The sequence below is a fragment of the Podarcis bocagei genome (assembly GCF_964188305.1).
Source record: "Podarcis bocagei genome assembly, chromosome: 9".
Taxonomy (NCBI): domain Eukaryota; kingdom Metazoa; phylum Chordata; class Lepidosauria; order Squamata; family Lacertidae; genus Podarcis; species Podarcis bocagei.
Genome location: NC_138134.1, coordinates 48,877,905 through 49,022,083, shown reverse-complemented (window position 1 = coordinate 49,022,083; position 144,179 = coordinate 48,877,905). Strand labels below are relative to the sequence as shown.

The 144,179-nt window shown below is 42.0% G+C and overlaps 3 protein-coding genes across 5 annotated transcripts; all 3 read left to right on the top strand.

Moving 5' to 3' along the window:
- Positions 1-64,342: 64,342 nt before the first annotated feature.
- Positions 64,343-88,211, top strand: LOC308594754 (palmitoyltransferase ZDHHC12-like). Its single transcript, XM_081208211.1, has 7 exons — positions 64,343-64,456; positions 64,746-65,027; positions 70,589-70,685; positions 74,337-74,489; positions 81,312-81,484; positions 83,426-83,591; positions 87,076-88,211. Exons 2-7 carry the CDS (start codon positions 64,999-65,001, stop codon positions 87,268-87,270), a joined length of 813 nt encoding a protein of 270 aa, XP_081064337.1. The 5' UTR covers positions 64,343-64,456; positions 64,746-64,998; the 3' UTR covers positions 87,271-88,211.
- A 6,225-nt stretch (positions 88,212-94,436) lies between these two features.
- INTU (inturned planar cell polarity protein) lies at positions 94,437-124,949 on the top strand. Of its 3 annotated transcripts, none has more exons than XM_081208069.1 (16): positions 94,437-94,853; positions 102,842-103,428; positions 108,500-108,585; positions 109,526-109,729; positions 111,471-111,589; positions 112,016-112,105; positions 112,409-112,486; positions 113,835-114,024; positions 116,019-116,072; positions 117,619-117,681; positions 118,110-118,328; positions 118,779-119,234; positions 120,216-120,313; positions 121,550-121,739; positions 123,488-123,642; positions 123,997-124,949. In XM_081208069.1, exons 1-16 carry the CDS (start codon positions 94,765-94,767, stop codon positions 124,106-124,108), a joined length of 2,790 nt encoding a protein of 929 aa, XP_081064195.1. In that variant the 5' UTR covers positions 94,437-94,764; the 3' UTR covers positions 124,109-124,949. The 3 variants fall into 3 exon arrangements, 2 of the variants coding, with proteins under 2 accessions (XP_081064195.1, XP_081064194.1); XM_081208068.1 differs by lacking the exon at positions 94,437-94,853 and adding an exon at positions 97,891-98,092; XR_014011578.1 differs by lacking the exons at positions 94,437-94,853; positions 123,997-124,949 and adding an exon at positions 97,889-98,092 and having other exon boundaries at positions 121,597-121,739; positions 123,488-123,626.
- Positions 124,950-125,970: 1,021 nt separating this feature from the next.
- SLC25A31 (solute carrier family 25 member 31) lies at positions 125,971-134,475 on the top strand. Its single transcript, XM_081208175.1, has 6 exons — positions 125,971-126,310; positions 130,072-130,199; positions 130,938-131,055; positions 131,457-131,611; positions 132,656-132,781; positions 134,105-134,475. The coding sequence occupies exons 1-6, from the start codon at positions 126,094-126,096 to the stop codon at positions 134,303-134,305; spliced, it is 945 nt and encodes a 314-aa protein (XP_081064301.1). The 5' UTR covers positions 125,971-126,093; the 3' UTR covers positions 134,306-134,475.
- Positions 134,476-144,179: the final 9,704 nt, after the last annotated feature.

The window sequence follows — 144,179 nt, the reverse complement described above, 5'->3', positions numbered from 1 at the left end:
TCTGTCCCACTTTCATCTATTCACTTCCCAAAGCACGGGGGGGGGGGCACTCATCCTGCAGTTGCACAAACAAAAACAGACTTTTAAAAAGAGACGCACACCTAAGGGCTAAGCTTATGGCTTAGCTCTAAATCCAAATGTCCTTACTTAGCATTCAGGGTGGCTGAGTCTGTAACTGAGCTACCTCAACATGGTGCAGCAAGAATTCAGAGATTTATTGTATGCTACCGGCACTCACAAAACCCTTTTCTAGTCCACTATATCTCAAAGTACTTTAGAAAGCAATTAACTGCATGCTTTACCTACAGAGTAGTTCTACTGGAGTCATTTATAGCAGCCTCTGTGCCCTCTGCTAAATCTAACACTTAATTCTCACTCGATTAAAGAACCATTAGGACTTCCTAAATCCCAACCTAGACAGTGAAGATGGAGAACACCCATATTCTTTCCAGTATGTTTCTTTCGTGGGCACATGCATTATGATGCTCTTTTTTTAACTTTCCACCAGAGATTTCAAATTTTACAGTTCTGATACATGTTTGGTCTGCTTTCTCTTAATGATACTCTTCAATTTGCTATACTGATATGGTGAGACTGCTGTGACTCTATTGTTGTTGTTTAGTCGTTTAGTCGTGTCCGACTCTTCGTGACCCCATGGACCAGAACACGCCAGGCACCCCTGTCCTCCACTACCTCCCGCAGTTTGGTCAAACCCATGCTGGTAACCTCGAAAACACTATCCAACCATCTTGTCCTCTGTCGCCCCCTTCTCCTTGTGCCCTCCATCTTTCCCAGCATCAGTGTCTTCTCCAGGGAGTCTTCTCTTCTCATGAGGTGGCCAAAGTACTGGAGCCTCAGCTTCACGATCTGTCCTTCCAGTGAGCACTCAGGGCTGATTTCCTTAAGAATGGATGCGTTTGATCTTCTTGCAGTCCATGGGACTCTCAAGAGTCTTCTCCAGCACCATAATTCAAAAGCATCAATTCTTCGGCGATCAGCCTTCTTTATGGTCCAGCTCTCACTTCCATACATCACTACTGGGAAAACCATGGCTTTAACTATACGGACCTTTGTTGGCAAGGTGACATCTCTACTTCTCAAGATGCTGTCTAGGCCTGTCATTGCCCTTCTCCCAAGAAGCAGGCGTCTTTTAATTTCGTGGCTGCTGTCACCATCTGCAGTGATCATGGAGCCCAAGAAAGTAAAATCTCTCACTACCTCCATTTCTTCCCCTTCTATTTGCCAGGAGGTGATGGGACCAGTGGCCATGATCTTCGTTTTTTTGATGTTGAGCTTCAGACCATATTTTGCGCTCTCCTCTTTCACCCTCATTAAAAGGTTCTTTAATTCCTCCTCACTTTCTGCCATCAAGGTTGTGTCATCTGCATATCTGAGGTTGTTGATATTTCTTCCAGCAATCTTAATTCCAGCTTGGGATGCATCCAGCCCAGCCTTTCGCATTATGTATTCTGCATATAAATTAAATAAGCAGGGAGACAAAATACAGCCTTGTCGTACTCCTTTCCCAATTTTGAACCAATCAGTTGTTCCATATCCAGTTCTAACTGTAGCTTCTTGTCCCACATAGAGATTTCTCAGGAGACAGATGAGGTGATCAGGCACTCCCAATTCTTTAAGAACTTGCCATAGTTTGCTGTGGTCGACACAGTCAAAGGCTTTTGCATAGTCAATGAAGCAGAAGTAGATGTCTTTCTGGAACTCTCTAGCTTTCTCCATAATCCAGCGCATGTTTGCAATTTGGTCTCTGGTTCCTCTGCCTCTTCTAAATCCAGCTTGCACTTCTGGGAGTTCTCGATCCACATACTGCTTGAGCCTTCCTTGTAGAATTTTAAGCATAACCTTGCTAGCGTGTGAAATGAGTGCAATTGTGCGGTAGTTGGAGCATTCTTTGGCACTGCCCTTCTTTGGGATTGGAGCTCCAGGTCTTGTTTTTGCTGACTGTATAGAGCTTCTCCATCTTTGGCTGCAGAGAATATAATCAATCTGATTTCGATGCTGCCCATCTGGTGATGTCCATGTGTAGAGTCGTCTCTTGTGTTGTTGGAAAAGCGTGTTTGTGATGACCAGCTTGTTCTCTTGACAGAACTCTATTAGCCTTTGCCCTGCTTCGTTTTGATTTCCAAGGCCAAACTTGCCAGTTGTTCCTTTTATCTCTTGCCTCCCTACTTTAGCATTCCAATCCCCTATAATGAGAAGAACATCCTTCTTTGGTGTCACTTCTATAAGGTGTTGTAAGTCTTCATAGAATTGGTCAATTTCAGTTTCTTCAGCACCAGTGGTTGGTGCATACACTTGGATTACTGTGATGTTAAAAGGTCTGCCTTGGATTCGTATCGAGATCATTCTATCATTTTTGAGATTGCATCCCAGTACAGCTTTCGCCACTCTTTTGTTGACTATGAGGGCCACTCCATTTCTTTTACAGGTTTCTTGCCCACAGTAGTAGATGTGATGGTCATCCGAACTGAATTCACCCATTCCCGTCCATTTTAGTTCACTGATGCCCAGGATGTCAATATTGATTCTTGTCATCTCATTTTTGACCACCTCCAACTTACCCAGGTTCATGGTTCTTACATTCCAGGTTCCTATGCAATATTTTTCTTTACAGCATTGGACTTTCCTTTCGCTTCCAGGCATATCCGCAACTGAGCGTCCTTTCGGCTTTGGCCCAGCCGCTTCATCAGCTCTGGATCTACTTGTACTTGCCCTCCGCTCTTCCCCAGTAGCATGTTGGACGCCTTCCGACCTGAGGGGCTCATCTTCCAGCGTCATAACTTTTATATGCCTGTTGTATTTGTCCATGTTGTTTTCTTGGCAAGGATACTGGAGTGGTTTGCCGGTTCCTCCTCCAGGTGGATCACGTTTGGTCCAAACTCTCCACTATGACCTGTTCATCTTGTGTGCCCTGCTTGGCGTAGTTCATAGCTTCTCTGAGTTCTTCAAGCCCCTTCGCCACGGCAAGGCAGTGATCCATGAAGGGGCTGTGACTCTATAGTTTTGTATAAAAAGCTTTACTGAAATATTGGTTACTTTATAATACCAACTTATCTGAAGGGGAAACTAGACAAATCCATCTATACAGAATAATTGTGGCTACTTTCAGAGCATTAGTGGCCTTGCTGTGAAAACATCATAGTAATAATTTTTTTTATAAAAAAACACACCTTACAGCCCAGCCCTGTGCATGTTCTGCTCCCAAGTTTTTATAAAATTCACATTTATTCATCCAAAGAGCACCAGTTACATATATCCCATTCTGTCTGTGTAGCATGTGCTGTCCAGCCTTCATGTTGCAAGAAAATTGTGGATTTTCCATTGCCTAGGATGAGTGGGAGGGTGTATGTTTTAATTCTAAAAAGCCTCAGACTCTGTAGGGAATGTCAGTCAAAAATAAAATGTCAGGAATCCCTGTTTGAACCCAAACAATATTGTATTTGCCTCTCTTTTTCTCTCTTGAAAAAAGACCAAGATTCTAAGCACACCAAGTTAAGCTCCTTTTACCACTGAAAAAACCCGTAACTTTTACTACAGATCTTGAACCAGAGGATCAAAGTTGGCTACCCTTACACAAGGGATTCAGGATTGCAATTATCATTCTTTGGAAGGATCCATCGTTGACTTCGCCTCTTCTACAATTTCCTTGAGTAAGTCTGAAAAGAGGTGGGAAGATGAAGAACTCCCACAACATAATACCTACAAATGGCAGTGTATCAGTGTGGTGACATTTGTGCTGGGAAGAAAATCCACTCCACCCGGAAACCTATGTCCCCACTGTGGAAGGACATGTGGATCCAGAATTGGCCTCCATAGCCACCTACAGACACACCATTAAGACCGTGTTCATGGAAGACAAGCTTACTGTCAGGTTTAGCACTTCTCACACACAAAACACAACACGCTGGCAGTTCAACTAGTTGAGGTTTATCAACAACAGGCTTACAGAAATCCGAGCTTCCCACAACTCATTCCTCCCTGTCAGTTGACTCGACTGGCTTTCGGCCCCTTCCAAGGACAGATATACAGCAAGCCCACCCCCCCACCCCCCGCTTCCTGCTTGTCTTCCTTTGTTCTGATCACTTGCTCCGCCTACTACTTCTTGAAGACTCGAGTGCAGCCAATTCCTCCTCCTCTGGAGTTGAATCCAACCACCTGCACCCTGCTCCTTCATCTCTGTGCTGCTGCGAAAACTCACAGGCAGCAATCCGGAGCGAGAAGGGCTTATCACACTTTCATGGTGTGAACGAATCAAGTTCCTGTTTTTCTCTGCCTCTTCCTACCCCTCTGCAGATTCCTCTTTGCTGGCCATGTCTCTGACACTTACTTGGCTATGAGTGACCACCAAAGAAATAATAATAATAATAATAATAATAATAATAATAATAATAATAATAAATTTTATTTATATCCCGCCCTCCCCAGCCGAAGCTGGGCTCAGGGCGGCTAACAACAATCAAAATAGTTCAACATTCTAAAACATTCATTATAAAATTAATTAAATCAAATTAAAATCAAATTAATGGCAGCAGCTTTTAGTTTGCTTTACAGTCATACCTCATGTTACATTTGCTTCATGGTACGTTTTTTCATGTTGCGTCCCGCGGCGACCTGGAAGTACCAGAAAGGGTTACTTTGCCACTCACGCAGATGTGTAAAATGACATCATGCGCAGAAGCGGCAAATTGTGACCCGCGCATGCGCAGATGTGCTGCTGCAGGTTGCATTCTATTCATTTTTGTGAACAGGCCTCCGGAACGGATCCTGTTCGCAACCAGAGGTACCACTGTATTTGTGAGTAACTGTAATCTTACTTTGCCTACCTGCAACTCCCTGTTGTGGGGAAAACTATAGAACTTGGATTCAAATTGTAGTGGGGTGGATGTGGTGGGGGAGGGCCCCCAAATAGGGCACAATTCCTCTAGCACACCAGCCCCATGTTTTCTGAAAGAATGAAGAGGAGCTTAGTGCCAATGGGAGTTGCCATTATATTTATTCCTAAACTGATGATGAGGCAATTTTTGCTCAGTTTGTTGGTAAAGAAAGCAAGCTCCTCCTTGCATGCTGTTGTGAAGACAATCTGCTCCCCGCCCCGCCCCGCCTGCCCCCTGTGCCTGGTGGCTCCTTCTTACCATGTGAACATAAAGAAAAACATAGTAAGTCCAAGCATTAGTTGTGTATGACAACAAGATACATGTGTCTTCTATGTAGAAATGTGTGTTTTGAAGAAACCCTTAGCAAGCCATGAATAATGGTGCCTTGTTGTTATTGTTGTTGGTTGGTTGTTTGTTTATACCCTGCCTTTTCCCCCAGCAATGACTAAATGCAGCTTACAGATTAAAAATAAGAACAGCTAAAAAATTAAAAAATATAAAACATTGACAGAATTAAAATGAGAGAGAGAGAGGACTGTTGACAGAGGAGCCTGCTCAAATTATAAAGTAGCAACTTTAATGAGAAAAGGTAAGTCTGTCAGGAAATGAAGAATAATTAACATCCTGGCAATACAGCTCCAACTGTGACTAACAAATTCTGTGTATCCAGTCTTCCCCATTTTATGATGGATTTACATGCTGGTGTCACAATAATCTCCCTCTAATGTTCCTTCCCAGGATGTAAAATAAAAAGTAAATCCACGAGTGATGTCAGATTTTGATGTGTGCCCAGCAAAGCTTAGTATCTCATACACTTTGCCAACACCAAAGTTTTAACATTCTAATCTCAGTTACAGGAGGGAATGTTGCCCAAAATTCAAGAGCAAGAGGCAAAATCTCTTCCATAAACATATCCCTTCTAAATTCAGTTTGTGAACTTTCTCTCTCACCCATTTCAGAATTCAGTATGGCCACCCTTCCTGATGCTAAATTGCCTGTGACTAATTATCTCCACCATGTTTTTTTTCTGAAGTGACTAGTTTGGTTCATCTTTACTCAACAACCTCAAATACTGAAACATCAAGGCTCCTGATGCAACAACATGGCAAACGTTTTTCCTAGCAAACAGTTTCAAGACTTCTCATAAATTTACTATCATACACATATTTTATTGTTAGTTTGTCTAATTTATTGTCAATATGTATTGCATGTAGCCCATTGCTATGTATTTTTGTTTAGCTCTCACATTTTGTTGCTCTATAAGACCACATTATATGTTTTCACTTTAGGTTTTGATCAATGTTTCCTTAACTTCAGCTTCAGGATCCAAGCCTTGTACTTTCAACCACATTTCACTCAAGCCCTTTGATGATAAAGAACAGTCAAAAATCATGCAAATAGGGCGAAGGAAGGAGCCAAAGAAGGAAACAGCTAGCAGATTTATTAAGAGGATAATAGAGTTGTTAAAGGGAATGAAAGGTCAGTAGCAGAAAAGTGTGGTGTTAACTCAAGTTTGAGTTTTTCCCCCCAAGTATTATTTGAAATAAAGGAAAATTACATGCTTCCTCTGTGCATGAATGGCCAGCATTCAGTCACTGGATTGTACAACCTTGTTTGTAGCCGTGTGACAAAGAAAACATTTTCTGATGCCAAAAGTTTATTTATAAGGTTGACAGAAACCCAAGAGCATTGGTGGTCTCCACTAGGAGAAGGATCTAAAGGGACTATTAATTTGCCTTTCGCCTGGCCATTCTGAAGGGAGTTTTCCAAATAGTGCAATAAACAGTCAAGTAGAATAGAACATCTCTCTTCCCTTCCCCCATCAACTCTCTCTTCCTGCCTTGGAAAACTTTTTACATTATCCCTTTGTCTTTACCATATGTGAACAGACTTTTAAAAATGGCAAACTTCACTATAGGAGACTCAGCACTTCTGAAATCACTCTCACCTCTGTTTAAGTATTATTAATTCTGTTTATTTACTTGGCACCATGATGTGTGCAGCAGTTCGGAGCCATTTCAAAAGAAACACTCCATGCCCCCACAGAGTTTATAATCTATAACAGGTATAAGAAAAATAAACCATATGACTTCTCTGTAGTAATGTAAGGATTTGTGTGTGTTTTGTAAAAAATATCTGTGAGAGAGCTTCTGGCTCATTCATGTTTACAGAGGGTAATCAAATAAATCATTCAGGCCTAGTTTCCATCCTGCTTTCTCCTGAGAAGAAAATTTAGCTTTATATTTATCCTGTGCTCATTCCATTTGCCAATAAACAAGAAATCGATGCACCGGTTTCGAACAGTTGGAACTTGCTACAAGCAACATGTGTTATTTCATGTTAAAATGAAGTTTCATTTGCTAGGGAACCTCTCAAGGCAATTGTATGTGACTGAATTTTCCACAAAGTCATAAACAACCACTAAAATGGGGTTGTGTTCAAACACAGTTTGGCTCAGCAAACTGTTGTTAAGACCCCCCATCCCACCCCTTCCTTAAGGTATACAAACATTTGACTAGGTTACAATATAGCACTCCTCAGAGACCCATCATGGCATTTGAACACTTGGAGAGAACAGAGCTAGATTCAGATTCAGTTCTTCCACAATCTCTGCAGCTGGGCCATATCTGATCAGTCCATGTCCAAGACCATCAATTCAGTGTGGCTGATGTAGCTGAGTTTCACTAAGACAACGAAGTAAAGGAGCCTCGAGACACACAGACATAACATACTTTTAAAAAGAAATACATTAACATTTCCAACTGTCCACACATTCTCAAGAAAGTCTCACCTTTGTTACATTTCTCAGCATCTGGTTTCAATCGTAACAACAATGCACATTTGTTCGGCTGCACGCTGGCTTCTAACTACAGTATTTGCTGTGTTTTGAGTATGGCATGGCCTACGACTCCCCTTTAGAGGTCAAGTGTCTGGCATGTGCTCACTGTGCTATGGTGGTAATAATCTTAATGATTACTGAAACAGCTTTAGATCCTTTGATGTCTAGAAAAACTTCGGTGTACACAGTGTTACGCATTCTGTAGCAGAAAAAATGGGAAAGAGTAAGAGAAGGAAGAAAAAAGTCTAGAATCCTACAGGCCTTCAAGCATATAGTCATTATAAAAAAACAAAAACAAATGTCTAAGTGACTGTGCATTCTACAATTCTCCCTCAGGAAATAAGTTGTACTTTACTCTATTATTTGCCTCCAGACTTGTTAATTATCTGACACTGAAGTTAATTGCCTGTCACAAGAGGAAGAGTGGCATCTTGTGCTCTATTCACGAAATGTCACAGCAATACTATACTGCTTGGTGTTTATCAGAAATTATAATACTTTTCCATCTATAAGACACCCCAATGTATAAGACGCCCCGTTTTGGGGGACTAAAATTAAAGAAAATGGGGGGAGATGGCGCAGAGGATTGACCAGAGTTGTTGAGCTATTTGGGGGGGGGGTGCATAAAATCATTCACCCAACTGACAAACACTAACAATCACAAGCAACGCACACCAAATTGCCAAAGCGGCAGCCAATCCAAAGCAGCTCTTGACAAATCCGCAAATAACCCACCCATTTGACAAAGCAGCAGCCAATCCAAAGCAGTCCTTGATGCAGACACCATTCACCCACCCAATCGCTAAATCCTGCTCGCAGTTACAACCAATCACCCGTCCCCCCTCTGCACTATCCATGTACAAGACGAAACACACACACACACACCATTTTTAACTTTATTTTAGAGTAAAAAAAAATCCTCGTCTAATACACAGAAAAGTATGGTACTTCACCAGACTGGAGGAATGTTACCAACTGTTGACATGACTCAAGTTTTCAGTGGACAAAAGATGAAGGCCCATTTTAAGGTTTCCATATAGCACACTTAAGATGCAACACTTTTTTATTCATTTTAAATAACTCTGCTCTAATTGACAATAGTAATTTGAGTTCAAAATGCTGATATATAACCCAGATGAATTATTCTTCTAAATATACTTATCTACTGATAGTTGCTATTTTCTAATTTTGGCAAAATTGTGACAAGTACAATGCATTCATAATATAATCAGTTATTTTGCAAAAGAGATTACTCCTTATGAAATAAATATTTCTGCGTACTCTTCTCTATCCTTTTGTTGTTGTCGCTGCCTCTAATTATAACACTATTGCAAAATGGAGGTTTGGGGTACAATTATGTTCCCTATGCTCTGAAATAAATCTTTGCATGAATGTTACGCAAAACCACATAAAACATGAGGGCAAAGAAAAATCATGCTAACGAACAAGCCAATTAACTAAATGGCAATGGGGGGAAACAACAACCCCAAACTCATGTAAAGATATGTTGGTCTCTTCTGAAAAACACAGCATCTCATTTGTTCCATCTGGTGCCATCATACTACCACAACAGCCAGACCCACCCATGACTTTTATTTGTACCACAAAGGTCATGCCATAAAAATGGTACAGCAAAGTTCCACAGAAATGTGCGGATATTGAAACACATGTTACAAATGGAAGATCAAGAATAAGAATCTTAGATTTTAAACTTTATTTAAAGTGGTCCTTCAATGGCAATGGATGGATTTCTAAAGGATCTCAACATGTTATCTTGAATACAGTCCAGGATCTGCTTTTGCAAGCGTGACAAGTGATTCATATGCATTTTAGCATAGTGAGATTGGTTTCTTAGCAAATGGTGAGCAGTGAATCCACATCAAAGTAATAGTCTGTTTGCTTTCTCATGCACTTAAGTCATGGCTTACCTATTGCCCTGTAAACTTTATAAAATGAGTTGAGTAGTAATGTAGTGACCTCCTACTTAGGCATTTTTTTCTAGTAAACCAGGTGGACTCTTTGTAGAATTCACAATTTCCTCATTTCCTCATCTCTCACCACACATAATACTTCTATAGACTAGCTATTGGTATCATTTTTAAAGCATTATACCTGAATTGTGACGAAGTCCCCTGTATAAAGCATTTTCCACACGGTCCCCCTCCCCCAGTGGGGGTACTTTTAGTGTGAGATTTTTTTAGAAATTTGCCCAATTACATTTTGCTTACATTTTATAATTCAGTTTTCCTCTTCAAAGCAAACCTTTTGGTCTTTGAAGTTTTGCGTATCTTATTTTTTTGAAAGCTATAAAAGCAAAAACAAAGCAAAATGTGAAGGAGCTAGGACTGAATCATATTAGTAATGCAAACATCATTCCCAGCTTACATTACATATCACTGATAAACTGAACGAGACGGAACCAATCCGTCGTGGCATGTGGTTGCTATCACAGTCCTCCTGGTGCAGATTATTGGACACACATACTTTTTCTATTGGATGCAGAGGCAAGAGTCCAATATTACACACTAAATAACAAACTAAAAAAAGGAACAAGTGATTTGACCAATGTGTGGCAGGGCAAAGTCCCTTCCTCCTTTTGAAAGTTGATTGCAGTAGCTTCTTCTATAATAACTCACATAGACAGAAGAGTGTTTCATTTTTCAGTACCAACATGTAAATGGCCTGATTGTAACCCAATACTTCAGAAAGTAGGAGGAGTGAAAACTCAGTGCTAGTTCTCAAACAAATACATCTGGGCTGCATACTAATATATCTGAACTGCATACTAATACATCTGAACTGCAGAAGTAGCCGATGTGGTGAGCAACTCCCATCAGCCCTGGCCGTTGCAGTCCAAAACATCTGGATGGCACTATGATGCTTTCCCCCACTTTGCTGGCTCCAGGTTATACCCAAAATACTTATTGCAAGTGGTGAATAATTTTTGCCAACGCTTAGATCATTGTAGTGCATCTAATACTCTCTCCATCATTGTGGAACTAAAGCTTCTAGATGCTATCATATATATCTAGTTGCACCATGGTCTCCTTCTGCATCCAGCAAAGCATGTACATTCTCAAACTTAATCCATTCCAAAAATCAAAGCATTCCAAAACCAAGGCACACTTTCCCATTGAAAGTAATGCAAAATGGATCAATCCATTCCAGACTTTTAAAAACAACACCTAAAACAGCAATTTAACATGCATTTTACTAACAAGACCATTGATCCATAAAATGAAAGCAATAATCAATGTGCTGTACTATGAAATAAATAAGACAGTATTGTAGATGATAAAAATAAAATAAAAATTCTTACCTGCACTGATGACAGTCATTGTTTGGATGGGTGGTTTTTATTCATTTCCACAGTCACACAATCAAACAATCAGTAGCTGAACTGTGTCAGGTGTGCGTGCAGGAGCCAGGCCCTGTGACCAATAGGACTTTACAGGACTGGGGCCTTCCTAAGTTTGTTCTGAAGAGGCAAGGCGCGGCCTCACAGGTGAGGCCGATTAGTAACTCACAGCACCTGGTGGCAGGAGCTGGGAAGGGATATAAGGTCAGCATTTCCCTTTGGCTCTTTGCCACAGTAACACACTTCCTGCCTTGCTGTGTTTGGATTCTTGCTTCCTGATCCTTGAACCTCAGCTTCTTGACTCCTTGCATCTTGATCCTCGGACCCCTGACTCCTTGCTTTCTGACCCTCAGACTCTTGGCTTCCTGACTCCTGGCTTCTGGACCCCTGTTCCTGCTCCCGCCCCACCATCTCGCCCTTGGTTCTGACGTCCCCTGCTGGGACTTTGATCACTCGTGAACCGGACCATGACAAACTGGGTTCCACACAGTCACAAAAACAAATTAACCGAAAAAGCCTCAAAAACAAAAGTGCCAAACTTAATCCATTCCGGAAGTCCGTTTGACTTCTGTAATGTTTGAAAACCAAGGCACAGCTTCTGATTGGTGCAGGCACCCCGGAAACAATAGACGACAACCACATCGGACGTTTGGCTTCCAAAAAAGGTTCGAAAACCGGAACACTTACTTCCAGGTTTTCGACGTTTGAGAACCAAGGCAGTTGAGTACCAAGGTACCACTGTATATCTCGCCATGAAATCCTGATGAAATACTAGTTCTGGTCCTCTTATCTACACTAAGGTAAAAGTAGCAGATTGGAGGATACAGTGTTCCAGGTTCAGTGCTGTGTAAGGTATATTATTTTCTATGTCAGTCCCAAAGTAGCTCATATGCATTATTCCTCAGTGAATCAAGAGTCTGAGGTCTCACTTTGTCATATGTTCCCAATACAGTTATTTGCCTATAATTTTGATTCACTATATATTGAGGAAATATTCTGGCTCCACAGAAGCCAATGATCTCAAAGGAGACAGATCATATATTGTGTTTGCAACAAACATGCAGTTCTTAAACTCATGTGTGCATAAATCCACTCTACATGTTACTCTTGCCACAAGTAATATTGCCAAAAATGTTATCCCTGTGTCAAGGCCTCCCTCTCCTGGTCTGAATTGTGGAGGCCAATATTATGCACTGAATAAGCTTTTTTAGGGAGAACAGAAATCACACAGTGAGTATGCTGATTCCCATCATTAGCGGCTAGAGATGTGGAATGGGGACAGGGATATACATTACATTGTGCCTGCAAGCCATATAGCAAGAGGTTGTAAATGTTTCAGTGGGGAAAGGGAAAACTCACCATGGCCCCATGGCAAGAGTAGCATGTACATCAGCTCAAAGTCCAGGCTTTAGAATAAAGAAATACGGTAATATAAACATAGTTCTAACCATCTGGTTATATATGTTCTAACTTTCACATTCTCCATGGGCAATTCAAAACATATTCATTTGTTTTTCATTCATAATGCTTGGTATTCCCCTAAGAGCCAACAAGAGCAGAGAAGCCTTATGAAATATATGGGAAAAGATGCCAAAAATTGAGTGCCGGGTGGAAATATATGGGAAATGTAATGCTGACAAAGCTCTGTTGATCGTAAGTTCTTTCCTTTTCTTTTCAGAAGCTATGGGTGGTCCTCTTTTTTCAAAAGGAGTTTAGTCACAGTGTGGCTTAAGTGGCAAATATAAAATCAAATATCTACCATTAGGTGTGAAAGGGCTGAGACACTCCCAGTGCCATTGGCCCTTTGCAGAATTTGCAGTTCAAGCAAGATTTCTCATCTCACACCTCCTTTGTTCGGCCTCATCACCTTCCTTGAAACAGCCTTGGCATTAAGGAAAATGATTCCCTGCTTACAATAAGTATTTTAGGCATATCTGAACCACCTCACAAAGTGTGCAGTCCGGATATATCACTTCAGGAACTCACACTGAGTCTCCTGCACTTTCTCAACCAAGGCCTGCTGAGGTAGGAAGTGGGGATTACAACCAAGCATCAACATGTATGCAACAGAAAATAATGGTGCAATAAGACCACCGCCACCAAATTTCTCTATCAAATCCTATGAATATCAGGCATGTCAGCATACAGTCAGTTTGTTAATTATTCAAATTACTGTGTGGGTGGGTGGGTGGGTGAATGACTGAGCAGCAGTTTTGAGGGCAAAGCGATGAACAGGGGTTTTAGTGGAGAAAGCAATTGTCCCCATCCAGACATTGCTACAGAAGCAGACATCTCAAAATATACATGAAGCTCTTCAGCCTTCCAGAACTTTCTCACCTGTTTCCCTGGTTGTTGTAGCCCTCCTTCATTTGTGTGACCTGAACTATACTAATCCATTGATAGAACTTATTTTGTATATACATCAGCTGTTTATGCACCAATGGGTGCACACAGATGTCTGGTTTAGTCAACTGTGAATAGTCACAGAAAAGGGAGATCTGCTGGGCACTGCTGTGAACAAAGGGTTAAACTAGAGAGTATTAAAAATGTGTGTATGCATTAATTCCCCCCCCCCTTCAGTTTCAATGTAAGTGTCCTGGGACAGAAGCTACCATTGGTTCCAATGGGCACTTCCATCTTGGGGGAAATAGTAGTTGTGATGTGTGATCTGCATGAGTTCAACAGGAGGGAGCGGAGGAAAAAAACTCATATTTGCATGCCACAGGCATCATATTGAATGGGATCCCCCTGGGTTTTGGTTTTTTAAGTAAAAAGCAAGACACATTTAACATAATACATAGATTGGCCCACAGAGACACAGAGGAAAGACTAAAATTGATGTTGCTTCCAGACAGCTTGTTCATTGAACATTTATCATTATTTGCTTGTGGGGAAGCTCCAGCAAACAAATGTTGTCCCACACTTTCTAGTTCATCTTCCCTTATTGCAAAAGTCTGATTGGGAGGGGTGGAAACAAGTTTGTTGTGCAAGAACTCCAAAGCAGCTTTAATTAATTGCCCAACCTGAATTTGCCAGTATAAGTGAATGCCACCTTAAAATAGCAACAATTTAGAAGTGCCCTTATATATATACTTCCACATAGGAAGTGACTCAGCACAACGGCAAAAAAATGAGGCAGGGGCGGTGCTTCCAGATATCCTTTTTATTGCACATGTGTGATTTGTGCTCATGATGCTACTGGGACTGTCATACACAATCCTGCTTGATATACTATATACCAGGGGTCAGCAAACTTTTTCAGCAGGGAGCCGGTCCACTGTCTCTCAGACCTTGTGGGGGGCTGGACTATATTGGGGGGGGGGAATATGAAAAATTCCTATGCCCCACAAATAACCCAGAGATGCATTTTAAATAAAAGCACACATTCTACTCATGTAAAAACACGCTGATTCCCAGACTGTCCGCGGGCCGGATTGAGAAGGCGATTGGACCTGATCCGACTCCCAGGCCTTAGTTTGCCTACCCATGCTATATACTGTATACTGCATCATTTCCAACCACTGCATATCCTGTAATTTCCTGCTGAAATTTTGTAACTTTGTATCCTGCAAATGTTCTGATTTGTGTGTTTTTTGCTGCTTTTGTTTCGCTACAGTCCCTCTGGACAGCAATACTGCCATAGCATTAGGGAAGCATCACAGAAGAAACTAAAGCAGAATAAATCCAGCACCAATGCACTGGTATCTTATCAACAGCATGTTGTGAAATACACCCACAATAAAACATCAGTATAGAGGGGCCCATAGAGCGCAGGAGGGACACGGGAGAAAAGGTTAAGCAAACATTTGTAGATTAAAAGTAAAAACATACTTGATTTTTAAAAACATACTTGTATTTTTCCATGAATAAGACACTGCCATGTATAAGACACCCCCTATTTTGGGGGACTCCAAATTAAGAAAACACCCCTCAGCATTACCCATGTATAAGATGAGCCCCAATTTTAAACCTAATGTTTTGGTTAAAAAAAAACCAACCTAGTCTTATACATGGAAAAATACAGTAACTCTTGATTGACAGCTAGCAAGGACCTTGGGCGATCAGTCAGCATTGGAAACACCTGCTGCCCCAGCTATGTGTGCCCCACCTAAATGTGCACACACACACGTATATATACACACGTGTGTGTGTGTGTGTGTGTGTGTGTGTGTGTGTGTGTGTGTACATATATATTTGCAAGGAGCTTTGTATTTTCCAGTGTCTTTTAAAAAGTTGTGTTTCATTGCGTAGCTATTGTATGCCCAATGGACCTGTTACTGATGAAACCAGTGCAATAAAGAACCACAATGTGGACTACAGCTCTTCTCAACCCCAGCCAACATGGTCAGTGAAGGCTGCTGTGTGGATTAAAAAAAACAACCCACATCTGCTTTGTTCTACACTTCTTCTGAAATCACGAGTTTCAAGTTGTTTGGAAGAACTTGTTGTTAAGCAAAAGTTGCCAGTCTTGTGGGTTTCCTGTGGAACTGGAATAGGCTTTTTTTGCAACAGCTGTGGTAAATTTTTGCGAGCCATGGATGACCATTTTGAGTTGTTCCTGACGTTTACCAAAAGAAATAAAATTTAAAAATTGGCTGTCTCAAAGGGCAGCGGTTTCTGTTGAGCAAAGACCCAGGAATGATGATACACTACATTTTTAGATGAAATGAGGACACCAACTTTATTAATTATTAACAGAACATGAAATAAGCTAAACTTTCATCTTAATTTGTATTAGTTCCTTCCCTGCCATTTCTGGCAGTATCTAATCACAGAATCATAGAATCCTCGTAGGATGAGCTGAGGATGGGGACCCTTCGCCTTCCTCATTTCCATATCTGGGTAATTCTGCCATGGAACAACATCCAGTTCTCCTCCTAGCTTTCTACAGACCAAACATTAGAAACTTGCTGAGGAAAGCCAGGCTGAGCCACATCCACCTCTCCAACTAAGAAGCCTTGGAAAAGTGAAATGGCCCAATGAAGATTTTGGTATAACCCTGAGAAGCTGGCTTAAGGGAATTTCCTCCATCGTCAATTGGTGATACCTTGCTCGCCAATCATTTGTTTAGTCGTTTAGTTGTGTCCAACTCTTTGTGACCCCATGGACCAGAGCACGCCAGGCACTCCTGTCTTCCACTGCCTCCCGCAGTTTGGTCAAACTCATGCTGTCCAACCATCTCGTCCTCTGTCATCCCCTTCTCCTTGTGCCCTCCATCTTTCCCAGCATCAGGGAGTCTTCTCTTCTCATGAGGTGGCCAAAGTCTTGGAGCCTCAACTTCAGGATCTGTCCTTCCAGTGAGCACTCAGGGCTGATTTCCTTCAGAATGGAGAGGTTTGATCTTCTTGCAGTCCATGGGACTCTCAAGAGTCTCCTCCAGCACCAGAATTCAAAAGCATCAATTCTTCGGCGATCAGCCTTCTTGATGGTCCAGCTCTCACTTCCATACATCACTACTGGGAAAACCATAGCTTTAACTATACGGGCCTTTGTTGGCAAGGTGATGTCTCTGCTTTTTAAGATGCTGTATAGGTTAGTCATTGCTTTTCTCCCAAGAAGCAGGCGTCTTTTAATTTTGTGACTGTTGTCACCATCTGCAATGATCATGAAGCCCAAGAAAGTAAAATCTCTCACTGCCTCCATTTCTTCCCCTTAATTTCCTCTGATGCTGCAAGTTGTCACCTATTTAAAGGACCTTACAACCAGATTAAAATGCAACTAAACCCAACTCCCAACGTTACATTGCAAAATAGGCAAACAAAGATAGGTATTTTCCACCTGATCCAGTGGGCATCTGGCTAACTTACCTTGTAATAATGGGAACTGATGCAGCGAATGGCTGATCCAGTCATAACTTGCAAGGTTAAGAAGGTTGCAATCCTAGTACAAAATGGCTACCTAAAGATCCAATCGCTAATAAAAATAGATAAAATGTAATTAAATCAGCTGCTGCAAAGCCATTCTCTTCCTGTGAAGCAGAGAGAGGGTTAAGAATTACATTTGCAAATGGAAATGTCACTGGTTGTGAGGAATGAGTGCAAAACAATCCAATTGTGGACAAATTGCTACAAAAGAGGGAGGAGTGGTGATTTACACATAGCCTGCAGGGCAAGTTGAAAAGAAGAAAGACTTTCCATCGGTCTTTGGTGAAAAGTTCCACAAGGAGGGACATACCAATGATCGTGGTGATGGAAGAAAATTACAGACCAGTAATTGCTGGTGTCTTGGGGTGGAACACTGCTTAATTCAGAGCTAAAGACAGGATTTCAAGCCCCCAATATGATCCCACTGTTACACTTGGCCATAATGAGACCTGCTTCTTCAGAATATAATGAGGGGTTTTGCGGGAGGGGGGGAGCTGGGACACATCCGACAACCTTAGCAAACAAGGGAAATGTTAACATCCAACATGAAACAACCTTCCAACATAAAATGAAAGAAAATGTGTATTGTAGGGAGGCAGGAATCCCACTAGTGATAATTTAGGCAATTTTAAGTTATTTTCAGGTACCTGTGGTTATTAAATTTAATTTCCTTTGGCAATCATGTCTAGCTCCCTCAATAAAAGCTTCTGAAAAAGACTCCTGTGTCAAAGTGTTTTGATATTTTAGTGAGGAGTCAATAGTTCTTTTGGCTGCACTAAAGCAGCATTTCGGGATTATTCTACTGGGAATTCCACAGTGTTACGTATATTCCTGTATCACATGACCAATATATTCACAAGAAATGTATGAATACACCTTTGAGAACTGCAACAGTATAACAGTGAATTAGTGGGTTCTTGCACTCAATTCCCTTTGAATGCAATGCCATCCTTAACCTAATATTGAGGAGAAATGATGTCATGGTCCTTTCAGGTTACCTTCTTAGCATAAATGCAAGTTTTAGGATGAGGACATTTAAGGTATTGGTTAATGTACGGAAGTCACCACAACATGGCTTTTGTGTATGGAGAGGCTGCCCATTTGAATACTATGCTTATGACAGAATGAAGTATTCATGCTGTTATTTAAATGAACATCAAAACACAAGAGAAGCAGGCCAAAGGCCGATCTACTCTCTTTTCTAACCAGATGCCTGTGGGAAGCCCAGAAGCAGAACATGGAGGCAATAGCATGGCTATTTGGAGGCATGAAATATTCTCCCATTACCTTCACACCATATCAAAGAGTAATCTGGAATGCAGGGATGGAAGGACATGTCAATTTCCTTGACATGCCCTCCCATCCGTTTCTCAAATTTTGAATCTTAAATTTCTAGCTTTGATTCCAGCATCACTGGAGTCCATTTGCTGGAACAGGGGGAACTGCAGGCTGCTCAGATGGGGTCACCTCAGTATTCCTATGCTCTTGAGAAATAGGTGATATGAGACAACCCATCCTGTGTCACTCATTGCAATAGAGATAAGACGCCTTCCCTCATTCTGGGGAACCTGTTGCTGAAGGTGTGTGTGTTTGGCTCCTGACAACCTGCTGTCTTACTAACCATAACCTGCCTTTCTGTTCCAATTACTTGAGCACCTGATAGGCAGAAAGGCAACTGTATCACTCTAAATAGTTTTAGTGAAACTGTAAAACTATGGGTGCTTCCAGAAGACTTCATCCCGATTTGGTTGGGGACGATTAGACCATCTTGGCTTTTTAATGGGCATTCATTCTGATGTGCTTGTGAGGAGGTTGGATGCAGTTGTGACAAAACAAATGTGATCTCACACTCTCCAGTACATTTTCCTAACACTTTCCTCATTACAAAAATCTGAACTTTGGGGGAAGAGGAACTGTTGTGCAAGACTTCCCAGTTGACTACAGCTGTGATTTCTGAATTTGCCAGTGTGTGATTGAATCCTACCCCAAAATAATGGAAGTCTTGAAGTGCCCTCTATAGCTTTCCTGGTGCTTCTCTGCCTTTGTTTGTGTTTTACAAATTGTGAAGGTGAATACAAAGCCTAATCACAAATGTTGAACAGGAGGTTGCATTTCGGAGGCTGGTTGCCATTGCCCTGTTTATGTGAGCCAACACGGCAGAGTAAAAGTAAAGTAGGGTGTTAGGATTGGTGTGGCAGGCCATGCCCCAGTCTCCAAGCACCCATCAGTTATTCTGTGCAACTTGTACCCAAATAGCTTCTTTGCAGTAGAGCTGACAAACACATGGAGGAGGTTTGCAGTCTCATAAACTGGGCTCGAATCTTTCTTTTGTACACACCTAACCAAGTGAAGTAACAGATACTCCTATTCTTCCCAAACTAGTGACTGCCAAATCTTTTTCCCACTTAACTTTCTATTCCCCATGACTGTATTTTGGGTCTATCTGTTAGCAATTAGTAACCAGCCATTTAGTACCTGAAGAGTTGGTCAAAGTCCACATTAAATACATAACAGTAAGGTTCGATTAAGCCAGATTGTATGTTCTGCGAATGAATCAAGTGAGTCGTCTTCTGAAGGAGCTGAAGACACACTGCAGGAATCCTTTTACATAATCATTTAAACATATGTGCAGAGGGAAGGGGGAAAATAATAACAACGTTGTGCTCAAAATCTTCTGCAAGGAATTTCTGCTCAGCTAGTAAAACATTTACAGCAATGACCACATTTATCTATGGATTTAAAAATCTAAATGGACATAGCAATTCATTATGGTATATGGTTGAATTAATAATAATATTATTCAGTCCCTTGTAAAGATCTATTATTTTTCCTTCCAGCAACAACAGCCCCTTCCAACAACTTTCTTGTCTGGTTAGGTTTGTTTCTGTTGCTTTAATAACCGATATGTGAATGCCTGATATATGGGAAGAAATTGGTAGGGTGGATTATGATTATGATTTATTAAATTTGTATTAAATGTCTGCATAGAAATAATGTGAACAAGTTTTCTCCGTAATTGTATTTCCATATTAGAAAAGGCTAAGCCTGTTGAATTTCTGTCTGCCACACAGCTCTTAAAGGCATAATAACCATGTGTTTCTCCAATGTTAGCCCTAAGCCAAAGCCTAGGCTGCGATCCTGTACCCTCTATCCTTGACTAATTTCACAGAAATATCTTACAAGGGCACCTGCACATTTTGTCCATAACTTTCTTTCTAGGAGTGCTACAGACCTACTTTAAAAAAGAAGTGTTATGTACTGAAGTTCTCACCCTGGGCCAGCAGGGTGATACTGTAGATAGTTCAGGTCCACATATGCAAATAAGGGATCGAAAGTGAGGTTCAGTGATTGGATAGTTACAGAAAGTGGTTACTGTTGCGTTGTAGTGGAGCTCTATATAAGCAGGCTGGCTGAACCCTTCAGTTCAGTTCTGTTCTGTTCTGGCCTGTGAATAAACAAGAGCTGTTTGAAGAATTGCTGTGTCATCTGATACGTTCACCCACAGCTTAACAAGAAGTCGTCCCATGTCTGGGCCCGCTGTCTGCGGACACAAATGAAAAAGTTAACATACATCACAGCACATCAGCACCTGTGGCAATATAATGCCACGGGGATTAGAAATCATCCAAAAAGGACAACATTAGTGTGTTTTCTTATGATGAAATTTGTAAGGATCAATTTTGTAGCTCTAATGATACTTTGCCCCTATGCAAGGGATAGAGTTGGGTCCAGTTTTACAGGAGGAAGAGATGCTGGGACTAGATTCTGTGTATCATGAATCAATGCAGCAGAGCATACAGCCGGATTAACAATTTGTTACCATCATAGCAGTGTAACAACAGTTCCTATCATGGGTATCTGAAGGGCTCACCAGAGACTACACCCACATGCATGATGACTTGTGATTCTAGTTATGTGATGCTGCTCCTAGTGTTCTAAGGAGCTTTTGGCTTTTAACATGGCAAGATCCTTAGTGCTGATATATCAATTAAATGATATCCAGATGAAAGCTTGTCACCTGATATGACTTCTCCCAAGCTGGACAACCGTAAAGTCTGCAGCAATAAAAAGGGGGACACAGATCTGGAAGCATGTCAAAAAGGGACTTGATTAGAACATTAATAAAAAGAAGTGGTTGCACTGAGGGTAAGGTTAAACTTGCACAGAATTCCAAGGATCTGAATGTTTGCAAAGTGCAGAGATGATGGGAGGCTGCTAATTTAAATTACGGTATGTTTTGTTTAAAAAAAAACCCAAATAAATGAGTTTTGCTTTACATTGTCACATAACATGAAATATTCAGCCCATTGCCCCATTGAGATTAATTAAAACAGCAGCCTTGCCTATTGCATTGCTAATGGGTGACTTAAATGTTTTATGCAGAAAAACTTGGGATGATTAAGCTAATATTTGCTTAAAGCTATGGGTTAATGAATGAGAACTTCTTGCTAACTACACCCCTCCCACATGTATGTGTAGACTTGAGATTATATATGGATCTTTCAGCAGACAAGAATTACATTCATTGCCAGTATTTTTCACGTTTCAAGAGGTGTTAGTAGTAGTAGTAGTAGTAGTAGTAGTAGTAGTAGTAGCATACCGCCCTATACCTGTAGGTCTCAGGGTGCTTCACAAAGTAAGTTACAATATAAAAACACAAAATACATAATAAAAACAATAAAAACAATTAACAATACTAATTATAAAAACTAATAAAAAGTAGACTCCTCAACAAAAGCCGCTAAACAATCCCCCAGCCCACAAATACAAAAATCCAAATTACCATATAACATTTAAAAACAATTTAAAGCAACCTCACCTGCCAAATAAAACAACACTCACCCAAGTTAACCCCCCCATTAAAACAATGATTTTAGCACAAGGGGGCTGGCCCATGCCCTCACTCTACCCCCGAAGTGTCCACACACACACACACTTCCAAGTCTCTGAGTCCACTGACTCCACATTCATGTGTTTAGTACAAAGGGTCTTAAAGGTGTTTGTAGGCATGTTTGCCAGAACAGTCTATCAAGTTCCTTGTGACCAGGAACTTTGGGGAGCCAGGGCTGCCAATCACATAGGAACATAGGAAGCTGCCTTATACTGAGTCAGTATTGCCTACACTGACCGGAAGTGGCTCTCCAGGGTTTCAGGCATGGGACATTACCAGTCCTACCTGGCGATGCCAGGGATTAAACCTGGGACCTGATCTTCCAGATCCTAGTCTGATACTCTAACCACTACACTGTATTTGCTTTCATACACATTTGCATGTTGTGTGCATCTTATTCCAACCGAGAAAATTCTGTAGTGCCAGTTATAGGTAGAATGCAAGCATTCTGCATCCTGCGCTCATCTTTCTTTCCCACGCTCTGTGTGTCCCACAAGCTCGTTAATCCTTTTATAGACAGCGCTGATGTAAATGTGAAAACCACCTACATCCCTTCAAACAGAAAAGTACTCTTCGTCAAGTCTCATATTGCAGCAACACCTTGTCTCAGCACAAAGCAACAGTCAAAAAGATTATTTCCCGCAGCTGGTGGTCCCCAAATGCCAAAGGTGAACAATGCAATGTACAGCCTTTGTGGGCTCTTCAACAGTCTTCGGACTCAGATTTCAAAACATATGGGGCTAATTTCAAAGCTGTGGTCAATCCCTAAATCAATAAGAAAAGAATGAATCATTTTAAATGATGCCTTTAAGCAGCACAATGTAAGAAGCCATCAAACTACCCCCAGGTTCTGTTGCTGAGGTAAGAGGAAGACTCATGGTGGGCCAATAAAACCTGAAAGTAACATTCCTTTAGGTCAAATGGGCTCTCCTTCTGGTTAAGTTGACGTCTTTCTCTAGGTGCAGTCAAAAGCCTTTTAAAAAGGCCTAAAACCCACTGGGTTTTTATTGAGGACAGCCTATCGACAAGGAAATTATTCTCCATTTTAGAAATTTTGGGCCTTCAGCTGTTATGGAACTACAACTCCCATCATCTCTGACTAGAGATCCTGGCTGGAGCTGATGGGAGTTGGAGTTCAACAACATCTGCAGTGCCACAGGTTACCTGCCCCACCTGTAGAAGCATTTTTGTATTACAAGATATACATTTTTGTGTATCTTGTTCAAGGCTTTGTCTCCAATGGGGCTATGTACAGTACTATACCCTTGAAGCACATTTGAAGCACATTTCCTCACTCCCTCAAAGAATTCCAGTTGTTATAGTTTGTCAAGGATTGCTGGGAACTGTAAGGAGTTGAATTCTTTTAGCAGGGAACTGTGTTTCAATGTGCTTTATAAAGCCTAACACTATGAAGATGTAAGGAGCATAAATATATGTTTTTGTTATTCTGAATCAGAGCCCTGTGTCCGACATGGAATGCTATTGTGAAATGTTGGTATGCCACACGCTGTTTTGTTTTGTTTTTTAATTGGAAGCTTATTTTTAAAGCAGATCCCAATATTTCCACTGCATCTTTCAATATTAAATTCATTACTTTAAATGTTAAACTCATTACACCTTTAAATGTTAAGCTCATTTTTGTCATCGACAAAAACAAACCCAGCTCTCCATCTGCATGTGGTCCATTTGGAACCATTTCAGGATAAGGAGAATGATAATTTGGATATAATCCATTCTATCTTCTTTCAACCCTGGTATCATCCTTTCACTTTTGGGTCACAATACAAACAGAGGCACAATAACAAGGAGAAATGTACAAAAGAAACATTTGTACGTGCATGTCAAGCCACCCTTTGAATGTGGAAAATGTTGTGGTGCCAGTGCCAACCTGAATAACTGCCCTGAAAAAATAAAATAAAGTAACAGCAGCAAATCAAAACCAAAAGAAGACCCAGAAGTTGGAAATCTTTTCCAGAATAAAATGAATTCAGCCTGCAACATGCAAAGTTGTGCAAGACATTTGATTTTGATTTGAGCATAGTTATGGGAAGTAATTTGGGATGGGGTTGCAAATAATGTCTGATAAAGGTAAAGGGTAAAGGGACCCCTGACCATTAGGTCCAGTCATGACCGACTCTGGGGTTACGGCGCTCATCTTGCTTTATTGGCCGAGGGAGCCAGCGTACAGTTTCCGGGTCATGTGGTCAGCATGACAAAGCCGCTTCTGGCGAAGCAGAGCAGTGCACGGAAACGCCATTTACCTTCCTGCCGGAGCGGTACCTATTTATCTACTTGCACTTTGATGTGCTTTCACAGGGGTTCGAACCGCCAACCTTCTGATCAGCAAGTCCTAGGCTCTGTGGTTTAACCCACAGATAGGAGTATACAAAAATGGGGGCAGTTAATAGAATCACAGAATCATAGAATTGTAGAGCTGGAAGGGACCCTAAGGATTCTCTAGCCCAACCACCTGCAGTGTAGGAATAGGCAGTTGTCTCTTTTGGGGATTGAGCCTGCATCCTTGGTGTTATCAGCACCATGCTCTAACCAACTCAACTATAATAATCCAGGATGGTTCAGCCACAGTTGTGGGTTGCGGTATAATTGCATAACTTAATTCTATGTAATTGCACAAACTAGCCTAACTTCTCCCCATGGTAATTACTTATAATGAAGTAAGGGAAGTCTAAAGATGGAGTGACGAAAATTCCACTGACTGAGGGCATAGCTCATTGGTGGTAGACCGAATGGCTTGGTGAGCAGACGGTCCCAAGTTCAATCCTTGGCATCTCCAGTTACATGGTCAGGTAGCAGGTGATGGAAGAGACCTCTGCCTAGGATCTGGGTGATACCAGTAAGAGTAGACAATACTGGGATTGACAGACAAATAATCTGACCAAGTATAAAGCAGCTTCCTTTGTGGATATAATCCAGATGTGTGCAATCATTGGTAGAAATTTAAAGAGGGGAACCGTATTCAAGAGCAAACAATCAGATGGTTGTTTTCAGCACAGAACCAAATGCTGTGAACTAGCGCTGCCCACCAACTACAGGAAAGCTAAATTAAAGCACAGACATACCCCAAGTGGCACTAATTGCAAACATGTTTCTAAATAGCTCAGTAGTGCTTTTGCCAATAGCTAAGCCATTTCCTTTTGTTACACTTGTTCCTCTAATATTAAATATTTTCATGGAGTAAAGGGATTCCGTGTCTTGATAACAAGCTACAAGCATGAGATCCAGAACTAATCTCCATATAAAACCCTAAATAAATAACAATTTCCAAAAGAGAAGACTATGCAGACTAAAAACTTTGTGCAGTATGTCGGACTGCAAGTTTAAAGGACAAGTCAAAGCAAGAAATCAGCACAGAAAGAGTTATATCTCCTTGTGATTTGTGCATGATTGAAATGCGAGTTAGCGTTAAGCATCTGTTGTCCTAGAGATTTCTGAGTATTATTCTATCTTCAGTGATGGCGAGGCATTCTTAGTATCAGGAAAAGTATAGAGTTGAGCCAGTGGGAAGGACTGCTGACTCTGTTTTCTATAAACAATAGGGGGAACATGAATTGCTGCAGGCTCTGGTTTCTTTTCTGTCCTTTCATGCTACTCTACAGCTTTTCTCAAATAAATACACTGCCCGCTGCAGAAGAACAGCCAGTTGGCAGTGCTATTTTGAAACCTATCCACCGACTACCTTGTAATCATTTCAATCCAGCTGGAAAGATGGCTATTTCCTTTGGCTACTTCTGAAATGTGACCACTCATACAGCCCTTTGGGGCTCCTCTTGGAAGGCTCAAGCTGTGTCCCACTCTCTGAGGTTCTCCTAGGAGGCGCAGCCCATAATTTGTTGCGCTAACTGGACCCCAGCAGGAGTTTGGAGTGGTACTGCCAACTGAAAGCTAATTAGGGGTAGCTGAGACTGGCAAAGGACTTGACCCAAAGCCAGCACAGAGAGCTCTCACAAAATAAAAGAATCTGAAATGAAGTAGACTGACTTGGTGATCCCCCAGTCTACAAACATCTGAGATTTCTTGTTTCCTCCACACTGTAATCTATTCTTAACTACCACTTGTTCATTTGCTTGAGATCAGAGGTGGGGAATCTACAGTCCTCCAAATGTTGCTAGACAATAGCTTCCATCATCCTTGATCACTGACCATGCTAGCTGGAGCTGATGGGAACTGGAGTCCAACAGTAAAGAACCACAGGTTCCCCATCTCTGCTTTAGTGCAATGACTGTAAGACATTACTTTCTTCTTCTTGCACCCTCTGAGGTTATCTCCTTACCTACAGGGCTCACTGAAGTGCTTCATTCCCATATGTAGGTCAATGTGTGGTGTATGGAGATTGCTGCACTAGTCTGTAAAAGAAGCAAGTCCTAGTGATTAGACTGAGTAGCCAGCTGGCTTTAGGGCTGCTTCCTTTACTAGGTGATGAGCTGTTGACTTAGTCTTACAGAGACTCCCAGCCTCTGCAAGGGTGGATGACTTGGTAGGTTGGTCCACCTCTGGAGGCCAGTGCCATACTACAATGTCATAGATAGATAGATGATAGATAGATAGATAGATAGATAGATAGATAGATAGATAGATGATAGATGATAGAACAAAATAAATTGAGCTTCTATTCAGCTGCTTCCAACCTTCTTCCCATCTCATTCAACATGAGCTTAAAAATGCCTACCTTGTATATTTCACCTCTTTCTACCATGAACAGCTGCTTAGGCAGCATTTATGTACAGCATTTCAGGTGTTCAGAAGTATTTCACTTAGTAATCTGTGCTGATCTCACTAGGCCCTGCTGGCCAAAAAACAGACAACTCACAGACAATATACGGGGAATTTCAACTCAGCGCAGTTAAAGTGGTTTAAATAACAAACATTCATCTGCTAGGCAGGAAAAGCATGGTCAGAAATTACTTGGGATGCAATCAATACTAACAATGAAATATAGCAACTGCCTTCCCACCATGGCTTTGATGGGTGTGTGCTTGATTCCCTGTTGGTAGCATTTAAAATATTTCAGCGATGAAGTTACTTTACATCTGCAGCATATCACATTAAATTTACGTTAATGTTAACATATCAGCTATCGTTTTAAATTACTGCCAAAATACACGTGGCATTTGAGTGGATGGACAAACAAGTCAAGGCAAACAAGACTTTAAAAAAAATTCATTAGAAATATTAACAGTCAAGGTTAACAAAAGAGGCTTTTTGTTCTATTAAAAAGAAACCAATGTTTTTTCTCTCCTGACAGCTATATCTTTGGCAAATCTCTTCTTTAAGACAGAAGCTTTCCATGTTTGGTCTCAGTCTGGTAAGTTGCTTTGCCAAGTATGACATCTTCAAAGTAACCAATACACAGAATTATGGAAATGAGGTTCTGAGTCCAAGCACACTTATTTGTAAGTTACTACCATTGAACATAAGTCACGGTGCCAAAATAACAGGCCAATCCTCCCCAACCACATGTGTTTCAGAGAGAAATGGTGTGTGCATGTGCATGTAAATGTGTTGAGTCAGTCAACACATGGTGCTGGAAATGCAAGCAAGAAAACAAAGCCATTTATCTTCATCCTCCCTTCCCAATCCCCTGTTCTATCATAAAAAAGAAAAAGAATTCATATAGATGACAAGTCGCATTAATATTCTTGATTGATTGATTGATTGATTGATTGATTGAATTTATATACTGCCCTTCATCTAAAAATCACAATGCAAACAGTTGCTGGTGTTGTTTAATTTGTTAGTTGCTTTATCTGGCCCAGGACAACCCAAGGCAACTTACAAACAGTTTAGAATCTAAGGAGTATTTGACTCAAGGTGAAATCCCTGTATATCACTTAATAATCAGTGTTTCTCCAGCAGTTGTTGGACTACAACTCCCATCATCCCTAGCTAGCAGGACCAGTGGTCAGGGATAATGGGAGATGTAGTCCAACAACCACTGTAGACTAGATTATGCATTCAAAGCGATGGGAGTACGTTAGCAGACCAGCAGCCATCTTCATAAAACCAGCTTCTACTGTGAGTGTGCCAGTGAACATATTGCTCACCATTTCAGTGGCACACTTCAAATGTCAGCACTGAACTGAAATTTATCATGTGATAGGACAGGAAAAAGACCCTTACAACTTTCCACTTGTTCTCAACACATTTGTTTGTGTTTCCAGACCATTTCTGGCTCATTTTCTTTTAATAGCTTATATATATATATATTTCCATCACTTGAACTCTGAAAACCTGAGTTTATCTTCAAAATACAAGAAAATATGTATTTTCTTCCTTTTCTGCTCAATAATTGCTTCCATATTTTTGGCTCCCTCTGGATGCAATGTCAAATTGTTATGATTATTAGCTGCTGAAAATAAGGAAAGTTTCTTTCCATTAAGCTTCCATGCGGATCCCACCAAATTAGAATAACTTCCTTTTTAATTAAGATTCATATGTACCATTTAACCACTTCATTCAATGAATGTATTTAAAAACAAACGCACACAGACACAAGATTAGCAATGCTACAAAAGACATCTGCTGAGCTTCCAAATACAGTTCTCACAAGAAAATCCGGCATGAATCTAAAAAACATACAAGTGAGAAACTGTCCCAAGAGATGTAAACATAAAGTAGCTGCTACCCCCATGATTCAAATTTTTGTTGTACATGGAGTGGAAGAAAGTGTTATACGACTGAAACCACAGCTCAAATCCTATCAAAGTGCTACTATTGTTCCGCTGCCTCAGGAGAAAATAATTTCCTGGAACAGAGACTGAACACCGCATCGAGTTATGTAAATAGAACTTCCTGATCTTCAATATTTTTCTGCTTCAGTTTCATCTGTGTCTCTTATTAACATATACATCTTCCATGACTTTCATAGCTGGAAGAGGCAATAGATGTAGCCCATGGGCCAAATCCAGGCCCAAGGCACTTCTGTGTGTTCAACAGGAGTGCCTTATAATCCAGGGAATCCCAGCTTCAGGTTTTTTAAGTTTTCGATTCGTGCTCTGTGTATATCTAAGATGATTCCCATATGAATCTCTGAAACAATTTGAAGCACAGAGTTTGGACCTTTGCCACCAAGAAGCAACCAGTGCCATCCATTCGTGGCCCTTTCCTCTCTGTGCTGACATTTCTTTCTTTTTAACCGGAAGCAATGGCAATGTAATGTCCACATACCTTCCAACATTTCTCCAATGAAAATAGGGACGTTCCATTCCATAATGATAATTTTACTATTTATACCCAACGCACATCTGAGTGGGTTGCTCCAGCCACTCTGGGCAGCTTCCAACATATATAAAAACATAATAAAACATTATTATTCTTTATTTATTTTAAAACCCATCCCTATACAGGATTGCCTTTAATATGGCTCAGGGGTCAGATAACTCCATACCCTCCAACATTTCTCCACTGAAAATAGGACATCCTAAGGAAAGGTGGGACATTCCAGGATCAAATCAGAAACCGGGATGGCTTCTCTAAATCAGGGACGTCCCTGGAAAATAAGGACACATGGAGGGTCTGTGTCCATGCATGTGCAGCATGTTAAAATGACTGCCACAAGAAAAACAAACATGTACCGTACATAGAAGCGCCAGGAGCCAGAAACAAGCAGTGAGGGAAGCATCCAGAGCACCAAATCTGTGCTATATCCTTTTCTAAATGTCCATACCTTCTATATACAACTTCATATATGGCCCCTATAATTTTGTAATAGTTTGGCAAAGATTTTTTTTAAAATCAGAAGAAACTGGAGACAAATATATAATTTTTCAACACCCATAATTTCCATTCTGGTCCACTGCCTGGGCCCCCAAAATGAAACTGAAAATGGAATCCTAACGCAATTTCACTCTTGACTAGCATTAGTTCCTGCCCTCAGATTGACTGCATTTCTGCTGTAGCCCTTGGAGCACAACAAGACGTTTTACATTCTGAGTCATATCCCCAACTGGCACAATTAAAAATTAGGTCAGTGTAGCAACACTTTTTAGCATATAAAGGAAAAACGTACTAAGGGGATTCTTGAATGCATAAATGCACATCTCCTTTGATGCAGAGAGAAAACCTTGGCTGTCGTCTCCACTATAGTATCTCTCTCTCTCTCTCTCTCTCTCTCTCTCTCTCTCTCTCTTCCTGTCTAGCTGCCAACTGAGACTCATTCAGCAGTGTGTACCACTAATCACAGCAGAGAAAAAGAGGCCACCTAACCTCTTAGATGGCAGCATGATAGCACAGGAATAGCCAGATAATTTATGACAAAGGGTTTGCTTCTCACTTGTTCGCTTGCCTGTAGGTACAGAACCACAGTAACAGAGAAGCACAAAAACAAAGATGGAAACAAATGAGAGGAAAGCAGGGGAGGAATAAACTGACCATATACACTGAAATTTTATGGAAAAACAGTTTCCTCTATGGGACAATAGTGAACCCCAGGTTGTACTGTGGCCAGATTTTTTTTTCCAAGCCATTGTTCAAAAAAAAAGTCTCCGCACTGCTCCTGCATTCACAGAAAACACTTTATATTTTCTCCTCAGCTACTCCATTTCCTCTGTGGGTATGTAATTTTTATTATGCATGATTGCCACCTTTGCTCACTTTATGATGTATCATGTTTTTTGGGAAATTGTTCCCCAACTCATGGTTTGTTGGTGACGTACTATGTTCCCTACATGTGTTATTTCCACTTGGAAAGTAAGCCATCCACCAGAAAAGATGGCTAAGTGATCTCCCGCATTTGCTTTTGAAGGGGCAGAAATAATTCCAATGGCGCCTTGCAGGGACGGCAGCTTGAGAAATGTCAGAAATGTCTCATTACTTTCTAAGAGGAAACTAACAGAAAAGGAAAAAATGGAGAGTAAGTCATTGTGGTTTTCCATTGTCCCCAAATGTTTATTTTTCTCCCGCACGGTGCATTTTTAAATTCACAGTTTAAATCTGTGGTCACAGCTGTAGTCACACACAAGGGCATGCACCAAGAATGAATGAATTTTCATCGTATCTTCTCTGCATAATCATGTTAATCATGTTATGCTTAGGGCTGCCATGCGTTTGGGGTTTGTCTAAAAATAAAAAGCTTAACAACTTTCAGGGTGTCCTGGTTTTTACTGTCTGAAATATGGCAACCGTAGTTATACTAGTGTACTTTTGCCAGTTCTGTTCTGGCCATAAAGTTTGTGCAATTCTGCATAATCAAACAATAAATGTAGAATCTGTTATTGCATGGAATCCTGAAATCTCAGTGGCAGCTAGAAAAACAGCAGGTTTCTTCCCCCGTTGCAGTGGTGGGGAATATCTAGCCTCTGGGCTGGGTGTGGCCCTCCATGCCTCTCTTCCTGGCCCTTGGGACTTTCCAGGCCAGATCCCCTCCCTGATCTTACTGGTTCAGCTGAACCGCTTCCTAGGCCAGGAGGCTGCAAATGGGACCCCAGTTCTCAGTTAAAGTTTACTTGAATGTCGCTGTCTTCTCCAGTTTATGCCAGGGCTTGTTTAGCCTATGACAGTAGGTTGGTCCTAACCACACTGGAGAGCCAGTGTGGTATAGTGGTTAATAGTGGTGGACTCATAATCTGGGGAACCGGGTTCACATCTCCCCTCCTCCACATGCAGCTGCTGGGTGACCTTGGGCTAGTCACACTTCTCTGAAGTCTCTCAGCCCCACTCACCTCACAGAGTGTTTGTTGTGGGGGAGGAAGGGAAAGGAGAATGTTAGCTGCTTTGAGACTCCTTTGGGTAGTGATAAAGTGGGATATCAAATCCAAACTCTTCTTCTTCTTCTAAGAAATAGGACACATGTATTGGATTTGGGATGGTTGGACAGTGTTCTCGAAGCTACCAACATGAGTTTGACCAAACTGTGGGAGGCAGTGGAAGACAGGAGTGCCTGGCGTGCTCTGGTCCATGGGGTCACGAAGAGTCGGACACGACTAAATGACTAAACAACAACAAACTGGATTTAGGGGCATACCAGTTTTTGTAATGAGCAGGTCCAAAGGAGGACAGATCTCAATAAAATTTCAGCAAATACAGCTTTGTCTTAACACTTGATGACAAGCTGTACCTGACAAAATCCCTTTTTCTGCACAACTTAGAATTCCTTTGAAGGGAATAAAGTGAATAAAAATTCATTTAATCAAATGTTGACCTTCAGATACTTTTTATAAAATGATCGCAGAAACACAGAGCCTAGCAAAGCTTTCACAGAAAGAATCACCTCAGCTTAGTGGTAGAAACATGTTTTGCAGACAGGTCTCAAATTTAGTCCCCATCATCTGGGGGGTCACACAGCAGGTGCTGACAGTGATGAAATTTGGTAATTTTAGAGTCTGAATTTGGTGGGTTTCTGTTTGAATGGTGATGTGAATTTCTTCAGTAGCTTCAAAATGTGGCAAGCCAGTCCAACTGCATTTGGGGGCCCTCTGATGAATGGGGCCCTGTACCTTTGCCGCCAAATCCTACCCCAGTGGCAGACCTTGGGATCTGATATTTCAGTGGCACCCTGTGCAATGGCAATGTCAAAATTTGGCATCCCCCGCTTATCACTCTCCATTCCAAAGTATAGTTGCAGCATCCCTTGTGGCGCCTCCAAGTCTCCACGCCAAGCACAACCGAACCAGTTGCGGTCCCATAAATTTACTTCTGCCTATCCTAACAATACCGCTGAGAAAGATCTCTTCCTAAAATGTTGAAAATCAGCTGCTAATCAGGGTAGTCAGTACTGAACTAGATGAAGTTGGTATAAGGATCTCTGCTAAAGACCATTCTCATAGTCCCTAACTTGAAACAAAGAGTCCCTGTGTTCAGACCAGCTTCCAAACCGACCTCACTCTATATTTTTATTCTATTCTGCTTTGTTGACATGATCATTTCTATTTAAACTAGGTCAGAATACAAGATCAAGCCCATCATGGGCAAATTCAACTGTAGGATCAGCAAAACTAAGACAAAAATAGATGTATAGGATAGCATGACATGAGGAGGTAAGACTGTCACCCATTACAGTACTGGAAATGAACTAGCAACAAGTTGTAACTGATACAATATGCTGCACTTACTCTGTTTTCCAACATTTAACTCCAAAGGTCAGGATTTATTAAGGCTGTGGCGCCTTCCACACTAGCAAAGTTGGAGCAAGTGGAAAGTTACAGATATGTTGCTGCAAATTTGTTGCAAGCTTAAGCTGCTTGAGTGGTGTATTTTTTTAGTAATAATGATGAAGGAAGAACCAGCAGAGAGAGGAATATGGTTTTCACTTAGCTACACGGAATACTTCCAGCATGCAAGAACTGGATATGGAATACTGTTCAGAATCCACAGCTGGCCACAGGTGCCTTTCTTTTTGCAAAGAGAGACAATCTAGGTTCGTTGAGTGTTAAGCCACATGCGGTAACATTATAGGGCCTGGCAACTAGGGTGGAAAATGGTCAGCTCAGCACTTGCCATAAAAAGTAGATTTGTGCAAAACAACATTTTCTTATTCCTGGATCCTTCCATATATGGAGCCGCCTCCTCTTGTAAACTATCCCAGTCTTAATGGCAGATTTATTTTCACCATATATGAATACATGCAAAGAAGTGATAGATTTGCACATTGGTCTCTTTAGCAAATTAAGCTGAGTGAAATGAATGTCCAGAAGTGCCCCCAACATTCATCACAGATTCTGCCATACCAGACTTATTTTATATATAAAAAAACCACAGCCATTTGAGGTAGAGGATCACGACCATGTGATTTCCCTCTGTCCCCCTCAGTATTTACATTGTACGTGATTGTGTTTGCACTGGACCATATATCAGAATATTCTAGAAAACAAAATTCTTGTGCCACATGAACACTGAGTGTATGTGTATGTGTATGTGTATGTGTATGTGTATGTGTATGTGTATGTGTATGTGTATACCCACCCCCAGCTCTCGTAAGGCCTGTCCTGTACACTGTGAACTTCAGAACATTTACTCAGAAGTAAGGTCAACTGTGTTGAATGGGACTCACTGCCAAACAAGTACACAAAGAATTCTAGTGTTAGGGTAGAATTAAGTTAAATCCAGACTTAGAGTAAAACCACTGAAATTAATGGGACTTTGTTAAATTATGCTGTAATCCTACCCTTTTTACCTGGGAATAAGGCTCACTGAATTCAACAGGACTTCTAAGTACACATGTTTAGGATTGTTCTCTTACTAACTTGTGTCTCACTGATTTCAATAGTTCTGCTATAAGAATGACTAATGCCACATTCACATCCTATATCGAAAGCAATCTTTTGCCACCTTAATAGTCATGGCTCCCCCGCCAAAAAAAAAATTAAAAAAAAATCTGGCAACTGTAGTTTAAGAGTGCTGGGAGCCATAGTTCTGTGAGCAGCTCCTAATTCTTAGCACCCTTAACAAGCCACGGCTCCCAAGATTCTGAAAGTCATAACTACTAAAGTGTTATAAGAATATTTTAAATGTATAGTGTGGATATGACCTAAGTCCGTATTCAATCCCAGGTAGAGCTTTTATGCATAAGCTGCTTTTCTACGCAATGTGGCAAACACAAGTTCAGATCTCTGGCGAAGGTGATATCTTGAAAACGGATAACCCCTGGGCAAAAGAAGGGTTAAGCACACCTCCCTCCCACCTGACGCTTCTCCTTTTCAAACTACTTCCTCCCCTGCTGCTTTGCAGCTGTTTGGCAGAAACCTTGGTTCCCAGACTTGCATTTCAGCTGAACGCCTTGTTGCACCCTCTGTTGGGTTTTATCTCTTAAGATCCTTAGGAAGAAATGTCTCAAATGCATGGCGGTAACTGCACTCTGCAAGTTTGACTCCATGAAAGAAAGAAAAATCCTTTCCAAAAAAAAAAAACGAAAATGAAAAGCCCTCTCACATCCAAATTTCTGGGCCAGATAGATTTGAGATGGAAAGAAGCCCAGATTTCTTACTGTGCTCGCAGACTAAATTGCACTAAATTATTTCATGCTTCACTACTACTGCATATTATCTGATGTCCTGTGAGTACTGGCCTATTATGCAGCACTGTGAACCCTGGTCTACCATGCTGAGCTTTCTTTGGGGCAGCATTCCAAGAACTGCCGCACAGGTTGGATAATTTATACTTCACTGCCAGAGGGGGAAATGGCACTGGGACATGCTTGTGCGCCAACTCCAGCTGGGCTCACACCTCTTAAACACTCTGAAAAGGGAATAGCATTTCAAAGTGTCTTGCTGGAGGTTTTTGGTTTTTTTAATAGGGCACAGCCACCTCCTTCGTGAACATGGATCATTTCTGGCCCTTCACAGTGGGTCCTTTCGAATGGTGAACAAATCAGTTCTTGAGATCACATAACCCACACAGCTGTCTCTGCTTAACCGGTGGGCTGGTATGACCATATCCTGATCATGGACCCGGTTCAGAGGCTACCTCCCTCCCAGGACTTCAGCTGCCAGAATTTCACTGATTATTATTTTTTTAGGAGGTCAGAGGGCTGCTCATATTCCCTCTTCTGGGCCAAGCAGCTACAGACAGACAAGACTGATATACAGGCTTGATTTACATGCAAATTCACTCTGACATCTACTCAAGTTTCACAAGCCTGATGCAGCAAACAGCAGTCCGTTCAGGGCATCTTAGGCTGGGAGCTTGCCGAGGCTTGGAAAGCCAGTCAGTCTATCCATGACAACCTCACAACACAACAGTCACTGGTAAGAGAAGTGCACATGCTCATTAGTTACAATAAAATTTAGCATTTATATACCACTTTCAAGTGCTCACTGTGCATTAAATCACTTGCCATTAAATGCTGCAATCCATGGTATTATTCCTGTATTTCAGATGCAGAGTAGGGAAATGGAGGAAGGTGGGGCAGTGCCTACAGTGAGTGTGGGCCAAATATAAATCAAGGCTTATTGGTCGATCACGGTGATTTTTAGTAGATTGTCGGGGCAGGGGGAGAATATTTGAAACAAAATTATCTAACCCCTCCACCTCAGGGCTTAATCTGACCTCCCCTCCCAAGAGATTTTTTCAGACCTCGCAAGACTTAACCGATTTTAACAGCATCACCAAAACTAACTAACACTCTATCTATCTATCTATCATCTATCTATCTATCTATCTATCTATCTATCTATCTATCTACACACAGGGGCAGGGGAGAGAGACCCCTGGACAGGTCAGAAGTTTAAACCTTAGTGTCCTAACGGGAATGCAAACTATCCCATTTCTAGTCATCGGACTAATCATCTGATGGGCAGGGAAAGGCCAAAACCTACCATCTCAACTGACCTTCAAAGATCAGCAGAAGTTAGGCCTGTGTACCTCATGTGTGTGGCATTTGTGCAAAAAATAATAATAAAGTGGGACATGCAACATAATGTTGCAGTGTGCCGTGTTCCTGTTCACTGTTCCAGGTAGTCAGGTATACTCTGGGTTCAAGGTTCTTGTGCCGCTGTACAGAGCACTGAACAATTCCATATCTGCCTGAAGGACTGCCTGAGCCCTAGTGCCCCAGCTCAGTCACTGAGATCAGAGAGGATGGAGCGGAGTATGAATGTTCAATTAACAGGTTGTCTAGAAGCAACTGCAGTGCTTCTGCAGGAAGAGAGAGAGAGAAGTCCGGGCTTCTGTGATACACTAACACTTGAATTTATACACAAAACCTTTTGTTTGCATCTCTATGCATAGTCTTTTTCTGTTTAATTGTTTTGCATTCTCCCTCCTTCTTAATCCATTTGCATTAAATCATCTCCTCTAAACTCACAAAAACCAACTCACCCTGTGACATCAACCAAATCTCTACTTTACATAGACATGGGACTCCGTGGTCTTGTCTTAAGGGGAAATTGATTACATTTCACAAACTGCAAAATAGCAGGAACCAACTGAAATTTGAAAGAGCAACAAAAACTAGAACCAAAATGGATTCCTGAATTCACTGTACAGAGAAAACTAGCTCATCAGTGAACTAGAGTCCTTCTGTGAGACATAGTAACTTTCCTCCGCAAGTGGGTTTTCTACATGGACAACATCTTTAGATTAGACTACTACAACGCGCTATATGTGGGGCTGCCTCTGAAGATGCTTTGGGCCCTCTAACACACTAGGAATCAGTGCAGCACCATATTAAGCAGGATGAAACCCTGCCAATTTCCCTTACGAATACAGGCACTTTTCATGAAGGTTGCCATAGCATTTGGACTAACACAGCTAGTTGGTAAGCTCTCCGAGGCCAGGCTGCTTTCTCTGTAATGCTCCTCTTTCTCCACAGCAGTTTTTTAAATTATGAAATCTTAATACTCTGTTAAATTGCTTAATAAAAAACCTAATTTATTAACTAGTGTTTTTTAAGCGTCAAGACTTTCACTGAAAGAAAAATATGAACCAGTGTTGGCTGAAGCCGGCGGAGTTTTCCATTTACTTGTATGAATAAACTAGAAATGTTGTATGCTTAACAATTTGAAAAAAGGAAATAATTTTTTAATTTAAAATGATTAATACATACAGAGCAACGTAAAGAATGGAAAAGAAATGGTTTAAGCCATATGGTGGCTGGAAAAGTTATTTTAAAAGCCTTGGCCTCAAAGCTGCTTGATGACTGAAAACTACCTTTAATTCGCTATGCTATTTAATATTAAGCATCATGTAATTTGCTTTTAGAGTGTAAGGTTTTATATTCAAACCTCCCCCACATTAAAAAAAGATCCTTTTTCAATGGTAGAGAACAAATAGGCTTCAGATCAACAGAGTTTTCTGCAGGTTGGAAAAGACTGCATGCTTGTTAAATACTTAAGAGACCACTTCTCGTGATAACCTTATCAGTCGCTAGTGCCCTTCTCAATGCACACAATGAATATTGTACTCAAACTCCTCCTGCATTGCCATACTCACCTCCAAGCATACACAAGGTGGCTAAGCTCCCATTTTTCCAGGGGTTCCCATTACCTATGCACATGTGCTTGTATATATGGGAGCACATTCCAGACAAATATCAGGGAAGGTAGGTTTGTCACCATCCCCACGTTTGTATGGAAAAGAGCCCTAATGACTTCAGTCTTCAGTCAAGGGACTCATGGCTTGATCAGTGCCTTCCTTGCAATAAGACCCAACAACCAGCAAAAATACAATACAATACAATCTTTATTACGGTCCACAGACCCAACAAATCATTACAAAGCAATACACAATTCATACAGCCTACCTCCAGGTTAAACAAGCATTTTGTTCAGAATATAGGGATCATTTGTTCTTGCAACCACCAATAAAAACTTTGCCACTGCTAATGTTCTAGCATTTGTCCAGTCTTCCAGTAGGAACCTCACATAATGAGCCTTTGATTTTCCCGGGAAAGGTACCAGCAAGGGTAGTATCATTTCAGCCCTGGCTTGCTCACATTCAGCAAAAATAGTATAAGAACATGAACATGGCATGCTCACATCTGCCGTATGTGTATCTTACTTTGGAAAGCCATCCCAATCAAAATCTGATTTCTTTTGCAGAACAAACATTTAGGGTACCTTCTTGCCTGGGCTGACTTTTAATGGCCATGGGCAGTTTTTGCTGTTGCTTTTGCTGTTATTTTGAGCAAATCGTTATTTGATTGTGAAGCTTCTTCAACAAAAATAATGCAGCTAACTTTACCCAACCTCTTCCTTCAGCAGCTAACATAAAAAACCAGGAGACAACAAACACATTTCTTAATTCTCTGAACATCCAAAAGATCAGTACAAAAAGTACCTCTGGACTGGATTGAGATGGTAATGATGCACACGCGCTGTTCATCAAAAATACTTTCCAGTTTTAAAAAGTCAGCTGATGCTTATGGTTAAATTGCTGCTGTGGTACGAGTCTGTACTTCTTAGCAATTTCCCAAAGGTCAAGTCATGATAATGCAAAAATAAAGAAAATGATAAGAGAATAAGTACTGCTGTGTTTTATCAGAACAAGGCCCATTTAGTCCAGAATTCTGTCTCCAACAGTGGCCTCTGGGAAGGCTCACAAATTTGGGAAGGGGTTCGGCTTGATGCAAAGAAGTTACTCTCTTCTAGCTATAATTGTATAACACACAACAATTTAGTTATAGCATAGAAAACTTGGCTTAACCCAGCAGTGGTCCTAGGTTTTGGATAGAAAGTTCTGATGTGTAATTATCTAATTTACTCAAACAATTGCTTTCTGGAATAGAAGTAACTGACTTATCCAACTGTGTTCTGGCAAGGCCCAATGCCTCAGTCCATGATTGTTTAGAGTTGAGGCATTCTAAAGTTTAGAAGCCCTGCAGAAAATATATTTATCATTCTCTGATGGCTTCTGACATTGCTTCATTTTCTACAAATCACATTTGAGCTATGCATTCTGTTCAGAGTCACAGACTCCTATGTTTGGCTCTCTTTTGGATGATGTACTAGGAAAAGCCAGGTACCAGATCAATGCAGCTATGAATATGGTTGGTGATATTCTCTAACCCAGAACAAAAGCATCTCCTAGTGGGACAACTAGTGCTTTACCCCAACTCAGTTTACTTAGAAGTAAGTCCCACTTACTTCCTGGTTAGGGTGTAGACAGCTTTAGTGATGAAGGAAATCTGAATATTCAGGTGGAGCTGTTGTTGTTGTTTAGTCATTTAGTTGTTTAGTCGTGTCCGACTCTTCGTGACCCCATGGACAAGAGCACGCCAGGCACTCCTGTCTTCCACTGCCTCCCACAGTTCGGTCAAACTCATGCTGGTAGCTTCGAGAACACTGTCCAACCATCTCGTCCTCTGTCGTCCCCTTCTCCTTGTGCCCTCCATCTTTCCCAACATCAGGGTCTTTTCCAGGGAGTCTTCTCTTCTCATGAGGTGGCCAAAGTATTGGAGCCTCAGCTTCACGATCTGTCCTTCCACTCAGGGCTAATTTCCTTAAGAATGGATGCGTTTGATCTTCTTGCAGTCCATGGGACTCTCAAGAGTCTCCTCCAGCACCATAATTCAAAAGCATCAATGCTTTGGTGATCAGCCTTCTTTATGGTCCAGCTCTCACTTCCATACATCACTACCAGGAAAACCATGGCTTTAACTATATGGACCTTTGTTGGCAAGAGCTAAAGTCCTCCAAACCTATTTCAGGACACCCAAGTACAAACCAAACAATATATACTATGGGGTCAATAGCATCTTCTGGTTGCTTCATGCTTATCGTTTAAGCTGACATTAAACTATAAAGCAATGATTTGTGTGCTTTGCCTTCTGAGGATGGAGGACACAGAGTTCCAGCTCATAAATGGTGTTCACATTGGGCACAAGGATGAACATGTGCACATTAAGGAACCTTTGTTAGTCGAGTCCATTAACTTCAATGAATCTAGTAGGGCTAGCATTGAATACCACAATGATGTTGGAGTGATGGCAGCTACTCTTTATTACCAAAACATTGAATTTACAAGGAAGGAACTGCTGGTGAAAGAAGACAAATCTAGTAAATGGAATACATGAGATGCTAACTCATACCTCTTTTGAATCACCAGATCAGTCAGGAGAAGAAATAGTTATTTGGAATTCTCTTAGACTGAGAAGTTTCGCAGTAAGTATTTTCTCATTGCGTATCTTCTGGAAGCTCCACAGACTTTTAAGAACCTTGTCATATTTCCAGAACTTGTCTAAATTTCTCATTAAACTTCCCATTTAACTGAGTAATTCAAGTAGGGTTGAATTTTCATCTCCCTTATCTGGGAGTAAGAAAAGCCTGCAGTCAACAGTCCTCCTTGACTTTGAACAAATCTCTACTCAGCCTGGGATTCTACTCAATATTGTAAGAGCTCGAGGGACTGCTTATTTCACCAACCATATCACTGCATCCTATGCTTTGGTGTGAAGAGTCCTTCTCTTACATTATCCCAGTATTGAAAATCGATCCTGAGCCCCTTCTGGGGAAACTTAAAAGGAGTTTGTAATTTGGCTTTATTTTCTAAAAAGTCTTTCCAAGATTAAACTTGGCAAACATGTTCTTAGTTTTAGATACTTTTCACGTCTGCGGGTGCTTGCGTCATGCTTATACAATTGCACACAGAGAACCACTTGTGTCTCATTATACTGAGTGTACCGCCATCTTAATGGAAGACATTCAACTGGATTCCATCTTATTTGTGTTTCAGGTTTGTTTATTTCGGTGCAGGTGGGAGCGGGAGGAGACCACAGCAATAAATCAGGTCAGGCTAGAGTTTACGCCTCACCTCTCAGCATGAGAGATAAAGCAGAAACACAGAGAGGGAGGTGTGGACTTGATGAGGAATCAGAAATATTAGAGAAGCAAAAGAGGGGAGAGAAGGTGGAGAGGAATTGTAAGAGCACATTTCATCCTGCTAGCACAATGAGCAGTTTGTGGGGACAAAGCTATGTGGGTGGAGCCCTCTAAAGCAGCATCTGAAGAAAAATGAGAGCAGAAAGGGGATTGGGAGGGAGAAGCCCTCACACTTTGAGCAAATGAAAGACAACAAGAAAGAGAAACATTGGAGTCAGGGGTTGGGGCAAAAAGTCCTACTGGAGAACCTATAACAGGAGACTGGAACATAAGGAAAGTAGGGATAGGGCACATCATGAAGGACAAGCCTAGGGAAGGAGTCCAATGATGAGAAGTAAGTTTGCACTCTTGTAGCACTGGCCCCCACCCAGTATACTCTGAAGCAAGCATATGCTGGCACTTGGAGGATCCTTGTGGTGGGGGTTAATAAACACAGAGGCCTCATCCACAGTTCTGCTTGTCCCATGCCTAGAAAACATGGGTCTGAGTGCTTCCCCACTTCTCCCATGTTTTCCTAGGCATGGGTACAAGTAGTTTTGCCTCCCCCCACAGCCCCCCTCCTGTTCTTTAGTGATAAAGCAAAACAAAGGAAAATCCACAGAATACCCGGTTGCCATTTGTTCCAAATCAGCACAAAATCACAGGTTTTCCTGGGCTGGGGTGGGGGAAGTCGGGGAAAAATGGAAGTGTGGATAAGCCCAGAGTGAATGCAACAGGGAGTTTTAGGCTCAAACACCAGCACACCAACAGAAAATCGCAAAAAGGCTTTGCAAGGTAGAAGCCATAATGCCACAGTAGCATCTGCACGGCTGCTAGGTTGAAAATCATGTCTACTTAGAACATTGAGTTAAATGGGGCTTCGTCCCCCATAAGTGAATAGCACTGATTTCACTGGGGTTCCACAATTATGAATTATGAATGGTCTCATTCATCCATTGGCCACCATCCTATATAGCGCTAGGCACACTTAAGCCCCCTGTGCGGTGAATTACTGCTCACAAATTCAGTTCAGAGAAAATTAAGAATCATTAACCGTGCTCTAATATTGTACAGGTTTCAATGAGGCTTAATTGCACTAACCTCTGGTTTATGACTTGTGTGTTTAAAAAAATCAAGTTGTGCAATGTACACTTTGATTGGCTTGCACACAAAGCATGTGATCAAAAAGCTCAGAAAGCCTGTGAATGGAAACAGAATACAGATATCTGTTTGTGTGCTCTTCTTGTAAGACAATGTAAGTCTTCCTGGCAAGGCACAGTGCCCCCCCCCCCAAAGGTGAAGAAACTGAGAGGTGTAGGTCAAGGGAAGCTTAAGCCGAGTGCTCAAAAGACTCAATAGATGTGCCACAAAATTTATTTATTTTTAGTGTTGGGCAGAAGTATTCAGTCCAGGATTGTTGTTTTTTTCAGCACTTTGGGGGATGAGGTGGCTAAAGCCTCTCCAAAGGTTGTACTAGTCTGGGGTGGGGGGCAGAGAGAAGTGGTGGAAGTCACACTACTATAGGGTGATAGTTGGAGCTTAAACTTTGATAAGCTAGCAGATGTTTCTTCCTTCCTGTTTTTAATTTTGAGAAAAGTGACCACTCCAAGCAGTTGACTGGCTGCCATTTGCAAATAAACCAGAATGCCCAATGGAAATGATTTTGAGCAATTGAGATTAAAACACCCTGTAACCATAGCATAACAAGGCCACTATATGAAATGTTTTATTTTTTATTTTATTTTTAAGAATCTGATTTCTTGCGGTTAGGAAAGTGATGGAAAAGTGCATTGGTAATTGTGGGTTATCCAATGGCTAACTTGCACACAAATCAAGATGAATGCTGGGTAAATGTGCATTGTCATTTAACTGTCTGGCAAAAAAATCTGAACAGATGCTCAGTAAAGCTCAGATATAATCTAACCTCCTTGTAAGTTTGTGCAAGCAAACCAGGTTGAGCACCCTATAAATAAGTCGCCTGATGTTGTAAAAAAAGAAAAAGAAATGAATCATTATAACAGAGTTGTTTTCTTACAAAGGAAGGGGGGGAAACCTTAGCTACCTCATCAAATGTAAATCTACTCACCACTTGAAAATATTGCCACTTTCACCCATCCTCTGAAAGTTACCAATATTATCTCCCCATCTTCATAGAAGTTAGTAATTCTCACAAGGGTGGGTGTGTGCAACCCAATCAGATGGGTGGGGTACAAATAATAAAATTATTATTTTAAAATTATTATATGAAGGGGGTTCTGCCATTTTTATACTGCCATTTAGTTATATTCTCAAGGCTATTCATGCACAAAAATAAAAAATTATAATTTAAATGCAAAAAAGGTAAAAGCCATAAAAATGTAAAAACAGCATAAAACCATCAACAGGATTTAAAAAGCGTCTGAGGAGTTTTTTGGGGAAATAAAACAGCCTTTGTGTGGAACTGAAAGAACAACAAAGTAGGTATCATCCAGGTAAACCATTCTGGGGACAACTTGTGTTGTTAAATAAATATGGAAATATTTGACATACATATATATCTGCCCTATGAAGAATTATATATAACTTTCCAAGCCCTATATGTTTAGCAACGTAAGATGAATCAACAAAGGCTAACAACTATTGTATTTTGCCCATCATGTAAATGTTTCTTTCTGAAAAGCGCTTAAAGCTCTTAAATACTTAGCTTATATTTTAAACTTTGTTATGTAATACTTTGTCAGGCCAACAATATATAGAGCATGGCTCTTAAGTTGTTACCATGAAGATTTACAAAACATAAAGCAGTTAAAATGTAAATACAAATGAAGGCTCAATGGGCAGCAAAATTATCTTAAGACATGCATATTCTGTAGAGCCAGGAAACATGTTTTTATGTTTTGTAAAATTTTGTTGTAGTGATTGCCTCAACTTTCTGGAATTTGATACTTCTGGAGTTCTATTATGTATGTAAAGACAATTGTCTTGTGGCTCTTGATAAACAGAGATTCTTAATTAGCTATATTCCTTTGTTGTCTGGTGATTATCTTTTATCTTCTCTGCTTGAAATTAGAAGACTAATAAGATTTAATTTTTTAAAAGACTCGTGCTTCTCCTAAAAGGAAACCTCCAGTTGAAGGATTTAAATTACCAGACTGCCCTCTAGTGGTAAACCCTTCTGTTTCTTTCTACTACAAGACGACAAAAAGAGTTTTCTATACCATAATCATCACATGAACTACTGAAAAAGCTAAATCTTTTGAAATGTGTTTTTTCTTTCATAATTGCAGAACATAACTATTAAGGTGCTATGAAAATACACCATAGCTCAAGTTTCTAGAATGACTTAAAGTCCAAAATTAGTTGCACAGAAAAATATATTTTATAGAATCAAATAATAGCAGAGTTGCAAGGGACCACGAGGGCATCTAGTCCAACCCCCTGCAATGCAAGACCTGAGATTAAGAGTCTCATGCTCTACTGACTGAGCTTAGTTACTAACCTTATGCACTGTGTGTTACATCAGAGCTATGTGCAGCCCTAGATGAAAGACCTTTGTGGGGCAGAGAACAGAAGTAGATAGCAACATGGCAGTCCTTATATTAACAAAACTAGAGACTGCACAGAGTGCACTGCTTAAACTAAGTATACTAAGGCGCTCAAATTCATGGAGGATAGAGCCATCATTTGCTACTAGGCATGAGGGCTATGCTAGACCTTCATGGTCAGAGGCAGTGATGCTTCTGAATACCAGTTGCTGGAAACTCAAGCTTTTGTGCTGGTATCTTGCTTGTGGGTTTCTGACAGGCATCTGGTAAGACACTGTGAAAACATGGTGTTCAACTAGATAGGTCATTGGCTTGAACCAGCAGACTCTTCTTAAGTTCCAAAGCCAACAGAATTCCTGCTTTGTTAGCATTCAGCTCGATGATGAGCTCCAGAGAACTCAGAATAATATTCTCCACCATACTTGGTAGAATTACTCTGTTGAGCAGGCTTCTCCAGTGTGAGAAAGCCCATTCCAAGGTAGATTAGTCAACAGTGCTTAGGTCAGGACTCGCCAATCTCTGCCCAGAGCAACCCTCCCAGCTAAATACTCTGTGCAACCCTCTAACAAGACCCATCTATTTTCTCTCAGTCTTATGTGGCTATTTTTCAATCTTGGTCATACAAACTTGTAGCCCTGTGCATACAGTGGTACCTCGGGTTACATACGCTTCAGGTTACAGACTCCGCTAACCCAGAAATAGTGCTTCAGGTTAAGAACTTTGTTTCAGGATGAGAACAGAAATCGTGTTCCGGCAGCACGGCGGCAGCAGGAGGCCCCATTAGCTAAAGTGGTGCTTCAGGTTAAGCACAGTTTCAGGTTAAGTACGGATCTCCGGAACGAATTTAGTACTTAACCTGAGGTACCATTGTAGTATCAAGTACATTTCCTTTCTTTCAGCCACATCCTCTCTTCCCTCCCAGCCCCAGCCCCTTTTGAATATTATACCTAGTACACAAAATCACATTTGGGCAGGAGAACCACACATACCTTAGACAGAACAGCTAAGCCTATGCAGATTGAAGCGCATGCACTATCCTGCTAATGTGCAGGAGGTTGTATTCAGGCCCTCTTGGGCTCTCAGTAAGATGTATGCGCTGGCTTTGATTTTTCCTTGGTCTGCAAGTAAGGGAAAGCAACTGCAGAAGAAACTCCAAGGATCATGCTGTTTTGCTACTGGAAAACAAAAGCTAAAAAGCAGAAACAAGACGAAAGGTCCATGAGTAAAGCAAGGCTCTAGCCCAGGGGTCTGCAACCCGCGGCTCCGGAGCCGCACGTAGCTCTTTTACACCTTTGCTGCGGCTCAGGGGCGGATACTAGCAAGGGGAGGAGGTGCATTGTGCGCCCCGACGTTCCCCACTGTGGCGGGCGCTGTACTGGCTGTGACATCGCATGGGGGCGGTGCGTGCGTTAGTCACGCACCGTCCCGATGTCACCTTCCCGCCCGCCCGCCCACTACATTGAAAGGGGGCATGTACGCTGGTCACTGCATTGAAGGGGGGCATGTACGCTGGTCACTGTTTTGAAGGGGAGTGAAGAACACACACACACAAAAAGGTAACTTGTTAATTTAACGTTCATTTCTATGAGGAGGAGTAATTCTGAGGGGTCAAACAAAGAAATAATAATAAAGTGACAAAAAAGTTATTTTTATAATGACGAGTTTTGCGGCTCCCAGTTTTTTTTTTCTTCGGAAACGGGTCCAAGTGGCTCTTTTTGTCTTAAAGGTTGCAGACCCCTGCTCTAGCCTATATTGCTAATGTAAAGCTTTTCCTACCATAGGATAACTTTCCACAATTCTAAGCCCATTGCCACCAAATGTGAAGGTTCATGTGCCCAAAACCAGCAAGAAGCTACAAATGAACTCCCTCCCGGACGAAGGGAAATTCAACCAAAATGTAAAACTGAATCTGACAATAAGGAGGAGCACAGTCTGAAACTCAAACCTTCCAGTCCCGAGTGACCTTTCTGGATGAATTATAAACCACTGATTTAATATGTCATCAACTGCCAAGGCTTTTTAGGGGGGGGGAGTGGCGGGATATAAATACCTTCCGGGGGTAATTTGTGTGAAATGGAAAAGCTTATTAGGTATTCTTTCATTGAAAAGACATAAACAAGGGTCTCAGCCACATACAAAAAAAAAATCCCCAGGCAAACTTTATGGTCTGATTTCTCAGAAATACACTGGAAGACTAACAGAAAAGCAAGAAATAGGGCATCTCACAATGCTTTGTTTGCATCAATGAAATACAATACAGGACCACGCCCAGCAAATATTTAACCAGAATGCCACAAACCAGCCCAAAGAGAACATTCATATTCCAAGTATAAATAGATTAACCATAACACCAAACAAGAGTACAACTCCTTCACGTATCTATCTCTCAACTTTTTTATTGGTTCCAAACATTTAATCCCATGCTTGAGACTTACTTCCAGGTAACTGTGTGTAATCTATCGTTAGACCTACCTTTCTAGTCATCCCTTCCTCTAAGGCAGTGGTTCTCAACATGCGGGTCACTAGATGTTGTTGGACTACAACTCCCATCATCCCTGAGCTCTGGCCTTGCTAGCTAGAGGTGATGGGAGTTGTAGTTCAACAACATCTGGGGACCCACAGGTTGAGAAAGGCTGCTCTAAGGAACCCACAGAAGCATATTTTCCTCTACAGTAGTTTAGGTCAGAGGTGACTAACCTGTGGCCCAGCGTTTGCCGTTTGACGTGAAACAGGAAATATCAACCTGCTGCTGCCGCCGCCAGCACCACCCACCCTGCCACCTCCATTGCTGTTGGAAAAGCAGCACCAGCATCGGTGCCGATCTGAGGTGAGATCTCACCAATTTCCATTGGCGGAGGAGGTCGGGGGGGTGCTGCCTCAGTAGCTTCCAGTGTCTTAGAACAGCCTTGGAGAGTGAACACAGGGCAAAGCTTCTTCTTTCTTTGGCGATCACTCATAGCCGAGTAAGATTGTCTTCCATGAACACGATTTTAACAGTGAGTCCATGAGTAACTTGCTCCAAAGAGTCGGAAGTGAATCAAGGCATTTTGAACTTCTGCCTAAGCCCTTCTCTCCTAGGCTTGGCCCCTTTCGGACAATTGCAGTCTCTTAAAGGGTCAACTCTCTGGCCTGAAGATGGTGACTTCTCTTGTGCTCCATGACCTGATGTATTCCTTGCTCTGTCTGACTGATCTTGCCCTCAAAAGTACAGTCAACCTGATTGCTTATGCCCAAAAAGCATTTGGCTGTGAAACTGCTGCTCACTAGTCCAGCATTCCATGTAAGAACCTGTTTTATACTTGACAAGCTTTTATGCTGAAAACACTAGCCTTGACAGGCACTGTGTCCACCAAATGGATCACAGTCTACCAGGGCCGTCTTACCCATAGGCACTAGGGGTGCGGGGCACCCAGGCGCCGGGCTCTCAGGGGCACCAGGTTGAGAGCCCAAGAGTTGAGTCTAGGGAAGAGCCTGTCCATTGGTTGGAGCGCCACAAAGGGCTCTTCTGCTGCGGACGGCTCTGCGCCGTGTGTTCGGGGGCGACCGAGCCAGCAAGATGCTGAGGCGGCCTGCCTGCTCTGCCCTCTTGTGCACCTGAGACTGGGCAACCTGGGGGGGTCGCCAGGTGGGTGTTTGCACCCCAGCGCCGCATATGCTTCAGACAGCCCTGCAGTCTACCTTTTAATCCAGTGAAACTGAATGTTGAAAGATCCAGGACACAAAGAATTTCTTCATGCAGTGTGTAGTTAAACTATGGAACTCTCTTCCACAGGAGGAAGTGGTGGCCAAAACTTGGATGGCTTTAAAAGAGAATTAGACAAATTCACAGAGAAGGTTATCAATGGCTACTAGCCATAATGGTTATGCTCTGCCTCCACAGTTGGATGCCAGTTGCTGGAAATCACAGGAGAGGAGAGTCTTCTTGTGGTCAGATCCTGCTTGCAGGCTTCCCACTGGCATCTGGTTGGCCACTGTGAGAACAGGATGCTGGACCAGATGGTCCATTAGCCTGACCCACCAGTCTCTTATTATGTTCTTACATTTCACATATTCTCTAACCTTGAATAGAACAGAGAGAGAGAGAGAGAGAGAGATGTTTCGTGAATTTCAAAAATAGAAGCAGAAGCAGAAAAGCTTTGAGGTTTTGTTTGTTTACTCCCCTTTTTTCTTGTTTTATGGAAATTAACAAGTACAATTCTCAGATTTATGTTTTCACCAATAGGTGGAGCTAGCTATTCTTCTATCTCCTGCAAAGTAAAATCAGGAAGTGGTGGGAAACCATCAGTTTTCCATATTGTAGAGACATTTATTAGAGAACTTCAGAGCAATAAAATACCAGAGCACTAAGGTGAAACAGGAATAGGTAAGTATATGAGGGTTAAGTTGGACAGTGAGCCCTATTCGGAAACCCTCTTTGCAACCCAAGTATTTAATTAAGACTTGCGTGTCAAAATATATTACATTTTAATGAAATTTCACTCATGAACAGACATTTACTGGTAAGCATCTGTCTTCAGCTTTGTTTTTAAATGGAGGCAGATAACAAATCATCAAGACACATTTGTGTAAAAAAACAATATGAATAATATACTTACCATAATTTATGTGCCAAACAAGTATTCACCATTTATGAAACCCAGGGGGGCCTATTGGTAATGTTTCTTTTGAGTGAAATCCAGGTGGCAGATTTATAACTTTCCTGCTTTATTGAAATAGTTTGGTTAGGAAGGAGAGAAAAATGTGTGGCTTTTGTAGCCAAGGAGGAGAATTAATGAGAGCACGAGATATCTTTATACTGCCTGATTTTGTTTCACACTCCCTATTTCCAAATGAAGTTCCAGGGGCTGCCTTTCAGGGTTTAGTATCTTTTCATTGAGAGAGCATGGAGAGACGGAAGATTTATTTACAAAGAGGATGTGGCAAAGGTCAAGATAAGGAAGCAGCACTGCACACATCCAATTGCCAAATGGCAACTTGCAGAGCACTCTCAAAATGCTCCAGTTAACTCCCACTATAAATATATATATTTATAGAGTACATGACTGGTGGGTAGAGAGGAGGAAGGACTGCTGCAGCAGGCACCACACTTGACCTCACGCATTTCCAGACTGTCATATTCCAGCCAATTCAGGCTGCACAATTAAAACTCACTTGGAGCTCTTGTGAAACACAAACACATTTTCATCCAAACACTGGACTTTTTGAGATAAGGAAAGTGATGGAGAAATGTGTCTTGCTTGACACAACTTCATCTAATCTCCCCACAAACAAATCAGGATGGATGCTCATTAAATAGCAGACATCATCTAATCTCTCTGCAGACCAGTCAGGCTGAATGTTCATTAGGCAGGTTGCCTGGAAGCGACCTTACACAAAGTATTAGTGCTGCCCATCTCTTGCATGCTGAAGGTCCCCGGCTCAGTTCCTTCCATCGACAGCTAAAATAGATTCCAGGTCAGAGGTTTGGGACAAGACTAGACAAAAACACCCATCGAGACAAACCATGACTAATCAAATCAGACTGAAAAACCACAAAGCATATTCCGCAATAAATCACAGGAAAGATTGTCTAAGCGTGTTTAAGGATCCACGACTACTGCTCATCTTCCTTACTGTATATGTGTGTTCTATATGTAAAAGAGAAATATAGTTTCAATCTTTACCGTTTGCAGTCAAGACAAGAACCTTATTCATGATACTTATCCATTTAATCAAACAGCACATGATGCAGGCTATGGTTTGAATAAATAGTTCTGTGCTGGTTTTCTCAAGTCTGAGCCCCTTCTCCCCAAACCAATCTGCCAAAGGGGCTGATAATTCCCCACTTTCTTTTAACAGTAAAGACTAAGGGCTCATATGTAATTCTCCTCATCCCATGCCTAGGAAGCACAAGTCGAAGCAAGTTTTCCACTTGTCCTGTGCTTTCTAGGCACAAGTCCCAGTGGTTTTGCCTTTGCTGCTTTCCCCCAGAAAACTTTCTCTTTATCACTAAATTGGAACAAACGGTAATCCACAGAAAATCCTCTTGCTGTTTGTTCCGATTCAGTACTAAACCATAGGTTTTTTCCAGGGGGAAACAGTTGGGGGAACTGAAGTGTGAATGAGCCCTAAGGTATTCGTTTGGAGTCCTGGAAAGGAGAGAGACTTTTCTTGGAATTGTGGGTTAATTTTGTCATATTTTTAATGTCTTTAAATTAACTCTGCACCAAAAACATGCAAATTTTAAGTCATAATCATCATACTGAAAGTGAATCCTCTAACTGGACACTGAAAGCAGTACTGTAGTTAAATGTTTGAGGCCAACACTGAAAGCAGTACTGTAGTTAAATGTTTGAGGCCAAGTCTGTATTGATTTCTTAAGAAATCAAAAATCAATAATTTTAGTTGAAATTGGTGAAGTTCATATGATTGGATTCAATTTGCGGATCAAGGAAAATGTTCAGCTCTTCAGACTGTGATTATTAATGTCCACCTTTATTTGCTCTGTTTTGTTTTACACTGCTTTGTAACTGCATAAAATGTTTTTAAATTGTTTAATGGTTAAATTATTTGATACTTGGAGGCAGTAATTTATTCCTCTTATATATTTCTGGCATCATTCCATCAATGGTTGCCTTACCATTTTTAGTACTACAGTACAATCTCATTTATCAAAATGGCCTATTTGAAGCATCAGTTTAGATAAATTCTTTACATAATACGCACTGGATTATTCAAGACAGTGTTCTTCAGCATTGGGCCTCTAGATGCAGTTGGACTACAACTCTCATCTTCCCTAGCCAACTTACCATTGCTTTAGGACTCAAATTGAAGAACAGTGCTGTAAAATTATGGAACGATTTCACATGTAGCACATTTGTTATAGAGAAGTACTCAACTTAAAAGCACCGCCTTAGCTTGCACACCTAACTGGCTTCTGTGCCTTCTTCACATCTGACAACCCAAGGCAGCAGTGTATTACAGTTTTGCCTGAATTTAATTTTAGCCACTTCCTCATGATACCTATTTGAGTGGTAGCCATGTCTTCCTTTAGGAGGCAAGGGAGAAGCATGCCAAAATGTCTCCTCAGGGCAAGATATATTCACTGCCTGAAGAAAAATCTGGAATGTTGAACTGGTTTTTCATTGGTAATAGAATCCAAACTGGAGGAATTTCTTACGCCAATATCTCAATGACTTTTATTTAATAGTAAAATATCAATGTGTCTCAATTCCCATCATGTGCAACACCTCCCCGCCACAACCACAGTATCAAGGAGATGGTAAAACATGGGTTTTACATTTAGATTTGAGATTTCCTCTTTACAACTCACAATAATATTTTTTAAATGGAAACTTGCAAAAGCCAACCTTGCTTTCTAAGGTATCGCTTACAGTTAAATATTTACTATATTTAGCTTGCAGATGAAAGACCAAGGGTGCAGGAACTACTGTATTCCTTTGGAGTGCAGTGAATGTTTATTACTGACTCTGCTGTCAGAGTAAGTTTCTATACACGTCTTCACAAGGAGTTTACTCTTCCGGTGATTGCATTCAGAGGAGGAGAAATCTGAACCACTAACTGGAAGTCCCTGTAATAGCGATCCCGCTTGGAAGGAAGCCTGAACCCTTATATTGCATCTCAGCCGGCTCCAACCACCACCACAGATGTCATAGTGGTTTGTCAGTAGAGACAAGGAAGGAAGGAAGGGTTAGGCTATAAAAAGGAAGAAAGTCTGTGAAAAGAATGTCTGAATAAATATGTATGTGGGTGTAGGCTAATACAAGGCAACTGGGATTGAGTTAAATGTAAAGTAGCTTGCATTTCCCCACTGGCTCTCTGCTTCTAACTACTGCTCACACCACCAGTGACTACATTATACCATCAGTGGTTTTATTACATGCCGGCAAGCAGTGCGCTTTCATCGTAAAGGACAAACACATCTGTTCCAAAAGGGCAAGGGGTCACAGTCAGTACTTTGAGCGGAATTCTCTCTCTCTCAACCTTTTACTTTCTTTCAGCTTCTCAGATCATGCTGTGCCCACGCTATTTAACTCTGCTAAGGAATGTCACCAATGCGGATCACCTTTACAGGTGTACTTTGCCTGTCATGTCATGCTTCTCTTTTCTACAGCGATGGCTGGTGTCCATTAGGACTCGTAGGGCACAAGGCAGGGAGGCCAACAGTGGATGAGTCAGGGACAACGAAAGGAAAAGCCAACTAATTCCAGTTTTGTATTCCTGTACTTATCACTGCAAGCTGCTCCAATTGGAAGAGAGCAAATCTCCTCAAAAGGGAAGATACAGGAAATGCCTCACATTCCTTGGTTCCGATTGCTTAGCAACCGTGATTAAGTAGCTAAGTTTCCATAGCAACAACAGCATCTCCAAATCAGCCTAATAAGCCTTGGAACACGGGTTCCCAAACTGTGGCCCGCCAACTTCATTCCAGTGGTCCACAACATTTCTGTAAAAATAAAATTAAAGATCATGCAGAACCCAGCACAGTGCATTACAATTGCTACAACCAGCAAAAGAATCTTTATGTGGTCCACCAATAACCTGTTTGGGGACCATTACCCTAGAATGCTGCCTCCATGCTTTGTTTTCTAACTTTCTTTATAAATGTCTATTTTTTTATTTTTTATTTAAAGAAAGCTAAGAGTCCAGCCCTTCTGCTGCGGGGGTGGGGTAAGTAGGTAGGAGATGAAAGTGAAGATGAACTACAAAGTGTTCAAAGTTCTACCCCAAAATGAACTTAATTGACCTTTAGTTTTTTGATAATTATGAGGACTACTTTCAGATGCATTTCAGAGATTTTTGAACTAGTTCATTCCAAGCACTGTTTTGAATTCCCACATTAGTTCCAACTCCTTGACCTGAGAGGACAAACGACTTATTATTATTATTATTATTATTATTATTATTATTATTATTATTATTATTATTCTCTTATCCCCCAAGTGCATTTAGCAGGGGTGTCAGTGGTCTGGCAATCTTCCCCATAAGGTTCCCATGACTTACAGGTACGTTCAAAGCAGCCATTTTAAACACTACCTTGTCTCACTGAATCAAGTGAGGAAGAAGCCAGTAGCCAATGCTGTGTGTCAGGGGTTTAGGAGCAGAGGCACGGGCAAGGGAGGAAACAGAGAGCGAAGGGGAGGAGGCAGAAGAAAAGATGAGTGATGACGACGACCCGAGATCTCCTAGTCTTTCCAGTGAATCAGAGGATTCACAGAAAGGAGCACCAGTGGCCAGGGCAAGGGGGGAGTCAAGGGGGGCACCCCAGGAAGATAGAGCCAGAAGGGACTCAGGGGGGAGCAGCTGGAAATCGGGACCAGCGTCACCGCCAGGAAGCAGGGAAGAGGAAGGGAGCCAGGGGGGAAGCGCTGGCAGCTCACCACAGGAGGGAGGGCATGAGTCAGGAGTGGCCACACCTCCATCGGGGAGCGAAGAAACGGTTAAGAGGAAGGTGGAAGGTTGGGCGCGCACGCCAAGTTCAAATGCAGAGGAAGGCGGCGCAGTAAGCAGCCCCGAAAGGGAACCAGGTCCTAAAGCCCGGCGCAAGGAGGCAGGAGGGTCCGGGTCAGCGTCAGAAGAATCCCGGAAGGAAGAAGCCCCGGGGGGTAGAGGGACCCAGAGGAGGACAGTCAGGCGGAAAAGGTGGAGCAAGGCTAGGATATTAAGTTGGTGCACACGGGGCGGAGACTCAGACGGAGCTTCGCCGATCTAGCTACTAGACGTAGAGTTTGCGCGCAGCAGCGTGAGAATGGAAACTGTAATTCAATAAAGACTTTTACTTAATGATCGCTGGCTAGCGTGATCCTCTGTGAGCTAGGATCTTCAAGCAGCTCTGACAGTAAGCTCCGTCTCACCATTGTGGGCATCTACAGCCTCGAGGAGGGGAGAGAAACAGGTGCCTACTAGCGAGCTCACGAACGGCAGACGACATGACGGCTGAGCAGCAGATAGAGGACCTCAGAAAAGCAGTGGCACAACTGAACGCCGAGGTTCTCGCATCCAGGAAGAGAGAGGAGGAGGCAGCTGCCGCCTGCAGGGATCTCCAGGTCAGGTTAGACGTGCTGACAAAGCAGACACCCCGGCAGGAGGGAATTGGGTTGGCGAGACGGACAGGCGGGCTGGTCTCTCACTTCGATGGGAACCTGCAACAGTATCCCAACTTTAGAGCCGACGTACTGTGCGCACTGCAACTGCTGCATAAAGACTTTAGAGATGAACAAGAGAGAGTGGGGTTCATCATGTCCCATCTGCATGGGGATGCGAAAGCATGGCTACGCAATTTATGGAGAGATAAGGATCCGGCGCTCCAGAATGCGGATGCCTTTATTAAAGCGATGGATGGGTGCTTTTTATCAAGTATTGACGTGGATCTTGCACGGAAGGAGGTGCATGGGCTGAGACAAGGGAGGGCCAGCGTCAGGCAGTATCATGCCCGCTTTTTCGCCTTGGTCAGTGCCCTGGAATGGGACAGAGATTCGGCTCCTGTAAGAGACCTCTTTTGGGAGGGGCTGCACAACTCGATTAAAGATGAGATCGCGAGGGGGGAGAGACCCCGAACCACCCAGGAGGTCGTTCAGAGGGCACTGGCAGTGGGGGTGAGGCTGGAAGGACGTCCGTGGAGCAAGGACGAAGGGCGTGGAGGGCGCGAACCAGCCGGGGGCCCCTCCTTCCTTCCCAGAGAAGCAGCGCGGGCGCAATCCACGCCTCCGCCAGGAGGAGGAGCCGAACCTATGGAGGTTGGAGGTGCAAGGGCTCAGTCAGCAACCAGAGCCCTAGCACCGGCAGCAGTGAAAGCGAAGCCTCCTAGAGGGAACAGGAAGTGTTACGTCTGTGAGGAACCAGGGCATATGGCAAAAGAGTGTCCCCAGAGGCCCCACAAGCTCACTGCAGCCTCAGCAATGGTGACTGCAGCAACGCAGCAAGGAGGACCACAGCAGGGAAACGACGCAGTCTGGCTGGAGGAAGAGGCACTGGGGCCCAGCCAGACGTGTTAGTGACGCAGTCCCCAGAGATTTTACAGCCCGTGAACCCCCTCCCGCCCAAACCAGTAGTGAGGCTCACAGCATCTCTCCAGCTGCCCAATGGAATCACCATAGACGTGCCAATCACCATTGACTCAGGCAGCAATGCGGACTTTATAGGGCAGGACTTTGTCGACAGGCACGCTGTGCAGTTGCTGCCGGCCACACTGCCCCTGCAGGTTGTCACGGTGGATGGCAGGGAGCTGCTCGGGGGGCAAGTGGTGAAGCAGACGCCACCAATGGTGATGCGACTTGGGAATCACAGAGAAATCATCAGCTTCAACGTCACTCAACTATCTGACACGCCCGTTGTATTGGGCATGAGTTGGCTGGACAAGCACAGCCCAACGATGGCTTGGTACCAGAGGCAGCTGACCTTCGGCTCTTCCTTTTGTGCTGAACACTGCATCGTGCCCAGGCAGGAAGGAGAGGAAGAGGAGTCACAGCTGCTGCTAGGCACGCTGCAAGCGATTCCCCACAAGTACGCTGAATTTTTGGAAGTTTTCTGCGAGAAGGAGGCAGACAGGCTACCCCCTCACAGACCATATGACTGCAAAATTGACCTGCTGCCGGGGGCGGCGCTGCCTAAAGGGAGACTGTATTCCATGTCAGAGGACGAACTGCAAGAACTCAAGGAGTTCATTGATCATAATTTGCAGCGCGGCTTCATCCGGGAGTCCAAGGCAGTGGGGGGCAGTCCCGTATTCTTTGTTAAGAAGCGGGACACGCCCCAAAAGAGACTCGTAGTGGATTACAGGATTTTGAACAGTGTGACTAGGCCATCGGACTTCCCCATGCCCCGAATTGACGACCTCCTCGCAAAGGTACGGAAGGGCAGAGTGTTCACCAAGTTGGACCTGCGGGGGGCGTACAACCTCATTCGCATGCGGGAGGGTGATGAGTGGAAGACAGCCATGTTCACGCCACTGGGGACCTACGAATATAGAGTTATGCCTTTTGGATTGCAAAATGGCTCCCACGTTTTTCAAGCATTTATGCATCACGTGTTGGCGGGACTTCTCTACAAGACGTGCGTCTGTTTCTTAGATGACATCCTGATCTTTTCGGAGTCGCAGCAGGAGCATGACACCCACGTCAAGGAAGTGCTGAGCAGGCTAAAGCAACATAGGCTCTACGCCAAGCTGGAGAAGTGCCAATTTGACGTGCCGGAGGTGGATTTTCTGGGCTACAAGCTGTCTGACAAGGGGCTCGCCATGGACAGCGCCAAGGTTCGAGCGGTGTTGGATTGGAAGAGCCCGCGCAACCGGAAGGAGGTCCAACGGTTTGTCGGCTTTGCGAACTTCTATCGCAAGTTTATCAAGGGCTTCGCGATGCAGACGGCGGCCATCACTGACACGCTTAGCTCCAAGAAAAAGAAGTTCATTTGGACAGAGCAGGCGGAGCAGTCCTTTCAGGCACTCAAGCGTCTCTTCGCGTCGGAAGAGCAGCTGCTTCATGTCAACCCCAGCAAGCCGATGAGGGTGGAGACAGACGCTTCGGACAGAGCCGTGGGGGCGGTCCTGCTGCAGAAAGACCCGCAGGGGGTGTGGCGACCGGGAGCGTTTTACTCCAGGAAGCTCAGCAAGTCCGAGCAGAACTACACCATATGGGACAGGGAGTTGCTGGCCATTCACGCAGCGTTCAAGGCGTGGAGGCACTTTCTGATCGGCGCCAAGCACACGGTGCAGGTTTGCACGGACCACAAGAATCTAGAGCACTGGCGCACGGCACAGTTCCTGAACCAGAGGCAGATACGTTGGGCTGAGTTCTTTGCGAACTTCGACTTCCGAATAGAGTATGTCCCGGGGGACACCAACATCATGGCAGACGCTCTCTCCCGTAAGCCACAGTATCTGGAGGACGCAACACCAGCGGCCGCCATGCACATCTTCGCACCGACAGTGTGGGCGTGCGCCGCGGCGACCGTGGACCTAGAGGCGGTGCGACGAGCGTTGCAGGGGGACTCCTTCGCACAAGCAAAGATGGCAGAGGTGCAAAGGGGCAAGGCAGCGGCCGACGGTTTCCAGCTAAGAGATGGATTGCTCATCCGTAAAGGGGCCATCTACGTGCCGGGAGACGAACTTCGAGCCAAGGTGCTGCAGCAGCTGCACGACGCGCCCACGGCCGGGCACTTTGGCAAGGAGAAGACGGTGGAATTAGTAGCCAGGGATTTCTGGTGGCCTGGAATGAGAGGGGAGGTCGCAGACTACGTGGCGAGGTGTGACACCTGCCAGAGGGCCAAACCAGTGCACAAACCGCCGGCCGGACTGTTGGAACCGCTGCAAACTCCGGTCGAACCTTGGGAAAGGGTGGCCCTGGACTTTGTCACGGATCTGCCCAGCTCAAGGGGCAAGACGGCAGTGCTGGTGGTGGTGGACCTGTTTTCCAAGATGGCCCATTTCATTCCGTGTGCTAAGGTGGCCACGGCGGAGCAAACCGCCAAACTGTTCATAGACCACGTGTTCAAGGTTCACGGTCTGCCACGGTCTATTCTGTCCGACCGGGGGCGGCAGTTCATCTCGAATTTCTGGCAGAAGCTGATGGGCTTCCTGAACGTCAAGATCAACCTGGCGTCGGCGAGACACCCGCAGACCAACGGGCAAGCGGAGCGGGTCAATGCCATCATGCAGCAGTACCTGAGATGTTATGCAAATCAACAGCCTGCGACGTGGGTGGATTACCTGCCGCTTGCCGAGTTCGCCTACAACAACACGAAGCACGTGTCCACGGGGGTCACGCCGTTCTTCGCCAACAACGGGAGGCACCCCAGAACCTTCCCGGGACTGGAAAGAATGGGGGAGGGGGAGCCGCAGACAGCAGATGCGTTCGCGTCGGAGCTGCAGGAAGTCCACGATCAGCTGAGGCGCCACCTGGAGCTGGCCAAGCACGCATACAAGGTACAAGCAGACAAGCACAGAAGGGTTGGAGAAGAGCTCCACGTGGGAGACTGGGTTTGGTTAGCAGCCCACGCAGTGCCGGCCAGGTCGTTGGCCAAGAAGAAACTAGGGCATAAGCAACTGGGGCCCTACCAAGTCGAAGAGCAGGTCAACCCGGTAGCTTTCAGACTGGCACTTCCGGAGGGTTCCAGAATGCATCCGGTATTCCACAGATCGGTGCTCACTCCCTACAAGGCACCGCACAGGTTCCAGGAACCCGGAACGGCGCCGAGTCCGGCCAGAGACAGAACAGGGCACGCGGGAGTGGCACAGAAGGAGCGCATCAACGAAGTCACGGAGATTTTGGACTCCAGATGGGGGGAAGAGGGGGTAGAATACTTTCTCGCCAAGGAGGGCACCCCGGCCAGTGCGAACAGCTGGGTGCCGGGCTACGCCTTAGACGAACCTCTGCTCAAAGACGAGTTTCATGCCCTCTTCCCACATAGACCTATGCCAGCAGACTTTTTCGACGACTGGCTTTTCACGCCCACGCTTTCGGCCAGCACGTTCCGGGGGTTCGACTCGGACGAGGAACCGACACGAGACGTCCGTTCCCCGGAGGGGTCACCCTCGGGATCCGCCTCAGAACCCTCGTATTGGTGGGACGATAGGCCAGAGGAGCAGTTCCGCAGAAAGTGGCTGGAATGCTCAGGACGAGCAACGCCGCCAGGAGGAAGTGAGGGAGAGACGGACATGGACATTTTCGGGGACGACCCTGGTTTCGAGCACGGCGGCACAGAGATGGAAGCGGAGGTGACCGTCGTCGACGAGAGCAGGGAGGAAGAACCGGAAGACTTCAGATGGAGGCCCGCCACGGGAAGCGACCGATATCCGACGTTCGTCCCTTTGCAACAGCAGCCCCCAGCTCCAGCACCGGAAGGAGGGGAGGGGGGAATGGGGGGCTTCGAGGGGGGGATGGATGTCAGGGGTTTAGGAGCAGAGGCACGGGCAAGGGAGGAAACAGAGAGCGAAGGGGAGGAGGCAGAAGAAAAGATGAGTGATGACGACGACCCGAGATCTCCTAGTCTTTCCAGTGAATCAGAGGATTCACAGAAAGGAGCACCAGTGGCCAGGGCAAGGGGGGAGTCAAGGGGGGCACCCCAGGAAGATAGAGCCAGAAGGGACTCAGGGGGGAGCAGCTGGAAATCGGGACCAGCGTCACCGCCAGGAAGCAGGGAAGAGGAAGGGAGCCAGGGGGGAAGCGCTGGCAGCTCACCACAGGAGGGAGGGCATGAGTCAGGAGTGGCCACACCTCCATCGGGGAGCGAAGAAACGGTTAAGAGGAAGGTGGAAGGTTGGGCGCGCGCGCCAAGTTCAAATGCAGAGGAAGGCGGCGCAGTAAGCAGCCCCGAAAGGGAACCAGGTCCTAAAGCCCGGCGCAAGGAGGCAGGAGGGTCCGGGTCAGCGTCAGAAGAATCCCGGAAGGAAGAAGCCCCGGGGGGTAGAGGGACCCAGAGGAGGACAGTCAGGCGGAAAAGGTGGAGCAAGGCTAGGATATTAAGTTGGTGCACACGGGGCGGAGACTCAGACGGAGCTTCGCCGATCTAGCTACTAGACGTAGAGTTTGCGCGCAGCAGCGTGAGAATGGAAACTGTAATTCAATAAAGACTTTTACTTAATGATCGCTGGCTAGCGTGATCCTCTGTGAGCTAGGATCTTCAAGCAGCTCTGACACTGTGTAACAAATCTTAAAAGGACTTAAAAACCAAGCACTTGTAACATTTGTCTTGCTGTTGAGAAAAATGCTCTCTCATTTCACTGGTTATATTGCAGACCTAAATGCAGACAGGAATGACAAATGTGGCAAAGATTACTGTAATTGTCAAAGATAATGCAGGTGTCCTTCATAAATGTCAGCTATGTAACAATGGTTCCTAAGAGATTGGAGTTTTACAAACCTGAACATTCTATAAGCATTCATCATTGAAACAGACGAAGTGGCATCCCTATAGGCCAAAACAATGCCAAGCGTTCTCAACCAGACACGTCCAGCCATCCCCAATTCTAAAATGGAAAACAGAATATTTGTTTTTAAATTATCATGGGAAGTCAAAACAGAGTCCTACAGACTGGTTTGCAGATTTCAGCCAGAACCTCATTCTTTTTCCTCAGCATTTTCCAAAGGAAAAAGTAATAAAATGAACTATTTCAGAGAAGGGAGAAATGCCATGGTTTTCCCTAAGGAAAATTGCTGTCTCTTAGCAAGTTATATTAGGGTTCCGCAGTTGGTAGATAGGCCTATGTAGACAGATATTAAAATAAATTGGCCAGTAAAATAGTAATCATGACACATTTTTCTCTTCAGTATAATCTTTCCACATGGAGCCAATTTCTGTTTAGATGAAGAAACAGTAGGAAGTTTTCGGAACAGCAATATCATACACAGTGAATAAATGTATTTAATTATCATGGATAGGATTATTCATCAGACTGTTCATGGACTTTTACAATATTCATCAGAGTGCTCTGAAATCAGACACATTTCTGTATGTGAGTAATTTGGCATATGATGCTAGTGGCTGCTATGAGGATAGAGTAAGGTTTGGGAAATTAATATATTCAATTTACAAACGATAATACCAAAGACAAGGTTTCATCTGGTAACCATTTAGCAAGTGAATTATTCATCAATGGAGCTTGATTTGAACTTTAAATGTTCAAGTTTCAACAAACTATCATGCTGTTCTTGTGATCAATCATAGTGGGAGGTGTAGTTAGCAAAGTGTCATCTCTCCAGCCTGCAAAAACTTAGATTCTTCAGTTTCTCCAATCTCTGGAGAAAAAGTAGCAGGAAGGTGCTGTACCTGTGTGAGGTTTTCCAATGAGTTTATCCAACCAAGGCTCCCTTTGCCATGGCTTATTTTGAACCCAGCTCAGTAGAACTTACCTCAGAGCCTGTTTGGAATACCGGGGTTCAGTCCTGAGTTGGAACATTGGAACATGTTCTTGGACTCCAACTCCCATCAGCTCCAGCTAGTATGGGCAATGCTCCAAAATAATGGATCCTATAGTCCAGACATGTTCAACCGGTCGACCGCGATCAACAGATGGATCCCTGGGGTGATCCTGGTTGATTGCGGGATTAAATAAAGTGGGCAAGGAATGTCATGGCCCCCGGCGCTTGTCCCTCCGTTGCAGGTATGGCTTGTGATCAATTTTCTGTATACAGTGGTACCTCAGGTTACAGACGCTTCAGGTTACATATGCTTCAGGTTACAGACTCCGCTAACCCAGAAATAGTGCTTCAGGTTAAGAACTTTGCTTCAGGATGAGAACAGAAATCGTGCTCTGGCGGCACGGTGGCAGCAGGAGGCCCCATTAGCTAAAGTGGTCTTCAGGTTAAGAACAGTTTCAGGTTAAGTATGGACCTCCGGAATGAATTAAGTACTTAACCCGAGGTACCACTGTACTCCCCTAAAAGAAGCTTAAGAACACTGACCCCTCCCCAAAAAAGCTCAACAACTCTGGGCAACCCACCCCACCCCCCACTCGTCCTCCTTCCAATGACAATGGGTAGATCACTTCCAATTTTTTTATATACTGGGAGTAGATCGCAGTCTCTTGGGAGTTGGGAGTATAGTCCATCAACATATAGTGAGCATCACGTTGATTATCCCTGACCTATTTTTTTTATCCAACTCCTTTTCTAGTTGACACAGAACAACTATACTCAGTGTTCCACCCTTCTGCCCTCTTCTTTTCCTTTTTTCTTCTATCTTCTATTTTTAGTAACTCCACAGAGGCCCAATGCTGTAACAAGATGCTCATCAAATATGAGAAGCCTCTTTTGTCCACAATGTGGGTTTTCAACCACGCAAATGGATGATGCATCTGTTTTTGAAAACATCAAGTTTTTCATTTATATTTTTTTCTCTTTCATTTTGATTATACCATTGTTCCAGGTCATCTTAATATATCACTGGTACAATATTTTGGGAAACACTTGTATCCGAGTAAGTATTCGCCAGTTAATGGTAACCTTTTCCATATGCCACACTCACCACAACCCAAGGTCTTGTTTCTTTAATCAGGTGGCTTATTTCCAATTTTGCAACCCACTGGGTGTTGGAAAATGCCCAGGGGTGCCTGCAAACCCCCGGAACTCCAAGCGTCCTCCGGTATGCGCAACCCTGGAAAAGGCATCTCCCCCATTCTCCAGTGCGCTCAGCGACATAAATCAGATGATCTATGCACACTAATCTTCTAGCTTAACACAGCAAGAAGCGTGAAACATCATAGTCTAATCTACTATTTATTTACACACTATGTACAGACAAAGGCATAATGGCGTCTGTTCTCTCCAGCTCTCAGAGAACAAACAAAACAAAGCAAAAGCAAAAGTACAGACAACAAAAGAGAGAAGGCTGTCTTCTGTTCCCACAGTCTTCTCAGACAGGCATGTGAATTATAACAATCACAAAATGCAGCATCGGAGGAGTGAAATTGCTAACACTGGGGTGGCAGGGAGACCTGTTTGAAAGAAGACGTTATATGAGAAATCATTAGGTGGGGAAAAGTTTACCTCCCAACTACCTGTTCTCCCCTGCAGATGCCCTCCATCCCTGCTTTAATATTTTTAGATGAACACAAATTTGGCAACCCCCTATTTGCCTCATAATTCCACATCACAATTAGACTAATTTGTTTTATTACTTATTGAAACTGTTATCTCCAAGCAGCGTTATCCAATAGGCATGTGCAGTGCTTAAAAGACTGAGTACACTGATCCTGCTGACAGAACAGACATCCCAGGTTTGTGCATATCATCATGGTCCTAAACCACAGTTTGGCATGTTGCTCTTGTAGAACTCAACAGAGAGGAGGCCGAGGACAAAGCTAGAGTTAGATGGCTCTGACTGTCATTGCCTCTTTGCTCCACCTACTGTTTGGGTCCTCCCTGCCCTCTGCCCCACCAGTGGGGATGGGTGGGAGATGTAAGACCCGCTGCAAAAGAGCCAAAATCTCAGCCCTCCCCCGAACTGCCCCCTAACAACTTCCCTGCCTAAAACTGCAAAAACAAAGGATTGTCAAAAAAAAAAAGATAGACCACAATACATCATTGGTAGATTAGTTTTGCTTATGCAGACCACATATATATGAACAAATACATATTTGGTACTAGTGTGTGGTTTATCTGATATACATAGTAGCGATCTACTTTCTCTGCCCATGAGAGAAATATTACCAGATGTTTTACATTTAAGAAACTGTTTTAGAAAAACTGAACTCTTTTTAGGGCTCATTAATACTTCCATTCACCCCACTGCTTTCCCCCAGGAAAACCCATGGTTTAGCACCCATGGCAATTGGGTTTTTCACGGATTGCTGTTTGTTCTGATTTAGCACAAAAGAGCGGGTTTTCCATGGGAAAGTTGTGGGACGAAGGCAAAACCACTCAGACCCTTGCCTAGAAAGCATGGGGCAAGTGGAAAATTGCCTGGATGCATGCTTTCTAGCCCTTATAGATTCTGTTTTACCGAAACCTCACCCTATATAGGTTTTGTTGGAAAATCCGTCTAAAAATATTGCACAAATTTGGGTTGGTAGGCTCTCCAGTCTTGGGAAATCCAAAATGTACCCTTTTCCCAGATTCATACTCACAATTCATACTCACAAGAGAGAGAGAGAGAGAGAGACCTCCCTTTCCCTGGTCTCTGCCACACTGCAGTGCCCTGAAAAAAATTGCACCTGCCATCCATCTTTGAGTTCTGCAGCTATTTAAAGCACAGGAGTTTACTGAGGGTCAGGCGCTGGCAGTGTCAATGTATATAGGTAGCTGCACCAAGTGAAATGCAGGAGGAGGTAGGAGTCTTCTTTGTGTTAACATCCATGAATCTCTCTTCTTCATCATTCAATATCTGACAATGAGGATAAATCCAGAGAGGTATGGGGTAGTGACGGGTGTGTACGAAATATTTTAGAATGTGTGTATACTTGTGTTATTATAATCCATGTTATTGAAAGTTTGATTTGATGAGGAAGAGGAACCTAGTAGAACAGAGAGATGTGGGTACAGGAAGAGGTGGATACAGAAAACTGTTTTATTTTTTCTGCTCATGCAAAAGTTGTCAAGTATCTGCTGAAAGCTTTAATAAGATAACAAACAAACAAAATTGCGCTTGGAAGTATACTACGTGCTGTACATTACTTAAAATTCACATGTCGGCCCACAGGATCACAGTCCCTCTTATTTCCATGTACACACAATGGAGGATATACAAGCAATTGGTTCTGTGGAACTGGAGCAAGGCGAGAATTAACATGGGAATGCAACCTTTGGATTGCACCCAGGAGCTGAAGCATCAACGACAGCAGAGGAAGTAGCAGCGGCAGCCACTAATCCTGCTCTAACGCCACAGCAGCTTGTCATTCCAGTGGATCTCCTAATGGAGCTACAAACTGCCTGTGTCTCTCAGGAAACCACACATGGAAATGTCCCAGCGAGTCTGGAGGAGGTAAGATACTGACCCCCAAATACAAAGTAAATTTCATCAGTTATGTTCCTGAAGGTTCAGGTGTTTCGTATTATGATAGGTGAGAATTAAATGGAGGGTGGGGAGAGAATGGTAATGTAAATTTTAAATCAGATGGTTTGTTTTGTTTCATGTACCCATGCATGTTCATGGATTCATTATACAAATCAAGTGTCTGGAAATCAAATAGCTTTCTAATTCAGAATTCCCAATGGAAATAGTAACAGAGCCCTGAAAACAGAATAGCTATGTGCCTCATTTGGATTTAAACATTGCTGTTTTTCTTTCGTTACAACCTTTATATCATTTGGTTGCATAATGACATTTTCAGAGCAAATGAATATCACAGTCTATTTTAATTTTATCTGAGTACCTAAAAACACCAAGGGTGGCATAACATTTGCAAAACATTCTATAACATTGGCAAAACGTTTCAGCTTTGGGATTCTGAGCAGTTCAGGCAGCCAGAAGTCCAGATTAAAAAAAAAGAAGACAACTGTCTTGGTATTTGGAGTTGTTGTTGTCATCACCCAGAAAAGCCACTGGCTATTACAACTCAATGAAAGTAAGGTAGTTGTCAAGAATTAAATGACTTGCTGTCAGGATGACTGCTAGGTACTTAAAGGATTCTGGGCAGAGACTCACAACACACATTTGCATTGAAATATAGCGTGCCCCTAGGAAAATTAATATGGTTCTCATTAGCACTGCACTTTGCTGCCCACCCAGCCATGTTAAAACAAGTTTTAAGGGGGAAAGGGAAGGGGCAGCAGATCAGAGGACCCTGTGCTACCCACTAACGATGTCTTTGTTTGCCCTCATGGTTTGAACAGCTTTGGATATCATACTGCATAGCTTCATTTGAGCCAGGGTTCACCCAGGTTCAAATAATTATGATAGGGCCAGGTGTCATATATAAGTGCCTTTATACATCTGCATGTATAAATGAGGAGCAAGCAGATCGCCAGGAGGCAGGGGCTTATCCAGGTCTTGCTCCCTTGTTGACCTTGCCTGTGGTTGGACAACAACTGGGAATACCCCACTACTGAAGCCTGACCCCTTATAAGAGAACCCAGTTCTTTAGGACAATGTGACAATTTGTAGTAACCTTCCCCATCCTGGGGCCTCCAGGTGTGTTGGGTGCTGCGCTTAGCAGAGGCTGATGGGAATTGTAGTCCCTAACATCTGGAGAGCACCAGCTTGGGTGAGGCAGAACTGAAGGAGCACAAAGAGAATCAGGATGGAGCAAGCCAGATGCTAGAGAGCTGGAAATAAAGCAAAGCAGGAACTGGGGAGGGGGAAGGAGGGAAGCTGGAGCCTAGCAGGCTTGGCTAGAATTTCTCAACTGCTTGTAAACATGTAGCCCAATAGGATGTGTTTCATAAAGCAGATGGCTCTTTGCATTAATATTAAGCCTTAATGTGCTAATTCAAGGTTCTCAGAAACCCTAGACACAAGTCACCTTTCTTTTAACTTCCTCTTGACCCTTTCTCTTGCATGCTTCCTTTAGTTATCCTCTTTTACAAACAAACTTTGTTTTCCCTTGATTCGTGTCCAAAAATATTCTGGTTTTGATCTTTGTCAGCAACAAGCAGTCATCCATGCAATCACACACTCACTCCTGTGTTATCTTTTCCATTTTTCTTGGGTTCCCTTATATCCATTGCACTGTTCTGTGATCAAATAGCTGCACAGAACTCAGGACTCAAAACCACACGTGGTTCCTGCCAAGATGGCATTCAAGCCTGGGTTGGCATTTGCATACCCTCCAACATTTCTCCAATGAAAATAGGACATCCTAAGGAAAAGCAGGACATTCTGGGATCAAATCAGAAACCAGGACGGCTTCTCTAAATGAGGGAAGACCCTGGAAAATAGGGACACTTGGGTGGTCTGCATTTGTTGGGGCTCATAGTCATCAGTGCCTAGAACAGCAGGGGGAAAGGAATGTTACTAAACCTAAACACATTTATTTAAAACCAAGCTGTACCAAATTCAGTGGTATTCATTCATTCGCTAGCCTAGACCCAGTTTAAAGTGCATGCATCATGCATAATCTGTGTGAGAAACATTTTCAGAATCTGGCCATAAGATGGACACTTCCTGCATTTTATGGCCTCCCTCATGGTGAACTCCCTGTCCGGTTAGTATATGGGATTTTTTACAGAGCCTGGTGCCATGCCATCAGGTTCAGTGGGTTCCTGCCTACCAGCCTCAGGTTCAGGGCTCCCCTGATTACCGGCATAAGGCTAAGAGCCAGGTACCCAGACTGGTTCCTAAGCCATTGACAAATTGGCTCTGATGGTGTCCTGGTCACTGCTGGACTATGGAATCATAACACTCTGGTTGTTTCGGTTGTAAGTGCTTAGGCTTACTTACAAGCTGAGTTACATTAGGGTGTGGGAAGGAAGGGATTGTGTCAAAGATTCCACAGGAAAGGTGGACTTTATGGAGGTGAGAGAGGTAGCATTCACAGGTGTTTGGGGGTGTGATTCCAACCTATGGGGCAACAAGGTAGAAAGGGTGGAGGCTTTTAAGGGAACAGGGGATCTCCAGATGGCAGAGGGTGGTGGGGCCTTAATTCTTTGAAGGCTAAAAGCAAACGCCCTCCAGCAGTGACCCAGCTCAACTGAGCTACCCCTGCTTCCCTCTGACTAAAAAGATGCTCAGGAACATATCAAAGAGTCCCTGCAGTGTCCTCCAGCTCCTCAACTGAACAAAAGCTCTGAGCTTCTTCTTATAAACTAAAAAAGCCTGTCTAAACTAGATTATACTCTTCTGGGCACGAAGGGGCCATATATTCCCCTTTCTCATCTCTAAATACAGTGGTACTGACGCTTCAGGTTACAGACTCCGCTAACCCAGAAATAGTACTTCAGGTTAAGAACTTTGCCTCAGGATGAGAACAGAAATTGCATGGCAACAGCAGGAGGCCCCATTAGCTAAAGTGGTACCTCAGATTAAGAACAGTTTCAGGTTAAGAACGAATTAAGTTCTTAACCCGAGAGACCACTGTACTCATGATGGCCAGTGAAAGCCCACCATCATAATACTTCACACACAAAAACCAAGGATTGACTTTAAAGTGAGTAAATTTGTGGTGGTTTTCACGTTTTTCATCATCACAATCCTCTCCCATCCCACAGAAATACCACAGAAATAGAGGACCTTTCTGTTCTTGCGTTTAGCAAAGACTGCTGTGAAATACATAGAAGGTCAGCTTTAAAACAGGTAGCTCAAGCCACAGCACTTCATGACAATAGTAGAAAAACAGTCCTTCTGCTTAGAATCCCCTTTATACTTGGAATCATTGTTCTTTGCACACAAAAACAATCAACTGGTTGGGGGCTATTAAAAAGTGCCTAGGAATAGGCACTTTCAGCCAAATAGTCTGAAAGCATTACAGCTGTCAGGATTTGGAGGTGGGGGCAGGGGTGTATTTGACAGGAAATAAAGCTTATGTTGATTTTTTTTTGTAAGGTCTAAGAAGAGGCTGAGTGACTGTGCTGAGAATATGAATAGGCAAAGTGGAAGAAAATCCCTCCATTTTCAAAGGAAAAACATAGCGATTATATTTCATTATAATGGCTGTACAAGCATAAACTAAGCCATATATTAGTAACAGAGCTGAGCTGTCTTCTCAAGGACTGGGAGAAAGGAGTGTGCTGTAACAGGGAGATTAATCACTGGCAAATATTAAGAGATTATGAGGAGAGATTAAAAGATTAAAGGGAAAGACGAAAGGAACCTAAATCTATATATTGTGTCCAGATGACAATATAAGGGGGGGAATGGTTTTCTGTGCACATAAATCACCTGGCTGTACAAAGTAAGAAGTATTAACTATACATGATTGTATTAAGGACTGTTAAATGGAAATATAGGGAGTCATCATTCATTTATATGTCTGAATGGAGTTTGAACCATGACTAGCCCATTGAGCTCAATGCTGGAAGGTATCATTAGCACCTCTTCTGTTGACTTTGCAAACTTATTTAAAAGGCAGCATGGTTGAGGGTCCCAACTGCAAATGTGAGCTCACCAGTGGTAAGAACATCTTTTAATCTGGGGAGATTGTCCAGTAGGAGGTCAGAGATAGTCCTTACCTTTCTCCATGTTCAGGAGAAGATCTAGCAGTCTCCTAACATTAGTCTGAGCCACAGAAGCTTTCAGATTCTCCAAAACGACTTCAGACACAAGACTTGATCCCTCCCTAAATTGGGTGAGGGAAAGGATCAGTGTTCAGCACTGATCATGGCTGTCTACTAATGGTGGTCAAAATTTGTATATATTTGGACATGGAAATTAAGAAGGAAAAGCATGTGAGAAACCTTTTCATATAACAATTCATCACATAAAAATGTCAGCCCCAAAAGCAGTCTTTTATATTCACCCTAAGGCAGTCTTTACATACAATTTCCTAATGGGTTTAACCTTCAGGTTAACATATCATGAACATCACATGTACCTATCTATGTGCAATTAGCATACACATGCCAATTTAGCTGTGTATACACCCATTGGGACACCATAGTTGATCAATAGCTTCCGGACATGTGTTATTGAATAGATATGTGTCAAAATAGCCACATGTTTTCTTATCACACATGGCATAGTGTAGAAATAGAGAAGTGTTATCCATGCACCTGTGCAGCTCCTTGCCATTTGGGGGTTGCCCTTCCTAGTGGACTGTGCAATACAGTCCACCCAATTGCTACATTTTCAAATAGTGTTTTTTTGAAAACCTCACAATATTGCAATGCTGCTCATTCCTTGCTGTCATGGAGTCTATGAAAACACATGGGTGGGAGCCTCAGGCTCAGGAGCCCAATGCTGCTGTGAGTACTTCCTTCCCCATCCCCTGCTTGCCCCTGTGTGTCCCAGTCACTCGCTGAGATCCTTTTCCTCCTCCCTGTTGTCCTGCCAGCTCCTGACACTTTTATACATTGACTGAACTGTGGTGCAGTAAGCTCCACCTCCACAGAGAAGCTGGCTTTTAGAGGCCCTTGCCTTATACTGCAGTCAGTTTCCTGTAGGGCTGAGGAGACAAAAGTACCCTGGAAGACTCCTCCTCTGACTCAAAGTAAGGTGGCAAGGCTGTGTTCTCAAGTGAGGAGAGCCTTGAAGATGGTCCTGGCAGCTCTTCCCTCACTGAAGGTTATCCTTCTCTGAGTCCATTGCACAGCGCAGGGTCTCTGAGTCATGACAGAAGAGTTTAAACCTCCCCACCTTACCACACCTCACTGTTATGTCATCAGGAGGAAATACTTCATTAGTGCCATTTTTCATTTTTTTTAAAAAAAAAAGTTTCTGGTTCTTAAGGCATTGACGATATGCATGAAAGTTTGTGCTGCAGTCTCAGGATCCATAAGGATGTCTTACTAAGGTTTTCAGTGATGGGTGTTAAGGTTCCAGGCCCCTTCATGGCTTTATTTATACTAGAGCTTTCTGCTTGTGTAACAGCAGCATTGGACACAACACAATTGCTGTGTGATTGAGATACTGTGGCCATTATCATATTTGTCATTGTGTTTTATTTTCAGATCATGGAAGTTTAGCTCTCCTGGTGAATCAAAGGTGGCCGTCCTTTTCTTTTACAGTTGCACATTTCTGTGGGGTTACCCAACTTACCTGTTTTGGGTAAGGCAATCATGGTCTTGTTCAAAAGACGGCTCTTCCTTGTGCCCGTTGTATAGAATAATAGTGAAAAGGGAAAGAGTGGCTTTCCATGAAAGCCTTGGTCTCATATGGCAATTAGCCCCACATACACCAATGCTCTCTATTTAAGGGACTGCATTTTCCCCACAAGAAAGGTAGTAAAATAAAGACTCTAATCATTATATAGCTGTGGATATAGATAAAGATATAGTTGTATAATTTGTTGAATCAGAATTAGAATTCAATCCTGCAAAGGCTTATTTTTATATCTCATGATGGAGCAAACTATTTTGGTAATGCCGTTGACCTCCTGCTTTCAGAATGGAGAAATATATTAGTAGTAGCATGCTAAGAATTGCATTAGGATGGCCACTTACACATAGCCAAAAAAGAGGAAGTGCATCACACACATAATACATCAAGATGAAAGAGGGCACAGATACGCACATCTTATGCAAATGACAGTTTTTATGTATAGATGCAAATTTAGAAATAATTGCTGTAAGTTAAATAGAAATGCATCTCACTATAAATGGGAATATTGTGAATATTGTGACCAGGCGATCTTGATCAGTCTGCTGCCCAGCTTCTAACTGCTGATGGACAACTACAAGCCACCTCCCCTGGCTCTCCTTTTTATGTTTCTTTCTTTAAACTGAACTTGGATTTGGCAGCACCACAAACAGAGGACTAGCCTCTGTAAAATAGGACACCTTGCCAACCTAGATTATATAAAATATCATTGTAATATGGAGTTGGAAGAAGATAAATTGGTACCGATATAATCCAGGGCTACCAGTATTTCTGGAAAATAAAGGTAAGAATTGATATACCAGTACACTCTGATCCTGAAACTGTTATTAAGAACAAATTTCTGTGGAATTACATCCAAGCAACTGCTCTTAACAGTATGATAATGATGCAGTTGATTCATGGTGTGCATCACATCAATGCTGAATAATAATGTACAAATGGTTATTTCAAGCCAATATATGTCTATTATTACTTGGCCAAGATCCCAGATTCTAGGCAATTCCCCTTGGTTTACTGAGAAGAAAGGAACAGACAAAAAGAAATCCTGAAAAGAGTTTATCTCAACTGACTCCATGAAATGCAGCCAATATTAGAAAGTTTATGGTACTTGTTATCTAGTGTGATATCAAACTGTTGCATTCCATTAATATGCTTTTATTTAAATAAATGATATACATGCCATATCATATGGATATCTGTATCTCACTGACCTGAGAAGGTAGAAGGTTCTGCATTTTCTGGACTTTAATCTATACAATACAGTACAAATATAATACATTATTCTGTTTATATTCCCTGTTGCTCTTTTTATGGGAGGGAGCTGGCTGGAACTTTTCCCAAAGCTTTAGTGTGCAATCCTTGGCTCAGTTTAAGTCAAAGGCACTTCTGTCATTGACTTCATTGGATCATTGGATCAGGATTGCATCTTTAATTCCTTAATCTGAGCATAATTCTTCAGTCAGCTGGCGGGTGTATTATGGAACAAATGGTAGTATTTTATCTGTGCAAAGCAAAATTGCCAAGCTAAATTGAAAACAAAGATCAGAAATATATTCTAGAACAGTACTTAGCTGTAATTTATTAGCATCTTTCACTTTATTATATTTCATGAAATGAGAAAGGGGAATATCTTTGCATTTAAGTGAATAGATGACTACAGTTGTCACAGGATCGATTTTCAGAGCGGCTTTTACAACCTCTAGGCTTTGATACCTACATTTACAAAATGAAATAATCATATTTTCATGAGAAGTGAAGTTTTAAAACATTTTCTATCCAAGGCAAGGGAAAAAAGAAATAGCCGTAAATAAATAAATTAAATTAAATTAAATTAAAGAAAAGCAGGAATTCAACAGTAACCTCCCCTTTGTTTGCTTCTCCAACAGTGGTTTCTCTGCCTAATGATTCAAAACGTCTCTGCAAGATGCCTTTCCCTTCACTGTCATTCACGTTATGCATCTCCATAGCTCATTATTGTGGCTATGTATAATTAAACTGACTTTCTGGCATGGCCATACTTCTGGTCCTTACTGTTTAAAGATCTCCACTTCTCTTCTCAACTAAGCAACATTATTTGATTAACATTATTTGAAATCCCAAGATGCTTTTACACTCAGTTTGTAATGATGCCTAAGCAACGATTCATGTAGAAACATGGGAGCCAGTTCCTTGTGTCTGGACCTCATGTTGCTGTGACAATATCTGTAGAAGGAATAACGTGGAACAGATGGATTACTTATCAGTGTAATAAGTGTGGTGTAGTGGTTAAGAGCGGTAGTCACGTAATCTGGTGAACCGGGTTCGCGTCTCCGCTCCTCCACATGCAGCTGCTGGGTGACTTTGGGCCAGTCACACTTCTTTGAAGTGTCTCAGCCCCACTCACCTCACAGAGTGTTTGTTGTGGGGGAGGAAGGGAAAGGAGAATGTTAGCCGCTTTGAGACTCCTGAAGGGGAGTGAAAGGCGGGATATCAAATCCAAACTCTTCTTCTTCTTCTTCAATACTGTCCTGGCAAGGAAATATATAATTTGCCCAATCCGTATGGTTCTTTCCTAAAGACTTTAATGGAAAATCTACATGTAAACAGCTCACCCATAGAATCATAGAACTGTAGAGTCGGAAGGGACTCTGGGGATCATGTAGTCCAACCCCCTGCAATGCAGGAAAATATGCAATTCCGTAACATATAAATTGTCACTTTGTCATTTGGAAAACTGATGCAATTCCATAACATATAAATTGTCACTTTGTCATTTGGAAAACTGATGTGTAGACTAAGCCCTCATTTTGAGGGTGTCTGTATCTCCTATCTACAGGCTCAATGTCAGGAGTTGACATAGTTGAGCAGCTGTTGGATTCTCTGACCTAGCAAAAGGCCCATTACAAAGCACCACTCCAAGCACCTCCATCTTTGTTAGGCCATCTGCATATATTTAGACACAAAGCTCCATCATTTAACAACAACAACAACAACAACAATTTATTAGTTTCCCTCAGAAGCTAACAGACAGCCAATATGAATCAGGTGCAAGTTACCTCATGCCCTCAAACCCTCACACTGCTTATTTCTCAGAAGCCTGGTGACACAGGAAAACCCACAGCAGGTTTCTTGCCTGTGGCCCACAGAAACCTGAAACTTGGTCACGCCAAGTTGGTTTCCCTTCTTACACATCTCCTTGTGTTATCTCTTCTCAATAAGCTTCTTCTTCTTCTTCTTCTCCTTCTGCTTCCTCATACTGCTTGCCTATAATATTCTGTGTCTCTTTTACCTCTCATGTTGAGAAATCTCTCAAGAACTGCTCCTCCAGTTCCATCCAATTCTCGTTTCTGTATCCCCAGTTATGGATTTGTCAGTCCCTAACTGTTGAAAGCCACCTTGAGTAGTACATGGACACTAGAAGAGTGGGATAGATAGCAGAGAGGTTGGGGAAAGAGAGAGATATTTCGTGTAAACAGTATACATACGTAGGCAGCCAGAGGTCAAGTATATGACTGGTGCTTAGGTACAATGATTTGCATGATGTTTCAGTTTGTGTGCCAGTGTATCAGATTAGTTTTGTGTATCAAAGTGTTAAGACATTTGTCTATTTTCATTGCACAGATTATGCCGTTATCTTTTAATACCCTGTGGAACGCCCATGCTACCTTCCTCCTTGGGAATGCTCTGATGTGGTTCCTCTTCTTAAAAGCTTCTATGATGAACCCAGGTTTGCTTCCTCAACACACTGATGAATATTACCAGGCCATCAGACAGGTATTTCTCTCGTACACCTTTGCATATGCAACCATCTCTCACACATTAGTAATAATTCTGTTGCTGAATTGAAAGCATCCTTCTTTTGTCATCATTTTTTATACATGCTTAAATGTTGAAGATAAGAAAATTCAATTAATGCAGGCAGCTAGCAAAGAAAGGCTTCAGCATCTCTGCACACATATCTGGGAGAAAGTCCCATTGACTTAACTTCTGAGTAGACAAGTATAGAATTATGCTGTTTTGGTGACTGATTTTGTTTTCCACTAAGAAGTCATGTTTTATAATATGATCATGGGACATCCCAATAGTATAAAACAATGCAACTACATGAGAATATGAACCATTCCCAATATATAATATGGATTGAATCTTCCTGCCAACTTGCCATCCTCGCCTGTCACACCTGTGTGGTGCGCCACACCCTTTGAGAACCACTGTATTACATGCTTCCTGCTTTGGAAGGGAGAAATTGCACTTTTTGCTGATGCATTTACCATGGAGATGGGTAAACTCATGCAAGTCCACCTAAACATAAAGCGTGAACAAAAGCTGAATCACCTGGTTGTCTGAAATGATGCTATTGTCCAAAGCACATATACAAAAGCATTAGGTTAGTTGGTGTGACATTACCATATATGAGAGAGTGCTGGAGGGAAAATAGTTAAATAGGTTGCACAGACAGGACCCAGGAGCGGGTAGAGGAGGAGCTCTCTGTACATCTCGGCTTGGCAGCCGAGCCCTTGCCGGCGCGACTCGCCATGGCTAGTGGGCTTATGGACCCAAAAGACCCTCTAGGTGCTGCTGCCCTCTTGGGCGCGGTCTTCTTGGGCTGCTCCTCCCTGGTCGCACGCGCCTTACGCTGTTCAGTGGCCTGTATCTGGGCAGGCTTGGTGGACGCGCCCCTTACAGTGCCCCTTCTAATGCGGGGCGGAGAAGCAGCCTGACGCTTTGGTGGCATGGTGTGGGGCTAATAGAGTAGGGTATGCTAGGGAATCCGTAGAACAAGGGGGGGGGGCAATGATTGGTAGAAAATGCCCGCTATCAATTTGCAAACACACACTAGTGATAAAGGTAAGGGTTCAAATAATGGGAGGGGAGGAGATAAGGCAAGGACTGAGTCGCAGCAGGGATCGCTACTAAAGGCTGCAAAATAAAACAAGCAATAGTTTAGAAAATCACTGCACAGATTTCAGTTGAGGTCCATGGGCAGTCTCCCCTCGTCGATAATGAGCGCGATGCCTGCTGTCCACTGCACCTGCTGGCAAGCTATGATAGTGAGATGCAAAACCAATACTTACCTGATGAGGCCATAGGTGCGCCTAAGGACCACCGAAGCATGACCGCCCCTGCAGCCAGATCCAGGATGGCCGCCGCCATGTAGCCACCGGCGCAATGGCTGCTGCCATGCGATCGCCATTGAAATGGCTGCAGACTTGGGGCCACCACTAAGCAGGCCCCACCACGGTTTATGGGGGGTGGGGCAAGCAGAGGCACACACTGTCCCCCGGGGCCATCTGGGGGGGGAGGCGGGTATGCCCACCAGCTGCAGAGGTCCCCCCCACCGCCGCCCAGGGGAGGTTCCAGGGTCGCCAGAGGCCTGGTGTAGGCCATATGAGGCGGCAGGGCCTCCCTGCAGCCTTAAAGGCTGACCAAAGGTGGGGGAAGGCCATGCGGTGTGGCCCGCGGCCCCCCCACGGAATGGGGGGGTGGCAGGAAGGCCCCCGCCGCCCAGGGGAGGCTCCAAAGCCGCTGTAGGCCCAGCTAGGCCGCACTATTCAGCAGAGCCTTTCCGAGGCCCGGTTACGCCTCCCGGAGCCGGGGAGGGCACGGGCCGCAGCCCGCGCCCCCACCCCAGCGATTGTGCGTGTGGCGGGAAGGCCCCCGCCGCCCAGGAGAAGCTCCAGGGCCACCGGAGGCCCGGCTAGGCCGCAAAATGCGGCAAGGCCTCGCCGAGGCCCAGCCAGGCCTCCCTGCGGCCCAGGCAGCCCTCCGGAGCCGGGGGAGGCCGTGTGGCGGGGCCCGCGGGCCCCCCCGGCGATCGCGGGGGCGGCGGGAAGGCCCCCGCCGCCCAGGAAAGGCCCCAGGGCCGCCAGAGGCCCGGCTAGGCTGCAAAATGCGGCAAGGCCTCGCCGATGCCCAGCCAGGCCTCCCTGCGGCCCAGGCAGCCCTCCGGAGACGGGGGAGGCCGCGTGGCGGGGCCCGTGGCCCCCCCCCGGCGATCACGGGGGCGGCGGGAAGGCCCCCGCCGCCCGGGGGAGGCTCCAGGGCTGGGGGACACGGAGGAGCCCCCCCGAGGCCTAGTAAGGCCTCACGAAACGCCGCGGGCCTCCCTGCGGCCTAGAAAAGGCCATCTGGGGGCCACCAAGGCCCTGGGAGGTGACCGGGGACCCCCCTCCACCACCCGCCGCACCCCAGGGCCGCCAGGCCTGGCGGGGGAAGGGAAGGGGCTGCGCGTGGCGTTGCCTCCCCCCCCCGCGGCCCACACGCCCCCGCAGGCATGGGGGGGCAGCTAGAGGGGCCCCCGTGCCACCACCCAACACCCCAGGGCATCAGGGCCCACCTAAGGAAAAGGATCCCCTTTTGAAGGGGTATCCTGAAGTCCATTACCCCCGTTATCCCTTGGTATCCCTCTAGTGGGGGGGGGGGCAAAGGCCCCAGGCTTACCTTTTGGAGCGAGGAAGTCCAGCGACGTCCTTCCTGTGCAGGGGTGAAGGTCAGGATGACCAATAGAGAGCCAGGCTAAGAATCTCTGAAGCCATATTATAGAGTCATCTAAAAGCTAAAAGCACAAAGTCATTTTAGAAAGCTAAAGACTATTTCTCTTTCTCATGTTTGTCACTTTGCCACCTTTTGCAGAGGCAGCAAGCATGCAAGCTTGTGGGTGCAGCTAGCTTGCCCCTGCAGGAAGTTTGCTAGTTGAGGTTAAGCCATTTCTGAGAAACGACCCCTGACAAAGGCAAGTAGCAGGATGTTTGCTGACCGCCAGGCTCCAGATATAACGCTTAGGTGTGAAGTTGCTAAACCACAAGGACATTTCTTGGAAGCGGGGGGTTCAGGGGCACTTCCTGGAACTAGTACAGAGGTTAAGTAGATTATAAGCCAGTAGCGCCACCTAGTGGAATAGGCAACTTGGAACCAAAAGGACACACCAAATTTATTCATTGGTTGAGCTTTAATGAATATGTATCAATGACCATAGGAAATTGTCAATCATTGGCTAAAGGGATGCCAAGGGGCTGAACTGTGCTTTGCAGAAAGATATATAAGTTGACTGCCCCAAAGGGGGGGCGGGCATTCTTCATTTTCCTGAATGCACCCTATTTGCTTTTTGTCGGACAAAAATCCAAATAAAAACTTTTTCTTTAAGAAACTTTGCTGCCTGATTTTTACATTCCTGGTCTGAATACCGATGTCCCTTTCATTTCTGGTGCCGTGACTCGGATCAGAAGGACTTTAAGTGTCCTCAGAGACCAGGAGGCAGCTCCCTTGCCCTCTGGGCAGAGGCAGCGGAGGGTCAACAGACCTCCTGGCTTCCAAAGTGCACACCGAACCTTTTCTTCGGAGGGGGGCAGAAGGCAACTTGACCCTCTTGCTGTATCCTGGGACAGAGGACAACGGATTTGAAGAGCCGAGGTTGGGAGGACAGGGCAGAGAAGAGCCGGCTGGGGTGAGTACATGGCAACAAGTCCTGAGGGGATAGGAAATCCTCCTTTTAATTAAGGAGAAGGGAGATACTGATCACATCTCCAGCGTGGATAGTGGCATTAAGTAGAAGGGTTGACTGCTGACAACCACCCACGCTTTGGTATTAGGAAGGAGAAAAAGGGGGGGCACAGGGTGGTTAGTGTGTCGTGCAAGCGTCCAACGAGAGAGGCATTTTGTGCATGTATGTGTGTTACCCCGGGGCATTCCCCTGGGGTCGTAGCAACAAGTACTCCATTTCCCAGTCGGGCGACCGCATCTGGGTGAGAAAAGTTGCGAAATGAATGTGTGAGTGTTTGGTGTGGGGACGCTGTACAGGGCCATACTGAAAATGGGAGGGGGGAGACTTGAAAGTCTTGAAAGGTCCAGTAATTCCCCTTCAATGTATGTTAAACAACTTCAAGGAAGGACCAAAATCAGCATAGACCAGGGGGGACATCCTGACCAGATTCCCTATATAGACAACTGGCTGAAGGTGGTAGATGACAATCACCCCCCCTGGTTGAAGAAATGCAGGACTGAACATTGCAAAGTCACTCCCTCATGTCAGGTTTTGGAGAGGGAAGATGTCCAGAAGAAGTGCAGTGTTTATGGAGAAGAGTGTACAGAACAGTAAGCAGTTATTACTGCATTAACAGAGGAAAATAAAAGAAAAGAGCATGAAACAGGATGCTGCTATAGAATTAATGTAACAGGATCTTGAACAGACAAATGAAGGACTTAATAGATTAAACACAAGGCATGGAAGAGAATTTGACAACCTCAGAGAGGTTTTAGCTGAGAAAGACAAAGAAATTTCTGCTATTATTTCAAATACAAATGTGTATTCTGAGCAGATTAATATTCTGAAATGTCAGATCAAGTGCAAAGAGGATGAAATGCAAGACAGGGAAATAGTGTTGTCTAAGGCTGAAAGGGAAGTCCAGTTACTGAAAGATCTACAAACCAAAGGTGTGAACAGTGGAGGCAGAAAGCTTTCAGAACTTTCTGAACAGTTAAGTGCAATAAAATCAGAACTGGCTGAGGAAAAAAAAAATTGAAAACGTTAGTAAAACAAAAGAGAATGAAGAATTTGTTAGGCAAAACAAAGAGACTAGCCAACCAGTTAAAGATCTTCATTCTGCAATTAAGACTTGTGATGTTACTTAAAACAACAAACTCATGGGGTGTGAGTCACAAATTAAATTGTTTAAAGAACAAATAAGTAAATCAGCTAAAAAATTTTTTGCAAGAAACAGAAATAGAATGTAAGGAGGAAACAGACCATCTTAAATCCCAGGTCGATGAACATATCTCTGTAAAGGAGAAATTGAACAAGTTACTAAAATTAAAAGAAAAACAAAGAACAAAGTTTTGTGAATGAGCTGAAATCAGTGAAAGATTCATACAACCAGCTCACTTTACAAAATGCAAAAAAAGGGATGAAGATTTAGCTAATTTATCCAGACAACTTGCTGAACATACTGACCATCTAGAAATTGTCAAAAGGTCACTGCAAGGAAAGGCAGAGATTGGGATATCCCTAAAAGACAAGTTTAAAGTTGTGGAGCAGCAGGCTTTTGCAGAATCCTGATCCAAGGCTTCAGTATTTTAGTAAAACCTCTAAATGAGAGTACCAGAGGAAGAGAAAGAGACCCCTTTGAGTGGGGACCAGCCCAACAAGAAGCCTTTGAGACTATCAAGCAATTAGATTCCACAGTGAAAGGCTGGCCACCCTGTCTGTGGCCTGTCGCTGCCACCGCCACACTAGTGGAAGAAACAGGCAAGTTCACGTTTGGCCAGGAGATGCATGTGAATGTGCCCCATTCGGTTCTCACCCTTATGGAATATAAGGAGGCTGAAACAGGCTTTGCCCAACCCATTGAGAAGTCTGCAGGCGCAGTGGAAGCTTGTGAAGTAGACGTGCCTGATGTTCTAGAGAGACCAAAGGGTCCTAGTCATTTTAAGGGCCAGCGTTGATTCTTGGCTGTTGGCAATACTCCAAGGGAGGAAGTCCTGGGTAGCGTGGCAGCCACTGAAGACAGCATGTCAGGCCACAGTGGCAGCCAGACCAGAAGGGGCTGTGGGACGCCCAGAAAGCCCAGAGGGGGCTAGAGAATGCCCAGAAAAAGTACCAAGCCCAGAGGGGGCTGAGGCTGTTTTGGGAAGCTGTTTCTACGCTTCAATAAGTTGTTCCTCAGGCAGCAGAGCACCCAAAAGTGGGGGTGCAAGCCAGGCAAGCCGTTCCAATACCTCTAAGAAAGCCAAAGTCTCCAAGAGTTGTTTGTGTTCTGAGGCGAAGTCCAACAGCAAAAGGCATTGCCCTGCAATTGGCACCTGGAGAAGCTCTGGAGCCAAGTGTGGATTCCTAGGTAAGATCCTCCCTCTATTGTGTGGGCAGGTAATCCCTCCCCTACCTGGCCTGGTCTCCTTGGCAACGCTTCCCCCAGGTGGGATTGGACAACTGACTGAGGTAGGTGGAGACCTCCAGGTATCCCACCTGAGGGAAGGCAAAGCCAAGCCTATGCTGTTGGAGCCGCTCCAGATCTAGGGGCTGCACGCGTCCACGCAAAGGGCGCCCCCCATTTTAAGCGGGGAGCGGTCATTAGGTTAGTTGGTGTGACATTACCATATATGAGAGAGTGCTGGAGGGAAAATAGTTAAATAGGTTGCACAGACAGGACCCAGGGGGGTGGAGTCAGTGGGTTTATAAAACCAGTTCTGGGAGGAGTTTGTTGGGAGTTGTGGGTGGGTAGTTGGTTGGATTTCGTGGGTTGGCTGGTTGGGAAAGGCAGTTGGTAACAGAGAGACAGTTAGGGCCGTGGGTTCTTGAGTGTGGGGAGGTAGAAGAGATAGAGAGAGGAAAATAAGACTAAGAAAGTAAAGAGCAACAACGCTTGGAATGCTGTAAAAGTTTTGTTTGTGTCTGAAATAAAATACACTCTTCTTTATTAATTGAAAAGCTGACTGAGACTGAAGTGATTTTACCAGGGAGGACCTGGTTGGTGGCAGCGGATTAGTGGTGTATGGGTCAATAGTCCGTGTGACGACCGGAGGCTCCGTACAAACGCCACAATTGGTTCTTAGATTCTGCCATTGCATTTTAGATTCCATCCTGGATGTCTTCTTCTTTCTAAGGTGGATTATCTTAATTATTGGGAAGAGGGCAAAATCCTGTTGCCTAGACTATGTCATGTGTGCCACCTTGTGAAACCTCTTCGAGCTAAACATTGTCATATCATCAATCGTTGTGTGTCTGGCTTTGATCATTATTGTCCTTTTATCTACAACAGCGTGGGATACAGGAACAGGTAAGGTAAAGGTAAAGGGACCCCTGACCAGTACAGATGTGCAAAAGAGATTTTTCCTGTAGCATTTAAGATAGCCTTCTACAACCCATTAGCTTTCAGATGTGTCATCAGTTCCAGCCAGCATTGCCAGCAAGGTGATGGGAGTTGTGACCCACAACAGCTGGAGGGCAAGAGGTTTGGGAAAGATTGTTCAAGATATTTTTGCTCGTCTACTTTATAAGTCTTTAGTAACTAAGCGTTCTCCCCCCCCCCTTTTCACAACACCGTCAGATGTTGCACTGTTGATATCTTTCATCAGAAACATTAACATGTGACACAATAAGTCTTTGGATCACCACTGTATCTATCAGCCATCTGTGGACCTACAATCAGCAGGTGGACCCTGTTGGTGTCACCCCACTTGGGGTATACCCAGCTGGTGGTGACTTGTGTCAGGGCCTTCTCAGTAGTGGCTCCCCATTTGTGAAATGCCCTTTCTAGTGAGCTGCATCAGCCTCCCTCCTTACAAACTTTTTAAGGGAAAAAATAATTTTTTAAAAAATACTTATTGATACCTAGAAAAATTGTAAAGTTTTGATGGTTGAAAGTTCTGTCCCTGATACCACTGAAATTACTGTATTAGTTTAAGGGTAGATTATTACTTTCAGGAGTTTTAAACTGGTTTTTAGAAAGTTGTTCTTAACTGTTTTTTAGAATTTTTAATTGTGTTATTTTAGTATTGAAATGTGTGCTGCCCTTGATTCCTTTGGAGCAGGGTGTGAGATATACATTTAATTAATTAATTGATAAATAAGTCATAAACTTATTTATTTGGCAAAGCCAAAAATATGGTACACAAAACAGATTTAAACTGAGAAAATGGTTGTGGATCCTTCCTCCACCCCATGAAACAATGGGGGAATTGATTTTCTGTAAAGGGGAAAATGGTCAATGCCATACTTAGAAATCCAAGACCAGGTATTTAGTGCAGAAGACATGACAATTAAGCTCATGTAAAACCCACTGAAGGCCAGTTGATGGCCTATATTATCAACTGCTTGCTTTGCTGTTCATTTTTAATCATATACGCATCCAAGTCACACAGGAGACATTTCCTCAGAAATAAGGTGCTCATAGAAGGCACTACCACAGTTATTTCCCCACATCATCTTTTAAGGGCATATTTATGAAAGGTGAGGGACGCGGGTGGCACTGTGGGTTAAACCACAGAGCCTAGGACTTGCCAATTAGAAAGGTCAGCGGTTCGAATCCCCACGACGGGGTGAGCTCCCGTTCCTCAGTCCCTGCTCCTGCCCACCTAGCAGTTTGAAAGCACGTCAAAGTGCAAGTAGATAAATAGGTACCGCTCCGGCGGGAAGGTAAATGGCGTTTCCGTGCGCTGCTCTGGTTCGCCAGAAGCGGCTTAGTCATGCTGGCCACATGACCCGGAAGCTGTACGCCAGCTTCCTCGGCCAGAAAAGCGAGATGAGCGCCGCAACCCCAGAGTCGGTCACGACTGGACCTAATGGTTAGAGGTCCCTTTACCTTTACCTTTTTATGAAAGGTGACCTTGAGCACACTCTGCTACCATTTGAGGTTCTTTTCTGACAGATTTTGTTTTTAATGTGATCCAACTTCATTTAAAAAAAGTGGTGACACAGCAGGAGCCAAGGACTAAATTCACAGAGTAATCAGTACCTCCAGTAAAGAGTACTATAAAGAGAGTGCAGTTTTGGTTAGCTTCTGCTTCCAGGCTGCCCACGGACATCTGGTTGGCTACTGTGAGAATAGGAAGCTGGTTTAGATGGGCCACTGGCTTCATCCTATGGTCTTATGAATTAAATTACCACATCAGCTGCATATGAGAGAGGTTGTTCTAGATACTGACTGAACTTTGCAAAGGCTTTGTTAGCTTTTTACATAGTAGAAGCATTGCTTTGTTTCTGTTTTGCTTCATTCTAGGCCCTATTTTGTAGGATTCCTCACTACTATGTGTCTGAACTCTGTGGTTGGAATATATCTATGCTGGAATTGGTTTAATGTAATGGGACGTAGTATTTTCATCGGGATCGGATTTCTCTTTCTTTCCGTCATTGCCACAACATCAGCAATGATGACTTCACTGTGTGTATGTATTGTCTTGAATGCATATTTTTTATTAGCAGGCTTTGGGGAGATGACAAAAATGCTTTTGGCATTATAGCTAGCTATAGGATCAGTCAATAGTTTTTATTAAAAGGATTTTAAAAAAATAAAGTAAAAAACAGCAGCATTTTAAGGGGTCACCTTTTGTCATCACGGCATCGAAGTAGAGGACTCATAGGAGCAGAAATGTTTGCTTTTTAATGACAAATTGGGGGGAGGGGTCTTCGGGGGCCAGCTATGAGCCGCTGGGTAGCCACTGCTGCCCTCAGAGATGGCAAGGGTAGGATTTTCCCACACAGTAAAAAATGAAGCAAAGGCACTGACTCTCTGAGTGGTAAGACAGCACTCATTCTTATCCCAGACCGCATATTGACAAGTCAAAGGGAAAAGACTGTGTGAACCTGAAACATGTCACAGACAGCATGGTCAGTAGTCAGGAATGATGAGAGTTGTAGCCCAAGGACATTTGGAGGCCCAAGTGGTCCCAATCTCCTGCTTTCGGGTTTCTGCATTCTGCCTGAGGCAATCATTTTAGTATTTCATAGTATTTAAATGCTGGAGTTGCATATTAAAGCTCACCAGCTTTGTCACATAAAGGGCAATCTTCTCTCCCTCAGCCATTCACACAGGATGCTGATGTTAGAAAGATTGTCGCCTAAAAGAGGGAGAGCAATAAGTTATGAAAAACCAGATGAGGTTAATGTGTGTTTTATATATAGTACTGCAGAGTGGGAACAGCAGCTCACTTTAGATAGAACTGTTAATGCCCTCTAGTGTCTCTTTATTGAAAGCCAGAGAGAAAGAGAAAGTTTGCTCAAATAGGATGCTAAGTAACTGCACTATTTTCGACTGGCTGATTTCAAGTGGGATCATACTGAAAATAAAACAATAGCATGCTTGGTGGGAAATACATTTAATTTGCAAGAGAGTAAGTTTTATCCAATCCCTTTGGATATACGGTCTTTTACTGTTCTGGTATCTGCATATAAGCATATATTAACTTTGTAACATGTACTGAAGAATAATTTATGTTTTGATATACCACCTGCATAAATAATACAGCTGGCAACAGAAATGATTAAATTGTATGCTTGTATTATTTCTGTTTGGGAGTTTCTACTACCCAATGACAGGAGAGTCTGATATCGTAGGATGAACTCTCATAAGAAGAATCATTAACTAAGATTACGGGCAGCAGAATATTTGGTAGTTCACTTACGCTACTATTTGTTCCTTATGGTCCTTGCTTCCTTGAACATGGAAAGCTGCCATATACGAGTCAGACCAGTGACTCTCAGCATCTCCACTAGTTGTGATCCACTTGGCTGGATCTTGAATTTTGGACTTCCACATGCAAAGGACTTATTCTGCCACTGAGCTAGGGCCTTTCCCAGTGGTCCATTAGGGTGAATGGGGCACTGCCCTACCAAGCTCAGTCTGCCCTTGACCAGCCTGCTTTTCTTACTTCCACCCAGCCCAGGTTTGTGGCACTGCCTGACAGTGGCCTCCTCCTTAGTTTCAGTGCTGCTCTTGTATACCCTCCAACATTTCTCTGATGAAAATAGGGATGTCCTATTTCATCACCATAACAACAATAATTTTTATTTATACCCTGTCCATCTGACTGGGCTTCCCCAGACATTCTGGGCATCTTCCAACATTCCCTACACAGGGTTGCCTTGAGATGTATTCTAAAGATTGTATAGTTACTTATCTCCTTGGCTCAGGTGGTCACATAACTCCATCCCCTCCAACATTTCTCTGATGAAAATAGGGACATCCTAAGGAAAAGCGGGACATTCTGAGATCAAGTCAGAAACCAGGATGCCTTCTTTAAATCTGGATCTGTCCCTGGAAAAGAGTCTGCTCTTGTAGAACTGCAGAGGGAGGAGGATGGGGACAAAACTAGAATTAGATGATTCTGGCTGTCATTGGCTCTGGCACCACCTGCTGCTGGTCTTCCTACCAGTCCAAATAGTCACTAACCACTGCTGGCCTTTCTCCAAACAGCCAGTCACAAAACTGATGGTAGAGTTAGCAGAGATAAAACCAAGACCTTCTAGATTTGTATCCTGCTGCCCAGTATGATAAGCAACTGGTCTTGGGCTGCTACTATACCAACAGGAAAAGGACAAATACATTTTGTTTATGTTTGAATACATCACCCACAGTCATAAGAACTGGAATGTAGAGATGATTCCAACAGACTAGACTAGGAATGGGGATTCTGTGGCCCTCCAGCTACTGCTGAAATACAACTCCCACCATTCCTGACCATTAACCATGCTGGCTGGAGCTGATGGGAGTTGGGAGTCCAACAGCATCTGGAGGGCCACAAGTAGTAGTAGACTGCACAGAGGGAGGGCGGCACCACTTATGTGACCTCCCTCTGCCCAAGTTGCTGCTGTATACCAGGGTGGAGAGGCAAGAGAGTGGTGAGGTTGACCAGGTACAAGCACACCAGTAGTAAATCTGGTGGTCCTACCACCATGTTTGCACTGTGTTGGCCTCGCCTTCCCCACCCCTTTCCCTCTTCCCCCTTCTCTGTTCCAGTGTGCAGCAGTGACTCAGCTGGAGGAAAGTCAAGTAAGTGCCATCCACCACCAGCCACAGGTTTCCCACTGCTGGGTTAGACCATAGTTTCCTGTGAACTGAATTTAGAGCTTTGGCTGCTATCGTGATCCTGCCTGACACTCTCGCTTGTCTACTTTTGATAGATGATTTACTGTTTTTCTAGTGTCCCAAACTGGCTTCTGCAGAACTTGTCAGACTGTCCCTGTATCTATTCCTGGGACATTTAGCCTAGTCCATATTCAAGTATAGCTTCGCTCTGCTTTCTCTGTTCAATGACCATTGAAATAGTCTATATTGTTTCTTGGTGTAGACACAATCTTTCTGTCAAGGACTCTTCTTGGCAGTAAATTAACAGCTGTTACAGTGGTGCATCGCAAGACGAAAATAATTCGTTCCGCAAGTCTTTTCGTCTTGCAATGTTTTTCGTCTTGCGAAGCACGGTCCGTCGCAACTGCGCCTCTTCAAGCGGCTTTAAGAAAAAAGCGCAAGACGTTTTCGTCTTGCGAAGCAAGCCCATAGGGAAATTCGTCTAGCGAAGCAATGCAAAACCGAAAAACCCTTTCGTCTAGCGAGTTTTTCTTCTTGCGAGGCATTCGTCTTGCGGGGCACCACTGTATATGCGTTGGTAAACTCAAATTCTTCAGCTGCTATCCTTTCTCCATTACACCAAAACACCCAAGAGTCTATTGCCTCTGGTCTCCACAGTTTAATTGCAGGTGTTACATACAAGTCAGACATTTATTATAATGATGAATTATTTCACAAAGTTCAGCTGGTCAGCTTGTAGTGTAATGAATCTTAGTTGCAGTACGGTGTCCTCTGCTGCAACAGCAGCAGTGCAAACAGTTTATATGTAAAGCTGAAAGTCAACTCTATGTGTTTCACTTCTAAAGGTTTATATGGCGGCAGTCAACTTAACTACTGCAGAATGTCTCAAAACAACGAAGTATGCATATCTCCTGGACCATCAAGGGAAGTTCTTCAATCCATTTGATAGAGGAATTATACTAAACTTTATGGAATTCCTTCACATCATCAAGCCTCTAACAGAGGAGGAACTGAAAAAAGCAAATCTGACTTTGGTATAAAGACTATAGAAGAGTCATGTACTCTATAATATACATCACTTTCAAACTGGCGGCATGTAGTGCATGGTTTTGAGCATGGCCTCTCCCTAGGGAAAAGAAATGTCTTGACAGAAACCTTTGCACATGCATGGAATGTGACAGACCTTTGAACATGTACAGATTGTGAGTATATGTATGGAGTAAATGGACCTTTCTCCTTAAGTGCAGGATATGACCTTAAGCACAGCACAGCAACACATTTATTGGTTCATTTTAAAAATTGCATATTTCAGTCATTGTTCCCACACACCCACAATTCAAGAGAAAGGGCGATAAATTATCATTGTACAATACACATTTCATTTTCAAACACTATTAATCACTGTGCACATTTCATTCTGCCTTATTCAGTATTAAATATATGCATAGCCTATTATCCATTCTAAGATGCTGATGGAGTTACAACAAAGCTAACATAGAATATAAAATTTCCCCAGCAGTTCTTAACTCAAAGTCTAAATACTGTATTACACTGCAGTTTTGTATTTCTATTCAACACTAGATGGTGCTGGCTTACTTTTTTTTACTATGAAGCTGACTTAGAATGTCTTAATAGAGTAAATGTTCAAACACAACAGAACTGGGTGAATTTCAAGTTCAGATTTTGCACTTTTGCACCCTTCCCCCTTATGCTGGCAGGCATGCTGTTATATCCTGCAGAAATGTAATAAAATAGCACCCCGTTGCGGACTCTGTGACTTAGTGACCCTAAGCCTGCGTGTTCAAGACTCAACAAATATAATTCTTCTCGGTGTCAAAGGTTAAAAGATTTGCAAGAAATATTTGTGAGGGTTCGTTTTCACTTGCTTGAAGCTTTCTTCTATTTCATTCCAATGAACTTTTCTGTAGCTGGGGGATATATAAACATATGCATAAAAAAATAAAAAGCACTTTTCCTCCTTCAGTCTGTTCACCATGTTATTTTAGATTGGTCTTTTTTTGTTCTGGATTTTATATTCTGTACATATTTCTCAGACATTTCAGCGATTTCCACCTGGGCAGTGCTTCTGACAACCGAATCCCAGCTATGTCCAGGAAATTCCAGACCTATGGCAACCCTATTTTAACATGGTATCTTGCGTAAAAACATTTCAAATCATATTCAGTTAACATGCTGGATGTTGGCAGAGGCCTTGCCCTTGGCCTACAAACACATAAAGGTAAAGGTAAAGGTTCCCCTGACCATTAGGTCTAGTTGCAGACAACTCTGGAGTTGCGCGCTCATCTCACTCTATAGGCCGAGGGAGCCGGCGTTTGTCTGCAGACAGCTTCCGGGTCATGTGGCCAGCATGACTAAGCCACTTCTGGCAAAACCAGAGCAGCTCACAGAAACACTGTTTACCTTCCCGCCAAAGTGGTACCTATTTATCTGCTTGCACTTTGACATGCTTTTGAACTGCTAGGTGGGCAGGAGCCGGGACCAAATCATGGGAGCTCACCCCGTCACGGGGATTCGAACTGCCGACCTTCCATTCAGCAATCCCTAGGCTCTGTGGTTTAGACCGCAGCGCCACCCGCATATACATATACGCCTGTAAAAAGCTATAAACAAAAGAGACAGCTCCCTGCCCCATGGAGCTGACAACCTGGACAGTGGGAGAAGATGAGAGAGAAGGGAAGGAGACACAGGAGCAACAAAGAATACAGAGAAGAAGAAGTCAGAAAATCACAGGCCATGAGGGAAGAATGCTTAGCTCCAAGCTTACATGCCTCGGCCACTGTAAAAATAGGGTTTCGCTGAAAAGATACAGTGTGAGGAGGGATTTAAAGGAAGACAGATACATACCATCATATTTGCTCTTGGACAGTGTCCCAGGCCCACTGGGCAACAAAAGAGATTGGACTCATATAACTCTGGGGAAATTGTACAGGCACAGACCCATTTATTTATTTATTTATTTATTTATTTATTTATTTATTTATTTAACCTTTTTAAACCACCATTTCTCCAAGCTGGATCCCAGGCTAGTTAACAAAATGCTGTTTAAAACATGACAATTGCAAGATGCCACCAATAAAACATGATTTAAATAAAACCTCCATCAAAATTTGAGGTAAACATTATTGCATACTATGAAATCAGCAGCATTCAGTAATTGTGCTAGGACCCCGAGCAATCAATTTCCTCCTTTCTTTTATGCTGTCTCCATTATTTTAACATAAACAACTTTTGGTGAAGCTATTTCTGGTTTTTAATGAAACTGCTCTTGAGCAATATTTAAGTTTGGTCTTTTGTAAGAGAGTACTCAATTTTGGTGTCTACAGGAAACATCTGTGATACAGATCTGTGGGAAAAGGTACTGGCAAACTTCTTCTAATCCTTCTCAACCATAGCAAATCCCTTAAGTTTGTTTTTTATTGTGAGCCCTGAGACGTTGCCAAGTGGAGTGGCAGGCTGAGACACATGAGGTGGGGGAACAAGGGGATGACATGGTGGTGATCAGAGACAGGGAAATAAAGGCTGGAGGAGGCAGGTACTCCCTTCTCCCAGGATACGGCTGCTCTGGATGGGAAAGCAGGTCTCCCATTTCCCCTCTTCCCTCCCAGAGAGGGAAGCAATAGAATCCAGGATAGGGGATCATTCAACCGCAGAATCAGGAAGCAGAATCAGGACAGGAGACACAGCCTGGTCACCCAGGACCCAGCAACACTCCCATTGCTGGGGACAGATTCATCCTCCCTGATGTAGTGAGCATCTACATGCTCAGCAATCTTGCAAGGCACAAGAGTCTCGCAAGTAAGCTTGCCTTGCCTTTCTTTAAAAGCTTGGTGGACAGGTGGGCAAACCCGTTAGGACAACTCTGTTGCTTCAGCACAGTTCTGAACTCCTTCCCCAAGTCTCCATAAACTTGAACTGCTTGTTCTAGCCCAGATAGTCTTGACTTTCCTGTCATCTAGCCTGAGCCTAAAGGCTGCTGTGACCCACTACCTGTTGCTGAGCTAATTTGCCTCAGTAAAAATCTCATGTTGCTCTCAATTAAGAGCCTATTTGGTAATGACTGGAGTCAGATGAGTTTTAGCAGTTGAGAGTTGGTATATGTGGCTCTGCCATTAGGCACAGGGAGGTCGCTGCCCCAAACAGCTGGTTTTGGGTTTCATGGAAGGGCAGCAAATTGTTAGATATTTAATTATGTTGTATTTTTACTGTCAGGGAGGGCAAGAGGTGCTTGTGGGATTTTCTGCCTTAGGTGGCAAAATAATTTGATCAATCTTGTTTTGTTTTGCCATGTTTTGTTTTGTTTTGTTTTGTTTTGTTGTTTTGTTTTGGAGGGGAAGTACCATTTGCTATTCCAACTCAGGTAGTAAACTATCTTGAGCCAGCCTTGAATATATTTGGGTACCTTCACTTGACCCTGAAAGTATCTTCAAACCTTTCTCATATCACACATCTGCATCTGCAAATAAAAGTCAGCTTCGGATAGAAAACAGACATGACCCTTTTGCAGTGAAATTTACCAGAACAGAATTCACATTCACATTACAGAGACAACAAAGGTTTTAAATGTCATGTGTGAAAACCTCTTAGCAGCAAATGTGATGACCATCAGCCATTCTGGTGGTGGCTGGTGGGAAATGTTGTCCCACAACATCTGGAGGACAGCACACTGACTACTCCTGTTTTAGACCTTATATCATTATAGACGTTCTGGAGAAGATGATGAGGCCATGGCAAAGAAAATGTTATGAGCCATTTCTTCTCAAATATGCATTGGTGTTTTGATAGCAAAATGGTGGCCTGCTGCAAGGTAAATCTACAAAGCAAGAATCTACAAAATTATTCCATTTCCAAGTGGTTGATTGGGGTTTTAAAGCATTTGTAAATGGAATATATTTATGGCTTGCTTTTTAACCAATAATAATAGAGATACAAAGTTAGCATGATCAGATGTGTTGACTGAATTCTAGCCACATCTATTCCAAAGTAAGTCTTACTGAGTTAAAAGTATTTCACCTGCTTAAACAGCCAATATTGTGTGACTGTTTTATGAGTGATTCTCTAAATAAAAATGTTTCAGGTTGTAGACTCTCTGGGAGAAATTAAGCAGAGGTCCTGCTGTTTCTTACCGGCTGAGTGCTCTAATTGCAACTTGAGCCAATTTCACATGTTTGAGTATTGCAGTTGCAAGCATTGCAAAGTCAATCCTCTTTTCTAAGAAATATGTGTTGAGGGGTTAAATTAATTTTATTTCTGTAACTAAAACATAAAAAGAAACATTGTCAGTTAACATTAACAATAAAAACACTCATATGATCTTGACTTAAGCATGTAAATTAATATAGGAAATCCATATGTAATAATCAGTATTCAAACTAGATTGATGATTGTAAGCTATACGTTCAAACATAGAACATATCTTTGTGGGGTTTGTCTAATACATTTATTAAGGGATTTATCAAGGTTAACAGAGCAACTTTACACACACACGCACGCACACAAGCAAATTACATTCAATAGAAAGGATGGGTTGTAATTTTACAAAAGAACAGCAACAGTCAAAACAGCAGATGTTGTTATTGTTTAGTCGTTCAGTCGTGTCCGACTCTTCGTGACCCCATGGGCCAGAGAACGCCAGGCACTTCTGTCCTCCACCGCCTCCCGCAGCCTAGTCAAACCCATGCCGGTAGCCTCAAGAACACTATCCAACCATCTCGTCCTCTGTCGTCCCATATTAAAAACAGCAGATAAAGCTGCATAAATCTAATTCCATCCAAATTAAGAAGTTATTAAAAGGCCTGGGACATTAAAAAGGTTTATTATGACACTGAAAACTAAGTAGGTACTGGGTGATATTTTCTGGAAAGAGTAGTCTACTGCTAAGAAGGCCCTGGCTGTTCTTCCTACCTGCCTCTCCTCAAATGGTGGGGTCACCTAGAGGAGACAGTCTGAATATACAGGTATGTTGATGTGGAGGCAAGACATTATCTAGTGAGTTTATTCCAACCCATTCAAGACTTTAAAAGTGAGCATCAGAACCTTCTGAACAAGAGATAGTCCACTGCTCAGGGAAGATTGAATCACACACACATGCAAATGGTGGGACAAATTTCAGCGCCCACTGCTGTTGCCATTGGGCTGTCAGTGGCATTACTACAGCTGATGAGGCTTTCTTGGGTAGTGCTGGTGCTGATGGGAGCTCTAGGTCCACATGGTGCGCAAGTCCTGCCTGGTATCATTAACATGAGTGCCAGCCAGCTGATATGCTTGGTTCATGGGCTCTGCTTAGCTGCACTACCACCTGTCTGTCCTTTACTGATCTGATCACAAATATGCTCCACTCTTTCTGTTGTAAAAGTATGCAATAATGAAATATTTGCAACGCAAATGCAATGATGAAATATTTGCAGAAGGAATGCCTACCAGATGGGCGGGGTAGAAATAAATTATTATTATTATTATTATTATTATTATTATTATTATTATTATTAATTACCTCAGTTGGTCAGAGTGAACGGATGGGGACAGGGTAAGGGGCAGATCCACAGCATGGAGAAAAAGGGAATTAGATAAGGTCAACCTAGAATACACTGTCATTGTATGCAAGTACTTTACCCCTTGAGTTAATTCATACTACACCATACCCTCAAAAAGAAATACCCTAGCTTGTGGAAACTTTCTACTAATCTCATTATCTCTGGTATGTAAAAACACACCCTCTTACACTTAAGCAAACTCCTCTTATTTCACCTATATGAGGTGAAGTACTGGACGCGAGTGGCGCTGTGGTCTAAACTACTGAGCCTAGGGCTTGCCGATCGGAAGGTTGGCGGTTTGAATCCCCACAGCGGGGTGAGCTCCCGTTGCTCGGTCCCAGCTCCTGCCAACCTAGCAGTTCGAAAGCATGTCAAAGTGCAAGTATATAAATAGGTACCACTCCAGCGGGAAGGTAAACAGCGTTTCCGTGCGCTGCTCTGCTTTCGCCAGAAGTGGCTTAGTCATGCTGGCCACATGACCTGGAAAAACTGTCTGCGGACAAACATCAGCTCCCTTGGCCAGTAAAGCAAGATGAGCACCACAACCCCAGTGTCGTTCATGACTGGACTTAACTGCCAGGGGTCCTTTACCTTTACCTTTTTACTAGCTGTACAAAATTTTATGGTGTATTTCCATGTTGCTTCCTGAAATGACCTGCAGTCATTTTTCTCCAGTGGCATTTGCAGCTGTTTCCTGAATCTGAGGTTAACTGGAGTGTGTTTAATAATTGTTGATTTATTATTATTATTTTATTTTGGTGCCTACAAAAACACCTAAGGCTGTGTGCCGGGGGTTTTAATGTGAACAAATTCTCAACAGTCATATTCCCCCAACCCTGTGTGTATCAAGAGAAGTCCAGTTGTCAGCTGTTTCACAATCAGGCACAAAGGACGGGGTAATGTTAATTTTATATGATATTTCTTACCCTTTTCCTCTCAGAAATCAGATACCCATCTCAACAAATGTACATTTGGTACTGAATAAAAATACAGTAAAGAATGAAGGCTCCCCCCCCAAAAAAAATAATAAAAAATATCCTGGGAAATATAGTTTGCTAAGCTATTGTTTGTATCATTTCCCAGGGTGGTTAATCATTCCCTCTTCCCAGGAAACTCTGGGAATGTTAGCTCCAGAAGAGGAATAGGGATTCTCTTCCTAACAACTCTGAGCACCTTTAACAAACTACAGTTTCCAGGATTCTTTGGAGAAAGTAATGTCTGTTTAAAGTAGTACGATGCTGCTTCAAGTGTATAGCACAGATGGCAGCTATATTTTCGCTATGGAGTAAATCAATTTTGCTTAAACCACTTGTAATGCTGTTTTCTGTGTTGCATGAACACCCTTCAGAAACAAAGCACACAAATATCACAAGAGAGCTCATATTTTTGGCATCCTGAGATTAAGCACGTTTATTCAGAACCAAGTGTGTGTCATTGAGCTCTATGGGACTGACGCCCGGCTAAGTTCACATAAAATTGCAGCTTTTTCGTGTCTCGATTTTAAAATGGCACGAGCCCTGCCTAATTTTCAGAGTTTGAGGGGACTCTAAGACCCAGGAGAATAAGAGAGGAGGAGGAGGGAGGGCGGACAGGCGTCCCACCTGCTCTGCTAAACTAGAGCAGCAAACCGCGAAGTTTCATCTGCAGAAGTAGTTTGCTGTTGCAACGGCAGATTAGGGCTCTCTCCCGCTTGCAGCTGGCCATGGGAAGAAGGTGGGGAAGTGAGATCTTCGAAGGAGGTGGAGATCGCCGGGTGCTACAGACGCCAGAGATTGGGAAGTAAGTTGCTTCCAACTCCCGGACTCAAAGGGCTGCTAGCAGCTTGGTAGGTTTCGACGACCCATCTCTCCTTCTCTGCGCTGTTTACCTTGTCTGGAGTCGAGGAGCGGTTTTGCAAGATTGTGCATGAATCCCGATGGACTCTGCAAACGAGGCTTTGCACCCCGGCAATGAGGAGGAAAAGGCGCCGTCTCTTTCCGCAGCATGTTCCGCGTTAGCAAGCGCAGAATCCCCAGACCTGTCACCAGGAACCTGGAGGATCTGGATTCCGTTCAGAGCATCCTGCTGCATAGGTGAGTGCGAACCATTGTGGACTAAGGGAAAGTGCCGGTATGGGGAGCCGGGAGCCCTCCAGATGTTGCTGAACTCAAGCTCCCATCTGCCCAAGCCAGCATGGCCAATGGTCGCAGGCATGGCCAAACTTGGCCCTCTAGATGTTTTGGGACTACCATCCCTATATCCCTGACCACCGGTCCTGTTAGCTAGGGATGATGGGGATTGTACAGTAGTCCCAAAACAGCTGGAGGGCCAAGTTTGGCCATGCCTGCCTCAAGGGTGAGGAGAGCTTGGAGTTCAACAACATCTGGAGTGCACACTGATTCCCCATCCTTAGTTAATGCTTCCCCTTGGAATGTGATATGTGTTACAATTTTTTCTCTCCCCTCTGATGATGATAATAATAATTTATACCCTGCCCATCTGGCTGGGTTTCCCTAGCCACTCTGAGTGGCTCCCAACAAAACATTAAAAACACGATCAAACATTACAAACTTCCCTAAATAGGGTTGCCTTCACTTTCTTTCCTACACACAGCTGGGGTTACATGCATCACACACACCCTCATACCCCCCCTTTCTAATTATTTTATTTTCTCCCATCGTTTCCATGTGGAAAATGCTCAGTGTCATAATTCTGCATATAGCAGAGGAGTCTGTGATATATTATAAGGTGCATCCTCAGTTCTCATACGGCACTGGCCAGGTCTGATAGGCCTTAACGTTGCCCTTATGCCTGCCAACACATTGCACATTATAATGTGAGACACACAGATACTTGTGACTATGGTAATGATCTTTATTAAGATACATATAGTACTTAAAATTGTTGGCTTAGATGAAGTCCCCCCCCCCATACACACCCTTTCTGAGAAAGTTGGGGAAAGTGTGATTATTACTCTAAATCAAAATTGTGGGGTGCTTAATTGCAAGTGAATGATGTAACTATTTTAATGCATGGATTTAGTTTTTATATCCTTTGAGTTTAAATGTTTTGTGTCTATATCAACCTATTTTTCAGCAGCTAGACATCTGTAAGACTGAATGATCATATATATGTTTATTTTACTTACTGAGAAAGCATCATTTAACAGACTATTAATTCTTCTGAAGGCAAACATAGTTGACTCTTTTTGGAGAGAGAGGAACTGTTTTCTTTTCCTCCATCTACTTCATACACAAAATTAAACATTGTAAAAATAGTTATCCATCCTTCACACTTTATTGGTGTAATGTTGCTGTAGGTAATAGGTAGTCAACATGGTCCCATGTTACTAGACTGCATCTCTCATCAGCTTTGGCCAGTCTGTTCAATGGTCAAGAGTGATTGTAACATCTGGAGGGCACCATGTTGTCTACCTCTTCTGTAGCCTCAGTAAATAAAATTTCTGTGACAAGGATAATTGCTTCTTTCCCACAGTTTAGTTTTTCTGAAGTATAGTACACTATATCAAATGCAGAAACAAAAGATAAGTGGGAGTAGTATTCACTCTGCTGATTAAGGTATGCACATCACTTTGTCTCCCTGACTGTAATGGCAAATGGTAGTGTTGTAATAACCTGCCTTTAATTCCTAGTCTAGACGGAACAGAAAATAACAACAAAAAAGACTTTAAAATACTGCAGGACATCTCCAGTGAGCTTTACTTACAGACTGTGCAATAAAGAAATCATCCCTTGCTGTTTTCATATAACTTAATTTATAGACCCTGGTGCTGGACATACTGCTGAGGAGCAGACGGTAGCCTCTGTGTAACAGGAGACTTAATGTTGCTTATACAACTAGCAGTTCAGCATGACTACTGCTATTGCTTAACATAACCACAAGAAATTAAAGCCAAGAATGGCAGTTGTTAAAATTACACGTTGTTTCTCCATTTCTTCACTGATGAGTCACAATCTACATTTACTCCTTTTGAGATTTATCCAAGAAACTGACGATTGGAACACTCTTTTTAATGTTTAGAAAATAAAGTGTGCTTTCTTCTTAGAAATGTGCTTAGTTCAAAAGAGGGACTTATTTCTAAGTAAGTAAGTATAGGTGTAGGCTGTAAGCCCCAACTATAGCATACAGGAGAGGAACGGGATAAATATTTACTAGTCAAAACATTGGCTGTGCATCTCTAGAACAAAAAAAATGAGAATGGCACCTAAAATGAAAAACTGAAATGGCACCCAGTGACTGCTATGTGCTAGCAGTTTTTGGAAGAACTACCTGCATGACAAGCAATTCCTCTATAAATTGCTGACAAATAACATCTGACTGCATATCATATACATCTCTCCTCATTGAAGTTATGCTTGGCTCTTCCTCTGCTTTCAAGCTGGAGAAGAAACGTTTCCTACTCCTCATCCAGACCTATGAAGTGCCTCAGATAAGAATGCAACTGAAAGGTTTCCAAGACTTGCAGCCTTAAGAGTTCAGTACTAGGCATGTTTGACCAGAGAGTTAAATGGCACTTACGTTCTAGTGAACACAACCGTGAACTCACTTACTAGGGAGTAAGCCCACTGAACGCATTGGAATTGGCACTTGAATAAACGTGCGTAGGATTGAGCTGTAAGGCAATGATCCATAGCACCTTCTACCTAGGAATAAGTCCCACTGAATTTACACGTGAGCAAGGATTTGCACGTGCGCAGGATTGCGCTGCAAGGCGCCCAAACCCACTTTATCTAAGAGGGGGGAAACCCTCTTAGGGTTGAACCCAGTTGAATTCATTTGTCAGTAGATTGCGTCGCAAGGCTACAGTCCTCGCACCTTACCTGGGAGCAGGTAAAGTGCGAGGGCTGTAGCCTTGCGACGCAATCTACTGACAAATGACCTGGGAGCAGGTACAGTGGGCTGTACCTGGCCCACTGAACCGAGTGGGCCTTAGATCATTAGGCAGGGCGACGAATGCACAGGGTATATAAAAGAGAACGTTTCCTGTTAACATCCAGAGCAGAGCAGCTCTTTGCAACGAGGAGAGTTTGGGCTCAGGGAGCTTCCTAGGTTGCCATGGTTTCCGCAGCCTGCGCCAATCGGCGAGCCGCTTGTGGGTCACGTGCTGTGCCACGGGCTTCCGGAGTTCGGTGTCATGGCGGCGGGCTGCTGCAGATCTCCCTGAGGGGAAGCTTCCTCCGGACGCCATGGACAAAGCGTCGCCGTTGCCCTTTGAGGTTCCTCGAGAACCGCAGCAGCCTGAGGAATGCGAAGGCCGACTCTCGCCTGGCAGCGGAAGCTCCTGCTCTGCGTCTCTGTCCAGCGGCTCCGAGTAAGGAAGAGAAGGGGGTGGACGCAGCCTTTCTCAACCTGTGGGTCCCCAGATGTTGAACTACAACTCCCATCACCCCTAGCTAGCAAGGCCAGAGCTCAGGGATGATGGGAGTTGTAGTCCAACAACATCTGGGGGCCCACAAGTTGAGAACCGCTGGAGGGGGCGCTGTGTAACTGGGGCCTCCTGCTGCTGCTATTCCAGCGTTTTCTGTTTCTTACTTCCAAATGTTGGGATTTAGGCGGTTTTTTTATTTTAAAAAATCTGTCCATATGTTATTATTTTCTACTCCGAAAATATCGAGATTTCTTCCACCCCAACCTTAGTCATCGCATCAGATAATAGAATTGTGGAGTTGGAAGGACTCACCAGGGTCTTTAGTCCAACCCCATGCAATGCAGGAATCTTTGGCCCAGCTTGGGACTTGAACCCACAACCCTAAGATTAAGATCCTCATGCTCTGCTGACTGAGCTTTTCCAAACTGTAGAACTAGGATCTTTGATGATGGATGGATATACCATTTGGACACTCTTCATGCCTCCTAGTGCAATGTACACACTGTACATTTAAAGCATTTTACTTCCCCCAGAGAATCCTGGGAACTGTCTCTATTTCAGTCTCTATATCAAACTTTATTTTGGCCAGCGTAAGATAAAACATACAGATAAACTGAACACATAAGACTTAAAACAGATAAGGGAGAAAAACGAAAAACGAATAATTAAAATGTGATTATACCATACATAACTTAAAAAGATAAAAACAAGGACAAACGGTTAAAAGCGACCATAAGGGAAGGAATGTAAAGGAGCAACTTGAACTGTAGTTTACCCACCACAAAGCCACAATTCCCAGCACCCTTAACAAACTGCAGTTCCCACAAATTGATTTTTGGGAAAAATAAAAATATGGTGTAATATGAACTATATTGGAATGGGAAAGATGGGAATTCCTCACCTTTGTTTATTCTTGGCTAGGCTTACTGAAAAGAGGGCTGCTGATTGTTCAGTTGCCCTGGGCAAGAAATTCAGATATTCCTCCCTTTGGGGTGTAAGAATAAAATGTAAGTCTTCACTCACTAGCCCTGTTTTTGCTTTTGTTCTACCCAGTTGTAGCATCTGTGGTTTACATGCCCTCTCTCTGTTCATCTTCAGCCTCAAGCCCTTCAGCAGCTAGGTAATCGGGGTGCTGTTATTTCATAGAAGTATAGATATTTGTGACTCTTTAAATTTTATATTTCATAATCTACGGAACTCCTTGCCACTTTAGAATTCTTCAGTATATCCCTTTTTTGCTGCCACCAATTACTTCAGATTGCTTTTAAATCCATCTAATAGCTTGGTATCATAGGCTTAAGTGTGAGATTGATACTGACACTGGAATAGGATGAACTATTAACTAAGATAATTTATCAAATGAATATTTTGTATGTAAGGGAATAGTGATATTTACATTGGGGTCATTCTTGTATTGGACAATTTCTAAGGACTCAAGAGCCACTATTGCTGACACCAGCTTCTAAGTGGTTTTACCACAGGCTAAATTCCCTCAACCTTCACCTCAGCCAAATTTACTCAGTTGGGTCTCGATACTAGGTACAATCTGCTTCTTACTCCAAAGCTTCTCCAGTTGTACTTCTAATTGCTTGGACCGTTCAGCTGGTTTTAAAAACCCACTTGTGCAACCTTATTTTGGTAAAAATATTTGGATAGAACTTCTGATCGAAACCAGAGATGAATAGTGTTAATATACAGCTCTCTGCTGTCCCCTTTAACATTCTCTGTTTTTTACCTAAACCTCCCTCCTCATCTGACTCCCATCACAGACAGTTTCACTGTCAAGAACCTCTAGCCTACTGGAGTCTATTTTTCCAAGACCAATCACAATGAATTTACCTGATCCAGACCCTGTCTATAAATACCTTCTCTCCACTTTCAGAACCTGTTACTAAGCAGCTACCACTGAACAGGTTTGCCAACATAGCAGCACAAGGCCTTGAACTCTGGCATCAACAGAGGTCAAAGAAATATTAAAGCACAAAACACAGACTACCAGACATACACACAGTATTTCTATACACACATCTACCCTGATGCTGCAAAGCAGTTTTTGCACCTCATCCAGACAAGTACTAGTAATGCTTGCAATGTTAGCAGCCTCTCCTGGGTTAAAGCATGGTGATTTATTTGTATTCAACCTGTAAAGTGTCTGGGACAGGAAGAGTAGGAAAGTGCAACAGGAAACTTTTTTAGCCATTGTGCTCTTCTTTCTTTCTGCACCTTTGGCCCACAAACCATTTTTCCCATCACAATTCATATAAATTCAATCTCCCTTTATTTGCTTACCCATGTCAAGTCTTAATGCATACAGCTCTTCCAGCAGCAGTGCTAGACCCCAGGGTTTTTAGTATGTAGAGTGTATAACAGAAGTCTGGCTTTCTCAGAAGCAATGTGCACATTTAAATAGTGCTATTACCTTCCAACCTGTTCCTTCTCTCAATCACGTAGAAAAACCCTTTCTTTGTCTTGTGATTTTTTTCCATTCAGAGTAGGATTTTAATTGCTGTCAGGTCCCTCTCATCCTTTCCTGGTAATCTGACATGCTCTTGCTCTTAAAAATAGAAAAGCATCCTAATGCATCTGAAATTTTCTATCTGGTTTTAGTGACAGAACACAGATTATAAGCTCTTAAATTCCAGTACCTCTTTATTGGTAACATTTTAAACCACATAATTTGTACAGATGTTTTATTTGCTGACTCTTAATAAAATCAAACGAGTTGTAGGATAATGCAATAAGTTGTAGGTTGCAAGGAAATATGAAACTTGATTTTGTGCTCAGATCAGTACCATATACCACTAACTACGTCAAAATCAGAAATGTAAGACTTGGAAGGGAGCTGGTAGAATAGGCCTTGGTTTACAGTACGGTCCTAACCATGTCTGCTGAAAATTGGCTTATTGAATTTCCTGGGATTTACTCCCAGTTAAGTGGGGTTGAGATTGCAGCCTTAATTTCCTAATTATGTACAAATCATAGAGTTGTATTCAACTAACCCATACTCAGTCATGATTTCAGTGGATCTGTGCTGTGTATGAGTTATTTGGATATAACCCTTAATTTGCAAGTCTGCACACACACACACACACACACACACACACAAAAATGCAGGACCTAATATGAACTAGAAGCTCTTTTGAGAAGTTAATTCAAATTTTACCATAAAGGCTGCCTCCACCATTTTCTTGAAATTATAGTATAAATCTGTTGGGATCAAACAGACCCACTGGTCATAGTATGCTGTTGTTAGACCTGTCTGAGTAGTGTCTGTCTGACAACAAAATGTTCTTGCCAGATGGCTATATTGTACCCACCAACCTACCCCTGCTCCATCTTGATCACTTTCCATGTTGACAAGTGATCAGTTTCGGTACTTTAGATAGGCACCCATTCAACTTAATTGGGTAAGCCATGAGTAGCAACATTTTAAGAACGGTCTGGTAATCCTGCTGTGTCCCATGAAGCAAGCACATAGTAAGAGAGACAGTTCTGTAGTACTGATTGAAGAAAGTGGGAATGGTGTCCAATCATTAGGGAGAAAAAGATCAGTCCATGAAGGAGCACAAGCAGAAAGATCCTGTGTTGTTGTGATGCAGTGTTAGCAAATAGCTGGGCAGGTTAGTGTTTTGCTTCATAGCTATTTTATAGTGGACTGTAGACATAGGGAGACAACTGAAGGTCAGAGTGTCAGTAACATCCTTTCTGAAATAATGGGGTTAAGAGTGATGGAGTTGTATACTCCATCTCACACCCACATATCTGGCCACATCCTGCTATACCATGGGCTCGTCCACTCCCTTCTCTATTTGCTGGGGAAATGACTTTTGGTTTCCTTTAAACATGGCTGCTTGTTGAGTCTCAACTGAGGGTGATAATTTTAACACTAACATAGTCAGTTTTAAAACAAGCCAATGTCAAACCATCGTTTCTGAAGCTGGCTTGTTGAAAATAAGCATTGGATAAACCACGATCACCAGTTGTATGTATTTAAAGAAAGTCAAAAGTAAAAATTTCCAAGTCTTTGTTCTAACCACACAGGATATAAGAGGGGGCTGTGAACAAGCCCAAGGCTTCCTGCAGTTCATAAATACTGTACTAATCCATTATTTAGCATTACATGCAAACTGTGCCACTGTAATTCAATTGCAGGGAATCTGCATTAGTATTTCTAAATTGCTTAACTAATAAAAAACATGTTTAAAAACGCAAAAGTAGCTTTCTTGGTTTGCTTTTATCAGTCTGAAGTGTCAAATGAGGAACATTTTTAGATGTAACAACAAAAAATTTCTCTAATGTAGGCCAGCAATATAGTTTTAATTTGCATGCTGCTCATAATGCCCAGCAAATACTTTTCTTTCCATGCGCTTAGACTGAACTGGAGATGGGGCAGGTTGCCTTGTCCTTTTAATCAAAATGAGACCTCTCACTTGTAAATGTATGGTTGCTTATTGAGGCATGGGTGTGAAAAGAATGCTTCAATAATGTTGGTTTCTATGATAGATGCTTTCACCGCATCTGAATAGTAGGTCTCTGTTGACTGCAGCTGCTTTAGACTGAGGTCTGTGGTTCATCCCATCCCCCTCCTTGTAAGCACTTTTATGTTACTAGCTCCAGAGGGCTGCAAAATTAAGCACATTGTAAGTCATTCTGTCTTCACTGTCATTCTAATACTGCCCTTGTCTTTCACAGTGACCTTGAACCTGAATGGTTAGATAGCGTACAGAAAAATGGAGAATTATTCTATCTAGAGCTGAGTGAAGATGAGGAAGAAACTCTCCTTCCGGACACCTCTCTGGATATGCCTGTGGTGAACCGTGTCAGGTTTTGTGAAAATGAAGCTGAGGTTATTCGTGAGCGATCTCAAAAAGATAGAAAGAGTGAACGCAGACTGGAAAAGTTCACTAAAATATTGAAATATAAAAGGTTTTTATCAAAACATTCTAGTAAGAAGATGTCAAGTGACAAGTGCGATGTTCGTGCCTCTGGCCCAGCATCCATACTGAAACACCATTCTGGTCAGAGGGTGGAGGATGTCGCCCAGCAATGGTACAAAGATGTCTGCCTTTATGTAAATCCGAAGAGGCTATCAAATGCTGAGACAGGAGAACAGTTCAAGCTTCTGGAATCATTAATAGGGATTATCCATCAATCTCCATGGAGAAAAACTGAAAAACATAATCACAGTATTGAATCTAGAAGTGCCAATGAAGAGAAACTCGTAGTACACGGTTTGATACCAGGAAGCTCAGCAATAAAGTCTGGTCACATCTTGATTGGTAAGTGTCACAATTTATGCATTTCTGGCCATGCAACCCAGTATTGTGGGAGGTGAAAGGGTTACTTATTTCAGTCCAAGTGACAACTTTTTAATTGGTTGGCATGGTTGTAGTCTTGCCATGGATCGAGGAATCTCTGCTCTCTTTTGACAATAGACTTGTCCCTGCGGCATGTGCAGGCAGCAACCATGTTGTGCAAGAGTTCCGTTACTGGCCCCCATGTGCATCGGCAGAGCAGGCATAAGCGCACTCTGAACTGCCCTCTTCCAGGTCTAAAAGGACCTGCATGTCGGCAATCACGTGTCAACTGGGCACACCTAAAATGGTTGTTGCCTGTATAGTAATACAGTAAGTATGGGGGGCGGGGGCGGTCACAGTTTGAATATTTTTCCTAATTTCAATGTAAAACATCTCCAATAGAATACCTCTCTGGGTTCCAATATTATTTTTCTTCCCTGAGCAAGCATGTTGTGGTAGCTTTAAAGCACACATACTCATCCAGTAAACACTGTTCCTTTAAAAAGAATTACATGCAAACACTCACAATGTTAAGATTTCCTTTTGTGTACGTATCCTTTTAATTCCTTGAATGGCACTTCTGCTTTTGGTTATACTGGTATTATGTAATACCTAATCTCATTAATGTTAGCAGAAATTAAATCCATTATGAATGCTACTGAGTGATTATGAACTTTACATTTATGGAAGGTTCATTTAGGCATATGGCATCTTGGGAAAATGGCAATGAAGAATTAAAACTTTTTTTTCCCCAAAAGCATATTAGTATTGAACAAAAGCATATTTGCAGTATCCCAAGCTATCAACTGCTATTTTATATTATGTTCTGTTTTTCTTTCTATCATACTTCAGTCCTTTGGCTTTGAACTGGTAAGTGAGCTGCATCTTCTGCCAACTCACATCCAGATATATAATTTCCTTATAAAGTACTTTAAAATTATAGATGTGCAGTGAACACTGGGTACTTTTAGATCTAAATGTGGCATACAGCAAAATGTGTATGTTACAAATTTTGTTATAGTTGGCTGAAATAACTTGTAATTAAGCACAAATACATTGCTTTTTAGTCAAATATCTTGATCAAATTTTGCTTTTTTGGCAAAAGAAATATGTTAGTGTAGTGTATTTAGAACTAGAAAAGTTTTTAACGAACTGTACATCTTGCTTTTAAAATGAACACTTAGCTTTAATTTTAAGACACTGATGTGATCGCAAAGTTTTATAAAAACAAGCAAACATACAAAACCCCCACTTACTTTGAAACTTTAAATTCTCTACCATGTTGTTTCAGGAATAAGTCGGAATAGGACCTGTTTGGAATCCAAAAATGGAAGTAGGCATGGATACGTAGGAGAAAATCATGCAACCAGATGGTGTTTTGTTTTGTGTTTCCACAGCAGTTTTCACTGCCAAAGAAACAAGCTGTTTGTTAAACTGGAAAGCAGAGGCTATAGTGGAAATACATGTACATCTTAAAATGAAGGTGATATGATGCTGTATGCCCAGGCTTCTTCAACCTCGGTCCTCCAGGTGTTTTTGAGACTACAATTCCCATCATCCCTAACCACTGGTATTGCTAGCTAGGGATCATGGGAGTTGTAGGCCAAAAACATCTGGAGGCTGAGGTTGAGGAAGCCTGCTGTATGCTTCTGTGCTAAAACTCTTAAAAGAACACCAATCCTGCCTGGCCAGCAGCAGGACAGATACCCTTGTACAGGGTCCATAATAAAATAGTTATGAACATAATGAAACTTGGTCTGCTATGGGTAGAGTTAGCTTGGAGCAGTAATCTAGCATAGTGTTTGTTGGGAAATGGCAACACTTCATTACATTTGCCATCTCGCTAGCTGGGGTTCTGCCAATAAATCCTTTCATGTATTTGTAACCTGAATTATTCCTTTTCTTTATTCTTGTTTCTTTCCTCCCTTATCTGAACGGTAGGTTAAACTATATTTCCTGGCCTTAATGCAGCTAACGTTAGTTGTGGTTGTGTTCCGCTGAAAGCAACGGGACTTACTCAGAACTAACCTTAGCTGGATCAGGGCCTACATCATCCTCATTTATTGCCTCCGTACAGCTTTCTAAGATGGGCTAGGCAAGGCTTTCTCAAGACTATCCAGTGAACCTCGTGGAAGTCATTCCCTAACCACAATGTGACATTGACTAATTACAACATTGATACATGGAAATCCGTATATTTGTTTAGCCATCTTTAGTAAGAATATTTGGTAGCTATCATCATAACTGGTAAGATTTGTTAGCATATAAAGTAGCACTGTAGAATTCATGTCAACCAACATCTAAACGGTTTTTTATTATAGAATCGCTTTACCTCAAATGTGCCCACTTGGCTGCTTCAGTCTGTGGGTTGCCACACAGTAGTTCCACACTTACAAGAAATCATTCTTTTAGTGTAGCAGCACCTACACTTAAGAACCCTCTGTCTGCTGACACCAGATAGACACTTTGGTGTATTCTTTTTGGTGCTGGTTTAAAACATTTTTGTTTAGGCCAGCATATCCAAACACACTGATGTTGAAATGTTTTCAGTTTCTTTACTGTTGATTTTAATTGTTTTTGAATGTTTCCAATTACTTGTTCTTATTTATAATTTTAATATTTATCATTAAGCACTTAGAGTTTTTGATACTATCAAGCAGTGTATTCGTTTTGTTAAATCAATACAAATAAATAAATTTTGAGAAGACCGCTATTTAAGACAGCTGTCTGAAATTTGCATGGCATATTTCGGTTGTGCACCTTATATATGAATCTATTTCTGTACCTTATTAAGGTGCCCTTTTACTTAAGTAAGAAAAACAATGGCCTGCAATTATAAGCCTTAAAATTCTTGAGCTTGGCATATATGGGCTACCTGATGCGGTCCATGAAAGTGCCAATTTTCAAACTGATCTGATTTTTTAAAAATGCCACAGGTGCAGCTGATTTTAAAGTACTGAAAATTGATATTTTGTTCTCTCTTTCTCTGATTTTTGAACATGTGTGTCACCCCACCCCCCTGTTTTTAAGAAAACTATTGAGGTTCTTTATTCAGGCTTTATTTGTGATCTAAAAACAGCAGTTTTAAATCATTGCCGATACAGTGTGAAGTGGATAAATATTCTTGCTTGCCCATCTTCCTTTAAATGAGCTTATGCTAGTACAGGCATATACTTTGGCTAACTTCTAAAGCATACCAAGGATTTCTAAACTCATTTTTTCACTTTTTGTTTATTGCCTGCCATCCAACATTTCCCCCCCCCCCAATTAATTTTTCTGTATTCCAAGTAAGACACCTGGCATATTAACCAGGTGGGTAAAGAGGCTTGGAGCTACAAGAGCCTTAACAAGAGGCGAGATTGTGAGTTTTCAGTGAAAATTGGCATCCTTTACAACTTCTGTCATCATGACATTTTTGAGCAGCTTACTCCTGCAATGCATTATTATGAAGGAATTGCCTAAAGAAAAGGTAATAACGGTGATACTCTGGTGGCTAGATTTTAGGTATTCAGTTTCTATCCAGCCACAATGGAAAATTTTAATGTTACAGCTGCAGGAACAAAATAAATAAAAATGGAATCCCATAGCTGAGTACAGGAAACTTTATTTCCGTATTTTTTCCTCTCTAGTTTTTGAGATATTAGTTTGATTGATTAGTGGTAATTTCTCTTCAGGGAATCTTTTTTGGGTGGGGAGGTGCTGTGGGCAGGGATAACAATTTAGGTTAGTGGTAACAAAATTGACATGGTTCACACTGATGAACCATGGTTTGTCTGGCATAGAAGCCAACCAGAGATGAAAGAGAGGAGATCCCACACAGTCAGAAGGCTTTTTCCAAAAGAAAGTTTAGAAAAGCAAGATGATGTCATATTGGCCACTTGGCACTGATACTCACTATTGATTTATATAAAGCATTTTTATCCTGCTCATCAGCCAAAAATGATTCCTAGAGCGGGTTACAAATTTCATTAATAATAATAATTTATTATTTATACCCCGCCATACTGGATGGATTTCCCCAGCCACTCTGGGCGGCTCCCAACAGAATTAACGATAATAATAATTTAAAAAATGATAAAACATCAGACATTTAAAAACTTCCCTAAACGGGGCTGATTAGACTCAGATTTATAGTCTAAAAAGACATGGCAGTAAAGGGAAACGGTTTGGAGGAGATGAGTGGGGGAAACAAACTCAAACTTAAAAGTTTTTTTCAGTTGTAATGGCTGACTAAAATGGAAACTTTTCAAGGAGAGAAGGCTCAAGAAGTTGCTGGTCTTTCTACAGATCAGGTGAAGAGATTCTGCAGTCCCAACGCTCTTTCCCTCCTATATTAGCCTTTGGCTAATGAAATAATCTATTGCCTTTTAAACTGTGGGGTGGTGTTCTGTTTATGGTGGTGTAGAAATTTTATCATCATCATCGTCTAATGGAATGGCTGCTGATGAGGGAGAAGCCTGACAGAGCTAATCTTCCAGCAAACCCAGGGAGACACTCTACAATTCCATCTCTCTCCCTTCCAGCGTGTTTTTTGGGGAGGGCCAGGCTGTCTGATTTGAATTTGTAGAAATAGATGTGTGCCGGCTGGGCAAATAGAGAAATTCAAAACTTGCTTGATGCTGAGAAACCTAGAATTGGTACGTTCAAACATGGCAGTGCTCTTCCTTCTCAGTTGTGTTAGCACACATACTATTCTGAAGAATTCCTCTGTTGCTTCCAGTGATGACTGTGTAATTAGATTAGGAATGTGATTGACAGATGAATTCAAGAGTCAGTCAGACTTCTATATAAACTTCTGCTAAGCAGGCAGAATAAGAAAATGTTATTTGAGGGGAACCGGAAGTTGTTTTTTACACTGGGCCTTCCAAGAATTACTTTACATTGGGGTGGGAAACCTTCGGCCTGTGGACCAAATTAACCCTCAGTGTTCAGTAGTAGCTTAACCAATTCTTAACAGAAAAACTTCTGTGCCACACTTTCTTATCAAAAAATATGTTCTTTTCTTGTTCTGCTTGCCTGCTGCTATTTTAATCTTTTTTTTTTCAACTTTCAGGAGATGTTCTTGTCGCAGTAAATGATGTTGATGTAAACTCTGAAAATATAGAAAGGGTTTTGTCTTGCATTCCTGGTCCTATGCAGGTATACTATTCTGTTTTTTAATTTTAAAAAATTAATGTTTTAAGAAAAACATACAAACTTGAAGTCTGCGTTTTTACATGTAATTTATACAAGTACATTTCTCTATAAAATGCAGCCTCCCCTCAAAATATATCCCTTTGTTTCGGAATGTGGGGGAGGGAGAAGCATGTAATTCCACCCCAAGGGCAAAGTCATACTTGGAATAGACCATTGAAATCAATAGACATAAATCCATTGATTTCAATCTGTCTAACTAACATTGACTATCACCCCTTGTCTTTTGACCTTGGATAAGAGATGGTATTGTGCCTGAACTTGTTAGTTAAAACTAATGTTAAACATTGGATGGTATCCAATGAGAATCTAGTTCACTGGCTGCTTTTAGCTAGACTCAGAGTTGCTGTAGTTACTGCAGTATGCTGGCATTTGAACAGGAATAGGCAATTTTGTTTAGTGAATTCCCTGTCCATTTATTAGTAGAGCATTGATTTGCATGTTACTCAAACATTCCAGATAAAACCTTTCATAGCAGATGGCTGCAATGAATTAAATGCTTCCTGCATTTCTAAAGCTATTGGATAGTATTCAATAGAAAGATTTTATTGCTTCTCACATAGGTTTCCCAAAATGCTGTATTATATTTCACTTGTTCCTCATGTACTGAACAAGCTGAGCCAAAAGAGAAGCAGGATCACTGAAAGCAAACCTATGGAGAGAACTTTAACTTGGATGCTTTGCAATTGAAATTAATTCTTATACTGTAGCAGAAATTGACTATTTTTCAGGCTAATGCTAAAAACTTCTGAATAAGCCAAACACTTGTACTGTATAGTGAAACCTGCTCACTGTCACACTTTGGGATTAAGTTCAAAAGCAGTTTAAAGAACTAGTCTTCACCTAGCAGGTACAAGCTGTTAAAATATTTTAACTCTTACAATAGGTGAAGCTTACATTTGAAACAACGTTCTTTGAGTCAAAAGATGCATCCCAACAAAGATGTAAGCAGACACAATCCTCCATGAATAACCTGCTCAAAGTGTTGTGGAGAGACCATTACAATGACCCACAGTTTTCTATCCAAAGTATACCACATATTATTATGTACCTCTCACTCAAACTGGATTCTGATACATCTAAGGATGAGGTATGTATTCTTAACATAAAGAATTTCGAAACCCATTACTAATTCTGAACTACAGTAGTAGCAATAATGAAATATACTCAGAACCGTGTGTGAATTTCTGCTGCGGTTTTTTTTTAAATAGCAACTTTAGTGCTGTGAAAAAATGTTTTAAAATGTTTTAGCAGGGGCAACTGATACCTTGTACCCAAAAAAACTGCTGAAGGAAATAAATCTGCAGGGAAATCACTGTTGCAGCTAGTTTTAATCTTGTCTTGCACTATTAATATGAATGTTACATGCCATTGTTTCAGCTTGGTGTACCTGAGCTTGCTTCATCTTTATATGATGTGTGTGCCTTAACAGAGCAAGTGCTGCCCACACCATTAGAATTTTAGTGCTCATCTAAACCAAGGACTCGGGCTTCATAAGCCCTTTCTGGTATGCAAATTCTGAAGTTTTCATAAGATAGCTCCCAATTGAATACCATGAATTTGAATGAGTTTCATAGAGGCTACGGTTTTTTGTTTACCACAGAGCGGCAGACTATTATCTCCTTTCCCTGAGAAAAGACACTCTTCAACAAAGGGTGCTTTTTTAGAGTCCAGTTCTTGGAGGCTCTTTCAGCTGCACAGTTCTATGTCAAGAATTCCATTCAGTGCTCTCATAATGCCCAAGCTCTCTTGATTGGAGGAAAAGTACATTACATTAGAAACAACCAAAATTAAAATGTAATTTATTTACTGTCAAACTAGTTAATAGAATGCTGCTCTGTTTAGAAAAAAACCACTGCGTTTACAACTACAATTTCTTTTCTTTTATTAAGTCCATTATCCCTGGCTTTTGTACCCATTAAACCCCCAAGACTCCTTTCAGTTTGTTTTGAAGATGCCTAATCTGGTGCAGCAATACGTGTTAGACCTTACCAACACTTAATATTTAGAAGCGAAGCTGCTGCTAAGTTCTTTGTTTTGCATTTTCTTTTCTTTCCCTGAGAAAGAGTATAGATATTTCATAGATGAACCTTGTAAAAGTATTTTTGTTCATTAAAAGGGAATAAGGTTTTTTTTCTCCGTTTTGTGCATTGCGATAAAAAAACAAGCCCACCCCCCCTTGTTGAGACAGATTGATGCATAATAATATCCTTGTTAGTTGGGCATTTTAAAGACAGATAATTAAACTCAATGAAAGTGGCACAGACTTGCCAGTTCTCTCAGTTGTGAGATTGAAGGTCCTTTTTAATAGTTTGAAAAGAAAAAATTCCCAACAGGGGTTTTGGTACTGCCTAGAAAGAAAAAGGGAAAGAGCCTCCAGGACACAGTTAAATTAGTTAAGAATAATAATTAAGGTTGCGATTCTAAATGAGCTTACTGGGACACAGTGGGACTAACTTCCAAGTAAATATGCCTAAGATTGACTTTTAAATCTGAAATCTGAATCTTGAGTCTTGTTTTAAAAGGTTTTGATAATTATGCAATGGTATCCTGAAACAGGTGACATCATATTTCAGTTTATTTCAGACTAGCGTTGAATATCACCCACAAAATTAAGCATTACAACTCATAGATACAGTAATTGTAACAAAATAGAACTATCTATTGATAGTATATGCTTTCCACGAAGATATTTTAAAAGCAACATTACCTGCAGCTTTTCATGTAGGAGATTGGGGGGGGGGGAGAGAGAGAGACTGCTAAAACCTGCTAAAATATAATTCATCAATAATCCTTTCTTAACTGATACACAAACTGGCATTTTTTGGCAGCAAGAAATTCTTTACCAATATCCCATATCAGAAGCTTCCCAAAAAATGAAAAGTGTAAGAGGAATATTTCTTACGCTGTGTGACATACTGGAAAACATGACAGGAACACATATAATCAGGTCAGAGTCCTTTATTTCCTTCCTTTTTCTCTGCTTTGCCTTGTGGGCACAAATTTTATAGATATACTAGTTTTACATCAGTAATGTTTAACTGTCTCATATAAATTATGCTGCTTGTGGAATTTACAAATAAAGAAATAATAAAACATTGACTGAAAAAATAAATCATATAACTTTGTAGCCAAAAACATCCACATTACCAATCAGGAAAAAGAAATCTGAATTGTTATTGGTGATGATAGAGTTCACCCCCCTCTATTCAACCTTCCCCCTAATAATAAGCTCAAAATCACAGAATTAACCATTTTACTATGTAGCCACTATGGTCAGCTAATCAGAGTTATGGGGCAAGGTATTCTAGCCTATATATTTCTGTATAAGCTGCTTTTATGATAAATTGTTCCCTTGTGTGCTGATGTTTTGTAGTTCATCAATGTTTTTATGTGGAAAACTGATCCATGTCGCTTACTGGAAGGAATCGGATAATCTCCTTGTAATTGGCCTTCCAGCTGAAAGGTAAATTTGTGAGATATTTTTTCTAAGTGACATTTTTAAACAGTGGTGGTGGTGGTGGTGGTGGTAATGTCTAAAAAAAGCCACTAGCTCCTCTTATATTGTTGCTGGATAACGTAGATAGTTTCTGACATTATGTAACAGCTGGTAATCCTAAATTCAGAACTAGCATTCAATTACTTTCAGTGACACTTAGTTTCAACTGATTAACTTTTCCTGGATTGTGCTCATTTTGTCATTCAGCTGTATCTGTATTCATTGTATTATGTTAGCACAATTCTTAGAGGAGTTGTTTTGGTTTTACAGTGTCCCTCTCTCTCAGCTAAGGAACATGATTGCAGATGTTGTCCGGACTTTGAAATTTATGTATGGCTCTCTGGACAGGTAAAATACTCCTAAGTATACTCTGTTTTGTAATTACTAATCCTTTTGCAAATTTGGGATTTGGATATGATGTTGTGTTGCTTGAAACTTGATTTCAGGAGAATTTTCATTTGGATCACAAATCCCTGTCCCTTTATTTGCAAACTTGCAGTTCCAAATTGATTTGCCTTGAAGCAGCATAGTGAGAAACTCAATTTCAAAGCTTTATTGTGTACAGAACTAGCTGGGCAGTTTCAGGCTATGTGTAATTTATGTGTTTCTTTGACATAATTTGCTAAAGGTTATCCTACTTCATTTCTCAGTGACAGAATGATTTTTGTGTTCTGAGCATCATAACTTACTCATATTTCACATTACTTTCCAGATGCCACTTAATAATAATAATCATAATCATAAACTGGAATGAAAGACATTCCATGCTTGTTTAAATTCTTGCATATGCCCTGTGACATTGTTTGTACTTTCTTTGAACAGTACGTCCCCATTCCATAGCTCAAACTTCATTTGAATGTTTCACTATGTGGCCTAGGGAGATCCTCTTAGAGAAACACAAGCCCCAAAGTTGTTTGGATTCTGTAACCATAGAAAAGGTGCTGCAGGGGGTGAGGCCAAAGGGATGTACATTTTTCATATTTTGGCTAGTAAAAATCACCTGCTTCTGGGCTTGAGGATTATATTTTCAACCAGGAGCTCTTCCAAGCCTAACTCCCTCCTACCCTAGGCAGGTATCATAGTTGCGCAAAACTTGTATGGTTCTTTGGATCACAGTCAATGTCTAAAACATTGTAAAGTATGTTCCCCAGTAAAATTTTAGAAAACATTTTATTCATTTCTTATATTTGAACTATTAATATACCTCTTAATTGTCAAACTTCCTTAAGTGGTATTTTTTCCTATTAAACATTATGTGTCATTGTCTTCAAAGATTTAATTTTAGTTGTAATTAAAGTGTTTTACATGAAGGCTAAAATAATGTGTGTGAAATGCTGAAATGTGCATAACTGAAATTTCCTCCAGTTCCTTTCTTTTTTATACCATTTGAATCTCATGCTCTAAACAGCATAGTTAATGGTTTGCCATGAATGCCCCAATCCCATCCACTTTTCTCCTTGCTGTATATTATATATCTAAGTTAGAGTTTTAACTGTGAATTATCATGAAATGCAAACAACGCTATTGAAGTTCAAATATCATGAAAGGGGAAATTATGGTTTGCTGTCTTGTGCTTCCTTCTGCCTCCCAGAAAGTTAAGTCAAATTGTGGTATCCTGCCATAAAACAATTTCTGCTGTGCACACAGGTTATGGAAGGACATTTCTTGTTCTAAATTTTGCTTTATGTTTGTTCAGTGCTTTTTGTCACGTAGGAAATGTTTCTCGGTTGGATCACTTTTTCAACCTGTTCTTCCAGCAAGCCCTTCACCCTGCCAGACTCAGCTCATGTACCAGTCCTAGTTCTCAACACTATGATAACTGCAGTGCATTGCTTTTGTACAACTTTCCAGGAGTGCGGTGGTTGTGCCTTCCACAAGAAATTAAGGTAACCCTGACCACAGGTTTTAGAGAATTATTAATAGTTGAGAACCCAGGGTTGAAGAACCCAAGGTGCATAGAGAAATCTTCATATATTGCACATATTATAAGACACAACTCTTGCCTAAAACGGTGTGTTCTCACTCTCAGGCTCAAATTGAGTGGAGTGTAAGAGGGGGCATGTGCCTTCGACAGATGATTAGGGGAGTGGCAGAACAGCAAACCCACAGCATGGGAGATAAGAGGAGAGAGGCGCAACAGCTGAAGCACAAGCTCATTCATTCCTTATGGTCCAGCCAGGTTCTGCTTATTATAAGATGTGGGTCATTGTCCACCCACCTTCTCTAATAAGCACAACCCAGCCAGAATGTAAGGGATCACTCACTGAGCATGTACACCTTTCTCTTGCACAACTCATCAGCTTAACTCCTCCTCTTTTACATTCCTGCTGCACCAGCAGGAACATAAAGGAGAAGTCAGGCCCTGATGTGGTGTGCCTGACAGTTTTGCTTATTAGAAGAGGTAGGTGGCCATAGAAAGACCTGCCCCCTCACCCACCCCAGGAAGAGGAAGGTAAGAATCCGGAACATGAACGTAAGGCTTCCTTTTTGCAGCAGCAGGGGAGGGACAAAGGCTCCTGCTGCTGCTGCCACTGAGAGAAGGAACCCTGCATAGGACACAAAGGGGAGAAATACTTTGTCCCTCTCATGGTGTGCCCCACCCCCAGCAACCAAGAGAAGGAAGTTCATGAAGCCTTGCTTCTCTCAGTGCCAAGCAGGGGGGGCACAAACCTGCATAAGAGGGAATGGCAGGGCAGACTTTTGCCCACTTCAGCAAAACTTTTAGATCAGGCACACTTCATTCTCACAACCTAGCGTAGTGTATGTATGAATTTCATTAGTAAATCCAAGATTTAAAGGGCAGCTCTAAAGAAACGTGTAGCTCAAAATATATTTGGGCTTGTATTTCTGAATACTTAGCCCTGTGAAGTGAGTGCACTAATAATTATTTAAAAGGTCACTATGCGCAACTCAGTTCCCATAATATTGTCTGTTAAAAGCATACCCCTTCTCTAGTTTTTGGAGTGATAAAATTGTAGTGTGAAGTTTTATATTTTTGATAGATTCAGTTAAAAGAGTAATTTTGCCATAAAAGTTACTTATCCCATTATTAAGTGGAAGGCTAACAGCAGTTTCAAAACGAAAAACAAACAAAAAAAACCCACAGAGAAAAATTGATTGCCTACATGGGACAGGAAGTGTTTTCAGTTGGAGATTAGGAAGAACAGAGAAACTAACTATTTGAACACCAACTGTGTAGCTGGCAATTCTGGTAGCACTGGTTTAAACCTAATTTTTCTCACTAAGATATCTTGTTCGCATACTCTGCAGGAAATGCTTTCTTACAAATTAAGCTCTTTTCACTGTGGAACATATTTTTGGCTGGTACCTTATGGAATGATTATGAAGATCTATAAATAAAAGGTTTTCTTAATGAAACTTACTGTAACGCACTAGATCCTGAAGTGTGCAAGTTTAACACTTCTTGGGTGAAACAATGGTAATGTGTGAGAATGTTTTGGAAAATTTCCATAGAGACAAAAACTAAATCCTGAGTGAAAAACATTTTTTCTAATAACTCAGCTGGATACTAAAGCTTTGCCAGATTTCAAGGGAACTTCATGCCTTGTTTTAATCCATGAAAATAGTGAGATTGGCATGTCTATTATATTAAACAGTGGGTTTAGGAGACTGAGAGAGAATATTTTTCTTTCATTTCTGAAGGGGGAAGTATGCAACCACTGGGTGCTTTTCTTTTGACCCTGATTATAGCAATCTATAAAGAGTTTGGAACCTGATTTTGCTCTGGTTCTGAAATGCCATATGCATCTGTTGGTGACTCTGTGTACTGTGTACTATTGTCTCAGTACTGAGAGATGCCAAGGAGGCTTCGTCATTATTTGGAATAAATTTAATGTTTTCATTTGCTAATGTTTTTCAGGTAGAAATTGATACAGCTCTGAGTGAGTTGGAGGCGGCAGACTTTGCAGAACTAGTAAGGAACCTTTTTTTTCTTTTTACACACACTCATTAGCTCTTTCAGGGCCACAGTTGGGGGCACTGCTGGAAGCCCACTGAAACCCCTGTCACAGCAGGAAGACACTGCCTGAGATCTGCAGCCCCATGGCCTAGCTCATGGGTAGGCAAACTAAGGCTCAGGGGCCGGATCCAGCCCAGTCGCCTTCTCAATCCGGCCCGCAGACAGTCCAGGAATCAGCGTGTTTTTACATGTGTAGAATGTGTCCTTTTATTTAAAATGCATCTCTGGGTTATTTGTGGGGCATAGGTATTCGTTCATTCCCCCCCACACAATATAGTCCGGCCCCCCACAAGGTCTGAGGGACAGTGGACTGGCCCCCTGCTGAAAACGTTTGCTGACCCCTGGCCTAGCTGTTCCTTGTGGCTTTCTTCCTCTGACTCCGAAGGGGAGGATCAGCCACCTCCCATTTGTTCTCTTTCCTCTGGGCCCCAACCTGACTTCAAGGTAGAGAGAAAAGCAGGGAAGCAATGGCTTCTGCTTTTCCTTACTGTCATTGCCTTTGAGAGAGCGTGAAATGCAAGGGCAGCCAGAGCCAGTGCTTGCTTGTCTCTCCCTTTGGACACCAATGAGATTTGGTGACAACTAGCCAATATTGGATCCACTGAGGGAAGGTGGGGCAAGGCTCTGTAGTAGGATGCAGTGAAATATAACTATCTATGTTTACTTATCTGTAAGCCATTATAAACAGGAAAAAAATATAATTTTAAAAACTGAGGATTATTACAACTATCTGTTGTACAATGGTTGCTGCAGAATACATTACTAGTAAACAGTATTTGCCTGTGCTACATATACTGTCAGAAGCTGTGTGTACATGCTGTAATCATTGTGATACGTTCTTTTGAGCTCTAGACATATTTTATTATTTCTGTCTAATACTAAAGTATTGCAGTTTCTCCAGGAAACTTTAAAACTTGCTTCAGGGAACTTGAATGTGCCAAAAAGTGATCGAGTTATTCTGAAGTAAATGTAATATGCGATTAATACTCATTTTAATTAAAGCAGTTCTGATTTAGTAAACTGTAAATATGTACATCTGAGGCATAAAGAAAACAATTACTCTAGCTCTTTCACTCACTTTCTCCCCTTGTAGCTTTTATTCTAAACATGATTTCACAAGTTTTCAAGCAATACTACATATACATATGAAAGGCTATGCTGTTTTCCTGTTTGTGCTGGAAGAAGTCCCTCTGGTGGCAAGAGCTGCAAATTAGAAAGCAAAAGAACTCTGTTCTGACAAAGATAGCTTTTGAAAATGAATCTAAATTGATTGATTATATTGGTTATAATCAGCTTGACAAAATAACTGGTAATTTTGTGACAAATTAGAACTTCTAGAAAGAAGTTTCAAACTTCTTCAGTGTCTATGTATCACTACTGGAAGACATCTGCTGGCCATTTAAAGAAAGTATCATGAGGAATTAAAGTACTGTGTTGTATAATGCTCAAATTGCTTACCTTGGATCAGCTGAAATGGTGCCTTAATTGTTTTGTTTTACAGTCGGAAGATTACTATGACATGAGACGACAGTATACAATTTTGGGCTCATGTCTCTTCTACAAGGTAAGACATTGAACCCTTACCAATATACAGTCCCTGGGATTCTTTGGGGGAAATCATGTGCTTTGAATGTATGGTATGCAATGCAGCCTAAGTCCACGGAAGTGGGAATAATTCGGTATGAAAAGGCAAAACTTTATACTAGACCTCCAAGTCTCAGAGTTTTTATGAATCAATGGCTTCATCTTTTCAAAGTTCACCTTTGCAGCCTTTGGGGTTAGAGGTTTTGTCTTTAAATATATTGAAAGCTGGGTTTCTTGGGAATCCAGTGGATTCATTGCTTGGTTACAGGCAATGTGGCAACATTCCCTGGTTGCTATGATTTCTTTCGCAAATAAAACCAAACCCTTGCAGGCAGAAAACTCTTTGAATAAAGAAACTTGTTATATATGATATCTTGAATCTGTGCTGTCTCTTTGTTTTTAATTCAGGGATATTTAATTAGTAATCACTTGCCAAAGGAGGATTTAATTGATATTGCATTGTATAGCAGGCATTATTGCCTCTTGCCCTTGGCAGCAGAACAGCGCATTGGTCAGTTGGTAATATGGCGAGAAGTGTTTCCACAACATCATCTTCAGGCATGTGAAGCATCTTCTGAAGGGTTTGAAGAACCCAGAGCAAGATACTTTTTACTCATAGTTGGTCTGGTAAGTTTTGTGGGGGGGTTGGTACATTTGCAGCTGTTTTTCTGTTAAAATGCATGCTCTAATGAGCACGTGCTAAAGTTCCATATATGTCATTTATGAGCATTTCCTTTCTGCTCAAGTTATTTGAAATATATTTTGTGTCAGGTCAGCAAAGGAGGTCCTGCTTCAAGTAACCCACAGCACATGCACACATACTCCACTGAACGGGGTATTGACATGATACAATACCCACTCAGTTGCAGTACTATACCACTAGAAAAGTTTGGTTGCCACTATCCCTGTCATTGTAAATTGGGTTATTTTTTTATTTCTGATAGTTGCTTTGCTCTCTGATTTGAGTTCTGAGATTTTGACTCTTGCTTGTTCTGGCTTTTCTGTATTCTTTTGAATGTCACAGGCATTGAAAAATGGCATCCCACTAACAAACATATTCTTCCCTTTTTCTTTCAGAGGCACTTTATGTTGAGTGTCTTGTTGGAAGCAGGAGGTTGTGCTTCCAAGGCCTTTGGAAATCCGGGGCCAGATTGCATATATGTGGATCAGGTCAAAGCAACTATCCTTCAGTTGGATGGAATAGATCTCAGCATAGATGAGAGTTTGGAATCACCCTCCACTCCGCTGCTATCCTGTGTAGATTGGTTCCTCCCTGCATCGCGGGACAAACTGGAAAGCTTGACCAGCTTGTCTTTTCTCAACAAACTGCAGTACACAGGAGGCACTCCTGCAAGTAAAAAAGTGCCATTTAGTGATTCTTCCATAAGGACACGTAAGCCTAGTCCCTTAAGAAATAGTGGGATGCCTGACAATGATAGCAACAGCCCTGAAGCAGGAAGTGGGAACCTTAATACAAATCCTGTGCAGCTGAAAGGTCCTGGACGACTTGATGGAAGTAATAGTCTGTTTACGGTAATGCTCTTTCTTTCCCTAAATAATTTCTTAAAATTATGTTTCCCACATAGTAATGTGTTGGCACAAACAGCGAAAGCAAGCTGAAGGAGTACTTCCTGAGTGGATGTGGTTCATGCCCATGATGTAGCTTCTCAGTCTTACTTCCTTTGGGTTAACTCCTAAATTATTTTCCATCCATAAGCACAGCTTGGAGAAGTGAGAGTTGCCAAAAATGAGTTGTGTATATGGGGGTGCCATGTATTCTAACGGGAAGGTTTTTGTCATAGTTATATAACCCTGTTTCAAGGGTGCTTTGCATGCCGTCATTGCGAGATGAAGTTACCAAAGTGTTCCTCTCTCTTGCCAGTATTCAATAAATACCCAGCCGAGTTCCTTTTTCTTTCACATGGCTTCCCCCCAGCACCTATCCTACAAAGGTTTTTTCACACTACTTAACCAAAAGTATGTGTAAAATAATGCACATTTGGTAGCACAGTACTTCTAAATTCCAAACTAAACAACAAGAATCAAGCATGAAATTTTAATTCTGATAGGCATCAAATCAGTTTAGTCTGATCCGCATAATTTATTAAAACTGCATAATACGTATTTGTGCTGAAAGCTATGGGTTGTATGCAACTAAATTATACTTAGACGCTTTGAAATCTGTGAACACACATTAGTATTGTCCATTATTTTTGGGGGTTTACTCAAAGTATGACTTCGTTGGCTACAACCTTCCACCTCTCCAATAAAGAGCACAGAACAATTTGTAACAGAAGATTTGTTCAAGTTGGTTTTGAAAAACAATTACATTTTTGAAAATAACCGTAAATCTTTCAAAAATAACGTAGCATGTCACTTGATAGCTCAGCATAGGATCAGAAAGCATGTGAATTGCGGAACTAGCTTAATATTTTTAGTAACAGCCTTGGTACTTGTATGTTAAAATCTGAATCACACACCTACTGTGAGCTTTTAATTCTGCTTGTTTTTCAGATCGCCAAAAAGAAAAATATTCTTCCAAATCCTTTTAATTTAGGAACCCTCAAAAAGAACCTTACAGATAAGGAAGCTGAACTGTATCGTGTTATGAAGTAAGGTGTTACTAACTTTTGTTCTTTAGCTTCTGACTACATTAATATTCTGTGTGTGGATGTATGCAAATAAAAAAATAAGGCTGGTGTGCCAGTTATTAGACTGCCTATTGGAAAGTGATCAGTTTCTGAAGCTGTGAATGTCCTTGTGTGGCTGGTAGCTCATCTTTATAACTACATTAAGGTGTACAGCTGTTGGCTAGCCAGTGTGCTATGTGAGTGTACACACTTTTCCTTAGAATGAATTGCCACTAACTATGCACCTCCACACAGGAAACTTCCCCATGATTTCTTCACCTTCCCCACTTAAGCTATGTGGGGCGGCAGGAAGAGCTCTTTTTCTAGGCTTTCCTTGGGAATCTGGTATGAAAACACAAGCTTTTCACCAGTGTGCATATTTTTTTGTGTGCAAACCATTGCAGTATTTCATTACATTTGTTTAGGATTGAATCTGACCAAAAAAAGGGCCACACAAAATGTTTGTTAATTGTTACTGGTCCAGGTTTCTTGCTGTTGTTGCACATTTCTTATAAACTCTTGCTTTAAATAACTTAACTGTTTGACTAATCCTTTTGAGCTAGGCCCAGTTCCCTGTACTTTTGCTGGGGCAACTTTTTATGCTTGGTGTGGGAGATTGTGAAGAGTGGATCTTGCTGTCATCTCATGCTTGGGCGTGGGCCATAATGGACTATACTTAGGAGTGGCCTTGCTGAGAAGTAAGAGGGACTTTGAGGGTCTGGACACAAAGGTCGGCCCAACATTAATAATGACAGGTAGAATAAACAGCTGATTTCATCTGCTGTCTTAAGCCACTCTTCCTCCACGGACAATCCAACCAAAAAGTTGGTTGTTTCTACTGTCAGCAGGTAAACTATCAGCAAAATTGGAGTTTCCCTGCTTAATTTGACCAAATTCCTTGAAACTGTAAGGAATAAAATTGTGACCCAGCTACAAGTTGGTTCAAATGCCAAATCCTACAAAAAAAAAATCTAACTTAATTTCAGCTAAACAGAATAGCTTGGAATCTTAAGAGAAGTCACCAGCTTCTTAGGACAGAACATACATGACTATTTCAATAAAGCACTATCTATGTTCACAATTAATATAGAAACAAGCCACGCCCTAGGAAAATTTCTTACTATGTTGCAGCTGATGGGTTTGCTTTGCACAGTAGGATTTGTGTTCTTAATTGTAAAAAGGTGATGGTTGATTAACTATTTTCTTTTGCTTTTGAAGGTTGACATCTGGTCCTGAAAACACTCTCTTCCACTATATTTCTCTAGAAACAATGCATGGAATTTTTATCACTCCAACACATGCTGAAGTCGCACAGCTGAGTGGAACTATCCATCCCCAGCTCATCAAGAATTTCCATCGCTGTTGCCTTTCCATCCGTTCCATTTTTCAACAAACTATGACAAGTGAAGTATGCATCATTATCGTTAATTATGGGGAAACTCTTTTGTTCCTAACAAGGGAATACCTAGCTACTCACAAGTAAGCCCTACTGAATTCAATGGGACTTTCTCCCAGATAAGTGAGTATAGGATTGCAGCATAACTCTTAAAATGGGGATAAATTCACTTTTTAAAATAAATTTAACTTCTTAACTGCATTACTATGACAAAATTAACTGTTTATTAATGAAATATGATCTCAATTTAAATAATGGTAGAGCCAGACTTTGTGGAGTTAATAAAGTCTGTACTTCCAAGTAATTCACTCTGTCTCATTCAGATATGACAACAAACCATGGTTTCTTGTTACAATAATGAGCTGTAGCAAGTATTGGGCTTACACACACCTTTCTACAGTTCATAAGTACAAGGAGAGGATGGAAAGAAGAGAGGGGAGCACTAAGTCTGGAGCGTGCTATGGCATGTCCTTTTATCAAAAAACTATGGTATTTGTGTTAGGTTGAGACACAGAATTTAAGCTCCCTAGAAAGATTGATTCTACCATTCATGAAATCAAGAGAGGATTTGGTTATTGTGGTCTGATGTTACACCTGAACCAGGCTGCTGCATTGTCAACTTTCTTTAATCAGGACTGCTTTAGCACAATGGTCAGTACTATGTATGAAAATTAGATCTGTTTTACTATATGTATTTTTAATCTCAAATTTGATGCATGTGATTATGTCAAAAATAGACATGTGCTTATATAATGTTTTAATGTAACACAGATAAAACCTTTTTTGATATAAGCTGAGGGCCGAACAAAGTGGATAAAATGTGATTTAAGTGAATTCTTTCAAATGCTAACTTTAGTAAGAAAATCCAGCTGAGAAGTATATTTAATGATCATTTTCTTCAGTATATATATTTCCTTAGCTGTGGCACCATGCCTAGTTTTATTCTTTATGTCTGCAGCAAAGTTGCTTTGGAAGCAAACATTCAACTTTGAAGAGAAATCAGAGTAATGTTATATCTCCCGAGTCTGAAAATTTCTTTTCAATTCTAGCTGTAGCTACTTCTTGGTTCATACATCACATTAAACCAGTTTAAAACAAATTATGATTTAATGTGAAGACACATTGTGCTGATGCATGTTGCTGAAATGTTCTGCACTGCCAGGAAACAAGCCAGAATCTGGATTTTTGTAATGTCTGAATCCAGCATAGTTGGGCTTTTTTTCAGCCAGAACTTGCCAGAACTCAGTTCCGGCACTTCTCAAGTAGGTGCCATTGCCATTATAAGAGAACAGCGAAGTGGTAATGGTGGGTTCTGGCACCTCTTTTTATAGATAAATAGTGCTGAGTGTGGTTGCTCTCTTCAATCCATGAACAGTAACCAAGGTTTGTTCTTGTCTTACTGCTTATAGTTTGTTTGGAGAGAAATGAACAATGAGCCCACGTTCAGACAGCACAAAAAGCCAGACTCTGGTTTGTTTCCTGACACTGCAAAATTAGCACTTTTCAGGAGCGTGCACCAAGTACACTGTATGGTCACATTAACCCTTAGTTAAAAACAAACTATGGTTGAATTTGATGTGTGACTTCAGCCAGTGTGGACAGCTATTTATCAAAAGGTGTAAAAACGTCCTTAGTCATAACATTTCAGAAAATATTTGATCTATGTTTTATCACAGACAGTGAAAGCAAGGTTCCTATTCCTTGCTCATAATGCTAATTCAAATTTCATTGCCCATTTACTTTCTTGTTTTTCATTACAGACTAAAAAGACTGCAGGTAATAGAAGTTCAGACCGCAAAAAAGCAAATTCTGGCCTACATCAAGTGAAAGAACATGGGGTGTTGTTTGAATGTTCTCCTGACAACTGGACGGACCAAAAGAAACCTCCACCAACTATAATGTACTGGGTTGTGGGGTGAGTGAGCAATAATACCATTTTTTCTGTTTTATGGACTGCCCAAATCCTCAAAACTTCTGTTTTCCAAAGTTTGTAATTCAGCATCTTTTACATGGGTGGTCTTAGTCACTTCCCTAATGCAGCTATCTATTTTTAACTTTTGTACCACAAAGGATGAAAACGTAGCAGAGGATCAATTCAGTGTGCATAAATATACCTAGCAAAGAACATTTTGAAAGCTCAGCACGTACTGCTGTATAGTTATTCCATTTTTAGTTCTTTATTAAACCCTTACAAAAGTACGGACTGTTTTTAGAATAGCCTAAAGATCTTGTTCTGACACAAAGTTTTTTTGTGTGTTTTTTTTTACAGGAGACTCTTCATAGATCCCAAGCCTCGGGAGTTTTATGTCTGTTTTCATGACTCAGTTACAGAGGTTGCTGTTGAACTGGCTTTTAAGCTATCTTTTGGCTTAGCTCTGTAAATTTGTTTAGCTATACATCATAAACCTTCCATCACACTTAAGGCACACAAATAAGAATTAAATTATGGTTTTGTCCTGGATGCTCTTTGAAGTCTTCCTCTAGAATAAACTCGATGAATAACTTTTCAAATGTTTATAATACATGGATGTCATCAACAGTATTCTGAGTTGACTGACTTTTCAAATTACTTGTTTTAAAAAAAACCTAAGCAAGTGGTCATTTTCTCTTTACTGCCTTGCAACAAATTTTGCACATAAGCACTGTGATCAAGAAGGGTCTGTATGTGTGAACCATATGTAGATCTGTATTCTCAGAGCTGAGTTTCTTTCTTGCAAGGTTTAAAAGCTCAAAACATGTTATAATTTCCTCAGGTTAAAAATGCAGTTGGGCAGGGGCAGCGATCTGTGGGGCACTTTGTGAAAATGAACAGCCGTATAGAACTGTTTCACACACACACTTCTGGACTTCAACTAAGGGAGTGTAATGTTTAATATATTACATAGGGTACAGAATTCTAAACATGCTATGGAATGTATTAAAGATCAGTGGGGGTGGGAAAACCCCCTGAACATTTTCTGATTTTTATCTTACACAGGGGGCGGGGGGGGGAGGGTTGAGAGGAAAAAGACTACCTTACATTAAAGGGCTATAATATTTTATACAGTAAATGATGTTATGTATAATTACGTTAATGAATAAGCATTACTTGTTATAAAGTAACATTGCCCTTATTGCAGATGCTCTGCGGCAAACATCAAAAGGAAATAACCATTTTGTTTTCAAAAACTTTGTATAAACTTTTTTATTTTATTTTTTTACAATAAAGACATGTTTGCAGAACCTGTCCCATGTATTTTTATAGTCTCTCATGGGACTGTATACAACATTTCACAAGCAGCAGGCAGGTCACACAACCAGCATTTCCACATCCCCATAAGCTCCCTATATGCACAAAAGCCTCTGCAGAGGGTTAAGGGCATCTACTTAACTGTGGGCTGATCTTATGGGGCTGGCAGAAGAATCTTGCACCATTCACACAAGATTCCCCGTTACTGCATTCATTCTTAATGTTTACTAATTATTGCATAACTTCACCGGAAACTTCACTTCTCTTACTGCATATCTCCTAGGCCAGGGATGGAGAACCTGTGGCCTTTTAAAACATACTGGATTATCGTTCCCATTAGCCCCACTCATAATCAACAATTGGGGATGATGGGAACTCTAGGCTGAGGTCCCCCCATCTTTGCCTCAGGTAATCTTAACAGCTTTGTGGGTTGCTTGGTCATAATTCTCCAAAATAATAAAAATAAAGCCCCTATGGCCTCTTAACTTTTGTACCACTAAATTTTGGACATTAAATTGTTGTTGCATAACTCCAGAACCCACAACACTGCTGAAAGTCTCTTCTAAGAAATGCAACAAGAAATGCTGGATTAAATGGGAGACTGAGTCAGGCCCTAGAGTAACGGTGCTGCTGCCTTTAAAAGCCAGTCTGAAATATTTTAGTCCTAAAATGCATTCCACGAGCCCTCGTGGGATATCTTGCCAGCCAAACTTTTGTTTTTTTGCTCGGCAGACAGAGCTTGAACACCTGTTAACCTTTGGTTGGAGAAACTGCGTTCGGATGAGCCCATCATTGTGATTCAGGCAATGTCCCTCTCCCGGTGCTTGCTTTGCTGGTTTCTAGGCCCTTGCTAGCAGAGGTTCCTATTCCTTGCTCATAATGCTAGGCCCTTGCTAACCTCCAACTCCAGGAGGCCCAGAATCTTCTTGGAGAAGGGATGCCCAGGAAGAGAGGCTCTTGTGATTGGGTGATGCCGGGTCATGTGGCTTGAGAATGCATGCTTCTGATCCGGTTGGGGGAGGGGGACTCCATTGGCTCTTCCTGAGCAGTGGCAGTTAGAAGTGTTGCCTGGTGCTGGGGGATGCCACTTGGGGCTTCCATTTACACCCAACCCCCTGTGCCCACCCATTCGACAACATGCTGGCCGCAGAGGGGCAGCAGTTTTTCGACCCTGTCTCTTTCGGGAAAGACCTCATGATAGGCGGGGTGGCAGCAGCTATCTCCAAGACAGCAGTAGCGCCCATTGAGCGCGTGAAACTGCTGCTGCAGGTCCAGGGCTCGTCCAAGCAGATCCGGGTTGACCAGCAGTACAAAGGCATGATAGACTGTTTTGTGCGCATCCCTCGGGAGCAAGGTACGTCTTCCCCAACGAATAGGCCCTCCTCGAAGGATTGGCGTGGTGTGAGAGCCACAAACGTTTGCCCCTTGTTTAAATCGTGCCTCAACTGTGAACAAAATAAGCGGCAATTCTGTTGTGCCAAGCCCCCTCACCAGCTGCAATAAGAGGCTAATAATTCTGGCCTACCTTTTGAGGTGGTTGTAAAGATTGTGGGAAAATGTGCTATTAAGTTCTCTGAATACCTAGCACAAAACAAATACTTATTACTAATACTCTGAATTTTTTTATTTTGTGTGTGTGTGTGTGTGTGTGTTTCGTTTCTCCAAGGCAATATTGCAGCTTTTACATTTTTCCAGTCTTTCCTTAAGGGCTGTGTGCTTCCAATGAGGCCTCACTTCCATATTCCTATATTGTTTTCATTCTGACCAAACAGTTGCACACTCCAGAGTACATAGCGCATAATATCCTTTTAACGTCCTTTCCCCCCTATTGTACAACGCCCATCACCTTCCGGCTGCTTCCACCGCGACAGGTTTCCCTAATTCATACTGACCTATCTACACATGCAAAATTAATACAGCATGCTCACATTTCAGCTAACAGGGAATATATTCACCCAGCAAGCAAGGATTTCTTCTGTAATATATACTCCTACTTCTCTAACCAACAGAAATACAAGACTCCCACTGCACCACACGTGCAGCCTGATCCTAGATATGTCTGCTTGGAGGTAAGCCCCACTGAGTTCAGTGGGACTTACTCCCAGGTCATTGTGTAGGATAGAAACTTAATTTGACTTCCTGGAATAATAGTTGAAGATCTCATAGGTGGTTATCTTTCTCCAAATAATTATTATAACATTGTACACTGACCTGTGCCATGTATTTTTGTACAGCTACTCGATTTATGCTGAATTCTAAGGGTGTTTTGTACAAAGGTTTATATTTTTAAATTACAATTGTCAGTGTAAGCAGTTCTTTTTTTAATATTTATTAGAGTTTCCCATTTTTACAAACAAAAAGAAAAAAGCAAACATAAAAAGCAAAACCACATAAATTTCACAACTTATTTTCTCATAACATCTTTCCCCGACCTCCTCATACCTCCCCTTCTTGTATATCCAGTTCAAATTATTTATACAGCAAATCCTTATCAAAGCATTACAGCTTAAAAAGAAAAAGAAGAAAACACCTTATTTTCTTTGTGTTTATGGATTCCACTACAGTGCTGATTTGATTAGGAAAGTAGCAAATCTAAAACTACAAGTCCACTAAACAACTAGTTCCAAGTACCTCCATATACCTTTAATTCAATAGGCATGGGATCTGTTTCCTTGCTATGTGTATATAGTGTTAATGTGCACTAAATCTGTAGTTTAGCGTGTCTTCAGTGTCTGTTTTACCAGCAAAATATTTAGCCTGGCTTATTTGGAGCCCACATCATGAAACAAAGATTCTGAGCATTTTAGCTGCAGTTCTAAACCACTTTTATTAAGAAATGTTTTACTGAACTCCGCAGGACATACCAGACCAATCTGTGTAGAGCTAGACTGCTAGTGTTTGGGTAGTAAGGTGAAATAGGACAATACAAATGTGTTATCCCTAAAAGTGAAGTGAGCTTTTGGACCTAGTAAAGGAATATGTATCTTGAAGATATTTCAAAACAATTGGCAGTTCTTACCATGGCTTGATGACTCAAACTGTGATACCTTTGTGCATTTAACTTGAAACATTTGGTTCCCGTTTTAGAGTTATTTTACATGATAGAAGATGTTCTTCTGAGAATGAATGCCTTCGTTGTCTTCGTTTAAACACTACAGATTGAAGGTTGTCATATTAAATGTTGGGCGCAAGCTAAAATTTGTTCTATAAGTTGAATGAAATGTGGATTACCAACTGCTCAGACTTTTATTTTCCATGTCATTCAGTTACATAACTTTAATAAAATATGAACACAAAAATGAACATAATTATCTACTATTCTTCATCAAATGTTGAAAGTATGCCCTTCATTTATGGTCTGCCAAGCTACTGAATAAAACAGGAAACATGCCCTGCTTGCTCTTATTAGCAAAAACATTAGTTTTAACTTTTTTCATAACTATCTTTTGCACTCCTGTCTTGACAGCCACTGGTCTTGGAAGCAATACTTTCCTTATCACTTTAAATTTAAATATTTGGTCCTGCAGTATAAGCCCTCTCCTTACAACTTGTACTCAACTGCAGTGGTCACAACAGTAAAGATCTTTCATCGTACTGAATGTTTACAGAAGCCTTGTTTTCCATCAGAATATATAGAGTGCCCATTACTGATTGCCATTATTTACCTTGGTGCCTGCAGATGCAACACTTTTCCATCCTTTGACTACTTTTTGTCTTGAACAGATCTTACTTGCATGTTAAACTCATTTTCCACTGAACTAAACTCATCCTGTAAAATTGCCCTCTTTGACTTAACCAAGATTCTCAGATCTTTCCAATAATTCTTCCTCCCTCCTTCTCCCCCTTCCAGTTAACTGGTGCCCACAAGCTTTCGTATTGTTTGGCTTCATGCTCCTTTTCAGCTCTCTTTACATTCCTGCAGTGAGACCTTGGCTTCTGGGGTCCTCAACATTTCCATTTGTCCCTTTGTTCGACTTTTCCTGTTCACAAATGCTGCTCTTTTTATGTGGTATTTCCTCTTGAAATACATATGTAGTTTAATCCAGGTCTGCCTATCTCTCTCTCTTTTGCCTCTTCAGATCTTCCTCCAAAATAATTCCTTTTGTTTATCTAGTTTTCACTTAGTAAGGCACTAATACACTGCATCACCTGAGTTTTAGCAAGATCACCTGAGCCTGAACAGCACAGTGTTCAGAATGTCTAAAATAATTATCGTTTGGCTAATTTGGTTTGGTTATTTAAAATTTATGCAATGTACTACAAAACCAAGTCCACCACTCCTTATTAAAATGGGTTTAGCACCCCCTCTGGTGGTGAAAACATAACCTAAAAAACAGCTGTACAGTACAGTACTATTTTACTAAGACTAGGTTGTATATTTGATGGCGATCAAACACACAGATTTAGCATGCTTTACCATCATGTGGGTGGCACTGTGGGTTAAACCACAGAGCCTAGGACTTGCAGATCAGAAGGTCAGCAGTTCGAATCCCTGCAGTAGGGTGAGCTTCCATTGCTTGGTCCCAGCTCCTGCCAACCTAGCAGTTCGAAAGCACGTCAAAGTGCAAGTAGAAGGTAAACAGCGTTTCCGTGCACTGCTCTGGTTCAGCAGAAGCGGCTTAGTCATGCTGGCCACATGACCCGGAAGCTTTACGCCGGCTCCCTTGGCCAATAAAGCGAGATGAGCGCCGCAACCCCAGAGTTGGCCACGACTGGACCTAATGGTCAGTGGTCCCTTTACCTTTACCTTACCATCACAGTGTGCTTTCTATTTCCTGCTGTTTATTTGCTAACTCTGGCTCTTTAAAGGATTAATAGCATCCAGCTTACTGCTATGGATGATCTGAGCTTCCGTTTTTTCCAGGGTTTGCATCTCTCTCTGCTGTTTAAAAAATCAGTACTGAGACAGTTGTACCTAATTATAGGGGAGCTAGATTTGAGGTGAAAGAATTGGATGATCACTGCACATTGAACTCTTTATGGATTCACTTATTCCACAAGTACCATTTCAAGCATACAAATAGGTCCACTTTCAGTACACATAAACATGTAGTTATGCAATAGAAACAATTTATGATCATGTCAACTGTACATTTTTTAATCTTCTGTCTGTAGGATTTGCCAGCTTCTGGCGTGGCAATCTTGCCAATGTTATCCGGTACTTCCCAACTCAAGCCCTAAATTTTGCTTTTAAGGACAAATACAAGCAGATTTTCATGGCTGGAGTGGATAAAGATAAACAGGTAAATGTGGTCTAACATTTTGTTTATTGCTGATGTGTCCAAAACCATTTTGCTTGGTCCAAACATGAAGAAATTGGGATATCCTTTTGAATTATTAATAATATACAGTATATTTCAATAGGTGGTGTATAAAAGAGGCATTGGGATTTGTATTTAAGAAAAAATGCTAATACAACAGTTGAGGGTAACACAGACATCCTGGCTTTGGTAAACCAATTATCATGAGTGTAATAATTAAAAAACAACAACTTTGTCCTGCTTCAAACTACAGGTTTGAGACTACACTGAACCTCTTGATGAATTATAATTCACTGGTTTCATCTTTCTGCCTCCCTTTGAAGTTCCTTTGTTACTCAATTTTCATGGCACAATTTGTGTTGGGATGAATTTTGGGAAAGAGCCTCAGGTTGTCTAAAATTTGTTTTACACACAAGCCAAGTTTTGCCACCAAGTCTTGAGTTTGGTGCGCCCTTTGCAATGCAAGTTGTGGATTTTTCTCATGGGAATTTGCAAGAGGAAACTCCATCTTGAATTCCCTCAACTAAAATGTTGCAGTCAAATCTAAGTTCCATAGAACACTGTTGATTTATTCAAGTGCCGCCATTGGGAATGCAAAAACCCCCAGTTATTTCAGGCTTGTGTCATCGCACCATTGCTGCAGGTATTTGTAATAAAATAAAATAAAATGGAGGATTGTTACAAGCCCTGTTTCTGAACTCAGCAGTTTTTCCTTTTCAGTTCGGGAGGTGGTTTGTTTCAAATCTGGCTTCTGGTGGAGCAGCTGGAGCAACTTCATTGTGTGTGGTATATCCATTAGACTTTGCACGGACCCGGTTAGGTGCTGACATTGGAAAAGGTAAGAGCTTCATCTTCATATTTTAAGGGTTGTGTGCTGAGACTGGCAGTTTGTGTTTCTGCCTTCTTTGTGGTGGTGCCCCAGTTTATGGAGCTCCCTTCCTAGAAATAGGCATTTGTTCCCTCCATTAACATCATTTTGATGTAACCTGGGGGGGGGGTTCAACCCAACTGTTTAGTATGTGATGGGTAGTAGATTTTCAGCAGCTGTATTTATTTTGAAAAATATGTTTTCCATGATGTTTTACCTGTTGTATGGCTCCTTATATGGCTCCCTAGGCTCCTTTGGGAAGAAGGACAGGATAAAAAAATGAATTAATAGTAATAGTTCCCCTGTTCATTGTGGGGAATTCTTAGAGCTAAAGTGCTCCCCTAGTTATGTTATTTCCTCTTTCATTTTAGGTATGGAAGAGCGACAGTTCAAAGGCCTTGCTGACTGTATTGGTAAAATTGCAAAAAAAGATGGCATTACCGGCCTATATCAAGGATTTGGTGTTTCAGTACAGGGGATCATTGTATATCGGGCATCCTATTTTGGATGTTATGACACCATAAAAGTAAGTTTTCTGATCAAACTCACCCTTTCCCATTAAAAAAAAGGATTATTTGTCACCTTTATTATGGATGCATTTTACAGTATTTATCCTATCAGCTAAGATATTATTAATCCTATTGCAGAAACAGCTAAGACTTAAAAATAAAAAGACATGCCCAATTTGGTTTGTATTCCTTTAGTTTGTTATTATTTTATAAATTTAATAAATCTACTACATGATCCAGAGGAGCTCTGTGGTTACCTAATGGTTGATGATAACACTTGTTTTAAAGCTAATTATTTCTACACATTTATTCGTCCCAATTTACTGATTGGTTCCTGAAGCCCAAAGGTCTGATGCAATATGATGCTCCTTTGCTCACAATGGCTGCCCTGTTGATTTAAAATGAGGAAGCAAGTTGACTGTTAAATTGGGCAGCCCTTACTAACAAGATCTCAGTGTATTCATTGGACATGGGGATGCTCATATGTATAGATAAAACATTTATACTATTTAGTTAATTAATGTGCCTCACAGATGAATCCTGTGCATTTTTATTTAGAAGTAAATCTCTTGTGATTTCCTGCTACAGAAACTGCTTTTAAGCTCTAAGGGATGCTAACCAGGCTCCTGGACAGTCTCGTTCGGACTGCGAGAGATCTTGCAGGAGCCTCCCAGAGCCCACTTGAGACTTTCCCAAAGCCCAGTAAGCAAGCCTGAGAGCTTACTTTAACTTTTAATTTGTGTGATATCAGCTGGCCAGCTGTGAAGCGTGTAAAGCTGCAATCGCACAAGTTAAATGTGCTTAAGTTGCAATCTTAATATATGTTATTTGCCCCCCTCTCCCCCCCAAAAAAATCATTTGGCTTGTTTGCCATGTGTAAAGTGTAAAACAAAAGGAGAAAATAATATGTTTCCAACTACACTGACCATGTAAAATAATCCATTCAAAATACAATGCACTTAGGAAATTCTGAAGCAATATAATGATTTGACAGCATCTGTTTTTCCATTTAGATTCTCAAGATACCCCAGTGAATTCTTATTTCTCTTTTCTCTTCTTAGGGAATGTTGCCAAATCCAAAAGAAACACCATTTGTCGTATCTTTTGCAATAGCTCAAGCTGTGACTGTATTTTCTGGCATACTGTCATACCCCTTTGACACTGTCAGAAGACGCATGATGATGCAGGTAAACAACATATACTTGCTGGTGTCTAAGCACAGGAGGCCTATTTAGAAGGGTAGAGTCCTGGGGGGAATTCTAGGAGGGGAAATATAAAAAAAATTCAAAGCTACACTCTTCTCCTGTCCCCCACTGACATCCTTCAATTTGCATTTGCAGAGGCTCCTGCAGCCATTTTTATCAATCAGCTAATTGCACAGCATAGCATATCACATATAACAAGTGCTATCACCAGGTCCCTCTCAGGTGGGAGGGAGCATTTCCCTGGGTATGTGGACTCTACATTCAGACCCTACATTTTGACCACAGATTTGTGTGGTTGCCCAGCTGGCTAGTCAGAAACACGTATTTGGCTGTTGATGTGCTGAGCAAACCAGGTGATTATGCTTTTTCATGGTTTAATTTCGAAGCAGCAGTGTGTGTCTCTGTGTTAAGAGAAATACATTTATTTTTATTCTTCTCCTGTTGCTGGTAAGGGGGCAGTAACCATCCTGTTGTCACCCTGTGGTGCAAAAAATGCAAGCTCTGTCGTGTGCTTTCTTGAAGGTCTGTGTATTTCAGCAATGTGGGTCTGCCTGACAGCTGTTTTATTTGCAAAAAGAGAAACAACTTATGTAATTTTATGTAATCTTCCTTCTGGATTTTTTTTTTCAACATTAGAGACTTTTGAAAAGGAAGTATGCCAATTTGGAAGCAAGAGAAATTAATTTTTTATATCTTACAGATTTATATGGAATACTATTTGACTGTCTCAATATAAATATCTATCTTAAAAAATAGATTAAGAAAATTAGATTCTCCAGTGTAAACATTTTGATGCAAACACATTTTTTAAAATATCTATCAAAAAACCATACGACCAACTTTGGGGAAATCTAAACACTTCTAGATTGGTACTTGTCGATGTTGGTGATGGGGGTGGGGAACCATGTGAAGTTCAGCGAAAAGGCAGTGAAGAACAATGTTCCAAAAATATGCTTCAGACATTATCCAAGAATCAGCATGCTTCAAAACACCCTGAGGAATGACATGACCTTGTTTAACTCTGAAGCTTAAAAGAAACATCACAAGAAGATCACAGACTTGCTAAATTTAGCTGCAGAGAACTACATCAGGGAAGCATTTACTCATTAAGGTTCTTATATTGAAACAGAGATAAAATTAGTGAGAGGTGTTTCTAGACTTATAATTACAAAAATGCCTAATACTATATATCAGACCCTAGACTGAAAATTATAAAAATACCAAATGCCAGATTAGACCCTTGCCACATAGTAAGCATGTACATTTTCCAATCATCTGTCTTTGTTTAAAATTATTTTAACACAGAGTGGAGAGGCTGAACGTCAGTACAAAGGAACCATTGACTGCTTTTTCAAGATATACAACCAGGAAGGATTAAATGCCTTTTTTCGGGGAGCCTTTTCAAATGTACTTCGTGGGACAGGCGGTGCCTTGGTGTTGGTCCTTTATGACAAAATTAAGGAGTTTCTTAATATTGATCCATCAATAGGCCGATCATCTGACTAAAGCCACTGATAATAGTCACCTGTCCCTACTGTTAAAAATGTCATTCATTATTATATGATGAGTACTGTAAGAACAATCAAAAGTTTTGCATGGGTCTGCTAATCATTTACACTAATGATTTGAAGGCAGCTAAAGCGTGATTTGTTTCCTGTCATAAAGAGTTGCATTTACTTGTTTTTGTGTGTGTGCATTCCTTCCAAATGCCTAGCTTTCGTTTTTTCACTTGTATTTGTTGTGTCACTCATTTTCACTACCAAGTCAAAACCAAGGTTGCTGCTATTTTCATCTAACAATTGGGCAACTTATAGTGACAAAACCCTGTTGAGTTCATGAATGAGCTGAGGTTGGAACCCAGATTTCCATGAGGAAAGGTCAGCACCAGTCACTAGAGAGCATTGGGGAACATGCAGCCCTCCAGATGTCCAAATTTTCTTCAGCCCAAACCAGCATGGCCAATGATCAGAGATAATAGGAGTTGTAGTCCCACAACATCTGGAGGGCCACAGATTCCCTATCCATGCACCAGATTTTAGATTTTTTTTAATTAGTGCAGTCAGAAATAGGTGCTTTTCCTGACAAGACACACATCCGTCTGTTTTTATGAGGCAGTTTAATATCCACAGCCATCAAGGTAGCAGAGCTCTTGCAAAAGTTCTAATTTTCAAATCTTTAACTCCACACTAATCCTTTCCAAGTTAATAGAATTGCTCTGGTGTAAATTACAGAAATGTGGAGGAAAGCAAATGGCTATGAATAGATGTAGCTTATGGTACTTACTAGACAGCTTGCTTGCATACGTATTTATAGCACTTCTATCCGGCCTTTTGCCAAATAGCCTTAAGGCGGCTAACAATGTGAAGTAGTAAAATGCAATAAACATAACAACAAGAGATAGCTAACTAAAACAGCAGATAAAACAATAGAGAGGGTAATTAGAAACTCAGATAAAGACAACATAAACAGAAGTGAGAATAAACTATGAGTCATTAAAGGCACAAAGAACATGACAAACTTCATCTGACACTTAAAAGATTACAAAGAAGGTGCCAGGAAGATATGCCTGAGAAGGGAGTTGCCACATGCCTACTGTGGTTGGGCCCCCAAAAGAAGGGCCTTAGAAAAAGATCTGTCTGGTTCATGTGGAAGAAGACCGTCCTTTAGATATCCCTGCCATGGAGTATAAAGAGCAAAAACAGCACTTTGAATTGAGCCCATAAACAAGCAAAGTGGGAGCCAGTGAAAAATATATTTACTGAAGTGATGTATCCTTAGCAGTTAGCTTCGGTAAATAGTCTAGAGATGGCATTCTGCACCAGTTGAAGCTTCCATGGTGCTTTTCAGAGGCAGCTTTACAAGTGGTGCGGTACACTATTGTAACCCGGGTGTTACCAGTCTGAGAAGGACAGGCCAGAGAATATCTTAGAGAACATGCCTTGAAGAATTTGAGAAAAAGTTGAAAGCTACTATCACTTAGTCATGCCCAAGAAAATGACATTGATTTGCCCAGCTTGATATGTAACCCTCACAGACCTTGGGGATATACAAAACAACATTTGACCATTAAGTCAATGTGAAATCAAGGCTGGTTTAGGTTCCCACTCCTTCACCAAATCAAATGTAAAAAAGCACTCAGGGTTGCCAGCTGAATGGCTGACTTCCACCACCTTGAAATAGAAAATTAAGGAAGAAAAAAATATCTGCTTCTCATTCAACAGATGGTGGGAGTGTGTTAATTCTTATACTACTAGCCAACAAGCTTGCAGGAGAATCCTTTCCCCTGGTATATTCCTTTCACGCTTGCAGAATAAACCTGCGGCGATAACAGATGCTCAGTTGGCAGCACCCTGAAAGCGTGTTTCAGAGAGGACAAAACTACAGTTGTTTCAGTATGCCACATTTCCATATGCCTACTTTCAGAGGAAGACCCAAAAGAGGTCTTGGAAGATGGGGTTTAGGTGATGGCACTCTCATTCCTCCTGGAAATAATGGGTCATTATTTCCTGTTCCATCGTTTAGAAAACCACAAGGTTCTTTGACATGAAAGGTGGTAGAATCTAGCAGAGCAGAGGTTCTCAAAGTTTCTACCCTCCAAGACACACTTGAGAGGCGTGGAAATTGCTGGAACCCACTAAGTCACAAAATGGCAAGGAAAGGGAGCCAAATACTGCTGGGTAGAGGAGGAGTTTGGCATAAGCAGCAGTTATGGACATCAAATTCTGTTGATAATTAATCCCTCTTTGTAAATTGCTAATTTTGGCAAAGTTTCAAAACTAATTTTTCCTCAGGCCAAGAATGGGCATTAGCCCTGACTGTAGTGTGACATGCTCATTTTAGGGACACCTTACTCATCTAATGGCTCTATCTGGACAGAGTTTTTTATTCTGCATCCCCTATGCCTTTCAAAAGTATTTTTACTCATCTATAATTTCTTTCCCCCTTTTCTTTTCACTCTCAATTTGTACCTTATTTCTCCACACCCAGACTGTCAATTCCTTTAATCTCTCTGTCCTTCCTCCTATAGCAGCTTTACATTATTAACAATTGTATGCACTCATTATTTCCTTTAGCACATCCTATGGCCCTTTCACTTCAGAGGAAGGAAGCACCTGCCTTCACCCCTCCCAAATTCACCAACAACCTTTGCTCAGCATGTGGGGAGTTGCTGGTGCTGGCTTCAGTTCAACCCAAAACTATGGCATGGCCAGAGGGCTGGTTGAGTGTGTGAGGAGGCACTGGGTAGGCTATGGAATGAGGATCAGTTGTGGGCCCTGGTCCACCATTTAAGAATCTGGACGCCCAGATTCCCTTTCCCTCCATCTCCTCTGAAAACGCCCCCCCCCCCAAACCTTTGTGAATCTTGGAAAGTATTTCTTACATTTTTTTAAATCTCATGTAAACCATAACAGTTCAGCCTTTATAGGACGTTGGAGGAGAGAAGGAACCACAAAATATGAAAGCAGCAGTAATACGTTGATGCAATAGCATGACCACCATTAAGGGCAAAAGGTCCAGAAATTCTACAGGATGGTTACCATGGCAACACTCCCAAAGCCTACTTGTTTTGCTTGGGAATGAATTGTATATGAGCGTACAAGGTGTTATGTTCAGTGGTTTGTTTTTCATAAGCACTGCTACTCAGTTGTGGCTCTTAAGGGAGGCATAATGTTTGGAACTGAATATGCTGGTAAAATGATTTACAGCCTGCTGCACAGGGATGAGGTTGCAAGGCACATTATATCTATAGTCTTCCCTGGTGAAGCCCTCAGAAAGGCAGCTTTTCTCACAGAATATTTTTTTTTTAATAATAGTTTTTTTATTTGCTTTTTTCCAGGGTAAAAATACAACATCAGTAACACAACAAAAGCGGTTTTACAGAAAGGAAAAAAAAGTTATAAAGAAAAAGAAGAGATTCACTTTTTCAGATCCATTTTCATAATCAACCAGACTTCCCCACGTCCTCCATCCCCTGCCATCTTTACAATGAAAAATAAACAGCAAATTAATACCTTATTTCAGTTGTTTTTGTGTTTTCATTTAGTTATATAGTCCATAATTTATACGTTTCAAAATCTTAAAACTTAGTTTCAGTCATTTACCAATTTCAATACTGAAGCGTGTTTTTCCAAAGCACTTAGCAAACTCTCAACATTCATATAACTTATAATGTTTTTGTAAATAGTCCTTAAATTTTTTCCAGTCCTCTTCCACTGCATCTTCTCCCAGGTCTCGGATTCTGCCTGTCATTTCGGCTAATTCCATATAGTCAATCAGCTGCGAATGCCATTCTTCCAGCGTGGGTAGTTCCTGTGCTTTCCAGTATTTAGCTATAAGAATCCTAGCTGCTGTGGTTGCATATAAAAAGAAAGTTCTATCTTTCTTTGACACTCTCTGGCCTACAATGCCCAGGAGGAAGGCCTCTGGTTTCTTGTGAAAGGTGTACCTAAACACCTTTTTCAACTCGTTATAAATCATTTCCCAAAAAGCCTTCACCCTCGGGCATGTCCACCAGAGGTGAAAAAAAGTTCCTTCAGCCTCCTTGCATTTCCAACATTTATTATCAGACAAATGATAAATCTTTGCAAGTTTGACTGGGGTCATGTACCACCTGTATACCATCTTCATAATGTTTTCCTTTAAGGCACTGCATGCCGTAAATTTCATACCGGTGGTCCACAACCTTTCCCAGTCTTCAGACATAATGTTGTACCCAATGTCTTGTGCCCATTTTATCATTGCTGATTTAACTATCTCATCTTGGGTATTCCATTCAAGCAACAAGTTATACATTCTTGAAAGCACTTTCGTCTTAGGTTCAAGTAGTTCTGTCTCTAATTTTGATTTCTCCACCTGGAAACCAATTTTTTTGTCCTTTTTAAAAATCTCTAGAATTTGGGCATAATGAAACCAGTCTCGCACCTTTCCTTTCAATTTTTCAAAGCTCTGCAACCTCCAAGTATCACCGTCTCTCTCAATTATATCACAATATCTCAACCAGCCACTCCCCATATTGCGTAGTTTTATGGCCTTAGCCTCCGTCGGTGATAGCCACCTCGGGGTCTTGCTTTCAAGTAAGTCCTTGTATTTAGTCCAGACAATAAATAGAGCTTTCCTGACAATGTGGCTTTTAAACAATTTGTGAGACTTTGCCTTGTCGTACCACAAATATGCATGCCACCCATACACATTACTATGCCCTTCTAGATCTAGGACATCAGTGTTTTCCAACAAAAACCATTCTTTCATCCAGCAGAGAGATGCTGCTTCATAGTACAGTCTTAAGTCCGGCAGGGCAAACCCCCCTCTCTCCTTTGCATCTGTTAATATCTTAAATTTTATTCGGGGCTTTTTGCCCTGCCAGATAAATTTCGTAATATCTCTCTGCCACTTTCCAAAACATTCCACTCTGTCCACGATCTGAAGGGTTTGAAACAGAAACAGCATTCTTGGCAATACATTCATTTTTACCGCAGCAATTCTTCCCGACAAGGTAAGTTTCAATCTTGACCAAGTTTCCAAGTCCTTTTTAATTTCTGACCAGCATTTTTCATAATTGTCCTTAAATAAATTCAAATTTCTCCCAGTCAAATTAACCCCTAGGTATTTCACTTTTGTAACCACATTTAATTCTGTTTCCTTCTGAAACCCATCTATTTCTGCAGATGACAAGTTTTTTGCCAGAACCTTAGTTTTTTGTTTGTTCAACTTGAATCCCGCCACCCGACCAAACTCAGAAATCAGTTCAAGAGCTCTTTTTGTACTAATTTCTGGCTCCTGTAGTGTCAAAACCAAATCGTCTGCAAAGGCCTTAAGTTTGTATTGCTTTTCTCCGATCTGTATTCCCTCCACCTGCTGATCCCTCCTAATCCAGTTCAGCAAAACCTCCAGGACGGAAATAAATAACAAAGGTGATAGGGGGCACCCCTGTCGTGTCCCTTTTTCAATTTTAAACTCCTCCGTCACCACACTGTTTACTATCAATTTAGCCTTTTGTTCTGAATAAATTGCTTCAATACTATTTTGGAACGCCCTTCCCACTCCCATCCCTTCCAAATTTTTCTTCATAAATTTCCAAGATATATTGTCGAAGGCCTTCTCCGCATCTATAAAAATCAAGACTGCTTTTGTATTCATATTTGTCTGAAGTAACTCCAAAACATCAATGATATTCCTAGTATTATCAGACAAATGCCTACCAGGGAGAAAACCTGCTTGGTCCTTATGAATTACTTCATTCAAAACTTTTTTCAGTCTGTTTGCTAAAATATCAGCAAAAATTTTGTAATCCACGTTTAGGAGCGAGATAGGGCGATAATTTCTGAGTTGAGTCTTTTCAGATTCCAGTTTTGGTATCAGAGTGATGAATGCTTCTTTCCACGATTCTGGTGCCCCCTTCCCTTCCATGATCTGGTTGCATACCTCCATTAATGGTTGTATCAAATATTCCACCAAAGTCTTGTAGTATTTGGAGGTAAGCCCATCTGGGCCCGGGGATTTGCCTATTTGCAGATTCTGAATGGCTCTTTCAATTTCCTGTTGTGTTATTCTACAATTCAGGGTTGTTTGTTTGTCTTGTGTTAGTTTTTGCAGGCCATGACTTTTTAAGAAATTATTTATTTCAATCTCTGCTTGTGGTCCTTGGGTGTACAACTTTTTAAAGTATCTCTGGAAACACTTTCTAATTTCTTCTGGTTTCTGAATACATTCTCCTTCAACCTCCAGATTGGTAACAAAGTTCAATTTTTGTCTCTTCTTCAGCTGCCATGCCAGCAGCTTCCCACATTTATTCGCCGACTCAAATGATCTTTGTTTCATCTGTTTAATTTTCCATTCGATTTCTTGGTTTATCAATTTTGTATATTGTACTTAATGAAATTTTATTTCTCTTAAGACCTCTTTTGATTTTGGATTTAATCTCAATTTTCTTTCTCCCTCTCTTATTCTTTCCAAAATCTTGTCCTTTTTACCATTCCAGAGCTTCTTTTTGATGGTGTTCTGTTGTATCAGAAACCCTCTCATAACGGCTTTACTCGCGTCCCAGATTGTCTTCTTTTCCACCGAAGTATTCAAGTTTATTTCAAAATAGTCTTTCAGCGTTTTTTGGGCCTTCTTCACAATCTCCTGATCTCTAAACAAATAGTCATTCATTCTCCATCTGAAGGATCCAGCTGGTGTGAGTCTCAAATCCATTTTCAAGGCGTTGTGATCGGAGCAAGTTTTAGGGCAGGTCTCTATTTTTTTTGTCTTAGGTGCCAGTCCTCTTGATATCCAGATTTGGTCAATTCTTGTCCATGATAGATGGGCCTCAGAGAAGAAAGTTCCCTCCATGCCTAGAGGGTTCTTTGTCCTCCAAATGTCAATCAAATCCATATTGTCTGTAAGTTCAAAGAAGGTCTTTGGAAGTCTGCCATCCTTGTTCAGGTTTTGGTTTTGTGACTTATCCATGTAGGTAGAGACTACCCCATTCATGTCTCCCATCAAAATGATGTTGGTATAGTCAATATGATCCAGCATTGTCTCATGCAGTCTCTTGTAGAATTCCGATTTCCCATCATTTGGTGCATATATTCCAACTATCAGAAATTTTTCTCCTTGTGATTGTATTTCTATCGCCAAAATTCTTCCTTGTTCATCTTTGAATACCAATTTTGGTGCCAGGTTCTCCTTTGCATAAATCACTACTCCTCTTTTTTTAACCTTGTCTGATGAAATAAACTCTTGGCCTAGTTTCTTATTAATTAACACTCTCCTGTGGAGCCTGGTCACATGCGTTTCTTGAAGACAAATAACGTCCAATTGCTCTTTTCTTAAAATATGAAAAATCTTCTTCCTTTTTTCGGGAGAATTTGCGCCATTTATATTCCAACTAAGTAGCTGCAGAGACATCCTGGATCAATTTATTTGTCAGTAGAGGTATCTCCTTTGTCTTCTTCACCTGGAGGTGGAACCGGGTTAACACCAAACGGGGGAGGTGGCCAGGCTCCTGCTACTCCTTTCCGAAGGTCCTCCCCGTGGTCGTTCAAAAACTTTTCTTGCTCCTCCGCTGTTCTAATTCTTACCTTCCTCTCTTTCAAGGTAAAAGATAGTCCTTGAGGGAATTCCCACCTATAAGGGATTTTATTGTTTCTCAATAGGCTTGCTAGGTCTTTATATGTGGTTCTTAAATCCAAAAGCTGTTTTGGTATATCTCTGAAGATTTCTGCCGTCTTTCCCTGTATCACCAAAGAATTTTTAAAATGTAGGCCGAGTATGTTGTCCTTTTCTTGCTTTGATCTCAAAATGATCAAGCAGTCTCTTGGTTTATCCTTCTTGACCACTCTTCCTAGTCTAAAAGCGGTGACTATTTTAAAGTCCTTATCTTCTGTCAATCCCCAAAATTTGGAGATTTCTGTTGTCAAAAAGCCAATCAAGTCCTCCTTTTCGGATTCTGGAATATTTCTCAATCTGAGATTATTTTCCCTGTTTTTCAATTCTGCCAGGGACAGGTACGCTTGCTGTTCAGTTACCTGTCTGCTCAATGGCCTCACCTCCCCTCTTAATTCCTCTATCCTCTTTTTGTTTTCGTCTGTTTTTGTATTTACTTCTTCAACAAATTTTCGATTTTCTGTTGTGGCCTTTTCGATACTACTTATTGCCTGTGTATTTTTAGTGACCTGGTCTGTCAATTTATTAATGGAAGCTGTCACCTGATCAAATTTAGCAGATTGTTCATCAAATCTAGCTGCCTGTTCGTCAGCTTTCTTATTTAATGCTGCCAGTTGATCCAATATTTCTTTAGAAATAGGGTCTATCCCTCCAGCAGCCATCTCCCCTAAGGGTGGTTGTATAATTTGTCCTTCTTGCAGACCTGTCACAATTGGAACAGACGATCTGCGTAACTGTCCAGGCAAAGTTGTTTGCACAAGTTCAGATTGTTTTGCTTTCTTTGCAGCTCTTGTTTTTGGTGCGCCACTCATTCCACAGCTGTCCCAGGATCAAGGTCAAATTGTAAATCCCATGGGAAACAATCCAGAGAGAGTAAACATCCAGAAAAAAAAAAACCCGGCAGTTCTCAGAGACTGTTGGTTCTATAATCCAGTAGGGGGAGCTCCCAAAAACAAATTTAGAAGAGATGGGTAAAGAGTTTCCGCCATTAAATCCCCACAAAGAAGGAGGAAGAAAAAATAAAAATTAAATGACATCCAAAACAGGGGGATCTTCCATTCAATTTTAACTGCAGAGAGTAATAGTTCTTAACAAAGGTGCATGCAACAGTTCCTTTTCTTTCCAGATACAAACTAGCCCGATCTAGTTTTGTGATTTATATACAGTTACCGCAGTCCGATACAACTTATATCCAAGCAGATCGGGAGCCGGGTTTCGAAACTTTGTAATCCACAGATAGGGAAGAGGAGAGACCACAGTTTTAATCCACTTACGAAACTGTCATAACTTTTTTTTAAGATTTAAACAGTCTAGATCAAGTTTGCAAAGTAAATTCCAACTTCTTTTAAGCTCCTTTCAATGCTTCCGCTTTAGAAAAGTCTTTGCTTGGCACTTTAAACAGAGCCGGAAGACTGACTTCCTTTTTGGCGTCTCCCGCTTTCAGCCGAATTTCACCAAATTAATTCCGAATAAAACTTTAGGTTTCTTACTCACGAGTAAGTTGTTTCAATTCAGTTGTTGAAGGAAGAAAGGTCAGCGCTAATCAGCAGCAGCCGCGCGGCTTCGCTTCCGCGGAAAGAGCGATGGATTCACAGCACCGCTACCCCCTCCACGTTCCGATACCCCTTACGGGGTCTCTTCTGCGTTTCCGAGGTCGCTTCTGGTGCCCGCCGAACCCCACGGCCACGAGCTCACTCTACCCGTGGTTTATCTGGATGGGTCGTCGCTGTGCCGCAGCGCACGACCCTTTTCCGCGGAGCCCCTCTTCAGCAGCTGAAGAGGACCGCCATTGCTGAGCGCGCTTTTCTCACAGAATAGGCTGTATTTGTCAAGAGATAAGAACATTTGCTTTTCTATGCAGTTCTAGGGCAGCCTTTAAAGGCGCTTTCTCATTAACAGTGTAGATTTTCCTACTTTAGAAGAGGAGAACGCAATTTCATTTGCTTGTGCATTTATAACATTGTATTGGTAACTTTTTAAAAAGTGTATGTGTAAGTGTAAATGTTGTTGGCATCTGTATGTCTTGAGAGACAATGGAGTGCACCTCCGGCCGTGAAATCAAACCTCTGTGTTAGCAGTACCAAAGTGACCTTGAGGTGCAAGCCTGGGCAGTGTGTATGGAGGCCCTGGGATGCCAAGACAATAAGACCCCCATCTTGGCCTCACTGATGTGGTTTAAAGGAAAGCAGAGCAATACATTTGGCACCAGCTGGGCTGCAGGTGTTGCCAGAAG

What these genes read in the sequence shown, in the direction of transcription:
- LOC308594754 (XM_081208211.1), top strand. Translation starts at nt 64,999, where the DNA reads ATGGAAATGTCCCAGCGAGTCTGGAGGAG. An exon ending in ACCCAACTTACCTGTTTTGG is followed by an intron (nt 70,686 to 74,336) that starts GTAAGGCAATCA and finishes TTCATTGCACAG; the next exon opens with ATTATGCCGTTATCTTTTAA. An exon ending in ATTACCAGGCCATCAGACAG is followed by an intron (nt 74,490 to 81,311) that starts GTATTTCTCTCG and finishes CTTCTTTCTAAG; the next exon opens with GTGGATTATCTTAATTATTG.
- INTU (XM_081208068.1), top strand. Translation starts at nt 97,968, where the DNA reads ATGGACAAAGCGTCGCCGTTGCCCTTTGAGGTTCCTCGAGAACCGCAG. An exon ending in CTGATACATCTAAGGATGAG is followed by an intron (nt 109,730 to 111,470) that starts GTATGTATTCTT and finishes ATTTTTTGGCAG; the next exon opens with CAAGAAATTCTTTACCAATA. An exon ending in ACAGGAACACATATAATCAG is followed by an intron (nt 111,590 to 112,015) that starts GTCAGAGTCCTT and finishes GATGTTTTGTAG; the next exon opens with TTCATCAATGTTTTTATGTG.
- SLC25A31 (XM_081208175.1), top strand. Translation starts at nt 126,094, where the DNA reads ATGCTGGCCGCAGAGGGGCAGCAGTTTTTCGACCCTGTCTCTTTCGGG. An exon ending in GAGTGGATAAAGATAAACAG is followed by an intron (nt 130,200 to 130,937) that starts GTAAATGTGGTC and finishes TTTCCTTTTCAG; the next exon opens with TTCGGGAGGTGGTTTGTTTC. An exon ending in GAAGACGCATGATGATGCAG is followed by an intron (nt 132,782 to 134,104) that starts GTAAACAACATA and finishes ATTTTAACACAG; the next exon opens with AGTGGAGAGGCTGAACGTCA.